At 41.8% G+C, this 144,179-nt stretch overlaps 1 protein-coding gene across 9 annotated transcripts; it reads left to right on the top strand.

The window, feature by feature from the left end:
• Positions 1–25,661: 25,661 nt before the first annotated feature.
• Positions 25,662–138,342, top strand: LOC111976267 (vitamin D3 receptor A). 9 transcript variants are annotated; one of them, XM_024005048.2, is made up of 11 exons: positions 25,662–25,734; positions 26,147–26,273; positions 72,326–72,354; positions 103,398–103,545; positions 108,386–108,516; positions 119,670–119,854; positions 120,079–120,178; positions 122,195–122,378; positions 125,776–125,930; positions 130,472–130,588; positions 131,286–138,342. In XM_024005048.2, the coding sequence occupies exons 3-11, from the start codon at positions 72,348–72,350 to the stop codon at positions 131,537–131,539; spliced, it is 1,281 nt and encodes a 426-aa protein (XP_023860816.1). In that variant the 5' UTR covers positions 25,662–25,734; positions 26,147–26,273; positions 72,326–72,347; the 3' UTR covers positions 131,540–138,342. The 9 variants fall into 9 exon arrangements, 8 of the variants coding, with proteins under 8 accessions (XP_023860816.1, XP_023860819.1, XP_023860817.1 ...); XM_024005049.2 differs by having other exon boundaries at positions 25,687–25,832; XM_024005050.2 differs by lacking the exon at positions 25,662–25,734 and adding an exon at positions 25,860–26,034.
• Positions 138,343–144,179: the final 5,837 nt, after the last annotated feature.

Raw genomic sequence — 144,179 nt, 5'->3', positions numbered from 1 at the left:
GTTATTATTATTATTTTATGACGTATTGCTAAAATAAAGGTTTAAGGAAATACAGGCATGCACCACATTACTAAAAGACAAAACAGCTCAATCAAGCATGATGGTCTTGTAAGTGTAAAAGCAAAGCTTTCTTTCATTGGATAAAAAAAAGCATGAAAAGTTAGTGTAACAGGATAATGTCTTACTATGGTGTGTGAAGAATCCAATAGACCCCTTTCTGTGTTTGCAAACATTGCTTTTCAAGGGCGATCTGTGCAAGTTGGTGGCAGGACATGGGGGAGTTCTTGCAGAACGCCAGCAAAAAATGCCTCGATTTACATGTTGCTTATGAGTGCATTTCATACCACTTTTGGATTATAAATGGATTTTAAGGCCCGGATTTAATATAATGTTTGTGTCATCATAATCAACTGCATTCTACTTAAACACTTCAACTTCAACCAGTAAATGGCTCTTAGGCTGTAGCAAAAGCTGGCCAATCAATGAACGTTAGCATTCATTGCTAACCAAAATTGTTATTTTGCAAAGATCACAACCAAATATAATATCAGCAACTGTTCAAGTAAGAATCAAAACATCATTGTAAGTATATGAGAATCCCTTAAAGTAATTTTGTTTCGAAGTAATAACGTAAATCTAGGCGATGTTGAATGGGCACAGATGGCGATGGCTTTCTGCCACCAAGAGTCGCGCGCATCCGTGCGTGACGTCAGTGTGTCGCGGATTGGAAAAGGGTTTATACTTTAGTATTTGTAGTTATTATGGATCCCCATTAGCTGCTGCCAAAGCAGCTGCTACTCTTCCTGGGGTCCAGCAAAATTAAGGCATTTTATACAATTTTATAAACATTACAATATATTCACAGATTTCACAACACACTGTGTGCCCTCAGGCCCCTACTCCACCACTACCACATATCTACAGTACTAAATCCATGTGTATGTATAGTGTGTTGTGTGTGTGTGTGTGTGTGTGTGTGTGTGTGTGGTGTGTCGTGCGTGCGTGCGTGCCGTGCGTGCGTGCGTGCGTGCGTGCGTGCGTGTGCGTGTGTGTGTGTGCATGTGTCTGTGCCAACGTTTGTGTTGCTTCAACAGTCCCCGAATATTCCATAGAAGATGTTTTTTAATCTGTTGTTTTAAATCTAATTTTACTGCTTGCGTCAGTTACTTGATGTGGAATAGAGTTCCGTGTAGTCATGGCTATTGTAGTACTGTGTGCTCCCATAGTCTGCACTGGACTTGGGGACTTTGAGAGACCTCTTGTGGCATTGTCTTGTGGGGTATGCATGGGTGTCAGAGCTGTATGCTAGTAGTTTGACAGACAGCTTGGTGCATTCAACATGTCATACCTCTCTTAAATAAAAGTTGGGTGAAGTCAATCTCTCCTCCACTTTCAGCCAGGAGAGATTGACTGCATATTATTAATATTAGCTCTCTGTATACACCAAGGGCCAGCCGTGCTGCCCTGATTTTTTTTTTGTGTGTGTGTGTGTGTGTGTGTGTGTGTGTGTGTGTGTGTGTGTGTGTGTGTTGTGTGTGTGTGGTGTGTGTGTTGTGTGTGTGTGTTGTGTGTGTGTGTGTGCACGCGTGTGTGTCTGTGCCAATGTTTGTGTTGCTTCACAGTCCCCGCTGTTCCAAGGTGTTTTTTTATACTGTTTTTTTAAATCTAATTTTACTGCTTTCATCAGTTACTTGATGTGGAATAGAGTTCCATGTAGTCATGGCTCTATGTAGTACTGTGGCGCCTCCCATAGTCTTTTCTGGACTTGGGACTGTGAAGAGACCTCTTGCGGCATGTCTTGTGGGGTATGCATGGGTGTCAGAGCTGTGTGCCAGTAGTTAGAACATACATCTTGGTGCATTCAATATGTCAATACCTCTCATAAATAAAAGTTAGGATGAAGTCAATCTCTCCTCCACTTTCAGCCAAGAGAGATTGACATGCATATTATTAATATTAGCTCTCTGTGTACATCCACGGGCCATCTGTGCTGCCCTGTTCTGAACCAATTGCAATTTTCCAAAGTCCTTTTTTGTGGCACRTGACCACACGACTGAACAGTAGTCAAGCTGCGACAAAACTAGGGCCTGTAGGACCTGCCTTGTTGATAGTGTTGTTAAGAAGGKAGAACATTGCTTTATTATAGACAGACTTCTCCCRATCTTAGCTACTACTGCATCAATATGTTTTGACCATGACAGTTTACAATCTAGGGTTACTCCAAGCAGTTTAGTCATCTCAACTTCCTCAATTTCCACATTATTTATCACAAAATGTAGTTGCGGTTTAGGGTTTAATGAGTGTTTTGTTCCAAATACAATGCTTTTAGTTTTAGAAATATTTAGGGCTGACTTATTCCTTGCCACCCACTCTGAAACTAACTGCAGATCTTTGTTGAGTATTGCAGTCATTTCAGTCGCTGTAGTAGCTGACGTGTATAGCGTTGAGTCATCTGCATAAATAGAAATTCTGCCTTTACTCAAAGTCAGTGGCATGTCATTAGTAKAAATTGAAAAARGCAAGGGCTTWAACAGCTACCCTGGGGAATTCCTGATTCTAACTGGATTATATTTGAGAGCCTTCCATTGAAGAACACCCTCTGTGTTCTGTTAGACAAGTAACTCTTTATCCACATTATAACAGGGTGTGTACAACCATAACACATACGTTTTTCCAGKAGCAGACTATYATCGATAATTTCAAAATCTGCACTGAAGTCTAACAAGACAGCCCCTACAATCATTTTATCATCAATTTCTCTCAGCCAATCATCAGTCATTTGTCTAAGTGCTGTGCTTGTTGAGTGTCCTTCCCTGTAAGCATGCTGAAATTCTGTTGTGAATTTGTTTTCCGTGAAATAGCATTGTATCTGGTCAAACACCATTTTTTCCAGAAGTTTACTAAGGGTTGGTAACAGGCTGATTGGTCGGCTATTTGAGGCAGTAAAGGGGACTTTTCTATTCTTGGGTAGCGGAATGACTTTAGCTTCCCTCCAGGCCTGAGGGCACACGCTCTCTAGTAGGCTTAAATAGAAGATGTGGCAAATAGGAGTGGCAATATCATCTGCTATTATCCTCAGTAATTTTCCATTGTCAGACCCCAGTGGCTTGTCATTGTTGATAGACAACAATAATTTTTCACCTCTTCCACACTGACTTTACGGAATTCAAAAGTACAATTGTTGTCTTTCATAATTTGGTCCGATATACTTGGATGTGTATTGTCAGTGTTTGTTGCTGGCATGTCATCCCTAAGTTAGCTTATCTTGCCAATGAAAAAGTCATTAAAGTAGTTTGCGATATCAGTGGGCTTTGTGATGAATGAGCCATCTGATTCAATGAATGAAGGAGCCGAGTTGGCTTTTTTCCCCAAAATGTAATTTAAGGTTCCCCAAAGCTTTTTACTATCATTCTTTATATAATGTATCTTTGTTTCATTGTGTAGTTTCTTTTTCTTTTTCTTTAGTTTAGTCACATGATTCTTAATGTGCAGTACGTTTGCTAATCAGTTAGGCTGCCAGACTTAATTGCCATACCTTTTGCCTCATCCCTCTCAACCATACAATTTTTCAATTCCTCATCAATCCAAGGGGATTTAACAGTTTTACAGTCATTTTCTTAATGGGTACATGCTCATTAGTAACTGCAATAAGTATTTTCATAAATGCGTCAAGTGCAGCGTCTGGTTGCTCCTCATTACACACCACAGACCCGCAAATATTCTTTACATCATCAACATATGAATCACTACAAATCACGCTAAATCTTTCACACCCGCGGCCCAACGATGGTACTGGACCTGAAATTATTGGCAGTTTTTTGGATTCTTTTAATGCTAAAATCAGTTCTTTAAAATCCATTTTCAAATGTTCCAAGCTTGCCTTCCTAATGTTGTTTGACCCCACATGGTCTACGACAGTGTCAGCTATACTTTACTTTGTATGCGGTACAAATCACATTATTGTGGAAGCACCTTCTTTGAGTATGATTTAGGCTGTTTGAGAAGGTTGGAGTCCTAAGCAACCTGCCTACACATACTTTGAAGTATAATACCAACATAGCTAATGTAGTAGGTCCAAGCTGTGTGCTGGAAAACCTTGGTAGAGCATGGTTGGAATAGGCACTGTTGTGCTCATGTGAATTTCCTTTCTTTTTCACCTTCAGACCAATGCCTATTCTCTCTTAAAATGTATGCAGTGGCTGGCTGGATATATAGCCTTAAATGTCAACTATGTCCGACTCCCAACCTATGTATTTACATTGCTGTGAATGTGTTTATTACCAGGATGATTTGGGTTGTATTATTTTTCTGTATACTTAATCTCAAAGGAAGTGTCTTATGTAGGTGTGCATCCTTTTCAGACAAAGCTGCTGCTTGTTAATGTTTCCTCAGGAGCTCAAGTAAGTGGAAATTGTCCATCAAACATATTCCCTTGTATTATGTCGGCTGGGAACCCTCCCAACTCGCCTACGGGCCTGTATAAAGTGAATTCAGAGGTTGGAAATAAGGCATAATGCAGCATGAGGTTAGAATAAGTGTTATGATTTATGAATAGGTCATTTATAATGAGTATACAAAACCTTAAGGACACCTTCTCTTTCCATGACATAGATTGACCAGGTGAATCCAGGTGAAAGCTATGATCCGTTAAAGATCTCACTTGTTAAATCCACTTCAAATCAGTGTAGATGAAGGGGAGGAAACAGGTTAAAGAAGGATTTTTAGCCTTGAAACATGGATTGTGTATGTGTGCCATTCGGAGGGAGAATAGGCAAGACAAAATATTTAAGTGCCTTTGAATGAAGTATGGTAGTAGGTGCCAGGCACACCTGTTTGTGTCAAGAACTGCAACGCTGCGGGGGTTTTCACGCTGAACAGTTTTACGTGTGTATTAAGAATAGTCCACCACCCAAAGACCATCCAGCCAACTTGACATAACAGTGGGAAGCATTGGAGTCAACATGGGCCATCATCCCTGTGGAATGCTTTTGACACCTTGTAGAGTCCATGTCCCGGTAAATTGAGGATGTTCTGAGGGCAAAGAGGGGTGCAATTCAATATTAAGAAGGTGTTGCTAATGTTTGGTATACTCAGTGTAGTTGATGATGATTGTGGTAAATTATCACTTCTATAACGAATAGAGCCTTGATTCCACTTCATTTAAAGCTTACTACATTCACTCAAGTTCAAGACTGCATTCACAGGCCTGGTCAGTGGCCTTTTATTTGCTTTTCCAGCTAGACTCACGGTGACTTTGGGGCTTTAAATAGGACAGTCTGGGATATGTGCCCCTGTGGTGATCACAGTAAAAGTAGAACAGTAATCATGGTGGACTGAAAATTGCCAAATTCCATTGTGGATCATCCTTTAAAGCTTTAATATGTAACTTTTTGGGCCACCTGACCAAATTCACATAGAAATGTTACACATGAGTTATAGATCTGTCATTCTCATTGAAAGCAAGTCTCAGAAGCGGTACATCTGTCCTACTGTATGCGTGCTATTTCTATGCTTCCCGTTGTTAAGGTTCGTTTTTGCATCTTTTACTTTCAGTTTTGTACACCATCTTCCAACATCTGAAAAAACAATATTGGGTTATTAAAAATATATTTCACAGCGGTTTAGATGGTACAATGACTTGCAACACTGCTTGTTTTGTCACAAACTGAAATTAGACAAACTATTAGAATTTTAGCAACCAGGAAATGGCGGAGCAATTTATGCATATTGCACCTTTAATACAAATTTCACTTGCCGTCAACAGCACTGGGCAAATGGGAATTTCCACCGATGGAGATGAATCCAGAGGAAATGTGACTCCAGTGGAGTCTGCATTCGGGAGAGAGGGATGCCTTGTGTATGGAGGGGGTGTGAGCATGGGGTGTCTCCTGTTCCTCAGTTGCACTGTGTTTACACAGCGGACACACCTCTGACCCAGGCACCAAGGCACACTCCCACATACATTGATACACCCATCAAACACAAACCCACAGTGATGGCCTAGATTCAGGCACGTGCAGGAGCATGCACATAAAGGCACAGGGAAAATATTACACATGCCACATATCCAGACAGATGTTCACATAGACATTCACACATAGCAAAATGGCGTTCATGCCAGATTCTCACACACGCACACACACGTCATCTGCAAAAGTGCTTTGTGAGAATGAGAGTTCTGGTAGGTTATTTGAGAGACACACCCAGGTCACAGAAAACTGCCCGAGTAGGTCCCATGTGGCCATACAACAACACTCCTTTCCAATGAGTGAGCTACTGTTCACAATATGACTTTGAGGAAACACTTCCATTCTGACAAAAATAAATAATTGGTCTACTACTGGTCAAAAATGTGGGTCTGGTTTCAAGGTCTGACATGTCCCAGCTCAGCTCACAGCCTCACACATGATCACTGACAGACAAAGAGGCCAGACTGTCCAGACTGTCTCCCAAGTTAAGCTCTAACTCAACAACACCGGGCTGCGTACAGAATCAGTTCCCCTATAACCCGAGAGAGAGACAGAGAGATGCTTTGATTATATATAATTCATAACTAGACACATTTTTGTATCCCAATTGTGAATGTCTCAATAGAATCATAGCTCGCTGTAGAAATTCAACAACATTCTCTACGTCCCTTTTCAGTCATCATAGACACATAATTCCAAAACTTCACAAATGCCGAATTGTTTACCTCATCTTAGCTGGTTGACTCTGACGTCAGGACACACCCCTATGGCGCAGAGGCAGTTTTAACATGTGAATCTTGGTGGGGCAAACTTAACCTTTTTGCTTTTTAGATGCATGTCAGCAAAACCACTACACAACATTTAACAATACATTAGTTGCACTATAACGGTGACAAACTGTTCCCACAAACTATTAGGGCCTACCTAAAGATGGCCCAACAGCAGAGCTTTCTTTTCAGCACCAGTGAATCCTTACCACTGCTACAACTGGCTATCGGCAGAGCCTTGTCTGGCAGTGAAACAGTTCATTCAGCCTCATTTACTGCCTTTTTAAAAACTATAGCTGATATGACTCACTTGCTTAAACAAATGTGGTTACTGCTGACTCCTTGTGGATTTGTTTAAGTCGATAAGAACCGCATTCTCCTTCAATAATAACGTATGCCAAAATGAGTTTTGAACCTTACACAAACATTACATTTATGTTCAGTAAATTCATAATGTTTATTCTTATATCATTAACACTTAGCTGTAAGTATAAGCAAGTGCAAGCAAACAAGCTGCAACAAGGTAGGCCTTTTTGTTCAGCACTTTCAAAATGGACACCCACAGAAATTCAGATAGATGTTAGTTCAGATACATTTAGAGAGAGAGAGAGAGAGAGAGACAGACACTCGGTTAGCCTACCATTTGAATAATTTTATTAGGCCTATTTGGTCTAAAAAAATAAGGAAAATGCAAACATGAGGATCCACTTTTATATACAATATACCGATGTACAGACAGCACATAACGCAAACAAAACAACCCTCGCAATATCAACTGGAAATAAATGGATCTATTACTGAACTTTTTGAGATTGTCACTGGCAAACATGGTTACAGACCCAACAACATTATATAGTATCTCCTCCTCATCAAGAAAAGCACGAGCTAATTATAATACACAAAGTAAGCAAAACAATGAAATCATTCCAACATTGCCTAAAATGATTAATAAGATATTAATTAGATAGACCTCTATAAGCAATAGGCCTCTAACAATTGAGAGGTACTATCTGTTGCATAAGGGAATAAGAGGCAATCCGAAACTTTGATTAAGACATTAATGAGTGAGCTAAGATAGATGTAGTCAATATAACTATTTGTTCAGTACTTTTGAAAATGTACAGCGACAGAATTCAGAACATGGGTCGTTCTTACAGTATTCTCCCTGTACACCAAGTCAGAATTGTAGGATAAATAAAGGGGGAATATAAGCAGACAAAGAAAGCTCTTACAATATTAGATTATTACATTTCTCTAAAACAAGCTATAGTCTACATGTGCGCCACCAAGTCAGAACAGTAGGTTAAGTTATGAGGGGGAAAGGGACCAAATTATTAGGGTGAGGCACATGGGCTACTAACAGATTGTTACACAACATACACGTAGTATTACTTTCTTAGCTACCGTATACATATCTCCCTGGCATATTACGTCATTTATGCAGCAGGATACAATACATTTTTGGACTTACCGTTGTTGTGCTGTGTTAATTTGAACAGGAAGGTGGCGCGGCGGTACTTGTCATCAAACTTTGTCATCAGTCTGGCATTATCTGGATTTATGGTGCTTTCAAGACAACTGGGAACTCTGAAAAAACAAGGTTGGTGATCTTCAGGTTGGAGCTCTAGAAAGAGGCCAGAGTTCCCAACTTGGAATTCCAAGTTGGATGAACGTTCAAAACATATTTTCCCAGTCAGAGCTTGTTTTTTTCCCAAGTTCCCAGTTGTCTTGAATTCACTGAAGTCTGAGATTTCCCAGTCCCTAGTTGTTTTGAACACAGCAGAAGTCATGATGGATTGATGGATTTTCTGGAGCCCTGGTGTTGCGTGTGAAGGCTTATCTTTTTAAGCTTGGAAAAGAGATCCTTTCAGACAGATGTTTTAAATCCTTAAACCCAGACTTGGACCACACATCCTCTCCACCGAATAGCAGGCATGGGAAGAAAAATAGTGATTGCTTTGCAATGCTTGCAGTTAGCCACTGATTCCTTCCAAACCTCTCACTGTTGAATTTGCGATTTCCGACTTGTTGTGTAATGTTTATGTCCAATGGCCAATGAGCACCAATATGTTTTATCTATAATTTCTCTTCATATGACAAGGATTTGCCAGTAGATTGTCGACGTGATTCATGATGATTGCTTGTCTAGCTTGCTAGCTAAGATTTTGAAAGTATGACATTAACATGATCAGTCCAATCAAAGCTACCGGTGAAAAGTGTAAGAACACCTACTTATTCAATGGTTTTTCTTTATTTTTTACTATTTTCTACATTGTAGAATAATAGTGAAGACATCAAACTATGAAATAACACATATGGAATCATGTAGTTACCAAAAACGTGTTAAACAAATAAAAATATATTTTATATTTGAGATTCTTCAAAGTAGCCACCCTTTGCCTTCATGACAGCTTTGCACACTATTGGCATTCTCTCAACCAGCTTCACCTGGAATGCTTTTCCAACAATCTTAAAGGAGTTCCCACATATGCTGAGCACTTGTTGGCTGTTTTTCCTTCACTCTGCGGTCCGACTCATTCCAATCCATCTCAATTTGGTTGAGATTGGGGGATTGTGGAGGCCAGGTCATCTGAGGCAGCAATCCATCACTCTCATTCTTGGTAAAATAGCCCTTACACAGCCTGGTGGTGTGTTGGGTCATTGTCATGTTGAACACAAATGATAGTCCCACTAAGCCCAAACCAGACGGGATGGCGTATCGCTGCAGAATGCTGTGGTAGCCATGCTCGTTAAGTGTGCCTTGAATTCTAAATAAATAATAGACAGTGTCACCAACAAAGCACACCCACACGATTTATATTATTTTATTTAGCCTTTATTTAAACTAGGCAACTCAGTTAAGAAGAAATTCTTCTTTACACGGATGGCCTACCCAAAACCTAACCCGGACGATCCTGGGCCAGTTTTGCGCTGCCGTATGGGAATCCCAATGACGGCCGGTTGTGTTACAGCCTGGAATCGAACCAGGGTCTGCAGTGACCCCTCTAGCACTGAGATGCAGTGCCTTAGACCGCTGCGCCACTTGGGAGTCTGAGTGGCGCATAACACCTCCACCTCCTCCATGCTTTATGGTGGGAAATACACTTCATCCATTCACCCACACCGCATCTCACAAAGACATGGCGTTTGGAACCAAAAATGTCCAATTTGGACTCCAGACCAAAGGACACATTTCCACCGGTTTAATGTCCATTGCTAAAATTTCTTGGCCCAAGCAAGTCTCTTCTTCTTATTGGTGTCCTTTTAGTAGTGGTTTCTCTGCGGTCCAACTCATCCCAAACCATTTCAATTGGTTTGTGGTTGGGTGATTGTGGAGGCCAGGTCATCTGATGCAGCACTCCATCACTCTCCTTCTTGGTAAAATAGTCCTTACAAGCCTGGAGGTGTGTTTTGGGTCATTGTCCTGTTGAAATACAAATGATAGTCCCACTAAGCGCAAACCAGATGGGATGGGGTATGGCTGCAGAATGCCGTGGTAGTCATGCTGGTTAKGTGTGTCTTGAATTCTAAATAAATCACAGACAATGTCACCAGCAAAACATCGACCCACCATCAAAACTCCTCCTCCATGCTTCACGGTGGGAACTACACATGCAGAGATAATCAACTCTGCATCTCACAAAGACACGGTAGTTGGAACCAAAAATATCATATTTGGACTCATAGACCAAAGTACAAATTTGCACCGGTCTAATGTCCATTGCTCGTGTTGCTTGGCCCAAGCAAGTCTCTTCTTCTTACTGGTGTCCTTTAGTAATGGTTTCTTTGCAGCAATTCGACTATGAAGTACTGATTCACACAGTCTCCTCAGAACAGTTGATGTTGAGATGTGTCTGTTATTTGAACTCTGTGAAACATTTATTTGGGCTGCAATTTCTGAGGCTGGTAACTAGGGTTGCAAAGGGTCGGAAACTTTCTGGGAAATTTCTGGAATTAATTAGGAAATTTTCCATGGGAAGTTAAGCCCGGCAATTTTGGGAATTTTGAATGAAGGAGAGGACCAATACGCAGCGCGGCTAGTGTTCAACATGATTTAATAAAGATAATAACGTGAACACTACAAGCAACAAAACAATAAATGTGAAAACCGAAAACAGTCCTATCTGGTGCAGAACACAAAGACAGGAAACAATCACCCACAAACCAACAGTGCAAACAGGCTACCTTAATATGGTTCCCAATCAGAGACAATGACAAACACCTGCCTCTGATTGAGAACCATATTAGGCCAAACAACAAACCCAACATAGAAACACAAAACATAGAATGCCCACCCAGCTCACGTCCTGACCAACTAAACAAAGACTAAACAAAGGAAATAAGGTCAGGAACGTGACATAGCTTATAAAAGTGAACCTTTTTTTGTGGGATACACATAAGGCAATTCTAGGTCTTGTGGCATATTTTGGTTAAACTATCCCCAATTCAATGGAATTGCAACCCTCTATATCCATCACATGTGCAGTGCACTCTTCCATCACATGTACAGCTGATTCTCAAGATCTTGCACACTAATGAGATGCTATTGAGCCCACACTACTACACTGTCTGAGCTAAGGACTACATGCTTTCTGGTAAGTTTTGATTACGATACTGGGTGGGGTGAATATATGTTTCATGACATACATGATTTTTTGTTAACTAGTAAATAGTTGCCTACATCAAAGTGTGTTTAAATCATTTATTACTTGTTAACAATTTCTGCTACTTAGTTTTTGCTACCATGTGGGTTTTAGCTTGCTTGAGCCTGCTAACTGAGTGTTAATTCACCTGTTCCCATACATGTTTCATTTTAAAACATTTATCTTAGTTGTTTAATCTAACTTTTCTTATCTTTACAGGAAAACGCCACAGGCACTATCTGATGTGTGGAGACATTTCACTGCAGCTAATGTGGAAGGAAAAGCTGTGTACATTTGCAAATACTGTGCCAAATCTATTGTGAAGAATGCAACAAAGATGCAGAATCATCTGGCCACGTGCAAAAGTTCCCTCAGTGCTCACAAGAAGCAACCTCTGACAAAAGTCCCTCTACTTCTATTCGCGGTGAAAATGATGAATCAGACACCTTATAGATAGCAACAGCTCATGGTCCTCCTGGAATCAGAAGTGTTTTTGACTCAATGGAGGAACATAGTCAGAGAAATGCTGATGAATATCTTCCTCGAGCTGTGTATGCAACTGGTTCACCTCTGATGTTCACAGGCATTGGAAGACATTTCTGAATGTTCTTCGCCCAGCATACACCCCTCCAACCAGACATGCTTTATCTACTCATTTGCTGGATGCAGAGTTCAACAGAGTTCAAGTGAAGGTCAAGCAAATCATAGAGAAAGCAGACTGTATTGCAATCATCTCTGATGGGTGGTTGAAGGTTCGTGGGCAAGGAATAATTAACTACATCATCTCCACCCCTCAACCAGTATTCTACAAGAGCACAGACACAAGGGACAGACACAACGGTCTCTACATTACAGATGAGTTTGAAGGCAGTCCTCAATGACCTTGGACCACAGAAGGTACTTGCACTGGTGACAGACAATGCTGCAAACATGAAGGCTGCTTGGTCTAAAGTGGAGGAGTCCTACCCTCACATCACACCCATTAGCTGTGCTGCTCATGCATTGAATCTGCTCCTCAAGGACATCATGGCACTGAAAACAATGGATACACTCTACAAGAGAGCCAAGGAAATGGTTAGGTATGTGAAGGGTCATCAAGTTATAGCAGCAATCTACTTCACCAAGCAAAGTGAGACGAATAAGAGCACCACATTGAAACTACCATGCAACAACGTTTGGGGTGGTGTTGTCATCCTGTTTGACAGTCTCCTGGAGGGGAAGGAGTCTCTCCAAGACTCCAAGACTCCAATATGGACAGCCCCATCAAGACGATCCTCCTGGATGATGTATTTTGGGAGAGAGTGGTAAGCAGTCTGAAACCTATAGCAGTAGCCATTGCACGGATTGAGGGAGACAATGCAATCCTGTCTGATGTTCAGACTCTGCTTGCAGATGTAAGAGATGAAATCTGTACTGCCCTGCCCACTTAACTGTTGCGCCAAGCGGAGAAAACTGCAGTTCTGAAATACATCAAAAAGCGTGAAGACTTCTGCCTGAAGCCCATACACACCACAGCATACATGTTGTACCCCAAGTATGCTGGCAAGAGCATCCTGTCTGGTGTAGAGATCAACAAAGCCTATGGTGTCATCACTACCGTGTCTCGCCTCCTTGGCCCGGATGAGGGCAAGGTTCTTGCCAGTCTGACAAAGTACACTTCCAAGCAAGGGCTTTGGGATGGAGATGCAGTATGGCAGTCGTGCCAATATGCTGTATCTCATCAGCCACCTGGTGGAAGGGACTTTGTGGATCTGAGGCTCTTTCCCCTGTTGCCTCCATCATCCTCCAAATCCCACCAACATCAGCCGCCTCAGAGCACAACTGGTCCTTGTTTGGGAACACACACACCAAAGCATGCAACAGGCTGACCAATACAAGTGTTTGTTGAAAAGTTGGTGGCCATTCGGGCAAATTTGAGGCTTTTTGAGCCTGACAACGAGCCATCCTCAACAAGGTTGGAAAGTGACAGTGAAGATGAGGCTTCAGAGTCTGATGTTCAAGAGGTGAACATTGAGGAGGTCCAGGGAGAAGACATGGAAGCCTGAGAGGAAGACAACCAAAGCTTTAGTTTCTAGTCTTTCATTTTACAGATATGTTGAAAATGTTTTTAGGAGATGCGATGGATCATTGGGGATCATTCAATATTCCTTTTTATTTGTTGTTGTCACGGCTGTTGGAAGGAGAGGACCAAGGTGCAGCGTGGTACGTGTCCATATTTATTAAATGAACACTGAAATAACAAAAATAACAACGATAACGACCGAAACAGTTCTGGCTAGTGCAGACACACAAAACAGAAAACAACTACCCACAAACACAGGTGGGAACAGGCTACCTAAGTATGGTTCTCAATCAGAGACAACGATAGACAGCTGCCTCTGATTGAGAACCACACACGGCCAAACACAAAGAAATAGACAACATAGAACACCAGACATAGAATGCCCACCCCAACTCACGCCCTGACCAAACCAAAATAGAGACATAAAAAAGGAACTAAGGTCAGGGCGTGACAGTTGTTCAGTGAAATTATCCCATGTGAAGAGTCAACTCGTTTAATTAAAATTAAATTCGTTAAAAAAAAATAATCTATTGGAAGGATTTTATCATTTGCAATTATGTCTACTTATGATAAGGTAAAAGGTGGATGTTTAATATTCATATTAATATTCATTTGCATATATTCCCATTAATTCCTATATATTCCTAAATATTATTAAATAATTCCCACAGAAAGTTTCCACCTCTGAATTTTCCCCAAAATGTGCAACCCTGCTGGTAACTCTAATAAACTTATCCTCTGCAGCAGAGGTAACTCTGGGTCTTCCTTTCCTGTGGTGGTCCTCACTAGAGCCAGTTTCATCATAGCGCTTGATGGTTTTAGCGACTGCACTTCAAGAAACGTTCAAAGTTCTTGAAATGTTCCGTATTGACTGACCTTCATGTCTTAAAGTAATGATGGAATGTCGTCTCTCTTTGCTTATTTGAGCTGTTCGTTGCCATAATATGGACTTGGTCTATTACCAAATATGTCTATGTTCTGTATACCACCCCTACCTTGTCACAACAGAACTGATTGTCTCAAACACATTAAGAAGAAAATAAATTCCACAAATGAACTTTTAACAAGGCACACCTGTTAATTGAAATGCATTCCAGGTAACTACCTCATGAAGCTGGTTGAGAGAAAGCCAAGAGTGTGCAAAGCTGTCATCAAGGCAAAGGGTGGCTATTTGAAGAATCTCAAATATAAAATACATTTTGATTTGTTTAACACTTTTTTGGTTACTACATGATTCCATGTGTTATTTCATAGTTTTGATGTCTTCGCTATTATTCTACAATGTAGAAAATAGTAAAAATAAAGAAAAACCCTTGAATGAGTAGGTGTTCTAAAACTTTTGACCAGTGTAAGAAATTGTAATAGATACTGGAAACTTGTTATAACAACTTCTCAACATAAGCTATCCTTTGTACAAAATGCACCCACCCTCTCTTTCTCTTTAGACACATGCTGGTCTCATTAGATACTAACCACAGACACACACACACCCCACTCAGAACAGGCCCCTGAAACAACATTAGGCATACACATTCTTTCRAAGGTTGTGACTCAAGACAAAGAACTATGTTAAGAGCCAATGGAACGTCGACARCAGGCCCGAACAGGACTACCCACGACCCAGATCGACCAATCAGAAGGCCAGACTACCAGATTCAACCTACGTCATTTACTGCATATATAATCTGCACAATATGTTTAGGSCCTCTTTTCCGACGATTCCATACGAGTCAGACAGAACGGGSCCGTGCAGCACGCTTTGCTCAGATATCTTTACATTGAATAAACTGTCTTACTAAATACCGATCCACCCTGTCCAGCGTCTTGACTTGGTCTCATTTCTCTAGTAACGAATCATCAACACCAGTAGTGTATAACGTGATTTGACATCATTTTACCTGTGGCCAATGACCTTGAGCCTTCTTGGATGGGCACTTCTAATGTTAATCTATGGCAGCACCCAAGGGGGCTTGAACTGCCTAGCTCTCCCTGTAGATTCTGCAGTGACCATGATTGACAGAACACTGAGCCAATCACAGCGCAACTAGTGAAGACTGTCAATGCCTATGCTCTGTATTTTCCGCTGGCTGCCCCTCCACCACAGAAAGCACTGAGCTAGGCTGAAACACCTGCATTTTGAAGCTGCCTTACTCAAGGAAGCAAGAAAGAGACCATGTTTGTATGCGACTTTATTCCATCAATAAATTAGTTGTTTGAAAACTGATATGTGACACGAATTAATGCCAAAATAACATGCAAAAAAGCCCCACCTGCCCTGAATGACGAGTCACCACTGCTATGGCGTCATCTTCAATGAATTCAGATGAGTTCTATCAGAGATACTTTTGAGGAGAAACTCCATTGGAATAGTATTAATGCTCATTGTGTACGTTGCCCATAGTGCTGAGTGATTAGTACTTTTGATGTCTGTTCGGATTCAGTTCGATTATGAAAAAATGATCACGTTTTTCGATGTATTATTTTTAGAACATTAAATACATTATGAAATATAGCTTTTTAATGGAAATTCCAAAGCCAAAAATAGTGAGTGTCCAATTGCCAAAACATTGAAAATATTCCATTGTCTCTGTCAGGTCCACATTAGGTAGACATCAATACAAAAATAAGAAATTACTATGAAATAATCAAATATTTCAGTTGTGTATATTACTTTGTTTTTATGTAATGACTTAACGGATTTTCATTTTTCACTTTTCTTTTTATTGGCCAGTCTGAGATATGGCTTTTTCTTTGCAACTCTGCTAAGAAGGCCAGCATCCTGGAGTCGCCTCTTCACTGTTGACATTGAGACGAGTTTTACGAGTACTATTTAATAAAGCTGCCAGTTGAGGACTTGTGAGGCATCTGTTTCTCAAACTGGACACTCTAATGTACTTGTCCTCTTGCTCAGCTGTGCACAAGGGCCTCTCACTCCTCTTTCTATTCTGGTTAGAGACAGTTTGCTCTGTTCTGTGAAGGGAGTAGTACACAGCATTGTACAAGATCTTCAGCTTCTTGGCTATTTCTCAGATGGAATAGTCTTCATTTCTCAGAACAAGAATAGACTGACAAGTTTCAGAAGAAAGTTCTTTGTTTCTGGACATTTTGAGCCTGTAATCGAACCCACAAATGCTGATACTCAACTAGTCTAAAGAAGGCCAGTTTTATTGCTTCTGTAATCAGAACAACAGTTTTCAGCTGTGCTAACATAATTGCAAAAGGGTTTTCTAATGATCAATTAGCCTTTTAAAATGATAAAATTGGATTAGCTAACACAACGTGCCATTGGAACACAGGAGTGATGGTTGCTGATAATTGGCATCTGTACGCCGATGTAGATATTCCATAAAAATCTGCTGTTTCTAGCTACAATAGTAATTTACAACATTAACAATGTCTGCACTGTATTTCTGATCAATTTTATGTTATTTTACTGGACATTGCTTTTCTTTCAAAAACAAGGACATTTCTAAGTGACCCCAAACTTTTGAAACGGTAGTGTATGTCTCAAGTTTTGAGGGAACGTGCAATTGGCATGCTGACTACAGAAATGTCCACCAGAACTGTTGCCAGAGAATTTAATGTTAATTTCTCTACCATAAGCCGCCTCCAACTTTGTTTTAGAGAGTTTGGCAGTATGTCCAACCGGCCTCACAACCACAGACCACGTGTAATCACGCCAGCCCAGGGGCTCCACATCCGGCTTCTTTACCTGTGGGATCATCTGAGACCAGCCACCTGGATAGCTGATGAAATTGATAAGTATTTCTTTCTGTAATAAGCCCTTTTGTGGGGAAAAAAATATTCTGATTGGCTTGGCCTGGCTCCTCAGTAGGTGGGCCTATGCCCTCCGATGGCTGCTCCCCTGCCCAGTCATGTGAAATCCTTAGATTAGGGCCTAATGAATGTATTTCAATTGATTTTTTTCCTTTTATGAACTGTAACTCAGTAAAATCGTTGAACTTGTTGGATGATGCGTTTATATTTTTGTTCAGTATCGGTTCATAATTGCTTAATGAAAATTGAACAGACTTCGGTCAATCAGTTGTCCATGCGATGTCAACAGGGTTGCCAGGTCTGGCAAAAATTTGGAGCTCAATTACCTGGAAAACCCGCCCACAAGGTCTGAAAACTAGAGAGGAGTTGCCACATTTATCAATTAAACCCTTTTTCCATAAGTTATTGAGCGAATTAAGAGGAACATCAACATCATTTTTAGCATAGGCAAAGAAGCAAACTTCAGGTTTCCATCAAAATAACAATTATTGCAATTTTAAGAATATGGTGCAAGAGAAAAGATAAATCACCATTATTTTCCATTAATGGATGTCGATTTAACTTGTTTTGACTCCTATGATTAAGCAATTTTGCCTGAGGAGGTGAGGTATATGGCCAATATACCAGGGCTAAGGGCTGTTCTTAGGACATAGCCCTTAGCCGTGGCTAATAACAGCCCTAAGCCGTGGTAAATTGGCCATATACAGTTGAAGTCGGAAGTTTACATACACCTTAGCCAAATACATTTAAACTCAGTGTTTCACAATTCTTGACATTTAATCCTAGTAAAAATTCCCTGTCTTAGGTCAGTTAGGATCACCACTTTATTTTAAGAATGTGAAATGTCAGAATAATAGTAGAGAGAATCGATTTATTTTCAGCTTTTATTTCTTCATCACATTTCAGTGGGTCAGAAGTTTACATACACTAAATCTTATTTGGTAGCATTGCCTTTAAATTGTTTAACTTGGGTCAAACGTTTTAGGTAGCCTTCCACAAGCTTCCCACAATAAGTTGGGTGAATTTTGGCCCATTCCTCCTGACAGAGCTGGTGTAACTAAATCAGGTTTCTAGGCCTCCTTGCTCGCACACACTTTTTCAGTTCTGCCACACATTTTTGATAGGATGGAGGTCAGGGCTTTGTGTCGGCCACTCCAATACCTTGACTTTGTTGTCCATAAGCCATTTTGCCACAACTTTGGAAGTATGCTTGGGGTCATTGTCCATTTGGAAGACCCATTTGCGACCAAGCTTTAACTTCCTGACTAATGTCTTGAGATTTGCTTCAATATATCCACATCATTTTCCTGCCTCATGATGCCATCTATTTTGTGAAGTGGACCAGTCCCTCCTGCAGCAAAGCACCCCCACAACATGACGCTGCCACCCCCATGCTTCACGGTTGGGATGGTGTTCTTCGGCTTGCAAGCATCCCCCTTTATCGCTCCAAACATAACGATGGTCATTATGGCCAAACAGTTCTATTTTTGTTTCATCAGACCAGAGGACATTTCTCCAAAAAGTATGATCTTTGTCCCCATGTGCAGTTGCAATCCGTAGTCTGGCTTTTTATGGCAGTTTTGGAGCAGTGGCGTCTTCCTTGCTGAGCGGCCTTTCAGGTTATGTCGATATTGGACTCGTTTTACTGTGGATATAGATTTTTTTGTACTCATTTCCTCCAGCATCTTCACATGGTCCTTTGCTGTTGTTCTGGGATTGATTTGCACTTTTTGCAACAAAGTACGTTCATCTCTAGGAGACAGAACGCGTCTCCTTCCTGAGCGGTGTGACGGCTGCGTGGTCCCATGGTGTTTATACTTGGTACTATTGTTTGTACAGATGAACGTGGTACCTTCAGGCGTTTGGAAATTGCTCCCAAGGATGAACCAGACCTGTGGGGGTCTACAATTTTTTTTCTGAGGTCTTGGCTGATTTCTTTTGATTTTCCCATGATGTCAAGCAAAGACTCACCGAGTTTGAAGGTAGGTCTTGAAATACATCCACAGGTACACCTCCAATTGACTCAAATTATGTCAATTAGCCTATCAGAAGCTTCTAAAGACATTACATAATTATCTGGAATTTTCCAAGCTGTTTAAAGGCTAAAGGCACAGTCAACTTAGTGTATGCAAACTTCTGACCCACTGGAATTGTGATACAGTGAATTATAAGTGAAATAATCTAAACAATTGTTGGAAAAATGACTTGTGTCTTGCACAAAGTAGATGTCCTAACTGACTTGCCAAAACTATAGTTTGTTAACCAGAAATGTGTGGAGTGGTTGAAAAACAAGTTTTAATGACTCCAACCTAAGTGTATGTAAACTTCTGACTTCAACTGTACCACAAACCCCTGAGGTGCCTTAATTCTATTATAAACTGGTTAACAACTTAATTAGAATAGTAAAAAGTAATGTGTCATTCCCGTGGTACACAGTCTGATATACCATGGCTTTCAACCAATTTAGGGCACAAACAACAGTTTATAATTGTAAATAAATCCTGTTTGCGCATGTGCACAACTATATTTAAATCTGACAGGAGAGTTTGAGTGATGAAAGTTGGACAGAGAATCTCAATCTCTGTGCAAGAAACACTTGGATGAACTTCAAAAACTGAATGTTAGTCTATTTTCTGGCAATCGTGCCATTAATATGTGCCAGATGTTAAGACTACGAACAGTTATAATGGCCAATTTGCAAGATTTACTTGTTATTTGAATAGGCATATGCTACTGACTAAAATCTGGGTTTATAATTGCAATTTAACTTTGCCATGGTTTTCTGAGCTAGATGCAGGCTGCCTATAACCCCTGATAAAGCCAACATCTCATTTCAAGGAAAGGTCCACAATGAAATTGACATTAAATGTGGAGAATTATATATTTGCGATAGAGCTGTAACCATGATCACAATTGATTACTTCCAATTTAATTAACTAAACATGGCCATTAATAATTGCATAATTACACAAGGCTACAACAACAAACAGAGTTATATGCTGTTTATTAAATCATTGGCCAGCTCCAGGTAGGCAACACAAGTGGCACAAATTGATTTGCAATGACTCCAGTGATATCTTCATTTCAACATATTTATTGCATCAAATGGTAGGCTACAGTAGCCTACAATAGCATAGAAATTAATAACCTACTTGATGGCCAACTGATACAAATGTAGCCTATCATTTTCCACATTTAATGTAATTTTCATTGTGAACTTTTTCCCATAACAGAAGCACACGAGGGTGTTCCATAACTTCAATTCCAAATTCTCCATGCGCATCGCTCCAGACACTAGAACTGACCATGAGTAAAACACTAAGCTTGATACGATTATCCATTAGAATTTATGTTATTTTTATTTCACCTTTATTTAACCAGGTAGGCTAGTTGAGAACAAGTTCTCATTTGCAACTGCGACCTGGCCAAGATAAAGCAAAGCAGTTCGACACATACAACAACACAGAGTTACACATGGAATAAACAAACATACAATCAATAACACAGTAGAAAAATCTATATACAACATGTGCAAATGAGGTAGAATAAGAGAGGTAAGGCAATACATAGGCCATGGTGGCAAAGTAATTACAATATAGCAATTAAACATTGGAATGGTAGGATGTGCAGAAGATGAATGTGCAAGTTGAGATACTGGGGTGCAAAGGAGCAAGATAAATAAATACAGTATGGGGATGAGGAAGATTGGATGGGCTATTTACAGATGAGATATGTACAGGTGCAGTGATCTGTGAGCTGCTCTAACAGCTGGTGCTTAAAGCTAGTGAGGGAGGTAAGCGTCTCCAGCTTCAGAGATTTTGCAGTTTGTTCCAGTCATTGGCAGCAGAGAACTGGAAGGAGGGGCGGCCAAAGGAAGAATTGGCTTTGGGGGTGACCAGTGAGATATACCTGCTGGAGCGCGTGCTACGGGTGGGTGCTGCTATGGTGACCAGTGAGCTGAGATAAGGTGAGGCTTTACCTAGCAGAGACTTGTAGATGACCTGGAGCCAGTGGGTTTGGCGATGAGTATGAAGCGAGAGCCAGCCAACGAGATCATACAGGTCGCAGTGGTGGGTAGTATATGGGGCTTTGGTGACTAAACGGATGGCACTGTGATAGACTGCATCCAATTTGTTGAGTAGAGTGTTGGAGGCTATTTTGTAAATGACATCGCCGAAGTCGAGGATCGGTAGGATGGTCAGTTTTACGAGTGTATGTTTGGCAGCATGAGTGAAGGATGCTTTGTTGCGAAATAGGAAGCCGATTCTAGATTTAATTTTGGATTGGAGATGTTTAATGTGAGTCTGGAAGGAGAGTTTATAGTCTAACCAGACACCTAGGTATTGTAGTTGTCCACATATTCTAAGTCAGAACCGTCCAGAGTAGTGATGCTGGACGGGCGGGCAGGTGCGGGCAGCGATCGGTTGAAAAGCATGCATTTAGTTCTACTTGCATTTAAGAGCATTTGGAGGCCACGGAAGGAGAGTTGTATGGCATTGAAGCTCATCTAGAGGTTAGTTAACACAGTGTCCAACGAAGGGCCAGAGGTATACAGAATGGTGTCGTCTGCGTAGAGGTGGATCAAAAAATCACCAGCAGCCTGTGGCACCCCCATAGAGACTGCCAGAGGCCCGGACAACAGGCCCTCCGATTTGACATACTGAACCCTATCGGAGAAGTAGTTGGTGAACCAAGCGAGGCAATCATTTGAGAAACCAAGGCTGTTGAGTCTGCCAATAAGAATGTTGTGATTGACAGAGTCGAAAGCCTTAGGCAGGTCAATGAATAGTAATGTCTCTTATCGATGACGGTTATGATATCGTTTAGTACCTTGAGCCTGGCTGAGGTGCACCCATGACCAGCTCTGAAACCAGATTGCATAGCGGAGAAGGTACGGTGAGATTCGAAATGGTCGGTAATCTGTTTGTTAACTTGGCTTTCAAAGCCTTATAAAAGGTAGGGTAGAATAGATATAGGTCTGTAGCAGTTTGGGTCTAGAGTGTCTCCCCTCCGCGGAAGCTTTTCCAATCTATGGGAATTCAGACAATACGAAGAGAGGTTGAACAGGCTAGTAATAGGGGTTGCAACTAATTTCGGCAGATATTTTAGAAAGAGAGGGTCCAGATTGTCTAGCCCGGCTGATTTGTAGGGGACCAGATTTTGCAGCTCTTTCAGAACATCAGCTATCTGGATTTGGGTGAAGGAGAAGTGGGGGAGGTTTGGGCGAGTTGCTGTGTGGGAGCGCAGGGCTGTTGAACGGGGTAGGGGTACAGGTGGAAAAGCATGCCAGCCGTAGAAAAGTGCTTATTGAAATTCTAAATTATTGTGGATTTATCGGTGGTTGACAGTGTTTCCTAGCCGTAGTGCAGTGGGCAGCTGGGAGGAGGTGCTCTTATTCACCATGGACTTAACAGTATCCCAGAACTTTTTGAGTTTGTACTACAGGATGCAAATTTCTGTTTGAAAAAGCTAGCCTTAGCTTTCCTAACTGCTTTTGTATATTGGTTCCTAACTTCCTAAAAGTTGGCATATCACGGGGCTATTCGTGCTACTGCAGCAAATGCACAGGATGTTTTTTGTGCTGGTCAAGGGCAAGACAGGTCTGGAGTGAACCAAGGGCTATATCCTATTCCTAGTTCTAAATGTTTGAATGGAGCATGCTTATTTAAGATGGTGAGGAAGGCACTTTTAAAGAATAACCAGCATCCTCTATTGACGGGATGAGGTCAATGTCATTCCAGGAATACCGGCCAGGTCATTAGAAAGGCCTGTTCGCAGAAGTGTTTTTAGGGAGCGTTGTGACAGTGATGAGGGGTGGTCGTTTGACCGCAGACCCATTACGGATGCAGGCAATGAGGCAGTGATCGCTGAGATCTTGGTTGAAAACAGCAGAGGTGTTTTGGAGTGCGAGTTAGTTAGGATGATATCTATGAGGGTGCCCGTGTTTACGGATTTGGGGTTGTACCTGGTAGGTTCATTGATAACTTGTGTGAGATTGAGGGCATCAAGTTTGATTGTAGGATGGCCGGGGTGTTAAGCATGTCCAGTTTAGGTCACCTAGCAGCACAAGCTCAGAAGATAGATGGGGGGCAATCCAATTCACAATGGTGTCCCAGGGCAAGCTGGGGGCAGAGGGTGGTCTATAGCAAGCGGCAACGGTGAGAGACTTGTTTCTGGAAAGGTGAATTTTTTAGAAGTAGAGCTTGAAATTGTTTTGGTACAGACCTGGATAGTAAGATAGAACTCTGCAGGCTATCTCTGCAGTAGATTGCAACACCGCCCCTTTGGCAGTTCTATCTTGGCGGAAAATGTTTATAGTTAGGGATGGAAATTTCAGGGTTTTTGGTGGTTTTCCTAAGCCAGGATTCAGACACGGCTAAGACATCCGGGTTGGCAGAATGTGCTAAAGCAGTGAATAAAGCAAACTTAGGGAGTAGGCTTCTAATGTTAAATTGCATGAACCAAGGCTTTTACGGTTACAGAAGTCAACAAATGAGAGCACCTGGGGAGTAGGAGTGGAGCTGGGCACTGCAGGTCCTGGATTAACCTCTACATCACCAGAGAAACAGAGGAGAGTAGATAGGGTTTATGGCTAAAGGCTATAAGAACTAGCCGTCTAGCACGTTCGGAACAGAGGGTAAAGGGAGCAGGTTTCTGGGCACGATAGCATAGATTCAAGGCATAATGTACAGACAAAGGTATGGTAGGAAGAGAGTACATTGGAGGTAAACCTAGGCATTGAGTGATGAAGAGAGAGATATAGTCTCTAGAGACTTTTAAACCAGGTGATGTCATCGCATATGTGGGAGGTGGAACAACATGGTTGGTTAAGGCATATTGAGCAGGGCTAGAGGCTCTACAGTGAAATAAGACAGTACTCACTACTAGGACAGTAATGGACAAGGCATATTGATATTAGGGAGAGGCATGCGTAGCCAAGTGATCGTATGGATCCAGTGAGTGGTTGGGCTGGCTGGGGACACGGCGATTCAGACAGTTAGCAGGCCAGTGCTAGCAAGCTAGCAGTTAGCAGGCCGGGGCTAGCAAGCTAGCATAAGGGCCTTAGAGGGACGTCGCGATGGGGGAAAAGTCTGTTTTTGCCTCCTTGTGCGGTGACGTCGATAGACCAGTTGTGGAATTAGTAGGGTTCCAAGTAGCAGAGGGGTCCAAGTCCAATTGGCAAAATGGGTATAGTGGTCCAAGAAACTGGCCGGTGGATCAGCTAACAGTCCAATATGCTATAGATAGCTAGCAGGCCGCGGTTAGCAGAAGTCGACATTAGAATGCAGTTTACTTTAAACCACATCTGAGCGAATTTACATATAGCTCTAGTGCACCTAAAGTCCTTTTCCAATGCTTTGCCGACTTAATATCAGTTCTAGCGCGTTAATATATATTTTATGGAAAAGGGGTGTCTCCTTAACTTAACGATCAAACTAAATAGCCTACCTACAAATGGTAAAAGTTTGTCACTAACAAATGTATTTATAAAGCCTTTTTACATCAGTAGATGTCACAAAGTGCTATACTGAAAACCAGCCTAAAATCCCAAACAGCAAAGCAATGTACTGCGTGTGCTGCTGTCTCAGTAACTCAGCTGCCTCTCAACCAGTGCTCTCAACGTGCGCACACACCCCTCCCACTCCCTCCCCGTCCCAAGCATTCAGTCACCTACTCACTGCCTGATAGTAAGCATCAGCAGGTCACAGTGAATATGTTTTTATTTATTTTTTAAAGAGAAATGACAAGGCGGCCGTAGTGCAATTTAGTAGCCCAAAAACCCGCTACCAAAACATTTTCACCCGCGACACCGTTTTCAAAGTACCCCAAGTCATAAAACCGTCAACATGGCAACCCTGGTCGTCAATGGGACGCGCGGTGCATTCTGGACAACATTAGCATGAATTTCGTGAACAAGAAGTACAACATCACACATATTTTTACTGTAATATCCTATCGTTTTGGAATCGTGACATTACGTACTTAAGAGGAAAATAAGCAGATGTCTCGACTCATAACTCGTTCAGATGGTAGTCGAAACCAATTAGCAAGTCAGAAATTTCCGAGTTTCTTTGGTCCGACTAGCACGTTAACGCAGCATCATACACTGACTTTGGGAAGGTGTTGCGTGACGATGGTTTAGCAACCTTGTGACGCACCATGACAACCGGAACGCGATTGGTCGACAGTCTGCAGGGTGGAGCGTTATACGCATTGAATTAGGATGGGAATTAAAATACTAGAATAAGTTATACGTTCCTCCATTCATTGCCCAATGGGATTCCCTTCTCCTCCTTCTCTAATATCGCTGGTTCTATTCGACCAGAAAAGTGAGCTTGTCATGCTCCTGTCCAATTAAAATAAGACACTATTCTTACACGTTAGTTATGATTGGTTGCTCGCGGTGATATATGTATAGATGTGCATTTTCTGCAAAACTATGGGGCGGGACAAAGCAGAATGGTGTTTATTCAGGGTTAGACTAAAGACGTGCCTCTTCGTACTGATTGATTACCGTGAGTTGTTTTGCGAATGAGTTTACCATTTGGTCTTCATAACATGCACGTTTCAAATACATTCGAAAACGAGGCGCTGGCTGAGCAATGTGTATTTGGTGCGTTTGAGACTGAAGTTATTGGCTCGCGTAACGCTGTACGCTTGAACAGCGCGGCTAGCTCTCGCTAATTTTGACAGAACAATGTAGCTAACTATGTCATTTTAGTGCGATCAATTTGGTAATGTTAAATGGTGTATTCTAGCATTGTAATATAGCTACTTAGCAAATATGGTTCTTGATGGAATATCAGTAACGTTAGGTAACTTTTGTTATTATGCATATAAATATATGTTGCTTTGATTTATCGTATCCTAATCATAGCTAGCCGATTGACGTTAGCTTTGTGTAACGCATTGTCATTTCTTTCACAGTTAAACACCAGAAAAGTTTCAATTGAACGAAGAATACGGTTACCAAACCTTTAGAGAATTCTTGAACTGGCTTCAAGTTTCAGTCCCGATACCCAGCAAAGTAAAGAAGGGTGATATGCCACATCAGGTAAGAAAATTGCTTATAAGTTAGCTAGCCAGCTTACATAAGGCTAGCTAACGTTAGTTACTCAACTCGATTATTTCACAGCAGAGACTGCAAGCCAGCCACAGCTAGCTTTGAAGCTAGGACCCTTGGTAGCGCTTGAAAACCCTTGTGTATGTAGGATTTTCAGTTGTTAGCTTCGCCCACGGTTGGCTGCGTGTGAACAACTTCTTCGTGTGGCTTTCTGACAGACTAGACGCTAATTCTTCTTCTGTGGGTTTTTTGGCAGACTACACCCCCCAAAAGTGTATTACCTCCACCAACTGGACGGGGTTAACAAACCAAGGTAAAAAGAAAACCCATATGTGATAAGGAACCTAATTTAATCCACCCAAAATAAAGCAATAAAAATATACTCCCTTCCTTCAAATCTCTATCTCCCTTCTCAGGCTCTATGACTTAATTGAGGGTGGTACTGCTTGTGACAATACTCCATGCAACTCCTCTGCCGAGAAGTCTTTCAGTCCTAGGAACCGTTCTGCTGCATCCACAATTATATATATTTTCCTGGATTTTCTCTCCACCTTGGCAGTGCCATTAATCACCATAGCTATAAAGGCCACAAAGTCCACCTTCTTAACCTTGAACATATCTGGGTCCTGCTGTTGGAAGGGCAACCAGTGAACGTTTTTCTTTGGACTCTTCAGGCGCACCAACCATTTTAGATGCATATGAAATGCTCTGGACAGCCCAGACTTTGGCCACCTCTTCTCTTTCACCCTTGTTTCACCCTTGTTGGGCATTCCAAAGCCATGGCTTCATGGTTCCCACCAGAATTGCAACATGTCACATATATCACTTTTAAAATGCATGACATGATCTTTTCCACAACTTGGACATCTCGGCTTCTCCCTTCTGCAAACACTTGAAACATGTCCAAAAGCGTTACAATGATCACACTACGTTGGTATTGGAACAAGTGCTCCGACTCTGTAGTTCATATAACCCAACTGCACTTGAGTAGGGAGAGACTCCATATCAAAAAACAAAAGAACAGATACTCTTAACTTTTTCTTCATTCACCACACAATTCATCTGACTAACATAAATCACTCCAGGAATATTTTTCTTGTCTGCAACATCAAATTCCCACGAAACGCCAGATATTACCCCCCCTGAGGGGTGCCCTGTTCCGAAGAGACACACAGAACACATCAAACTTCTCAAATCGGGTGAGACGTAACACACTTATGATACTCAGAAGATTATTCATACCTCTTGACTTATTCCACATTTTGTTATAGCCTGATTTCAACTTGGGTGAGAAATATTTTCATGCAATACCATATCATGACAAAGTGAAAACATTTTTTTTGACATTTTTGCACATTTATTGAAAACGAAATACAGAAATGTCTCATTTACATACTGTAAGTATTCACACCCTGAGTAAATGCATGGTAGAATTTCCTTTGGGAGAGATTACAGCTATGTGTCTTTCTGGGTAAGTCTAAGAGCTTTGCAGACCTGGATTGTACAATATTTGCCCATTTATTATTTTCAAAACTCTGGCACTCAGGAGTGTGCATTGTCTTCTTGGTAAGCAACTCCAGTGTAGATTTGGCCTTGTGTTTTTAGGTTCTTGTCCTGCTGAAAGGTGAAATCATCTCCCAGTGTCTGGTGGAACACCGACTAAACCGGGTTTTCCTCAAGGATTTAGCCTGTGCTTAGCTCCATTCCGTTAATTGTATGGCCTGAAACTCCCTAGTCCTTAACAATTACAAGCATACCCATGGCATGACGCAGACACCCACAACTATGCTTGAAAATATGGAGAGTGGTAGTCAGTAATGTGTTGGATTTGCCACAAACATAACACTGTTCAGAACAAAAAGTGAATTACTTTGCCATATTTCTTGCAGTATTACTTTAGTGCCTTGTTGCAAACATTATGCATGTTTTGGAATATGTTTTATTCTGTACAGGCTTGCTTTTTTTTCACTCTGTCTATTACATTAGTATTGTGGAGTTACTACAATGTTGTTTTCTCCTATCACAGTTATTAAACTCTTAACTGTTTCAAAGTCACTATTTGCCTCATAGTGAAATCCCTAAGTGTTTTCTTTCCTCTCTGGTAACTGAGTTAGGAAGGATGCCTGTATCTTTGTAGTGATAGGGTGTATTGATACACCATCCAAACTGTAATTAATAACTTCACCACGCTCAAAGGGATATTCAATCTTTGTCTTTTTTCTTTTCTTTTTTTACTCATCTACCAATAGGTGCCCTTTACAAGGCATTGAAAATCATCCCTGGGCTTTGTTTGAATCTGTTTGAAATTCACTGTTTGACTGAGGAACCTTACACATAATTGCATGTGTAGGTTACAGAGATGAGGCAGTCATAAAAAAAAAAGTTAAATACTTATTGCAAACAGTGAGTCCATGCAACTTTTTACTCCTGAACTTATTTAGGCTTGCCATAACAAAGGGTTTGAATACTTATTGACTCAACACATTTCAGCTTTACATCTTTATTTAATTTGTCAATTTCAAAAAACATAATTTCACTTTGATAGAATGGGGTATGGTATTGTGTGATCACCCTTGAGATGTTTCTACAACTTGATTGGAGTCCACCTGTGGTAAATTCAATTGATTGTACATAATTTGGAAAGGCACACACCTGTCTATATATAAGGTTCCACAGTGTACAGTGCATGTCAGAGCAAAAACCGAGCAATGAGGTCGTAGGAATTGTCCATAGAGCTCTGAGACAGGATTGTGTCGAGGCACATATCTGGGGAAGGGTACCAAAACATTTCTGCAGCATTGAAGGTCCCCAAGAACGCAGTGGCCTCCATCATTCTTAAATTGAATAAGTTTGGAACCTCCAAGACACTTCCTAGAGCTGACCGATGAGCCAAACTGAGTAATCAGGGAGAAGGGCCTTGGTCAGGGAGGTGACCTAGAACAAGATGTTCACTCTGACCGAGCTCTAGAGTTCTTCTGTGGAGATGGTTGTCCTTCTGAAAGGTTCTCCCATCACTACAGCATGCCACCAATCAGGCCTTTATGGTAGTGGCCAGGAAGCCACTCCTCAGAAAAACACACATGACAGCCCACTTGGAGTTTGCTAAAAGCGGAGCAAAGTACAGAGATCCTTGATGATAAACCTGCTCCAGAGCGCCCAGAGACCTCAGACGGGTGAAGGTTCACCTTCCAACAGAACAACAACCCTAAGCACACAGCCAAGACAACTCCGGAGTGGCTTTGGCACAAGTCTCAATGTCCTTGAGTGGCCCAGCCAGAGCCTGGACTTGAACCCAAACGAAGATCTCTGGAGAGACCTGAAAAAAACAAACTCCCCAAATACAGGTGTGCAAAGCTTGTAGCGTCATACTCAAGGCTGTAATCGCTACCAAAGGCGCTTCAACAAAGTACTGAGTAAAGGTTCTGAATACCTTTTGTAATATTTATGTTCAAATGTTTTTGTTATAAGTTTGCAAAAATATCTAAACCTGTTTTTTGCATTGTCATTAAGGGGTGTTGTGTGTGTTGCTGAGGAATTTGTTTTAATTAATCAATTTTAGGATAAGGCCTGTAATGTAACAAAATGTGGAGAAAGTCGAGGGGTCTGAATACTTTCCGAATGCACTGTACCTCTGCCAGGTAATCCTTCTTTGTAGTTAACATTTAATTGAGAAAGTTGAGGGAAGTATTTCCAGCAGCCCACGAAGCTTATCAAATCAACTGGCTACTAGTGACGGGCATTCCGTGTCTTTCTGTGAGCTGGATCATTTGGCTCCCAAACTTCTCTTTGCTAAGTTAATGCTTTGAAATTGACCTAAAGTCATGAAAAAATACTCACTCTAAATTTTAAAGCCTAAAACGTTGCCTGCTATTATGTCAGATCGTGAAATGTGAGTTCAAATACATTTTTACATTACTAAATTATTAGATGGCATGCCAAAGAAAAAAATGAAGATAGCCTTATTATCTTCTCACTATATTGTTCCTGCGCTGAGGAATTACCATCTTCAGAGACTGTTTTTATAATTTATCTGCAGATGTCTGGAGCTCAAACAGCAGTAGTAAAAGTATGCATATCAGGGAGCCAAATGAAGGGGTATTTTTACTATGTGATTTGGTTCCCGGCTTTCACCAAAAAGTTGTTCGTTCGAACCACCCATCATTACTGGCTACATACAGTCATAGACAAACGTCTGCAACACACAGACCAAAAGGGGCAATATTGCTGGAAATGATTTGCCAGATATTGTGTTAGGTTTGGCTGTGTAAGGCAATAGTGGCTAACCAGGGGTGGGACAATGTACATTTTTGCATTGGTTAGATAGTAGCTGGGAGCTTACGGTGTCTGATCCTTGAGAGATTTGTTTATGACTATTTGTTGGAACACATGAAAATTGCATGTACTTTCAGACTAGTTTGGTGGGCTACTCTTAGGTGGTCTGTGAGCTACTGGTAGCTCGTGATTGACCTGTTTGAGACCCCTGTTCTAGTGTGTTGGGGGTCAAAATTAAACTTTGGTTCTGGTGTTATACTTTGTATTCCATGTTTTTTTCGAGAAGCTTCTCAGGAACACATAACACTATTCCATGAGGATGGGACTTTATTTTGTGGGGTAAAATGACTACGGTACCTGTAGTTAAAATAATTATGCATATTCCTAATTTACTCTTTTTTTCTTCTTTTTTTTCTCAAGTGCTGGATTTTCACGCACACTGGCCAATCCACCATTCATTCTGATCTATACTCCAACCCTCCAATGTCCACAGAGTAACCTGTCTTTCCCAGTATAAGGCCATTTTGCCATTTCTACAGTTCATCCCTCCATTTTAGTATGATATCTTACGAGGGTCCTGAACCTCCCTAATTTGTAGCACTTCTACCAATATTGCTCTACAAATTAATACTTTACTCAAGTGTATAAAGATATTATGCCCTAACAACCATTCCTTGACCTGACTCCAAATGTGAGCCACTGATGGACAATACCAGTAAAGATGTTCTATTGGGACTCCCGAGTGGGGTGTACTCCCTTGGTGACAGGCAGTGGCTGAGACAGCAGATGTTCTGATTTTATACATTGCACTCCTTGAGAGTAGTTAGCAAACCAGGCCAGAGACCTGGTTTGAGACACCAATACTCCTTAGCCGGCCCACAAGAAGGGAATGGTTTACCGTATCAAAAGCTTTAGCCAAGTCAATAAAAATAGCAGCACAACATTGCAATGGTGACATCGTTTAGGACCTTTTTAAGGTTGCAGTGACACATCCATAACCTGAGCGGAAACCAGATTGCGTACCTGAGAGAATACTATAGACATCAAGGAAGTCATAACGTGGCTAATAGGCTAGCGTATCTATGTAGCAAGCTGAGAACACAGAGCCTAACGTTAGCTAGTAAGGTGTTAGGAGGATGTCATGCCATTGGAGGAGTGGGTGAGTGACTTTTTCCACTCATTGTTTTTTCGGTGGCTACAGCTAGAGATGCCAGTTTAATTTGGTTAGCAAGAACTTGAATGACTCTTACAGTTAGCATATCTTTTGCGTTTGCAAATTCACTCTGGCTATGTACTCCGATTTCAGAGAACTCTGGTCTGAATGTGCCAAACCGCAGAACTGATGTATTTTACGACCTGCTGAATATGACCGGTGTCAGTAAACGTAGGCAAAAAAAAGTTGTAGTTAGTCAAGAATGCTCTAGATAACATGTAACCAGCTCTGCTACAGCAAGTAAAATTGCCAGAGTGAGGTGTTCTCTCATTTGTGACTGGAAGTAGCTTGCTAGCTAGCCAGTTTGCTTGGTTGGGACAAGCATGCAGAAGGACGAGGAGGCTACAATTCCCCATCGTTTATCAGTGCAATTTTAACGGCCAATTAGCTGAAAAAGTTTGGTTTGTCTAATGTTCCTATTTTTATTTTTTTTACCCCCTTTTTCTCTCCAATTTCATGGTATCCAATTGGTAGTGGTTAGTCTTGTCTCCTCGCTGCAACTCCCGTACGGACTCGGTAGAGGCGAAGGTCGAGAGCCATGCGTCTACCAAAACACAACCCAACCAAGCCGCACTGCTTTTTGACAGCGCGCATCCAACCCGGAAGCCAGCCGCACCAATGTGTCGGAGGAAATACTGTACACCTAGCGACCTGGTCAGCGTGCACTGTGCCCGGCCCGCCACAGGAGTCGCTAGTGCGCGATGAGACAAGGATTTCCCTGCCGGCCAAACCCTCCTTAACCCGGACAACGCTGGGCCAATTGTGCGCCGCCCCATGGGCCTCCCTGTCACGGCCGGCTGCAACAGAACCCAGAGTCTCTGGTGGCACAGCTAGCACTGCGATGCAGTGCCTTAGACCACTGCACCACCCGGGAGGCCTTGTCTAATGTTCCTTAATGAGAATTTAGCTCATCTTGCTCTAACATTAGTTGTTAATCTTGTTGATATGCATAATCAATCAATCAATCAAATGTATTTTATATAGCCCTTCGTACATCAGCTAATATCTCGAAGTGCTGTACAGAAACCCAGCCTAAAACCCCAAACAGCAAGCAATGCAGGTGTAGAAGCACGGTGGCTAGGAAAAACTCCCTGGAAAGGCCAAAACCTAGGAAAAAAACCTAGAGAGGAACCAGGCTATGAGGGGTGGCCAGTCCTCTTCTGGCTGTGCTGGGTGGAGATTATAACAGAACATGGCCAAGATGTTCATAAATGACCAGCATGGTCTGTGGGAGAGAGAGCCTACCTTTTTTCATGGTTGTTTTATCAATAGGACTGTAAAGTTCCCAAATGTAAGAGGGCTCCTGTGGTGTTGACATATCTGCAGAAATCCATTCAAGTGTATTTTGTGGCTTTTGGCGAATGCGTTCTAATGATCTAAAGTCGCGCTGTTACAACTGCCTGTAAACACACAGTCCAGTTCAAAGTGAATGATGGCTGGCCCGTGTGGCAAATGGCTTGTTGGTGTAAAGGTTTACTGTAGCTCTGATTGGCCATGTGGACTCCTGTCCTGGACAAGACGGATGTTTTATTTACTGCAGTGCCTAATTGTCCAAACGCACGGCCGCTTTCCCACTATTGCATTCACAAATGCCTTAGTATACGTAATTCCCAAACATTCTAAGAATTTGTGAAAATTACAATGTCTGGTCTCTTGTCTGATTTGTTTGTTTCATCCTGGGGCTGTATATGAATATATTTGATTAAGATTTAATGTTGCTAAAATGCTGTCAGTTGCACTTTAAATGCAATTTTTTTTCACACGTTATTTTAAGAGATGGCTAACCGCAAGCGTACTGCAATAAACACATTTCTACTAACCAGCTGATGATCATTTGAAACTGAACTTATTATTGAAAGTTATTCTTGAAAAGGGAGAAGCTAACAAATTAGGAACAGCATCCTCTTTGATAACACCTGCTGCAGCCGCTGCAAACTAGCCGACAACAAAAGCTAGCTAGCAAGACCGTGGGAAAACTACTGCTCGCTATTGCGCAATGACCTGTTGGCCTTCAAGAAGGCAGAAGTTTCCATACGTTTTTGTAAAAATGGTCCTATTCATTAAGTCAACCTGATTGGTTGATTCCACTGTCCCTCCAAAATGTTGCCCTAATAAAGTTGAATGGCAGATGCCTTTTTATCTAGCTTCTGATGTTCTATCCAATGGCTGACTTAGCTAGCTTGTATCGCCCCAGAGACGGCAAAGAAAAATCCTGATTGAAGGGAAAAAAATATCTAATCTTCAGTTTCTGTTGGAAAGTAAAGGGTTAAGTCAGAACATCGTTGAAAATAATATAAAAAAATATATATAAATCCTTAGCCCTTCTCTGACGGCGTAGAAGGCCCTTTGTTCCCCACTGTTAGGGTTAGTGGCTCTTTGTTTTCACTAGTCTGAATGTCTAAAGAATCGATATGTTCTGAATTATGAACACAGAAATACTGGACATTTTGTACTGTTATTATGGTGGTGGTTTGACAATTACAATCATGGTCTTGAATTGGATTTTTCTGGTCTTGACTCTGTCTAGGACCCCTTGTCCCCCTCCGGTATTGGTCTTGACTCGGCTTCTCTTTTCTCCGATCTTGAATTGGTTTAACTTTAGGTGGTCTCGAACACAACACTGCAATGTAATGTTATTTTTGGTGTTGATGATATACTCTAGTGATGGGAGGATAAACTATACTGCTTCCTGCAAATAATTAGCCTAGGCTTAGAAGCGTGACTGACCTGCTAGCCAGCTGCACGGCAAGATGGTTAAGACACATTTTCAATTCAATAGTATTTAGCTATGCTTTTATCTATTGTAGTGCTGTAGCCACTGAATTCTGGTTTTATTCTTCCAAGTGAAAACTTCCAATTACCAAATTTGACGCTGGCACAATACAGCCAATGCAGGGCAGCCTCTCACCGCAGTACCACACAACTAGCAAGCTAGCACTTGTCATTGAATGGGGCTGGCGGCACATGAATTTGGACCAATCACCGATACATCAGAACGTAGCTAGGAAAGCTTTACTTTATAACCTGCTGGGTTCTGTTTGTGTCTCAAACCACATTTATATCCAGAGTTTGTGAATGAAGTCATAATGTATATTAAAAACAAAATCTCAACAGCTGTGATGAAAACAAAGTTTCGGTACAATTTTACAAATGCCGACAATTTGTTTGACATGGTGGGATCTTTGTCTGTAAAATTTATAATGTGAGAAATGGTGGAAACTTTTTATTTTTTTATTTTAAATGCGCAAATATTTTATATAATTACCATCATATCGAAGTAAACTTGGAGTCATGTGATATGGTGTGTGGTCCTCCCACTACGACTTGGGAAACCAGGCAGTTTTTTTTTAGGCTACAGGGTGGCGAAATGCATAGTGATCTTGATGCTCCTTTCCAATATGTATCGAGGGTCCTATTCTGGTGACATGATGATCAATGCGTGACTGCAGTGGAGAAAAATAAATAAAGTTTTACCCCCTTTTTTTTCTCTCTCCAATTTCGTGAAATCCAATTGGCAGTTAGTCTTGTCCCACCTCTGCAACTCCTGTATGGATTCTACATTTGAGGAAATTCAGTTTTCAGCAGTTTTGAAACATTTGTAAAATATAAGTGCTAAGAAAATGTTTTTAATGAAGTGCACTGAGCCCATCAGTAGTAAAAAAAAAAATAATAATTGTGCAGGACATGGATTTTATTTTTCAGACTATTCTGACACTGACCAGACCATCCTTGAATGTACTATTTCTTTGTTTACAGCTTGTCTACAGACTGAAGTCTAGGGGTTACTAGTATAGGGTTTAATAGTCCCAGTCCAGGAGCATCAGAAGCGCTGTCCCCTGTGAGCCTGCTTCTTTTCTTCTCGTAAATGGCGCCAACCTCTCTAAAGACCCGTTAATTTGGAACGGAGGATGTTGGGGGACAGAGGAATTTTCTTGCAGGAGTGCGTAGGCTGAAGCTTGCCACATTGTATTTCCACCACTAAAGTGGATTATCCTTCCTTAGGTCTATCACTGGCTCTTTGAGATAATTTTCACCTCAAGGCTGGCCACAACTCCTCATTGCTGACAAGGTGTGGTGTCCAAGTAGAGTCTGTTACATTCTGTCAATGACACCCCGACTAGACTGACCCTGTAATACTGTAAGATCTTATGTTTTACCGAGATGTGGCTAAACGACGTCACGGATAATGTAGAGTTGGCTGGCTTCTCCGTGCATCGGCAGGACAGAGCAGCTACATCTGGTAAGATGAGGGCGGGGGTGTGTCTATTTGTCAACTGCTGGTGTGCGACGTCTAATATTAAAGGTAGAATACCTCATGATAAGCTGTACCTCATGATAAAAGTTCTCATTTTATTCATAGCCGTCTATTTACCACCACAAACCGATGCCACCACAAAGACTGCAATCAACGAGCTGTATAAGGCCGTAAGCAAACAAGAAAATGCTCATCCAGAAGTGGCGCTCCTAGTGGCCGGGGACTTTGCCTACATTAAACTTATCTGTTTTACCTCATTTCTACCAGCATGTCACATGTGCAACCAGAGGGGAAAAAAACTGTAGACCACCTTTACTCCACACACAGAGATGCATACAAAGCTCTCCCTCTATTTGGCAAATCTGTCCATAATTCTATCCTCCTGATTCCTGCCAACAAGCAGAAATTACAGAAGGAAGTACCAATGACTTGCTCAGTACGGAAGTGGTCAGATGACGCGGATGCTACAGGACGTTTTGCTAGCACAGACTGGAATATGTTCCGGGATTCATCCAATGGCATTGAGGAGTTTACCACCTCAGTCACAGGCTACATCAATAAGTGCATCGATGACGTCGTCCCCACAGTGAACGTATGTACATTTCCCAACTAGAAGCCATGGATTACAGGCAACATCCGCACCAAGCTAAAGGCTAGAGCTGCTGCTTTCAAGGAGTGGGACACTAATCCGGATGCTTATAAGAAATCCCGCTATGCTCTCAGACTAACCATCAAACAGGCCAAGCGTCAATACAGGACAAAGATTGAATCCTACTACACCGGCTCTGACACTTCTCTGATGTTGTCAAGGCTTGCAAACCTATTACGGACTACAAAGGAAAACCCAGCCGCGTGCTGCCCAGTGACGCGAGCCTACCAGACGAGCTAAAAGCCTTTTTTTATGCTCTCTGAGGCAAGCAACATTGACGCATGCATGAGAGCACCAGATATTCTGGACGACTGTGATCACGCTCTCCGTAGCCGATGTGAGCAAGACCTTTACAGGTCAGCATTCACAGTGCTGTGGCTCTAGACAGATTACCAGGACGTGTACTCGGAGCATGCTCGGACCAACTGGCAAGTGTCTTCTGACATTTTCAACCTCTCCCTGACCGACTCTGTGTAATACCTACATGTTTCAAACAGACCACCATGGTCCCTGTGCCCAAGAAAGCGAAGGTAACCTGCCTAAATGATTACCACCATGTAGCACTCACATCGGTTGCCATGAAGTGCTTTGAAAGGCTGTTCATGGCTCACATCAACAGCGTCATGCCGGAAACCCTAGACCCACTTCAATTTGCATACCGCCCCAACAGATCCATAGACGCCATCTCAATCGCACTTCACGCAGCCCTTTCCCACCTGGACAAAAGAAACCCCTATGACTACAGCTCAGCGTTCAACAACAGTGTACACACACACACACACAACTCATCACTAAGCTAAGGACCCTGGGACWAAACACCTCCCTCTGCAACTGAATCCTGGACTTCCTGACGGGCCATCCCCAAACTTCCCCTTCCCCAGGTGGTAAGGGTAGGCAACAACACATCTGCCACACTGGGGCCCCTCAGGGGTGTGTGCTTAGTCCCCTTCTGTACTCCCTGTTCACCCACGACTACGTGGCCAGGTACGACTACAACTCCAACACCATTTAAGTTTTATGACATCAGTGATCATGCCCATCACTGTTGTCAACTATGAGACAGCCTATTGGGAGCAACAACCTCTCTCTCAATGTGAGCAAGACAAAGGAGTTGATTGTGGACTATAGGAAAAGGAGGGCCAAACAAGCCCCCAATAACATCCACAGGGCTGAAGTAGAGCAGGTCGAGAGTTTCAAGTTCCTTTGTGTCCTCATCACCAACCAACTATCATGGTTCAAACACACTAAGACAATTGTGAAGAGGGCACGACAAAACCTATTCCCCTTCAGGAGACTGAAAAGATTTGCAATGGGTCCTCAGATCCTCAAAAGGTTCTACAGCTGCACTATCGAGAGCATCCTGACCGGTTGCTTTACCGTCTGGTATGGCAACTGCTCGGCATCTGACTGTAAGGCATTACAGAGGGTTGTGCATACAGCCCAGTACATCACTGGGGCCAAGCTTCCTGCCATCCAGGACCTCTACCAGGGGGTCAGAGAAGGCCCAAAAAGTTGTCAGACTCCAGTCACCTAAGTCATAGACTATTCTCTCTGCTTCTGCATGGCAAGCGGTACTGGAGCGCCAAGTCTAGGACCAAAAGCCTCCTTAACGGCTTCTACCCCCAAGCCATAAGACTGATGAACAATTAATCAAATGGCCACCCGGACTATTTAAATTACACTGCTACTCGCTGTTTATTATCTATGCATATTCACTTTACAAATGATCTCGACTAACCTGTACCCCCGCACATTGACTTGGTACCGGTACCCCCTGTATATAGTGTCATTATTGTTTTGTAATTTCCGTGTTTAAAAAAAAAAGTGTTTATTTAGTCAATATTTTCATAACCTGCAATGCAGTTCACGAAATCGAGTTAAGGGCTTGTAAGTAAGCTTTTCACAGGAAGGTCTACACCTGTTGTATTCAACCCATGTGACAAATGAAATGAGATTTTCTTCTCTGTGGCTTTTTTGGGTTCCTCCTGTGTCTCCGTGCCCTCTAGTGTCTCCTCCGAGACGTTTTACCCTTCTTCCCATGTGGCAGCCGGCTCTTCTTGGTCAACTTCTTCTTTTAGCCAATCCTTGGTTAGAGTATTTGCAGAGGAGGAAGAGTGGCTCTTTTAGAGCAAGGAGCTAAGAGACAAGCAGACTCTCCATCTCCTGCCTTATTGTCCTTCATCTTGGAAGAGAGCGTCTTTAACACTTGGAGGCTTGGAATGATACAGAAGACGGAGGACTTGTAGTGGCTCATCTCCTGTCTAACCTTCTATTGGTGTCAGTGTTTCAACTCATTTTGTGTTGATCAGCTTTCAGAACCCTCCATTCTCCCCCGTGTAGAGGTTAAGAGCCCTCTTCTTTTCCAGTGATCTCTCCAGCATATGGAGGGTAGAGTTCCACTGAGTGGAGCAGTCTTGAATGATCCTATGTTCAAGGAGGCCAAGGTCCTTTTGGATATCAGAGGCACTTTTTGGCCAAAATGGGTTGCACAGGATTTCAGCATTTCAATGATTTTCATCACTGCCCTCTGGCTGAGTGTATGGTCACTGCAGCTAAAGTCTGGTATCTCAGTGATTCTCATCCCTTTGACCATGTTGTCCCCCCCTGTTTCTGAGGACAAGAATCATGCCGTCCTTGGCTATGCCCCATTTCATCCAGCATGCCCAGGAACATCTGACTGATGTATTGCTTTGGTATTTAGGACCGCTTGCTGGCGTATTCAATTTCAAACTCATCAGTGACTCAGTCGTTCCTGACCAGCAGTCAGTGGTGAAGTACAGGCATTTCTGTGCTGTAGAATTTCACTTTTCAGGGTGTATCTAGGTTCGGCAGTGGCCATTACATGCTTGAAGCGTACACCTGAAACAACGCTAAAGGGCAAGCGATCATCTCTGTTAACACTTTTTCAATGTTTTTGGACCTGTTGTCCGTGTTCTGCTACTTGGCCTGTCTCTCAAACATCTATGGAAGAGTGGATTGAGCTGGAGTTTTGTTTTTATTGTTCTCTTTTCTTGTCTGCTGCATTAGATAGTTCCAGGTATGGTATTTGTGATGTTTTTACCTTTCGCTGTGTCCGATCCCATGCTGACTCATTACATGAATTACACAGTGCCACTCCTTGTGTTGGTTGTGTGAAATGGTCCCACACCACACTTATAATTTTCAGCCATCTGCAATGGGAAAAAAACATGCTTTTCATGCATACTGGTGTTGACTCCAATCAGAATCTCCAGTTAGAACTAGTGCAGGCTTAGTCTTCCCATAGACAGACGTGCGCATTCATTTGTTATGTTGTCAATATTCCTACAACGTTAACTGCAATAACAGCAATGATTTGTAATAGTATAGCCAAAAGTCAACTCATGACACTAGAACCAAATTCTGCTCATCAGTTCAGCTTATTTATTTAATGCTCATTTGTTAAATTGGGTAAATAAAAAGGGCAACGATTCCATTTTTCCTCTGGAAAAATGTGGGTGGGGGGGATAGGTCACAGGAGGTTGAAGGGGGGGGTCTCCCATAATTTTTATGTAGGACTGAGAAGCTCAGCTCTAGTGACTTTTTAAAAGGACATTCTACTCCAAAATGAACACAAATAAAAGTATGGTGACACCATGAGCCCAATAACACATTAGAAAAATTATTTGTTGAAATAATGGGGTTCCCTATCTGCATTTACCTCATAGGGCTAATCATTAGCCAGATTCCAAATGTGATCTTTTAACTAGTTATTATGCTATTGATTATTTTGGTCCCAAAAAACTTGCATAAACACAGTGAATATAATGTAGGCCTATCTGTTAAAGTAACTTTGACTAAATCGCCACCCGGGGTAAGACGCCACTTGCTTGTACTAATTCATGTCACTATCCCCCCCGACACTTCCCCTGGTTGCCGTTACTCTTTCTCAACTAAAAAATGTATCACAATTTTAAGTCACTCCAAAAAAAATGTTTTTGAGGTAGATGGCGTTTTAACCTACAATTGACCGGTGTTACATTTAGCCCCACTCTCCCTTATGCACTCATTGCGGAGCGGTAATATGCTTAACCATGCAGATGCTAAGACTATGTTTTTAAAATGGTGCAGTTAACACGTATTTACCAGACTTTTGTTTTAAGAGTAAGTATTTCTAATTTTATAAGTATTTCACTGTTGTTCAATCACTACACCCCAGTAGCCTTGCAGCCTTAGTGGATACCATTTCTTTAAAGGCGCTAATGGTTTCCACGAGTGTAATTGCAATGGAACAACGTAAGTGTAGGTATAATTCAGGCATTTAGGAAAAAGCGCTGACATTATGGTTTTGTGATTAGGCCTAAGGGGTTTTGTAAGGAGTTGCCGTGTTTGTAACAGGCAGGCCACGTGGCTTGCTGTGGCAGATCTGGACACCTTGACACTGTCTGTCTCCAAGCACATTGACAGAAGCCACATGGCTGGTTAATCATGTGCTAGCATTCAATGCTGACAAAAAAAGTTGAAGTACTCCACTGAGAACAATTGAGCCTTCACTTTGTCCAGCTTGGCTTAGTGCTAGTTGACTTGACATCTTTAGTCTTTTTTTCTTATATCCTCTCACTGTCAACTGCGTTTATTTTCAGCAAACTTAACATGTGTAAATATTTGTATGAACATAACAAGATTCAACAACTGAAACATCATAAACTGAACAAGTTCCACAGACATGTGACTAACAGAAATGGAATAATTTGTCCCTGAACAAAGGGGGGCTCAAAAGTAACAGTCAGTATCTGGTGTGGCCACCAGCTGCATTAAGTACTGCAGTGCATCTCCTCCTCATGGACTGCACCAGATTTGCCAGTTCTTGCTGTAAGATGTTACCCCACTCTTCCACCAAGGCACCTGCAAGTTCCCGGACATTTCTTGGGGGAATGGCCCTAGCCCTCACCCTCCAATCCAACAGGTCCCAGACGTGCTCAATGGGTTTGAGATCCGGGCTCTTCACTGGCCATGGCAGAACACTGACATTCCTGTCTTGTAGGAAATCACGCACAGAACGAGCAGTATGGCTGGTGGCATTGTCATGCTGGAGGGTCATGTCAGGATGAGCCTGCAGGAAGGGTACCACATGAGGGAGGAGGATGTCTTCCCTGTAACGCACAGCGTTGAGATTGCCTGCAATGACAACAAGCTCAGTCCGGTGATGCTGTGACACACCGCCCCAGACCATGACGAACCCTCCACCTCCAAATCGATCCCGCTCCAGAGTACAGGCCTCGGTGTAACGCTCATTCCTTCGACGATAAACGTGAATCCGACCATTACCCCTGGTGAGACAAAAACCACGACTCATCAGTGAAGAGCACTTTTTGCCAGTCCTGTCTGGTCCAGCGATGGTGGGTTTGTGCCAATAGGCGATGTTGTTGCCGGTGAGGACCTGCCTTCCAACAGGCCTACAAGCCCTCAGTCCAGCCTCTCTCAGCCTATTGAAGACAGTCTGAGCACTGATGGAGGGATTGTGCGTTCCTGGTGTAACTCGGGCAGTTGTTGCCATCCTGTACCTGTCCCGCAGGTGTGATGTTCGGATGTACCGATCCTGTGCAGGTGTTACACGTGGTCTTCCACTGCGAGGACGATCGGCTGTCCGTCCTGTCTCCCTGTAGCGCTGTCTTAAGCATCTCACAGTACGGACATTGCAATTTATTTCCCTGGCCACATCTGCAGTCCTCATGCCTCCTTGAAGCATGTCTAAGGCACGTTCACGCAGATGACCAGGGACCCTGGGCATCTTTCTTTTGGTGTTTTTCCAGAGTCAGTAGAAAGGCCTCTTTGGTGTCCTAAGTTTTCATAACTGTGGCCTTAAATGCCTACCGTCTGTAAGCTGTTAGTGTTTTTACGACTGTTCCACAGGTGCATGTTCATTAATTGTTTATGGTTCATTGAGCAAGCATGGGAAACAATGTTTACACCCTTTACAATGATCTGTGATGTATTTATTTTTTATTTTTTTACGAATTAACTTTGAAAGACAGGGTCCTGGAAAAAGGGATGTTTTCTTTTTTTGCTGAGTTTATTAGATTTCACTCACTCTCCCTCGGCCTGGTGACACTCCTGTCTTCCCCTCATTTTTGTAGCTAAATCAGCCTGCTCTCTTGTACCATCGGATGTGCCCCAGCCTTCAATCTGTAAGTCTCTGCTCTTTGCCTTTTGATCTGCGGTTATGTTGTTGGATGACCAGGCTAAAAGCTAGTTTGCACAATAGCTAACGTTAGCTGCCTGGCTCGCTGGCTTGGTAAGATAACTGCATATAGCGAACATTCTTTGGTAATTAGTTAGATGGCGTTATGTATTTCCAAAACATTGATTTACTTTAATGCAGCTCTAGCTAGGTATTGATGGCAACTGGCTGACTCCTGCAGTGCTAACGTAACGTTAGCAGGCTGGTAGTGCTGACGTTAGAAGGCTAGATGGCCACCTTGCATGTTGATTTGTTATAATAAATTTGAAGTAAGTTGGAAATGGAAGGGATTTGGTTTAATTAGAAGTTATACATTTGAAGTTATTTCAGTTTATAGTATAGGGAATAGGCTGGCTTGTCGGGCCCTCCATGTTACATCGCACCCGTAAAAACCTTTTCTAACATGATTTCGGCTTTCTTTTTAATTCTGAGGTTTTATGTAGTGGCTCAAATATTTGGTGTAATTTTGCAAGGGGGACTTGATGCGTGTAATGGAAATCCATATGTTGCATGCGGGTACGTTTATGCTACCTACCCTTTTTAATATTTTTACTGCAGCAAAAACAATTTCTGGCCGTAATGGGCAGTGCTGATGTGTAAAGTGTGTCCTTGGGGTCTGCAGTGCAGGTGTTCACATGCGTTTCCCCTGCGCAATGCTTTTGAAAAGGACTCTGTGTTTAGCTCTCTCTGACCGGTTGTCATCTCACTCAGAGGCCCAGCGCTTGGGGGCTATCCACTCCTCCTCCCTCCGCTTCCTCTCTCTCCCTTCTCTCTCCTCAGCTACTACTGCAGCTCATGGATCGAGTGGATCAGGGAGGGACTGGGTGTAAACCGAGCCCAATGGATGGGATTGGTTGAGAGACCACAAGCCCCCCATTGTAGCCCCCTCCCCTTCCTGTTAGTGTCCTATTCATCTGCTGTCATGCGCACCCCAGCCCCCTCCCCACTGCTGCACAGAAGAGCTGCAGACTCCTGTGGATCCTATAGAACACAGGGGTAAGCCCATGGGACAGGACCGAGCACGTTTGGCGTTTCCTTCCTCCCCGGTCTCCTCCCTCCTTTTTTGAATGGTTCTGTTTTTCATTTTGTCGTCTGTCTCAAATGGAGGTGTGCAATATATGAGGTAGCTTGTGAAAACATTCTTGCTCTGTGTCTTTCTCTCCTCTAATTCACTTTGACATGGCAAGTTCCTTACTTACATTGTCAAAGTGTGTGTATGATATATATATACATACATACATGCATGCATGGTGGGACCAACGGAAATAGTAGTAGTGGAAATGGGATTACCATTAACCGCAACTATCAAAGCAATAGTAGTAGACCGGTCTCAACATGACTGAGAAGATGCACGACATGGTATGAACATGTTCAATTTGGTTGAAATAATGCAAACAAACTGTTGGAGAAGAAAGTAAAAGTGCAATATGTGCCATGTAATAAAAGCTAATGTTTAAGTTCCTTGCTCAGAACATGAGAACATATGAAAGCTGGTGGTTCCTTTTAACATGAGTCTTCAATATTCCCAGGTATGAAGTTTTAGGTTGTAGTTATTATAGTACTATTTCTCTCTACCATTTGTATTTCATATACCTTTGATTATTGGATGTTCTAATAAGTACTTTAGTATTGCCAGTCAAATCTCGAGAGTTGATAGGCTTCAAGTCATAAACAACGCAATGCTTGAAGCACAGTGAAGAGCTGCTGGCAAATGCAGTAAAGTGCTGTTAAATCTCTATTAAATCATAGACTTAATTATAACTAACACACTGAAATACGAGCCTTAGGTCATTAATATGGTCAAATCCGGAAACTATAATTTCGAAAACAAAATGTTTATTCTTTCAGTGAAATACAGAACCGTTTCGTATTTTATCTAACGGGTGGCATCCATCAGTCTAAATATTCCTGTTACATTGCACAACCTTCAATGTTACGTCATGAAATCTGGGAAATTAGTTAAACGAGGTTGGCGGCCCAAACTGCTCCATATACCCTGACTCTGTTGCAAGAGAAGTGACACAATTTTCCTAGTGAAAGGAAATTCATGTTAGCAGGCAATATTAACTAAATATGCAGGTTTAAAAAAATATAATTGTGTATTGATTTTAAGAAAGGCTTTGATGTTGATGGTTAGGTACAAATAGGTGCAACGATAGTGCTTTTTTTCGTGAATGCGCTTGTTAAATCACCTGTTTGGCGAAGTAGGCTGTGATTCAATGATAAATTAACAGGCACTGCATTGATTATATGCAACGCAGGACAAGCTAGATAAACTAGTAATATCATCAACCATGTGTAGTTAACTATTGATTGTTAAGATTGATTGTTTTTTATAAGACGTTTAATGCTAGCTAGCACCTTACCTTGGCTCCTTGCTGCACTCGCATAACAGGTAGTCAGCCTGCCATGCAGTCTCCTCGTGGAGTGCAATGTAATCGGCCATGATCGGTGTCCAAAAATGCCAATTACCGATTGTTATGAAAACTTTAAATCGGCCATTCCGATTTTAATCGGTCGACCTCTAATTTAGTCCTAGATACGTGTAGTTTTTGGTGTGTTCTAATAAAACTGTGTCCAAATAGAATTTTATGTTTGTCATCCTGATTTCCCGACCCTTTTTGGAATATCATTTTATTTATATATATTTTTTTTAGATTAACGGTCAGAGCCCAGGTCTGACATAACCTGTGCAGATGATCTAGGTGCTGCTGTAACTCCTCCTTAGTGGGAGACAGTAGCACCAGGTCATCTGAATACAGCAGACACTTGATTTCAGTGTTGAGTAGGGTGAGACCAGGTGCTGCCCATTCATTAATGTAGCTGTTGGGCTTATTGGGCAGCCATGTTTCACTACATGTCCCTGAAGATCGCTTGTTACCAATTTTAACCGCACATTTTGTTTTTAATGTACACTGATTTAATAACATATGTTTTCCCTCCAATACCACGTTCTATTAGTTTATAAAAAATACCTTTGTGCCAAATTGAATCAAATGCTTTCTTGAAATCTACAAAACACGAGTAGATTTTGCCTTTGTTTTGGCTTACCTTTTTGTCAATTAGTGTGGAGGGTGTAAAAGTGGTCTGTTGTACGATAATGTTTTTGAATTCCAAATTATGTAGTCTGCTATTTATAATACTGCAGGGATTTTTCCCCAAGTTGCTGTTAATGCAAATTCCTCTCCATTTTTATAGATTGGTGTGATCAAACCTTGGTTCCAAATATCGGGGAAAATACCTGCAGTGAGGATAATGTTGAAGAGTTTGAGTATAGCCAATTTTAATTTGTGGCCTGTATTTTTAATCATTTTCATTTAAAACAACATCAGCACCACAGGCCTTTTTGGGTTGGAGTGTGCATTGTCTTTCCAATAATTCTTCTGTAATTGTGGTATTCACAGATTCTGATAGTCTTTGACTGCTGATTCAGGGATTTGTCATTTTTCTTGAATATCTTTTTGTTCTGGGCTCTTTGTTATATTGCTGTAGAGGTTTGCAAAGTGATTTCTCCACATATAGCCAATTCCTCCTGATTAGGTTTGTTTAATTTATTCCAATTCTCCCAGAAGTGGTTTGATTCTATGGATTCCTCAATTCCATCCATCTGATTTCTAATGTGGTGTTCCTTTTTTGTTCTTAGGGTGTGTTTGTATTGTTTGTGTTTCCCCATATTGAAGGTGTAGATTTTTGTTGTCTGATTCTGTGTTTTTGATTAGATATATTTCTCAATGACTTAGATTTTTGCAATCATTATCGAACCATTTTTCATTATCTATCCTTTTGGGTTTGCTCTTATGCTTCTTTAGATTAGCCAATCAGGCTAATTTGTCAAATATAAAGTTTGTTCCAAATGGCTACACCTTCATTGCTGTAGGAGAATGTTAAGGCTAAAAAGTTGTCCAGGAGAGAATGTGTTTTTTGGCTAATTGCTTTTTGGTAGATTTCTGTGCTGTTTGCACTCCATCTATAGGCCTGTTTTTAGTACCATGTAATTTATTGGGCCGTGATGCTTCATGGTTGGGTTCCGCTCTTCTCAGATTTACTGTGGTCTGAGAGAGGTGTTAGTGGGCTGACTGAAGGCTCTGAGAGACTCTGGGTTTAGGTCGTTGAGGAAGTAGTCTACAGTGCTGCTGCCAAMGGATGAGCTGTAGGTGTACCTACCAAAAAGAGTCCCCTCTCAGCCTACCATTGACTACGTACAGACCCAGTGTTTGACAGAGCTTCACGAGCTGTACTCCATTTTTGTTTTTCATTTTGTCATAGTTGTTTCTGGGGTGGTATGTGGGGAGGGAAAGGTTGTTGCTTTCCTGTAGGTTTATCCCCATGACTGTTAGTGTCCGGTTCTTCTGCTGTTCTAGCATTCAGGTCTCCACAGACTAGTACGTTGTCTTGGGCCTGAAAGTGGCTAATCTCCCCCTCTAGAATGGAGAAACTCTCTTCATTGAAGTAGGTTGACTCTGAGGGGGAAATGTATGTGGCACAGAGGAAGATGGCCTCCTTGTTGATTTTTAACCAGATAAAGAATTCCCCTGTTTTGATCAATTGAATGAATTAGTTCAGATTTATACCATATTAGCATTCCCCCTGAGTCTCTGCCCTGTGATTCCTTTTAATTTGGTGGATGGTACCATTATCTCCCTATAACCTAGTGGACAGCCAGTGTAAACCACCTCTGCACCATGTTTCCTATAATACTACAATATCAACATCATCAATTTATTTCAGGAACTCTGGGTTTATGCTCTAGCCCAAAAGCAGAGGACTTCAAGCCTTGTAAATTCCAACATGCAACTTATTTATTTTTATTTTTTTTCTTCTTTACCTTCAAAATGAGACAAACACTCACAATCAAACAATTAACATGAACTCTTGTTATGCAAATGTGATTTGTTTATCATTTAAGATAGCATTTGTGTCATGCCACTTGGGTGGATGTAGTGTGAGGATGGTGGAGCTCATCTTACCATGACCCTCGGCCTATCACGTGAGCATAGTAGACTCGGCATTTGTTTGTCACTCATTTCGTTGTTGGGGGCTGGGCCAGTTGCTCCTCTCACAGCCTGTGTATCTCTGCCTGCTGGGCTGTGGCTCCTCCAGGTGTGTGTCTGGGGTGGGGAGGAGGGGGGTGGTAGGCCTCGTCTGGGTGGGTCTGAAGCTGGGCTGGGGTGGTCTGTGCTGTGGTGGGCATTGAGGTTGGTGGTGCTGTGGTCGTGGGTGGGGGGTCCAGGGTGCTGGTCCAGGGTGTTGTCTCTGTGATCTCGGAGGGGTGGAGAATGCTCTGCTGTTCCTGGGTGAAGAGGTCGGGCTGCAGTTTAAAGCAACTTCCTTGAGTCTTGGCAAGGATGGGGACGGTCTCCCTGTACAGGTGAACATGGTCATAGAGACTGTTCAGATCAAGGGTGGGATGGTGGGACAGGTGTACATTGGGTCACAGGGCACAGTCCCGGGAGAGGCTGGCATTTTCTCTTTGGATTGTGGAAGTCCTTCCTCTGTAGAAGGGTTGACACCACGATCCTTGAGTTGGGGAAGATTGCGGAGGCCTTCTCAATCACTCCCCGTAGTGAAGTCACCACCCTCTCCTGCTGAGCACGCAGGTCGTTGCTTCCGATGCGAATGATTGTGGCTTGGCAACCCGAGCTGGGCCTTATCAAGCAGCTCCATGGCACTCTGCATTGTTGTGCACCACACCTTTCTTGTTTTGTGTCGAGGGAAAAATGTATTCTCCTGAACAAACTTCCCATTTGTGTCCATCAACAGGACGATGTCAGCCAGTGTTTCTTCTGGACTGGAGGGGGTAGAGGGGGGGGCTGGTTGGTGTTGGAGCTGGGCGGTGGCTGGTCTGTACTGGTGCCGCTGTCAGTGGAAGGCTGTTCTGTGGGCTGTGGGGGAGGCGTGCGGCAGGCAGGGTTGGGGAGGTCTGGCTGGTTGAGGTGGGCTCCTCTGCTGTGTGAGGGCTGGTCATGGAGTGGTGATCCAGCTGCTCCTGCAGCCTGTTCTCTTTCTCTCCTGCAGCCTGTCTTTTTGGAGCTCTCTCGAGTCGGTCTCTCTCTTGCTGAATCTCTTTCAGCTGTGTTGCAAGGCTGCTGTCCTGCTCTGTTCGCAGCTTGGTTAGGAGCTCCTCTAAGGTGTGGTTGTCTGGTTGCTGTTTGCTCACGCTCTCCCTGAGCAGGACCATCTCCCCCTCCAGTTTGGTTAACTCATGGCAGCCATGGTGGTGAGGATGGCCTGAGCCTGCTCTGCACTGAGGGGGTTACGCTCCTCCTGGGGCGTGGCCTCCACTATGGTGGGAAGAGAGGTGCTGGATGTGCCTTTTTGGGTGGGGTGAGGGTGGTGCTGGTGGAGTTTGTCTTGTGGGAGGGCATGTCACTGGTGTCCTTCCCTCTCTCTCCTTAATGGTCTGAAAGTCTGTTTCAAACAGCCTAATATTACCTTACGCACCATGACAGTCCCAGTCTTGTAGAGGTTGATTGTTATCATGGTGCTGTCAGGGTTGTCTCTCTTTGACTTTCAGCTTCCACCCATTACAGATTCCCTTTTTCTTTATGGATGGGTAGTGAGAGCACATTGCTGAGCGCCATGCATTTGGCTGGTAAGTGAGAAGGATGAAATTACTCGAATCACTGTTGTAGAGGTCTGCGAAAATAGTTTTTGGCCTCCCCTTTAGTAGTTTCTGTTTTAAAGCTTTCCTCGTTGTCATTTTTGGCCTCTGGAGGGTAGAGAATGGACTCTGAGGGGGAGTGGGGACGTGGTGTCTGTGGGCTCTTCTACTGCTGCCGCTGCTGCTCTGTTCTGCTGCCCCGTTGCAATGGCAACCAGTTTGTCTGCTGCTGTTGCTAGCTAGCTCTGATTTATTTCAAAAAACAACAAAAAGTGACAAATCGTTACACAAAAAAGCAGAAGATATGTTTAAAGTTAGTCCGTGCTGCTTTTTGGTTTACTCGATCAGTTTGGTCGTTTGTTGTTGTATTAACTCCCCTTGCTAGGTTTGTTCTAGCTATTTTTTTCTGGCTAGCTTGTTAGTCTGCTTGCTAGGTTTTTTTGTGTAGCTAGCTAGAGTCAAAACTATTTAACTTGATGCGCAAAGTTACTTTTTTCTATTCTGATTGAAAAGAGTTGTTCATCACTTGTCTGGAATTCTTTTTCGAATCGAGTGTTTATCTCATTCTAAAAACAAAAAAATGAAATGTACCAGGAGCTCATGTTGAGCTTCTCTCTCTCTCTCTCTGTCTGTTTTCCTGGTGTTCTTGTCCTTGGAAACCACTGTTTGGTTCGGGAGTGTGATTTAGGCAACCCTGAGGTCTTCTCTGGTCAGATTTGTTTTGAGTGTGCTTGTAGCGCGCCAGCCAAAGTATGCAGTAAAACACACTGCGTCCCCCCTCCCTCTCTCTCTTAGTCAGTGGGAAGTGACGCAGACTGTATTACAGTGAATGAATGTGCTAGTTAGAGCTAATTTTTGTGTTTGGTTTCCCCTTGACATGATGCATTTGTCTGATGGCTGTATGTGAGGTTCCCTGTATTACAGGTTACATTTACACGCTCCCTGCTGTGTTCCTGTGTTCACCTTTCATCCCAGCACATCCATAGGGGAAACTTAAGAACAAATACAATGTGTGTTTGCTCATATTGTGAGAACTAAGAACATCTCAGAAATGTATGCTTCTACTTTGGTGCCGCACGTTAGGCACAATAGAAACAAGGACACATCAGCTCTGTGGGTGGATATTGTCTATCACATTTGTCTACTGTCTCATTAATCATAAATGAAGGCATGTTATTTAATGCTCAGTTGTAGTCAAGTCATACTGATGAGTGGTAGGCATGCACGCTATAGAAGACACCATGTGAGCAGGGAGGCAGTAAGGCCCCAGGATGGCTCTGACTGATGCCACAGGGAAGTGAGGTATTTTTAATTCCCCTTAGCCACAAAATGAAAGCCTGCAATGGACCCGCGCTCATAAGTCTGTCCTGCGTGCCAGCTGGGCCTGCTCAGCTTCAGGAGATACAGGCTGCAGCAGCAGTAGTCCAGTAGTAGTGGGGGACGTGATAGCAGCACACTCCCGAATAACATGACCTGTGTCCCATAATGTGTATTTCATACAGAACCAGGCTAATAATGACTAATCATCTATCAAATTAGCATGCCCTTTTATTCTTTCATTGTTTTGGATAGATTTACTGTTAAAATAAAGTGCAACACTTATTTATTGCAGATTTCATGTGTGTTATTTCCTACAAAATCCTCTGGAGGGCAGAATTTGAAAATATGATAAAACTATACCACAACAAAAAGAACGTACTTTTTTTCAATTTTTTTCTCCAAAAATGTTCACGTTTTCGCTCTCAAATCACCTTTTTTATTTTTAGAGAATAACTAAATTGGATGTTCTGTCGCCTTTCACCGCAGATGTGGAAGTGCGACATCGGCGGATTTGGCATCCAATGAAAAAAAAACATCCTATTAGATGTTACTTAAATTGACCAGTGCATCTGAATCTAGGGGGTTAAACCACACCAGGGGACCATTTTTATTTTATTTATTTATTTTTATTTTTTTGTGGGGTGGTTGCCCTTTAATTCAGGTGCACAACTGCCAGACTGTTGTGTTTAGCTAGCTGTGTTGTAGCACACTTGTGATGGAGTTTTCAAAATAAATGGTCACTGGATTGACAAATCATGATTCCGCCAGGTATAGGTTGCTTTGTAGATACCTTTTTTAATTGACTGAGCCTAACTATTTTCGGGTAGATGCAATCATTAGCAACGCTAACGGTTTCCCAAAGTGTTATGTCTCGACATTCAGATACATTTGCCAGTGGCACACTGGGCCACGAAAGCTACTGGCCTGAATGGGGGTGGGGGGAGGGGGTATAAATGCTGTCTTGCTCATAATAACCACACGCAGTTTTACCGCAACACTCTTCAATTGAAATGGTGGGAAAACAAATGAAAGTGCCTACATCTCTCCATAAAACTGATCAGAAATGATTTAACCAAGATGGCGTAGCAGTCGGACGTGTCTGTCTTATCCCGTGTGAATTGTCGTTCCCCCCCCCCCGCTGTATATATTTTAATTCCACTTTCTATCTACGAACTAAATATAATTTCCTGAAACCCGCCTCACCCAATGTGGGACGGACCTGCACATTTTTATTCCTTATAACTGGAACCTCCATCAGGAGCTAGCCAGCTAACTAGCTACTAGCTATCAGTCTTTGTTAACCACGGCTAGCGGTCTTCACATTAAGCTCGGACACCAGCCAGCTTTAGCTCGGCAATACCTGCCAGTCTGCACAGCGCGATATCAACCCAGAGCAAATTGGACTGCTTCTCTTTACCACATCACCGGATTCCTGCCTCAAGCTCTGAACCATTACACCGGATCATCTCAGCTAGCTAGCTGTAATCGAGTGGCTACTGTTAGCTAATGCCTCTGTCCTGAAGAAAGCACCAATTAGCCTTGAGCTAGCCTCGACCTAGGCCCATTTACCAGCTAGCTTCTTGGCCTACAATGCCTCTTTTGCCAATTGTCCTGGACCCTTTATTGTTTCAACAGGCTGTTGCGATGTCGCCGAAGAACCGGCCCACTAGCTTTCTGAACACCGTGTCTCCCGCTCGCCTAGCATAGTAGTGACTACCGAATTTCTCCCTGACTCACCCATTGCTACTCATTGGACCCTATGATCAGTCGGCTACACAGCTGATGCCTGCTGGTCTGTTCATTAACACTGTACCTCATTTGGTCTATCTGTTGGCCCCATCCTCAAACTCAGGTCCTGTATGTACCTAACTGACCCTCTCAGCCCATTCATCGCCATTTACCTGTTGTTTTAGCTCTCCTGACCAACACCTGTGATTGCTTTCTGCCTATTTCTAATGTCAATATGCCTTGTCTACTGCTGTTTCGGTTAGTTATTGTTTTATTTCAGCCCCCAGTCCTGCTCAACATGCCTTAGAAAGCTCTTTTGTCCCACCCCCCACGCGGAGACCTCACCTGGCTTAACTGGTGCCCCCAGAGACGCAACCTCTCATCGTCAATCAATGCCTAGGTTTACTTCCACTGTACTCACATCCTACCATACCCTTGTCTGTACATTATGCCATGAATCTATTCTACCACACCCAGAAATCTGCTCCTTTTATTCTCTGTCCCAACGCACTAGATGACCAGTTCTTATAGCCTTTAGCCATACCCTAATCCTCTTTTCCTCTGGTGATGTAGAGGTTAACCCAGGCCCTGTAGCCCCCAGTCCTACACCTATTCCCCAGGTCCTCTCATTTGACTTCTGTAACCGTAAAAGCCTTGGTTTCATGCATGTTAACATCAGAAGCCTCCTACCTAAGTTAGTTTTATTCTCTGCTTTAGCACATTCCGCCAACCCTGATGTCCTAGCCTTGTCTGAATCCTGGCTTAGAAAGGCCACCAAAAATTCTGAATTCTCCATCCCCAACTACAACATTGTCTGTTAAGATAGAACTGCCAAAGGGGGTGGAGTTAGTAAGACAGAGCTCTGCAGGCTATCCAGGTCTGTGCCCAAACAGTTCGAGCTTCTACTTTTAAAAATCCACCTTTCCATAATAAATAAGTCTCTCACTGTTGCCGTTTGTTATAGACCCCCTTCAGCCCCTAGCTGTGCCCTGGACACCATCTAGCTTCAGAGTTCGTACTGTTAGGTGACCTAAACTGGGATATGCTTAACACCCCGGCCGTCCTAGCTAGATGCCCTCAATCTCACACAAATTATCAAGGAACCTACCAGGTACAACCCCAACTCCGTAAACATGGGCACCCTCATAGATATCATCCTGACCAACTTGCCCTCCAAATACACCTCTTCTGTCTTCAGCCAGGATCTCAGCGATCACTGCCTCATTTCCTGCGTCCGTAATGGGTCTGTGGTCAAACGACCACCCTTCATCACTGTCACACGCTCCCAAAACACTTCTGCGAGCAGGACTTTCTAATCGACCTGGCCCGGGTATCCTGGAAGGATATTGACCTCATCCCGTCAGTCGAGGATGCCTGGTTGTTCTTTAAAAGTCCTCACCATCTTAAATAAGCATGCCCCTTTCAAAAAATGTAGAACTAAGAACAGATATAGCCCCTGGTTCACTCCAGACCTGACTGCCCTCGACCAGCACAAACACATCCTGTGGCGTACTGCATTCGCATCGAATAGCCCCCGCGATATGCAACTTTTCAGGGAAGTCAGGAACCAGTATACACAGTCAGTTAGGAAAGCAAAGGCTAGCTTTATCAAACAGAAATTTGCATCCTGTAGCACAAATTCCCTAAAGTTTTGGGACACTGTAAAGTCCATGGAGAATAAGATCACCTCCTCCCAGCTGCCCACTGCACTGAGGCTAGGAAACACTGTCACCACCGATAAAACTACGATAATCAAGAATTTCAAAAAGCACATTTCTACCCCCGGCCATGCTTTCCTCCTGGCTACCTCTACCCCGGCCAACAGCTCTGCAGCAACCTGCCCAAGCCCCCCCCCCCCCCSCTTCTCCTTCACCCAAATCCAAATAGCTGATGTTCTCAAAGAGCTGCAAAATCTGGACCCCTACAAATCAGCTGGGTTAGAAAATCTGGACCCTCTCTTTCAAAAATTATCCGCTGCAATTGTTGCAACCCCTATTACTAACCTGTTTAACCTCTTTCGTATTGTCTGAGATCCCTAAAGACTAGAAAGCTGCTGCGGTCATCCCCTTCTTCAAAGGGGGAGACACGATAGACCCAAACTGTTAACCTATCTATCCTGCCCTGCCTTTTCTAAAGCCTTCGAAAGCCAAGTTAACAGATCACTGACCATTTTGAATCCCACCGTACCTTATCTGTTATGCAATCTGGTTTCCGAGCTGGTCATGGGTGCACCTCAGCCACGCTCAAGGTCCTAAACGAAATCATAACCGCCATCGATAAAAGACATTACTGTGCAGCTGTCTTCATCGACCTGGCCAAGGCTTTTGACTCTGTCAATCACCGTATTCTTATCGACAGACTCAATAGCCTTTGTTTCTCAAATGATTGCCTCGCCTGGTTCACCAACTACTTCTCAGAGAGTTCAGTGTGTCAAATCGTAGGGCCTGTTTTCCGGACCTCTGGCAGTCTCTATGGGGGTGCCAAAGGGTTCAATTCTCGGGCAGACTCCATTCTCTGTATATATTAATGATGTCGCTCTTGCTGCTGGTGATTCTTGATCCACCTCTACACAGACGACACCATTCTGTATACATCTGGCCCTTCTTTGGACACTGCGTTAACAAACCTCCAGATGAGCTTCAATGCCATACAACACTCCTTCCATGGCCTCCAACTGCTTTTAAATGCTAGTAAAATTAAATGCATGCTCTTCAAATCAAAATTATTTATATAGACCTTCGTACATCAGCTGATATCTCAAAGTGCTGTACAGAAACCCAGCCTAAAACCCCAAACAGCAAGCAATGCAGGTATAGAAGCACGGTGGCTAGGAAAAACTCCCTAGAAAGGCCAAAACCTTTGAAGAAACCTAGAGAGGAACCAGGCTATGAGGGGTGGCCAGTCCTCTTCTGGCAGTGCCGGATGGAGATTATAACAGAACATGGCCAAGATGTTCAAATGTTCATAAATGACCAGCATGGTCAAATAATAATAATAATCACAGTAGTTGTCGAGGGTGCAGCAAGTCAGCACCTCAGGAGTAAATGTCAGTTGGCTTTTCATAGCCGATCATTAAGAGTATCTCTACCGCTCCTGCGGTCTCTAGAGAGTTGAAAACAGCAGGTCTGGGACAGGTAGCACGTCCGGTGAACAGGTCAGGGTTCCATAGCCGCAGGCAGAACAGTTGAAACTGGAGCAGCAGCACGGCCAGGTGGACTGGGGACAGCAAGGAGTCATCATGCCAGGTKGTCCTGAGGCATGGTCCTAGGGCTCAGGTCCTCCGAGAGAGAGAAAGAAAGAGAGAATTAGAGAGAGCATACTTAAATTCACACAGGACACCGGATAAGACAGGAGAAGTACTCCAGATATAACAAACTGACCCTAGCCCCCCGACACATAAACTACTGCAGCATAAATACTGGAGGCTGAGACACTGTGTCAGGAGACACTGTGGCCCCATCCGATGATACCCCCGGACAGGGCCAAACAGAAAGGATATAACCCCACCCACTTTGCCAAAGCACAGCCCCCACACCACTAGAGGGATATCTTCAACCACCAACTTACCATCCTGAGACAAGGCCGAGTATAGCCCACAAAGATCTCCGCCACGGCACAACCCAAGCGGGGGCGCCAACCCAGACAGGAAGATCACGTCAGTGACGCACCCCTCCTAGGGACGGCATGAAAGAGCACCACCAGTGACTCAGCCCCTGTAATAGGGTTAGAGGCAGATAATCCCAGTGGAGAGAGGGGAACCGGCCAGGTAGAGACAGCAAGGGAGGTTCGTTGCTCCAGAGCCTTTCCGTTCACCTTCACACTCCTGGGTCAGACTACACTCAATCATATGACCTACTGAAGAGATGAGTCTTCAGTAAAGACTTAAAGGTTGAGACCGAGTCTGCGTCTCACATGGGTAGGCAGACCATTTACCACCTTCACAAGTGCAGTCTCAGTGCTATGATGGGGTCTAAAACCAGACTGAAGCATTTCGTATACATTGTCTTCAGGAAGGCAGTGAGTTGCCGCGCAACAGCTTTTTCTAAAAATTGAGAGGAATGGAAGATTCGATATAGGCCGATTAGTTTTTTATATTTTCTGGGTCAAGGTTTGGCTTTTTCAAGAGAGGCTTTATTACTGCCACTTTTAGTGAGTTTGGTACACATCCTTTGGATAGAGAGCCGTTTATTATGTTCAACATAGGAGGGCCGAGCACAGGAAGCAGGTCTTTCAGTAGTTTAGTTGGAATGGGGTCCAGTATGCAGCTTGAAGGTTTAGAGGCCATAATTATTTTCATCATTGTGTCAAGAGATATAGTACTAAAACACTTAAGTGTCTCTCTTGATCCTAGGTCCTGGCAGAGTTGTGCAGACTCAGGACAGCTGAGCTTTGGAGGAATACGCAGATTTAAAGAGGAGTCCATAATTTGCTTTCTAATGATCATGATCTTTTCCTCAAAGAAGTTCATGAATTTATTACTGCTGAAGTGAAAGCCATCCTCACTTGGGGAATGCTGCTTTTTAGTTAGCTTTGCGACAGTATCAAAAATAAATGTAGGATTATTCTTATTTTTCTCAATTAAGTTGGAAAAATAGGATGATCGAGTAGCAGTGAGGGCTCTTCGATACTGCACGGTACTGTCTTTCCAAGCTAGTCGGAAGACTTCCAGTTTGGTGTGGCGCCATTTCCGTTCCAATTTTCTGGAAGCTTGCTTCAGAGCTCGGGTATTTTCTGTATACCAGGGAGCTAGTTTCTTATGACAAATGTTTTTAGTTTTTAGGGGTGCAACTGCATCTAGGGTATTGCGCAAGGTTAAATTGAGTTCCTCAGTTAGGTGGTTAACTGATTTTTGTCCTCTGACGTCCTTGGGTAGGTYGAYGGAGTCTGGAAYGGCATCWAGGAATRTTTGTGTTGTCTGAGAATTTATAGCACGACTTTTGATGCTCCTTGGTTGGGGTCTGAGCAGATTATTTGTTGCGATTGCAAACGTAATAAAATGGTGGTCCGATAGTCCAGCATTATGAGGAAAAACATTAAGATCCACAACATTTATTCCATGGGACAAAACTAGGTCCAGAGTATGACTGTGGCAGTGAGTAGGTCCAGAGACATGTTGGACAAAACCCACTGAGTCGATGATGGCTCCGAAAGCCTTTTGGAGTGGGTCTGTGGACTTTTCCATGTGAATATTAAAATCACCAAAAATGTGAATATTTTCTGCTATGACTACAAGGTCCGATAGGAATTCAGGGAACTCAGTGAGGAATGCTGTATATGGCTTTGGAGGCCTGTAAACAGTAGCTAAAAAAGTGATTGAGTAGGCTGCATAGATTTCATGACTAGAAGCTCAAAAGATGAAAACGTCTTTTTTTTGTTTTTGTAAATTGACATTTGCTATCGTAAATGTTAGCAACACCTCCGCCTTTGCGGGATGCGCGGGGGATATGGTCACTAGTGTAACCAGAAGGAGAGGCCTCATTTAACACGGTAAATTCATCAGGCTTAAGCCATGTTTCAGTCAGGCCAATCACATCAAGATTATGATCAGTGATTAGTTCATTGACTATAACTGCCTTGGAAGTGAGGGATCTAACATTAAGTAGCCCTATTTTGAGATGTGAGATATCACAATCTCTTTCAATAATGACAGGAATGGGCGAGGTCTTTATTCCAGTGAGATTGCTAAGGCGAACACCTCCATGTTTAGTTTTGCCCAATCTAGTTCGAGGCACAGACACAGTCTCAATGGGGATAGCTGAGCTGACTACACTGACTATGCTAGTGGCAGACTCCACTAAGCTGGCTAACAGCCTGCTGCCTGGCCTGCACCCTATTTCATTGTGGAGCTAGAGGAGTTAGAGCCCTGTCTATGTTAGTAGATAAGATGAGAGCACCCCTCCAGCTAGGATGGAGTCCGTCACTCCTCAGCAGGCCAGGCTTGGGTCCTAGAAAGAGGGACAATTATCTACAAATTCTATCTTTTGGGAGGGGCAGAAAACAGTTTTCAACCAGCGATTGAGTTGTGAGACTCTGCTGTAGAGCTCATCACTCCCCCTAAATGGGAGGGGGCCAGAGATAATTACTCGATGCCGACATCTTTCTAGCTGATTTACACGCTGAAGCTATGTTGCGCTTGGTGACCTCTGACTGTTTCATCCTAACATCGTTGGTGCCGACGTGGATAACAATATCTCTATACTCTCTACACTCGCCAGATTTAGCTTTAGCCAGCACCATCTTCAGATTAGCCTTAACGTCGGTAGCCCTGRCRCCTGMTAAACAGTGTATGATCYCTGGYTGATTCGTTTTAAGTCTAATACTGCTGGTAATGGAGTCGCCAATGACTAGGGTTTTCAATTTGTCAGAGCTAATGGTGGGAAGCTTCGGCGTCTCAGACCCCGAAACGGAAGGAGTAGAGACGAGAAGGCTCGGCCTCAGACTCCGACTCGTTGCTTAATGGGGAGAACCGGTTGAAAGTTTCTGTCGGCTGAATAGGCGACACCGGTTGAGCATTCCTACAGCGTTTCCCTCCAGAAGCCGTGAGAAAGTTGTCCGGCTGCGGGGACTGTGCGAGGGGATTTATACTTCTATCTGTACTTACTGGTGGCACAGACGCTGTTTCATCCTTTCCTACACTGAAATTACCCTTAACTAACGATTGCGTCTGAAGCTGGGCTTGCAGCACAGCTATCCTCGCCGTAAGGCGATCGTTCTCCTGTATATTATGAGTACAGCACTGCAATTAGAAGGCATCATGTTAATGTTACTACTTAGCTTCGGCTGTTGAAGGTGCTGACGAACCATGTCCAGATAAAGCGTCCGGAGTGAAAAAGTTGAATGGGGAAAAAAAAATATAGAAACGGTAATTAAAAAGTGAAAAAACGTAAAGTTGTCAGGTAGCAACGTAAGGTTGGCAACAAAATGCACGGCAACATGTCTGCAAGTTGCAAGTTCAAGAGGGAGGGAGAGGTGAATGCTCTTCAACTGATCGCTGCCCGCACCCGCCCGCCCTACTAGCATCACTACTCTGGACGGTTCTGACTTAGATTATGTGGACAACTACAAGTACCTAGGTGTCTGGTTAGACTAAACTCTTCTTTCGGACTCACATTAAGCATCTCAATCCAAAATTAAATCTAGAATCGGCTTCCTATTTCGCAACAAAGCCTCCTTCACTCATGCTGCCTAACATACCCTCGTAAAACTGACCATCCTACCGATCCTTGACTTCGGCGATGTCATTTACAAAATAGCCTCCAACAATCTACTCAGCAAATTGGATGCTGTCTATCACAGTGCCATCCGTTTTGTCACAAAGCCCCATATACTACTCACCACTGCGACCTGTATGCTCTAGTTGGCTGGCCCTCGCAACATATCAGTCGCCGAACCCACTGGCTTCAGGTCATCTGTAAGTCTGTGCTAGGTAAGCCTCACCTTATCTTAGCCAATTATATTGGAGCAGTAGAACTTCTAAATTGGCTACCATAACTTCAATGACTAAGGGCCGAATGGTCTATAGGAAGTATCTGATTTTCCAAGACTTAAATACCTGGTTTGCATACCCATTCTTGCCTTAGCATTTACTGGTAGATATCATAAATTAGTACTTCTCTCCTACCCCTTCTGCTGTCGGTCTTCGCTCCACGCAAGAACCAGCTGCTTGAGAGCTGAGCGTGCTCTCTGCCCGACAGATTATCTATAGGTTAAATGTGTGCAGCGCACGTGTGATAAATAATTAACATAACGAATAGCTTCAGTAATCCGTCTTTTCTTTTTTATGCATTATTACAAACGGGCCATTGGTGGGGATGAGCCCTGACACACACAGACCGGGCATTCCTATGCCGTTGTTGCCTATTCAGAAAGTTGGCTGATTTTGAATAAATCATGATTAAAAAATGATGATAAACCAAAATATAACGTGACCAGAAATCGCTGGCACCCTTGCGACCAATTACAAATGTGTGCCGCACTGCCAAGTCAAGCGGTTGCAAATGCGACTATTTTGGTTGCAGTATCGAACCCTGTGTGGCTTTTGTGTTAACAGACCATCAGGTAGTAGTAAAGAGACGCTTTGTTTCTGAGGGTGTCCTTTTACTGAAGGAGGGAGCAACACTAGGCCAATACCAAATAAAAGTGAGGTAATGATTTTCGGAACTGCCCCTCCCTCTCGTTCTTTTCCCCATATGGACTTGGTTGTTGTATTTCCTCCCTCAGTCAGTAACATGTGGGAGCGACTTCCTGGCTGAGGAATACAGAGTGAGAAACATCCAGCTCCACCCTGGACTGGAGGGACAATGTAGCTGTGTGTGCTTTGCCAATATCTCCATAAGGCCTTGTTTACACTTCCGTTCAATAGAGGTGGTGAATGAGGATGAATATGTATGAACTTTCCAATTTGTAAGTCGCTCTGGATAAGAGCGTCTGCTAAATGACTTAAATGTAAATGTGTACCAGATTTTGAGATTCGATAATTCAGCTTGACTGTTTAAATATATTTTGTATTGTGACGTTAAGATTTTAAATATGATGGATACATCTGATTGAATGCTTCTGTTATAATTCTCAGTGATGGAGAACTCTTTGGCTCAGTGGCAGGCAGCAGTGTTAGCCCACAGGCCCTGTGGTCAGATCCAACTGTGTGTAGTTTGGGGCCTGGATTTGTAGAGCAGATGGCAGCCTTCCCTGCAGGTACCACCCACACTGTACACTACTGTTGGCTCTGGCTGTGTGGGAGGTATTTTTCTGCTATACTAATCAAGTGTGGTAAGTGCAGTGAGTGGGTCTTGAATTAGTGGCGTTAATGTGCTCCCCCCACTTTTCCTCTTCCCAGTTCTACTATAAATCTGCATGTGAGCGTCTCGACTCGCACTTGCTGTTAGTTCCTAGAACAGGCTCTAGATTTCTGTGGATTTTTTATTTAACAGATGTAAGGAGCGATGGATGAGTCATTTCCTCCGTTACACGTGAGCCTGTTTTCTGCTTCTTTTTTGTCATTAATTGACACCAGGGTTGTGTGGAAGGGGGATTATTTTGTATTGGTGAAGCTGAGTGTTGGAGTTTTAGGGCATGTTGAATCCCTGAGTGGAGGGAGTTTTAGGGCATGTTGAATCCCTGAGTGGAGGGAGTTTTAGGGCATGTTGAATCGCTGAGTGGAGGGAGTTTTAGGGCATGTTGAATCGCTGAGTGGAGGGAGTTTTAGGGCATGTTGAATCCCTGAGTGGAGGGAGTTTTAGGGCATGTTGAATCCCTGAGTGGAGGGCGTGGCGGTGGTGTGTCTGTCCATACTGGACGTGTGGGATTGGACACGTGACTCCAGGAAAGTTTAATATCAGGTGAACTCTGCAAACTGAGTGGAAAGCAAAGGGGATTAAGCTTTTTTCCCCCCAACAAGCTCTATTTTGGTGGCCTCTGGTACATTCTAATGCTAGATTGTATTTTCAACCAGGAACTACAGTGCCTTCAAACTATTCACATCCCTTGACTTGTTCCACATTTTGTTACAGCCTGAATTTTAAAATCGTTTTTTGTCACCGGCCGACACACAATACCCCATAATGCCAAAGTGGAACTATGGTTTTTGACATTTTTACTAATTTATGAAAAATAAAAAACTGATGTCTTTCGTATTCAACCCATTTTGTTATGGCAAGTATAAATAAGTTCAGGAGTAAACAAAGTACAGAATAAAAAATATTCCAAAACATGCATCCTGTTTGCAATAATACAAAAAATGTGACAAAGCAATTCACTTTCTGTCCTGAATACAAAGTGTTATATTGTATTTGCTCCAAACATATTACTGAGTACCACTCTCCATATTTTCAAGCATAGTGGTGGCGGCATCATGTTATAAGTATGCTTGTAATCGTTGAAGACTGGAGTTTTTCAGGAGAGAAAATGTATTGAATGGAGCTAAGTACAAGCGAAATCCTAGAGGAAAACCTGGTCTGCTTTCCACCAGACACTGGGAGATGAATTCACCTTTCAGCAGGACAATAACCTAAAACACAAGGCCAAATCTACACTGGAGTTGCTTACTGAGTAGATAGTGAATATTTCTGAGTGGCAGTTAGTTTTGACTTCAATCTACTTTAAAATCTATAGCAAGACCTGAAAAATGGTTGTCAAGCAACAACAATTTTGCTAGACCTTGAATAAGTTTGAAAATAATAATGGGAAAATATTGCACAATCCAGGTGTGAAAAGCTCTTAGATACTTACCCAGAAAGACTCACCGCTGTAATCGCTGTCAAAGGTGCTTCTACAAAGTATTGACTCTGGTGTGGATACTTACACTACCGTTCAAACGTTTGGGGTCACTTAGAAATGTCCTTGTTTTTGAAAGAAAAGCAAACTTTTTTTTTTTGTCCATTTTAAAATAACATCAAATTAATCAGAAATACAGTGTAGACATTGACTGTTGTATATAACTATTGTAGCTGTAAACGGCTGATTACATTTTTTTCTTGGAATATCTACGTAGGCGTACAGAGGCCCATTATCAGCAACCATCTCTCCTGTGTTCCAATGGCACGTTGTTAGAGAATCCAAGTTCATCATTTTAAAAGGCTAATTGATCATTTGAAAACCCTTTTGCAATTATGTTAGCACAGCTGAAAACTGTTGTTCTGATTAAAGAAGCAATAAAACTGGCCGCCTTTAGACTAGTTGAGTATCTGGAGCATCAGCATTTGTGGGTTCGATTATAGGCTCAAAATGGCCAGAAACAAATAACTTTCTTCAGAAACTCATCAGTCTATTATTGTTCTGAGAAATTAAGGCTATTCCATGCGAGAAATTGCCAAGAAACTGAAGATCTCGTACTACTCCTGTCACAGAACAGCGCAAACTGGCTCTAACCAGAATGGGAGTGGGAGGCAACTGAGCAAGAGGACAAATACATTAGTGTCTAGTTTGAGAAAGAGACACCTCACAAGTCCTCAACTGGCAGCTTCTTTAAATAGTACCCGCAAAACACCAGTCTCAACATCAACAGTGAAGAGGCGACTCCAGGATGCTGGCCTTCTTGGCAGAGTTGCAAAGAAAAAGCCATATCTCAGACTGGTCAATAAAAATAAAAGATTAAGATGGGCAAAAGAACACAGACACTGGAAAGATGACAATTGGAACATGTTATGGACAGACAAATCTAAGTTTGAGGTGTTCGAATCACAAAGAACGTAATTTGTGAGACGCAGGAAAAATGAAAAGATGCCGGAGGAGTGCTTGAAGCCATCTGTCAAGCATGGAGTTATGCGATGGTCTGGGGGTGCTTTGGTGGTGTTGAAGTGGGCGATCTGTACAGGATAAAAGGGATCTTGAAGAATGAAGGCTGTCACTCCATTTTGCAACGCCATGCCGTAACAGGTGGACAGCGCTTAATTGGAGCCAAGTTCCTCCTACAACAGGACAATGACCCAAAGCACAGTTCCAAACTACACAATAACTATTTAGGGAAGAAGCAGTCAGCTGGTATTCTGTCTATAATGGAGTGGCCAGCACAGTCACCGGATCTCAACCCTATTGAGCTGTTGTGGGAGCAGCATGACCGTATGGTACGTAAGAAAGACGTGCCAATCCAACTTGTGGGAGGTGCTTCAGGAAGCATGGGGTGAGATCTCTTCAGATTAGCATTCTTGTTGTCAATTTGTTGAGGTAAAGGTCTGCAAGGCTGTAATTGCTGCAAATGGGGGATTCTTTGACGAAAGTTAGTTTGAAGGACATTTCAATTAAAAATCATTATTTATAACCTTGTCAACGTCTTTACTATATTTCCTATTCATTTTGCAATTCATTTCATGTATTTTTTCATGGGAAAAAGTTTTTTAGGTTGACATTTCTAAGTGACCCAAGCTTTTGAAAGGCAGTGTATGTACTAGAGGTCGACTGATTAATTGGAGGACAGAAAAAAGCCGATGCCAATTCATATTTCTAATACTGACAATTACAACAATACTCAATGAACACTTTTATTTTAACCTAAAATAATACATATTAATACATTATTTTAGTCAGGTAAATAATGAAACCTGCTCAATTTGGTTTAAATAATGCAAAAACACTGTTGGAGAAGAAAGTAAAAGTGCAATATGTGCCATGTAAAACAAGCTAACGTTTAAGTTCCTTGCTCAGAACATATGAAAGCTGGTGGTTCAATATTCCCAGTTAACTTCTACTTCATCGCCATCCCTGATCCGGGAGCATCCTCAGCAGTAAAAAAGCTGACTAGCATAGCCTAGCATAGCGCCACAAGTAAATACTAGCATATAAATATCATGAAATCACAAGTCCAATACAGCAAATGAAAGATACACATCTTGTGAATCCAGCCATCATTTCCGATTTTTAAAATGTTTTACAGCGAAAACACTATGTATTTCTATTAGCTAACCACAATAGCAAAAGACTCAACCACATATTTTCACAATTTTTTTTACTGCATAGGTAGCGATCACAAAACCGACCAAATAGATATAATTAGTCACTAACCAAGAAACAACTTCATCAGATGACAGTCTTATAACATGTTATACAATAAATCTATGTTTTGTTCGAAAATGTGCATATTTGAGGTATAAATCATAGTTTTACATTGCAGCTACCATCACAAATAGCACCGAAGCAGCAAGAATAAGCCAATGATTCAGAAGCCAATGCTGAAGTCCTTCCCGCGCCTTGGTAGACAAAGGAAATAGTGGTCACGTCATTCCAAGAGCTCTTGTTTGACCTTAGATCAAGCTAGACACCCCATTCCACCTCCCACTGCCTGTTGACATCTAGTGGAAGGCATATGAAGTGCATGTATATCCATAGATTTCAAGCAAATGAATCGGAAGGCCCTGGAACAGAGCCTCGATTTTCAGATTTTTCACTTCCTGTCAGGAAGTTTGCTGCAGAATTAGTTCTGTTTTACTCACAGATATAGTTCAAATGGTTTTAGAAACTTGAGTGTTTTCTATCCAATAGTAATAATAATATGCATATTGTACGATCTAGAATAGAGTACGAGGCAGTTTAATTTGGGCACGATTTTTTACAAAGTGAAAACAGCGCCCCCATATTGACAAGAAGTTATTAAGAAGTTTTAGGTTGTAATTATTATAGGAATTATGACGCTTCGACTATTTCTCTCTACCATTTTTATTTCATATACCTTTGACTATTGGATGTTCTAATAGGCACTTTAGTATTGCCAGCCTAATCTCAGGAGTTGACAGGCTTGAAGTCATAAACAGCGCCGTGAAGCAAGCACTGCTAAGAGCTGCTGGCAAACGCAGTAAAGTTTGAATGAATGCTTACGAGCCAGCTGCTGCCTACCACCGCTCAGTCAGACTGCTATATCAAATCATAGACTTCATTATAATAAACACAGAAATACGAGCCGTTGGTCATTAATATGGTAAATTCCGGAAACTATCATTTCAAAAACAAAACGTTTATTCTTTCAGTGAAATACAGAACCGTTCCGTATTTTATCGAACGGGTGGCAACAATAAGTCTAAATATTGCTGTTACATTGCACAACCTTCAATGTTATGTCATAATTATGTAAAATTCTGTCAAACTGTTTTATATACCCTGACTCTGCATGCAATGAATGCAAGAGAAGTGACAATTTCCCTAGTTAATATTGCCTGCTAACATGAATTTCTTTTAACTAAATATGCAGGTTTAAAAATATAGTTCTGTGTATTGATTTTAAGAAAGGCATTGATGTTTATGGTTAGGTACATTCGTGCAATGATTGTGCTTTTTTGTTAAATTATTCGTGCAACGATTGCTTTTTTGTTAAATCATCCCCCGTTTTGCGAAGTAGGCTGTGATTCGATGATAAATTAACAGGCACCACATTGATTATATGCAATGCAGGACAAGCTAGTTAAGCTAGTTAAACTAGTTATATCATCAACTATGTGTAGTTAACTAGTGATTATGTGAAGATTTTTTTTAAATAAGATTAGTTTAATGCTAGCTAGCAACTTACGCGAGTGCAGCAAGAAGCCAACGTAACAGGTGGTCAGCCTGCTACGCAGTTAGTCCAAATTGTTGTTACAGTCTGAATTAACTATGACAAGTGGTATGAATATTTTCTGAAGGCACTGTATCTGGAAATAACAACCCAAAGTCACTCAGTGTAGTTTCATCAGCTGTTGTACAATATGATATAAAACGCAGGAAAAACATACTTTTGGTTGCACTGGGCCTTTTTTTTAAATCCTGTAAGAGTCTGCTGACTGCCACAGGCTTCAAGCTTCCTTTTTAAGAGGCATTTTCTCAGATGTCTGCAATACAGGTATGATTGAAGAATGAAGCAGGTGTTAAACATGGCCGTTGCTACACAAAGCAGCAGTTGACTGCTCCATTGTCCACATCGATTAAATCAGTACATCTAGATCAATATCTTTTTTTGTTTTTAAAGTAAGTCATATTAAAGATTTGGCCCTTGAAGACCAATGTTCCCAAAGAGATGTTGACATGGCTACAGTAGGCCAGTCAAGACTAATGCTAGGTTTCTTGTGTAGCTTTCTTTCTGCACACTTTCAGCAGTAGCCAATATATTGCTAGTATGTTCCATAAACATTAAAACCAGTAGATAGTGATAGCGCTGACGTCATCTACAGTTCAAGGCGGGAGTTTACATACACCTTAGCCAAATACATTTAAACTCAGTTTTTCATAATTCCTGACATTTATCTTAGTAAAAATTCCCCGTCTTGGGTCAGTTAGGATAAGCACTTTATTTTAAGAATGTGAAATGTCAGAATAATAGTAGAGAGGATGATTTATTTCAGCTTTTATTTCTTTCATCACATTCCTCCTGACAGCTGGTGTAACTTTTTATTTATTTTTTATTTCACCTTTATTTAACCAGGTAGGCTAGTTGAGAACAAGTTCTCATTTACAACTGCGACCTGGGCAAGATAAAGCAAAGCAGTTCGACACATACAACAACAGTTACACATGGAATAAACAAACATACAGTCCTTCCTGAGCGGTATGATGGCTGCGTGGGCCCATGGTGTTTATACTTGCGCACAATTTTTTGTACACATCACTATACACACAAATATTCACATCAATATACGAAAGCAAAACACAATAGTAGAAAACAAACACATTATTCACTAAACGTCCTCAATCAGCCTTTTTGAAATGCCCTAGAGGCACTAACTCATCCAATTTGACAGAGCCATGGACATTTTTCCACAAGGTGCAACAAAACGAAAAGCAGATTTACCTAACTCAGTGGAGATCGAAGGGCTCCCTGAGACTGAGTCTGGTATCTTGTACGTACGTCAAAGTTAACAATGAAGTTACTGTGAAAGTTTGCAGGAGGGCAGCCTACTTTCTAATACAGTGATGTGTACTGAACCTATCGCCCGTAATAAAGCGTAGTGCGCTATGATAAACCTCATCCAATGGCTTCACTACAGTGACAGCTGCATTCATATAGACACTATTGCCAAAGTCCATTTCTGCTATTTAATGAAAGGCATGACCTATTCATATAAAAGAAACCTGTTTTGATTTCTAAATGTCTTAACTAGCTCATCAGCATGCTTTCTGAAAAAGCCCTGATATTCATAAGTGGGGACAAGATCAATGAGGGCACCATTCAATGTACTTATGCATACAGCAAATAATGATATCATTTAGATGAGAGAAGATTCGTATCAATCTTTTTTTAGTTTGATTGAATCGTTTAGCTAAGCTGTGTGATAACAAAAGATCCTCTAGACTACCACTCCTTCAGTAAACCAGGCAGAGAGAACCGTTTTTTCTGGTTGATTGTCACCGCTGGTGGGGCTCCTGCTCAGCCCAAGCCGTGTTACAGCTACATACTTAGCTGTCTAGATGGAGGGTGTCATCATAGTTCTCCCACAATCATTACAGTGGTGATACTTAAGGTGATGTTGGGGCGGCAGGTAGCCTAGTGGTTAGAGCGTTGGGCCAGTAACTGAAAGGTTGCTAGATCAAATCCCCGAGCTGGCAAGGTAAAAATCTGTCCTTCTGCCCCTGAACAAGGCAGCTAACCCACTGTTTCTAGCCCGTCATTGTAAATAAGAATGTGTTCTTAAATGACTTGCCTAGTTAAATAAAGGTAAAACATGTTTTGCCATTACTCTCAGCAACAGCATTGGCAGCAATTGATGGGATTAATTATCCCGGCCTTCACACGGTGTCTGAGTCACGTGAATGAATCAGGAAGCAGGAATCTGCAAGAGCAGCTTGCTAGCTATACAATAAACATAAGTATGGCGCAAACATGGACGGATGGGTACACACCACAGTGCTGCTCTTCTGTCCTCAATGTCCTTACCAGTGTCTGTTCATTCAGATAAGTGGACAAAATGGAGGAAAAACCTAAACCTTCTGACTGTTCCTGGGCGTTGCATAGCTACCCGTTGGGCTTAGTGGCACTAAAAAGTATGTGAACCCTTTGGAATTACCTGAATTTCTGCATAAATTGGTCATAAAATTTGATATGATCTTCATCTAAGCCATTAAGCCATTAGTCTGCTTAAACTAATAAGACACAAACAATTAAATGTTTTCATGTCTTTATTGAACACACCATGTAAACATTCAGTGTCGGGGAGAAAAAGTGTGACTTGCATTTAATAACTGGTTGACCCTCCTTTTGGCAGAAATAAACTCAACCCAATGTTTTCTGTAGTTGTGGATCAGACCTGCACAACGGTCAGGAGGAATTTTGGACCATTCATCTTTACAAAACTGTTTCAGTTCAGCAATATTGTTAGGATGTCTGGTGTGAACCACTAAATCGGGTTGAGGTCAGGACTCTGACTGGGCCACTCCAGAATGCGTATTTTCTTCTGCTGAAGCCGTTCTGTTGTTTTACTACTGTGTTTTAGGTTGTTGTCCTGTTGCATCACCCAACTTCTGTTGAGCTTCAATTGGTGGACAGATAGCCTAACATTCTCCTGCAAAATGAGTAAATAAAGCCTCAAATGATACTTCCTCCACCATACTTTACAGTTGGAATGAGGTTTTGATGTTGGGGTGCTGTGCATTTTTTTTCTCCACACATGGTGTTGGGTATTCCTTCCAAACAACTCAACTGTAGTTTCATCTGTCCACAGAATATTTTGCCAGAAGCGCTGTGTAACATCCAGGTGCTCTTTTGTGAACTTCAGACGTGGAGCAATGTTTGTTTTTTTGGACAGCAGTGGCTTCTTCCGTGGTGTCCTCCCATGAACACCATTCTTGTTTAACGTATCGTAGACTCGTCAGCAGTGATGTTGGAATGTTCCAGAGATTTCTGTGTCTTTAGCTGACACTCTAGGATTCTTCTTAACCTCATTGAGCATTCTGCGCTGTGCTCTTGCAGTCATCTTTGCAGGACGGCCACTCCTAGGGAGAGTAGCAACAGTGCTGAACTTTCTCCATTTATAGACAATTTGTCTTACCGTGGACTGATGAACATCAAGGCTTTTAGAGATAATTTTGTAACCCTTTCCAGCTTTATGTAAGTCAACAATTCTTAATCTTAGGTCTTTTGAGATCTCTTTTGTTCGATGCATGGTTCACATCAGGCAATGCTTCTTGTGAACAGCAAACTCCAATTTTCTGAGTAATTTTTTTATAGGGCAAGGCAGCTTGAACCAACATCTCCAATCTCGTCTCATTGATTGGACTCCAGGTTAGCTGACTCGACTCCAATTAGCTTTTGGAGAAGTCATTAGCCTAGGGGTTCACATGCTTTTTCCAACCTACACTGTGAATGTTTAAATGATGTATTCAATATAGACAAGAAAAATATAATTTGTTATTAGTTTAGGCACACCGTGTTCGTCTATTGTTGTGACTAAGATGAAGATCAGATCAAATTTTCTTGACTAATTTATGCAGAAATCCAGGTAATTCCAAAGGGTTCACATTTTCTTGCCACTGTTTCCTGTACTGTTGGCCTCCCCTCCACACAAGATGACCAACTCACCATAACTCACCTGAGGTTATCTAAGTAGGTCATGTTTTCCCCAATACACAGTAGTGTGAAGTGGACTGATATATGGGTCTTGTTAACCAGGGTTATGCGTTTTTCACGGAGAAAAGGAAAGATAAAACACTGAAATATCTTGCTGCGTTTTATACAGTTGAAGTCGAAGTTTACACACACCTTAGACAAATACATTTAAACTCAGTTTTCCACAATTCCTGACGTTTAATCCTAGTAAAAATTCCCATGTCTTAGGTCAGTTAGAATCACCACTTTTTTTTTTTTTTTTAAGAATGTGAAATGTCAGAATAATATTAGTGATTTTATTTCAGCTTTAATTTCTTTCATCACATTCCCAGTGGGTCAGAAGTTTACATACACTCAATTAGTATTTGGCAGCATTGCCTTTAAATTGTTTAACTTGGGTCAAAAGTTTTGGGTAGCCTTCCACAAGATTCCCACAATAACTAACATCAAGGCGGTGACCCGTTCCTGGTAAGGTTATGGCTCTACAAATTCGCAGAGTACGCCCTGCTCACCAGGAAGCGGCGCAGGTCCTAATCAGGCACTTGTAATCTCCCGTCTGGATTACTGCAACTCGCTGTTGGCTGGGCTCCCTGCCTGTGCCATTAAACCCCTACAACTCATCCAGAACGCCGCAGCCCGTCTGGTGTTCAACCTTCCCAAGTTCTCTCACGTCACCCGCTCCTCCGCTCTCTCCACTGGCTTCCAGTTGAGCTCGCATCCGCTACAAGACCATGGTGCTTGCTACGGAGCTGTGAGGGTAACGGCACCTCCGTACCTTCAGGCTCTGATCAGGCCCTACACCCAAACAAGGGCATGGTGTCATCCACCTCTGGCCTGCTCGCCTCCTACTCTGAGGAAGTAAGATTCGCTCAGCCCAGTCAAAACTGTTCGCTGCTCTGGCACCCAAAGGTGGAACAAACTCCTCACGACGCCAGGTCAGCGGAGTCAATCACCACCTTCCGGAGACACCTGAACCCCCTCTTTAAGGAATACCTAGGATAGGATAAAGTAATCCTTCTAACCCCCCCCCCCCAAACGGTTCTATTTTTGTTTCATCAGACATAGGACATTTCTCCAAAAAGTACGATCTTTGTCCCCAGTGCAGTGCAACCCATAGTCTGGCTTTTTTATGGCGGTTTTGGAGCAATGGCTTCTTCTTGCTGAGCGGCTTTCAGTTGTCACCAAAGTACGTTATTCTCAGGAACAGAAACGCGTCCCTTCCTGAGCGGTTTGACGCTGCGTGGTCCCATGGTGTTTATACTTGCGTACTATTGCTTGTACAGATGAACGTTGTACCTTCAGGTGTTTGGAATTGCCCCAGAGGATGAACCAGACTTGTGGAGGTGTACAATTCTTTTCTGAGGTTGGCTGATTTCTTTCATTTCCCATGATGTCAAGCAATAGGAGCACTGAGTTTGAAGGTAGGCCTTGAAATACATCCACAGGTACACTTCCAATTGACTCAAATGATGTCAATTAGCCTATTAGAAGCTTCTGAAGCCATGACATCATTTTCTGGAATTTTCCAAGCTGTTTAAAGGCACAGTCAACTTAGTGTATGTTAACTTCTGACCCACTGGAATTGTCATACAGTGAAATAATCTGTCTGTAAACAATTGTTGGAAAAATTACTTGTCATGCACAAAGTAGATGACCTAACCGACTTGCCAAAACTATAGTTAACAAGACATTTGTGGAGTGGTTGAAAAACGAGTTTTAATGAGTGCATGTAAACTTCCGACTTCAACTCTGTGTAATGTCAGAAATTAGCACTGAATGTTGCTGATTCCTTCCTGCCTCTTCTCTTTCAGGAAGCTTTTTAGAAGTGAAGTGATGGAATGTAAGTTCTTTGCATCTTTAGTCTTCTCTCCATTGATAGAAGCTCTGCAGATTTAGTATTTTACTAATTTTGACAGTTACATTTTAAGCTTTTCTTCTCCCCACCTCTCCCTTTGCACAGTTTCACTGCATTTGTGAGATTCATCTATTTTTATTCAGTTTATCAATACATAATCAAAACACTGCACCTCTGCATGCATACCTCCCTATTCCTCCCCATCTGAAATGGGCTCCGCAGCAATTCTCCTGGAAAGAGTAACCTTGTGTCAGTGTCACCCCACCACTCCAGCTCCAAACCGCTATTCGAGAAAATATGGTTGATAGAAAAATGATTTATGACGAAGCCAAAGTGTCAAATGCCAAGGTCTCCAGAAGACCACTGTGGACATGATGGACATGTAGGACCGCTCAGTTCTCTGGGTCCTCATGCTAACCCAAATGCAGCCTACAGGATACAATGTAAATCTTATGTCAATGACATAACTACACATTACCTTTTCTGTTTTATACCATATTTTCATTTGAATAAGACCTACAGTGCCTTAAAAGTATTCATACCTCGTGACTTTTTGTTTGTTTTACAGCCTGAATTTAAAACAGATTAATGTGTTGTGTTTGTCATTGGCCTTCACACTACCCCATAATGTAAAAGTGGAATTATGAATTATTATTATTATTATTTTTACAAATGAGTTGAAAATGAAAGGCTGAAATATATATCTTGAGTCAATAAGCATTCAACCCCTTTGTTATGGCAAGCCTAAATAAGTTCAGGTGTAAAAATGTGCTTTGTTATGCCAAGTAGGTCACAAGATGCATGTATTTACTCTGTGTGCAGCAGTGTTTTAACATGATTTTTGTATGACTACCTCATCTCTGTACACCACACATAGTTTAGTTATTTGTAAGGTTCTTCAGTCGAGCAGTGAATTTCAAACACCGATTCAACCACAAAGACCAGGGAGGTTTTCCAAGGCCTTGCAAAGAAGGGTCCCTATTGGTAGATGGGTAGGAAAAAAAAGCAGACATTGAATATCTCTTTGAGCATGGTAAAGTTATTAATTACACTTTGGATGGTGTGTCAATACAAAGATATATATATATATATATGCATCCTTTCTAACTAATTTGCCGGTAAGGGATTTCACTGAGGCCAATGGTGACTTTAAAACAGTTTGAGTTTAATGGCAGTGATAGGACTGAGGATGGATCAACATTGTAGTTATTCCACAATACTAACCTAACTGAGAGTGAAAAGAAGGAATCCTGTACAGCAGGTATTCCCAAACTGGGGTAGGGGGTACGCTTGTGTTCTTGGCATTTCTTCACATTTTCAAACAGTACATTTTATATTTTCCAACGGGGGCTATACATTTGGGTGAGTTTCTTCTCTCGCCGGAGTAGCTTCTGTTCACTGCCAAAAATAAAATGAAACCAAAAGCAACAGATACCATTAATAAGAAGGGGGTAGAAGAATCTTACTGTATATGGTGAGCTACCGAGTGGCTAGGACAGGAAATCTCCATACTATTGTGGAGGGCTTAATTCTTCCTGCTGCTGCGGATATGGCTGGGACAATGCTAGGGGAAAGGCCAAAAAAACGACAGACAATTCACGTATCAGTGACATGGCAGGAGATGTTTTGAAACAATTACTGCTTCGCATATAAGCCAGTGAATTATGTGTTACAGCTGGATGAGTCAACAGACATGGCGGGCCTGGCACAGCTTCTGGTATATGTCCGTTACGTTTTTTTGGGGGTCAATTAACCTCTAACGAGTCACAAACCCGGATCCGGGATCCCCCCCCATCAAAAAAGCTGACTAGCATAGCCTAGCCTAAATAAAATGTTCATGAAATCACAAGTCCAAGACACCAAATGAAAGATACACATCTTGTGAATCCAGCCATCATTACAGGGAAGACACAATGTATTTCTATTAGCTAACCACCATAGCAAAAGACAACTTTTTATTTTCTCCACCATTTTTTTCTGCATAGGTAGCTATCACAAATTCGACCAAATAAAGATATAAATAGTCACTAACCAAGAAACAACTTCATCAGATGACAGTCTGATAACATATTTATTGTATAGCATATGTTTTGTTAGAAAAATGTGCAAATTTCAGGTATAAATCACAGTTCTACATTGCAGCTGCAATCTGAAATAGCGCCGAAGCAGCCAGAATAATTACAGAGACCAACGTCAAATACCTAAATACTCATCATAAAACATTTCTGAAAAATACATGGTGTACAGCAAATGAAAGACAAGCATCTTGTGAATCCAGCCAATATTTCCGATTTCTTAAGTGTTTTACAGCGAAAACACAATATAGCATTATATTAGCTTACCACAATAGCCAGAAACACAAGCCATTTACCAGCAGCAAAGGTTAGCGATCGTAACAAACCAGCAAAAGATATATAATTTTTGACTAACCTTCATAAACTTCATCAGATGACAGTCCTGTAACATCATATTACACAATGCATATAGGGTTTGTTCGAAAATGTGCATATGTAGCGGCACAAATCGTGGTTATACAATGTGAMTAGTAGCCAAACTTCAAGCAATCTGTCCMGCGCCATCTTGGAGAGGCACCTAATCTAATCAATAACTAATTATAAACTTGACAAAAAAATACAGGTTGGACAGCAAATGAAAGATACATTAGTTCTTAATGCAACCGCTGTGTTAGATTTTTAAAATTAACGTTACTACGACATACAGCGTGCGTTAAAGCGAGACCGCACCGAAATTAATGGCGGAATAGTAGTTTTACATTTTTCAACAGAACAACGAATTAACATCATAAATAGTTCTTACTTTTTGATGAGCTTCCATCAGAATCTTGGGCAAGTTGTCCTTTGTCCATAATAATCGTTGCTCGGCTGTAGAATGTTGTCTTCAACCGTGTAATTAGCAGCAAACATTAGCTATGTGGCCCAGACATGCCCAACTCTTCAAAACGCAGGACAAAGAAAATTCCGAAAATCGTAATATACTCATATAAACTGATATAACTCGGTTTAAAATAACTACGTTATGATGTTTCTAACACCTATATRGAATAAAATCAGAGCCGGATATATCTAACGCCGATAACGTGAGCTTCTCAGAATGCCATCCTGAGGTCTGTCTTGCGTCATGGCGAACGATGAAAAGGGTGCACCCCTCGTGCCAAGCTTATTTATACTGCCTCAGATCTACCTAGCAACACAATTCCAATTCTCAACGCTTGCTGACATCTAGGGGAAATCGCATGCAGTGCTTGTCGACCCAATAGAATAATTGCAAATTATTTAACTGACCCAGGAACAGAGTTCCCAATTTCAGATTTCTCACTTCCTGACAGGAAGATTMCTCCAACTCGAGTTCTGTTTTACTCACAGATATAATTCAAACGGTTTTAGAAACTAGAGAGTGTTTTCTATCCAATAGTAATAATAATATGCATATTGTACGAGCAAGAATTGAGTACGAGGCAGTTTAATTTGGGAACAAATCTTTTACAAAGTCGAAATGGCCCCCCCTATTGACAAGAAGTTAATGAAGACATCCTCTTCTGCAAACCACTGGAAACCAGGACAACATGAGAGGATATTTTTAAAGTACTGGACAGCTTTGTGACATCAAAATGACTGGTGGTCAAGATATGGTATCTGTACTGATGGCGCAAAAGCCATGACCGGGAGACACAGTGGAGTGGTAGCGCGCATTCAAACAGTTGCTCCCGACGCCTCTTGGGTACACCGCAGCATCCACCGAGAGGCTCTTGCTGCCAAGGGAATGCCTGCCAGCTTGAAAGACGTTTTGACCACTACAGTGAAAATGGTTAACGTTGTTAAAGCAAGACCCCTGAACTCTCGTATTTTCTGCATTATGCAATGACATGGGCAGCGACCATGTAACGCTTTTACAACATACAGAAGTGCGCTGGTTATCAAGGGGCAAAGTATTGACACGTTTTTTTAAATTGAGAGACGAGCTTAAAGTTTTATTTACTGACCATCATTTTCACTTGTCTGACCACTTGCATGATGACGAGTTTCTCACACGACTGGCCTATCTGGGTGATGTTTTTTCTCGCCTGAATGATCTGAATCTAGGATTACAGGGACTCTCCGCAACTATATTCAATGTGCGGGATAAAATTGAGGCTATGATTAAGACGTTGGAGCTCTTTTCTGTCTGCATTAACAAGGACAACACACAGGTCTTTACATCATTGTATGATTTTTTTGTGTGCAAATGAACTCAAGCTTACGGATAATGCCAAATGTGATATAACGAAACACCTGAGTGAGCTGTGTGCGCAATTACGCAGGCACTTTCCCGAAACGGATGACACATACAACTGGATTCGTTATCCCTTTCTTGCCCTGCCTCCAGTCCACTTACCGATATCTGAACAAGAGAGCCTCATTGAAATTGCAACAAGCGGTTCTGTGAAAATTGTATTTAATCAGAAGCCACTGCCAGATTTCTGGATTGGGCTGCGCTCCGAGTATCCTGCCTCGGCAAATCGCGCTGTTAAGACACTGATGCCCTTTACAACCACGTACCCATGTGAGAGTGGATTCTTGGCCCTCACTAGCATAACTAAATACAGGCACAGACTGTGTGGAAAATGACAGACTCTCCAATACAGAGTAATGTGCATCCTTTAAAGCACACCCTTCTCATTAACCTGTGGTTATTTGTTCATCAAAAATTGTGAATAACTCAAGTTTTATACGTAAGATGGCTAAATAAAGAGCGAAATTATTGATTATTATTATTTGCCCTGTTCCAATAAGAGCTCTTTGTCACTTCCCACGAGCTGGGTTGTGACGACAACTCACACTCATTCTCATGTTTAATGAATGTATAGTGTGTGTGGAAGGCTTACAATGATGGCAAACATTTGAGAGTGCACTGACCCTGGTGCTAGGGGAATTACACAACTGGAGGTTGAACGTTTGAACGGGTACGGGACTATAAAAAGTTTGTGAACCACTGCTATTCAGAATCAAAATATTCCAAAACATGCATCCTGTTTGCAACACGGAACTGAAGTAATAATGCAAAAAAATGTGGCAAAGCAAGTAACTTTTTGTCCCGAATATCTAGTGTTTGTGGCAAATACAACACATTACTGAGTACTACTCTCCATATTTTCAAGAAGACTTTCGACTTCACAATAACAGCACTTACAGTGAAACCGGGGAAGCCCTAGCAGGGCAGAAATCTTACCCCATTTAAGTTGACATTTTTAAATGTTTAGGGTAGGGTTTAAGTGTAGGGATGTTCTAAGGTTCCCAGATAGCACTAACCCTCGGTGAACAGTGTCAAGTACTCATACCGCTATTTAGCTGGCTAGCAAGCACTTGTCATGGAAATGGCGGTGGTGAAACGTGAATTTGGACCAGTCCCTGACAAGTGACCATCCATACACAAATGTTGCTTCAAAGTGCTATTTTGTAACCTGCTATGTTTTTTTGTGTCTCTGAAAATATTTGAATGACAGAGCTTGAGGAATACCCTACGCAAAGATCAAATAATGCACCAGATTTTGCAGCCTTCAATAAAGGGCTGTAGTCAACGTTACCACAGAGATTAAAGTTTAGCACGGCACTTGCTTTACATTTGGGCATAGCATCCATGGTTTGCTACGACACCCTACCATGACACTTCACGTAACTGTATATAGCAAGTGCACATTTTTGGCACTTTGAGCTGTCAAACTTCTATCTACTCGGCACTCACCGTAGAAGTACCAACAGTTCGTTTGCAGTAGTTCACTCCTCTTCGACTGTGGTGATGTGCAGTTCGAACCATTCGTTCTTTTTGAACGACTCTCTTTACTGACTCGAGAATCCTAATTCGTTTTTCTGAGTGACTTGTTCATTTTAGTCGTTTGTCTGACCTGCTGGCGAGCAATGCATTCTGCCAAAAGTCGTTCACAATCCAGTCCAGTTGCGGCCACTACTAGACCTAGTAATCAACAAATGTACATTGTTTTTAAGTACACTTTTACAAGTGTCAGTCACATGACAGCTCCAATAAGCCCTTTATGGCAGAGATATGTATATAATGATGAGATGGTCATGTCTCCACCCTAACAATGGGAGTCGTTGGCGGGAAGACAGGCGACAAGTTGATGTCCAAAATAATCCCATAGAAACGTATTGAGTTTATTTTGGGCAGATTTTAGCGAGAATGAAAGCACTAGCTTCTCCTATTCCTCTCCTGCTTATGGTGAACGAGACTCTTGTAGAATCATGACTCATTCGAGTTTTCAGTTCATTGTTCGCTGGTAAGGGGTCCTCCATGCTATGGGCATTACTAACTCGAATTAACAAAATGAGTCGAAAGATATGTAATTTTGACTGAAGGAGTCTCAGATCAGTCAGTGAAAAGAGCCAAACTTCCCATCACTATCTGACTGGTGTAGTTGTGTTCAAATGTAGTGTCCAGTCTTACTGTAGCGTGCCAAGGCAAGATGGGTTTATAGCCATGTAAAGAGCGCGCTCTTCAGGACAAATTAAATGCAGTTTCTTTTCAATTCTATTCAAGACAGCGTTTTCTACATCTTTATGTAGGTTATTTTTGGTGGATTAAACGCAGACACAAATACATCCATAAAAGGCTAATATCAGCCTATTTTGTGTTTATTATGTTAGTCTACTGATAAATCGGTCGGGCTATAGTTGAGATGAGCAGGATGCAAGTCTGCACACAGTCACACACACAATCTGCGCATGGGTTTGCTTCACGCTCTTCAGTGTGGTAGCCACAGGACCAAAACAGTGGAGAAGTTGAGCCTCACTCTTCAACGCTCTTAGTTGTTGCAGAAATTGACCCACTATGCTGTTTACTTTCTGCATCTACATCATATCACTGAGTGTACCTTTTTTAAATGTGCTTTTTTGAGTCGCTGAAGTGAAGATGAATGTGTTGTTAATCATACATCTCATCAAGTTGCCTGTAGGGCTATTACTGCCATATTCAGCATATTTTATTTCAGCAGACTGCTATGTTTGTTTGGCTTGGTGCCTTTTTTCGCTTAACGTGAAGTTTTGGGAGAGCGCAAACCTCAGATCTAAATCTGTTCCCCTTTTAAACCAAGTAAACCTCAATGTTCTTGTTGGGTCCACCCCATTAGACAAAGTTGAGGTCTTTGTGCTGTACAGAGAATGTGACGTTGGGGAGTTTCCCAAGTATGTTTATAGAGACTCATCACCTGATTGTATCTTTTGAAGTGCTCATCCTCTGCCCTGTCTCGTCTTGTGATGATGTGCACTCCCCTACACTTTCCATCATCCGTTTTGTTTTTCTAGTACAGTACTGTAATAAAATATAAACCATCCTTTTGAGTGAAGTCAAGTACCTCATCTTGATTTAAAGGCTTGTCACTTAACTGTTGCGGTTTCACTACCTAGCCTTCCTTTGCCAATGGCCATTTATTTAGATTAATGGAATTACATGGCAGAGTTTTATGAGCATATATTTGTACAGTCTCCCTATGTTATTAGCACATTTGTCGTCCTAGTCTCCTATGTTGGGGTGAAAGTGGGCCGCTCTCTTTATTCCATGCCAGTTCTGGAGTTTGCCCTGCTGACCACATGAGTATGTTAAACATTAGCTGTCACCACTCACCTCTCTGGCTTCACTATTGAACCGGTATAGACCGAGACATTACTGCAGCTAGGGGGAAAGAATGAGAGAGGGAAGAGGGTGAATAAGAAAGCCACTAAAAGGAGAACGAGGAGGAGACAGGGATTTTCTCTGACCTTGGGGTATTTTGTCTGGAGCCTGTCTGTATTTTCTAATTCAGAGGAAATGGATCCACAGACCCCTCCCTCTCTGAGTCGCTCAGGTCAGTGCTGCTTTATCTTATCCCGTTTGACGAAGTCTGACTGGCTTATCAATACTATGTTTATAGTATACGGAACAAAAATATAAACATGCAACAATTTCAAAGATTTTACTGAGTGAGTTACAGTTCATATAAGGAAATGTCAATTCAAATGAATTCATTAGGCCCTAATCTAATTAATTTAATTTAACTGGTAATACACACATGCAACAGTTTGTCACAGATACCTTAACAAAAAAAGGTAGGGCCGTGGATCAGAACCAGTTAGTATCTGGTCTGACCACCATTTGCCTCATGCAGTGCGACATCTCCTTCGCATAGAGTTGATCAGGCTGTTGATTGTGGCCTGTGGAATGTTCCACTCTTCATTGGCTGTGCGAAGTTGCTGGATATTGGCGGGAACTGGAACACCCTGTTGTACACGTCAATCCAGAGGATCCCAAGCATGCTCAATGGGTGACATGTCTAGTGAGTATGCAGACCATGGAAGAACAGGGACATTTTCAGCTTCCAGTAATTGTGTACAGATCCTTGCGACATGTGGCCGTGCATTATCATGCTGAAACATGAGGTGATGGCAGCGGATGAATGGCACGACAATGGGCCTCAGGATCTCGTCATGGTATCTCTGTGCATTCAAATTGCCATCGACAAAATGCAATTGGGTTTGTTGTACATTGCTTATGGCTGCCCATACCATAACCCCACCGCCACAATGGGGCACTCTGTTCACAACGTTGACTTAAGCAAACCGCTCGCCCACACGACGCCATACGCATGGTCTGCGGTTGTGAGGCCGGTTGGACGTACTGCCAAATTCTCAAACTATTTTGTAGGCGGCTTATGGTAGAGAAATGAACATTTAAATGATCTGGCAACAGCTCTGGTGGACATTCCTGCAGTCAGCATGCCAATTGCACTCTACCTCAATTTCAGACATCTTGGGCATTGTGTTGTGACAAAACTGCCCATTTTAGTGTGCATTTATTGCCCCCAGCACAAGGTGCACCTGTGTAATGACACGCTAATTAATATGCCACACCTGTTGGATGGATTATCTTGGCAAATGAGAAATGCTCACTGACGAGGATGTACGCACATTTGTGCACAGAATTTAAGAGAAATAAGCTGTTTGTGTGTGTGGATAATCTCTGGGATCTTTTATTTCAGCTCATGAAACATGGGACTAACACACTTCACATGTTGCGTTTATATTTTTGTTCAGTATAGTTTTTCTTGTGGTTTCTGGCTAATAGTGCCTGTGAGGTGCTCTACCTTTTATTTCAGCAGATTTATTTTTACGCTTTGTCTCTTGAGCAGTTTCTTTGGGAGCTTGTCTTGTGTTTGTGCATTGGGCTATGAAACAAGCCTGTTTTAGATGCCCAGCCAATGAATGTGTGAACACAAGCTGTCGCCCAACAAAGACCACCCAGTGAGCTATGAGTGGTGAGCGCGCTGTGCGGTGAGCGTACTGAGCGCTCATTGACAGCTCCACTCAGCGAATGCTTATTGAGCCCTTCTTGTGCTTGAATGTAAGTGCCTAGCCTCTTGGGTTTTAATGGGCATGTTAAATGTGACTCTTCAAGGAAAAGTGATGGTGGCCAAAATTTAAATCTAGTGTATTTTTATCATTGCCGGACTTTGCTGCTCAACATTAGCTGTCAGTTCAGTTGATTTGTTCATGGACTGTGGCTGCCTGCCGGGTGTTTCATTGTTTGGCTCTATACTGCAATTCCATAATTGACAGAATTCTATGGATCTTTGCTGGATCTCCACTCAGAGATGAGTTTTCTCACTTGGGTTGAAATCTGATATGAAGAGACCCCACATGACGTTCCAGTTTAGGTGGCATTGTTGTTCCCCACAGGAGGATCACTTTACTACGACATAGGCCTACTTTTGTATTTTGGCAAATCCCTGTCAGGTGTTTTGTATTACATACAGTGCCTAGTGTAAGTCTACACACCCCTTGCACAGTCTTCACATTTTGCAGTTTTAAATTAGGATTAATTGGGATTTTGTGGTTCATTTTCATTTTTTCCTACTCCACATTTAACAATTTTTTTATAGAAAAAATACCCCCAGCAATAAAAGATTGTGTACAGTACCAGTCAAAAGTTTGGACACATCTACTAATTCAAGGTTTTCCTTTATTTTTACTATTTTCTACATTGTAGAATAATAGTGAAGACATGAACCCTATGAAATAACACATCATGTAGTAACCAAAAAAGTGTCAAACAAATCAAAATATATTTGAGATTCTTCAAAGTAGGCAAGCTTTTCCTTGACAGCTTTGCACACTCTTGGCATTCTCTCAACCAGCTTCATAAGGTAGTCACCTGGAATGCATTTCAAAAAGTACATTTGTGGAATTACTTTCCTTAATGCGTTTGAGCCAATCAGCTGTGTTGTGACAAGGTAGGGGTGGTATACAGAAGATTAACCTATTTGGTAAAAGACCAAGTCCATATTATGGCAAGAACAGCTCAAATAAGCAAAGAGAAACGACAGTCCGTCATTACTTTAAGACATGGTCAGTCAATACAGAAAATGTCAGGAACTTTGAACGCTTCTTCAAGTGCATTCGCAAAAACCGTCAAGCACTATGAAACTGGCTCATGAGGACCACCACAGGAAAGGAAGACCCAGAGTTACTCTCTGCTGCAGACCAAATAAATGCTTCAAAGAGTTTAAGTAACTGACACTTCAACATCAACTTTTCAGAGGAGATTGCGTGAATTGTACTTCAGGGTTGAATTGCTGCAAAGAAACCACTACATAAGGACACCAATAAGACGAAGAGACTTGCTTGTCTAGGAACACAAGCAATAGACATTAGACCAGTGGAAATCTGTCCTTTGGTCTGATGAGTCCAAATGTGAGATTTTTGGTTCCAACTGCTGTGTCTGTGATACGCAGAGTAGGTGAAAGGATGATCTCCGCATGTGTGGTTCCCACCGTGAAGCAGGGAGGAGGATGTGTGATGGTGTGGGGGTGCTTTGCTGGTGACACTGATTTATTTAGAATTCAAGGCATTCTTAACCAGCATGGCTACCACAGCATTCTGCAGCGGTACGCCATCCTGCCTGTCCTTCAACCCAAATATCGCCAAGCCTTATAAGCTCTTTTCTATGCTATATAAACAAATATTTGGGTTGAAGGACAGGAAGGAACACGTGAGGTTTGCCAGACTTTTACAGGATTGCACGGGCGTTTATAACAGCAAAAACAAGTTTGTTTTAATTTTGTCCTGGATGACTGTTAAGATTGGTGTACATTATTAGTCCGAATCTTGTTATACTATGGCTACCCTCCTGGCAGATGTGAATCAGGAACGAATAGAATTTAAATCAATAATATGAACACATTTAGTATGGGGCTATGAGAAGATAAAGATGTATACAGTAGAAATGGTCAATAAGTTGTCCTAGGTTCCACACTACAGTATACGATCCTATTTAAAAACCTCAGTCTTTTTGGGGGGTACTAAGCTAACATACAGTATGGAATTGTTTTAAGATCGTCATACCATGGATCATTTAGGTATTTGATTTTGAATTTTAGGACGTATCATTTACGTATCATTTTTCTTTTGTATGTATTATTTTATAAAACATTTAATTTGGCCTTTAGTACTATAGCCCATAGAAACGCATTCAATTACACGTTCATAAATGGCTAAAAAGACAGTCAAAAAATAAATAATAAGGAATATGTTTTTGAAGTGTCTGTCCTATATCTAGGGGATATAAGAAAGCTTTTTTTTTTTTTTTTTTTGACACATTTAACCCCTTTTTTTGGGGGCACACAAACCCTAACCCAATGGGTTACCTTGATGACTCCCGTGACACTTGTGGGGGTCGTAGAGCACAACGGCAAACACTGTGTCCGTGAGTCTTCCCTTTCTATGGTGAGGTCATATTAGTTTGTAGCTCAAATGGTTCAGACGCTACAGACCGAAGTTGGCACAGCATTACCAATTTCAGACGAGTCCTGTGACACTTGTGGTGATCGTAAAGCAAAATGTAGAACACCACCGTGTGGTCATATTAGTTTGTAGACCAAACCGTTCAGACGCTACAGAAGTTTTGGTGAGAAGACCGATTTTTGGGATGTCTCATGGTCTGACAAACGCTGCAGCTCGGCCACGTTCCACTGCAGATGCTGATGGCAGACAAAGAACCTGATATCTGTAGTTTAAACTGACAGATTTGTATTATACTGTTTAGATTGACTCATGGGTGTGTCAATGGATTTTAAAGGATTCAAATTGCTGTCACTATTTTAACTTTATAAATGTAGTTTAGGAATGTAAAGGATTTCATATTGTTCCGACACGCACCGGCAGTGGGTGAGGTGTATGTCACCTGGATCCGTTGACTCCGCCCGCTCGCTGCTGATACCCTGGGTTAAACTAATGGTAGACAAAATATATCAGTAGAGCCAATATAATAACTGGCTTATGAAAACACTTCTCTCAGGAAGCAAAGTTAAAAAAAATATTTTTTGTGATCTTGAAGATCTGTGCTCCCCCAATCTTTCTACCCCAGGTCCTCATTTAAAAAACAGCCTGAGCTATAGGTTGGCGACCTGGGTGATTTTAAAAGGAATGTCCTAGAAATATTTATTTTGGTAAATTTGCAGTTGGCCTGAATATGTGTGGTTATATATGTGCATGCATATTCACTTCAGTGTACAAAACATTAGGAGCACCTGCTCTTTCCATGATAGACTGACCAGGTGAATCCAGGTGAAAGCTATTATCCCTTATTGATGTCACCTGTTAAATCCACTTCAATCAGTGTAGATAAGGGGGAGAGACAGGTTAAAGAAGGATTTTTAAGCCCTGCGACGTGGACTGTGTGCCATTCAGACGGTGAATGGGCAAGACAACAGATGTTTGTGCCTTGAAAGGACTGGACTGATATGCCAACCTTTAGGGGTGATTATCAGAATGGGACTAAGTGAACCAAAAATGTTGTCAGTCAAACCTGCCTGAGTAAGATGACTGACATATCAGTCTTACTAGGAGTAACAAAATGGCTTGCTGCTCTAAAGGGGAGTTAATCTCCTTCCAACTCATCACACGCTATGATAACCTGTCAGCCCAATGGGCTATACCGTTGGACATGTCTCACGCTAGTTTTAATCCTAAAGGTTAGGTGCCAGTCCATTTTAGTTAACTGTGTTCTGTGCTTATCTGGGATATCAGAGTTCAGTCAATAACTCTATCTTTTACTGTGTGCTAATCTGATTTGCATTTCTGTGTGTGGATCCTTTGACTGCTGTTCTCCTCTGAACTTTGAACTATAGCCCTTTCTCAGTTGAGGGAAGGCAAATAGAGGATGGGCTGAATGCACATTTTTGAAAGCTCAGTTTGGAGATGGGACAGGATGGGAGATTAGATTTTGTGTGGTCCCATCTGTCATCTAGTTAGTGGTAACAGATGATGCACCTTGACCCCAGTCTGAACAGAGCTACCATACTTCATCCTGTCTAGTTTTGGAGACCATGAAGACTACTGTTCTCTTTTTTAGTTTGCTCTTAAATGTATTATCTGCTCATGTAATGGTAGTCATAAAAGCTTGATCAAAAGGACAGATCCTAATTAATGTATATGTATATATACATGCATGCATACATACACTACCGTTCAAAAGTTTGGGGTCACTTAGAAATGTCCTTGTTTTTGAAAGGAAAGCAGAAAAAAAAATCAATTTTTTAAAAATAAGATCAAATAGATCAGAAATACAGTGTAGACATTGTTAATGTTGTAAATTATTTTTGTAGCTGGAAATGGCTGATTTGTTTGTTATGGAATATCTACATAGGCGTATAGAAGCCCATTTATCAGCAACCATCCACTTCTGTGTTCCAATGGCACGTTGTGTTAGCCTTTTAAAATGATAAACTTGGATTAGCTAATTGATCATTAGTAAACCCATTTTCTGTTATGTTAACACAGCTGGAAACTGTTGTTTTGATTAAAGAAGCAATAAAACTGTCCGCCTTTAGACTAGTTGGGTATCTGGAGCATCAGCATTTGTGGGTTCGATTACAGGCTCAAAATGGCCAGAAGAAGTCACCTCTTCACTGTTGACGTTGAGACTGGTGTTTTTGCAGGTACTATTTAATGAAGCTGCCAGTTGAGGACTTGTGTGGTGTCTGACAATGTAATTGTCCTCTTGCTCAGTTCACCTCCCACTCTCTCTATTCTGGTTAGAGCCAGTTTGCGCTGTTCTGTGAAGGGAGTAGTACACAGCATTGTTCGAGATCTTCAGTTTCTTGGCAATTTCTCGCATGGAATAGCCTTCATGTCTCAGAACAAGAATAGACTGACAAGTTTCAGAAGAAAGTTATTTTGTTTTTAGCCATTTTGAGCCTGTAATCGAACCCACAAATGCTGATGCTCCAGTTACTCAACTCTAGTCTCACTTTTGTCATCCTGCCAACAACACGTCTTCTTAATTTCCAGCCAATGGCGAAAACAAGGTCTAAAGTTCAGAGTGGCTCCAGTAGTTTGGATCTGGGTCAAGGGCTTTTTTCCCCGAGGGATAATGCAGACTTAAAAAAATATATATGAGCAAGATGATAATATAAGTTATCCAGTTTCAGATGCCCATATCCAGGGCTGCTTAGGGAAGCCTGGTGATTTAATTGGTATATCTGTTTGTACAGCTGGGCATGTGTTGAACCCTGCCCACTGTGCCCATCGCTAAACAACCATGTCTCTGCTCCAGAAGTGCCTAGGATTGATGACATGGCCTGTATGCTAGGTTCTTCACAATGAATCTATTTCAGATCGAAATTGCAGTATTGACATGTGCAATATCCATATCACGAGGCTGTGATTTTCTTTGACACTCCGTTAAAGCTGCAATATGTAACGTTTTGGGCAACATGAACAAATTTACATAGAAATATGCGTTATAGGTCTGTCATTCTCATTGAAAGCAAGTATAAGAATCTGTTCTTACTGCGTTATTTCTATGCTTCCCGTTCTTTAGTTTTTGCATTTTTTACTTTGGGTTTTGTACACCAGCTTCAATCAGTGGAAACTACAATATTTTGGGTTATGGGCTCGGTATTTCACAGCGGTTTAGATGGTACACTGATTCTATACACTATACCTGCTTGTTTTGTCTCACAAACTAAAATAAAGCTAACTTTTACAATTTTAGCAACCAGGAAATGGCAGAGCGATTTCTGCGTAGTGCGTCTTTTAATACATCAAAAACTATACTATCAAAAACTATACTATGGAAACAAAAACTATACTATGGAAACTCCAATGAGATGCGCTATTAGACTCTGTTCATTCACTCTCTACATGCACAGAGGATGCTGACCAATCACAAGCGGGCTCCCTCACTCTGCATGGCACGCACATGCTGGCCAATCACAAGTGTCCCCGCATGCTGGTGAGAGAGAAAGGGCATTGGTCGTGTTGGAAACATGAGTGCTGCTAGTGCTAACGAGAAGTCGATTTGGTGCCAATGAAGGGCGCATCTTCATTGGAATGGCAGTATTTTGGCTACAGGCCGATGTCAACCAAATGCAAGTGTTGTGCTTGATTAATTGCCGATACATTTTCAGGTTCAAGAAAAAGGGTCTGCAAAAAATATTTTTCCCGCGCTATAGACTGATATATATCGGTCCGCTAATACAGGACTAGTAACGGCCCAGTGCACGACTTTAGTGAAGAAGAAATTCAGGGGGTGCTGCAGCACCCTCAGCAACCCTACTTCTTGCAGTCCGCAGTGCGGCTTGGCCGGGTTGTGTTTTTAACCGTGTCTGATGGTATTATTAAGTGTTTGAAAATCGACCTTTGCCTCTCCCGAGTCCGTATGGGAGTTGCAGTGATGGGACAAGGCTAACTACCAGTTGGATACCATGAAATTGGGGCGAAAAAGTGTTTGTTAATATGTAGGTGTAGTAATAATATACAGCCGATAACAATGTTAGAAAATATTTGTTTCATTTGGTTCTGTGTTCATTTAGCACAGTATCTATTAATTTGTTGATCTCATTTTAGAAGTGATGTTCTCTACCCTGACACTTGTTTTAACCATGTCTGATGGAATTACTAAATGTTTGAAACTTGCAATTCACAATATCTGGCCCCCAAAAAATCGCAATTAGATATTTTGTCCAAATCATGCAGCCCTACCGTATGCCGCCATGTGTTTTTTACCTGACGTGTCACGTGTGTGCATCTCACCCTGTCTTACCCTTGCCTGCTCTTACCTCAGTAAGAATAGGATGCTGCACACCTGCTTTTTTTGTTGGGGCCCTTCAGCTCACTTTTGCCCCTCTGATTGTTGCTTTGATAACATGCAAAACAAGGAGGCACAAAATGGTGCATTGACCTGATCTTTTTTGGAGAGTAACTAGTGTGCAGTTTCCCAGACCAATCGGAGCAATGAATCTCGCATTAGTCAATCCTAACAATTCGTGTGTCTTCAAAAGTCCTGGGAAAGCCTTTGGACGTGCTGTTGGATTTTGTCAGTGACTGTTAAGATAGAGGACTCAGCAGCCTGTTTAGTTGGTATGGAGCAGCAACTGTTGAGACTTAGTCATAGGTTTCGGGTGCAAAATAAGTGGAATTAATTTGACAGTGCAGGTGAGGAAGACTGGCTCCAGAGTTGAGTCTTTAACACATTTAGAGATGTAAAAAATAGTTGACAAAAATATTGAGCTCGGAAAAACAAACCTATTTATTTTTTATTTTTTTTATTTAAAAATAATAATAATTTAAGGGGTGGATCAGCTTAATATTGCGGAAAGAATGTTGCTTCCAATGTAATTGTCTGCATCATTTCCAATCCCCCATATTTTTGGGGTAAATATATATATCCATACACGCATGCATACATATACACATATATACAGATGTGTATAAGAGACAGCATACATACTTTTTAAAAAGAATATACCTTTATTATTATTCCCCGCAAACCCTACCGCCAATCCCCCAATTGCAGTAAACTAATAAACACTTCTGCTTTTACCTTCAATTTATACATCTTATACACATTTTACAGACACAGTCTACTTTACAATAGTTCTCTCTTGTTTGTTCTTAGTCCTGCCTCTATTTCTGATGTCCATCCAGTTTGATTTCTATTTGTAACTATTTGTAACTATGCTATTTGACAAAAGTTCCGAACCTATATACATTTTACAGATCCCGTATGCTTTACATTGTTTATCTTGTTATTAGTCCCACCCTTCAAGCCCATTCAACCCCTCCCATCTATCTCTCAACATCATCCATTTCGGATTTCTATTCGCCATATATTTTTCAACTGTGCTGTGATGCTTCACAAAATAATTGAACCTTCCTATTCTCATAGCTTCTACAGATTGTAAATTAAAAATAAACATTTTTGCTAAAATAATTATTATATTATTGATTGATTGACTATGGCTTTTCAAATTCCCCAGTATTGTTATCTGTAGCGTTAGTTCTAAGTAAATGTTGCAATTCTTCAGCCATTCCTGGACCTGTGACCAAAAACGAGCTACATATGGACAATACCAAAATAAATGATCTAATGACTCTGCCTCCTCACAGCAGAATCTGCAGAGCTGGGAAGATTGTGTACCCCATATATATAACATTCTATTAGTTGGAATAATTTTGTTTAGTAATTTAAATTGAAAAATTCGAAGTTTTGAATACGTTGTTTTGCGTATCAATTCATAAACCATGTGCCATGAAATGGGTACATCAAAAATCTCTTCCCAACTATTTTGCAATTTATATGGCACAGCTGTCAGTTTTTGGTCCTTAAATTAAATTGGTGTATGTTTTTATTTATCACACTTTAACCATTTATGTTCTTTAATATAGGGTCGACACACAAGTTCCTTTTTTCCCCTTCTACTTGCCTCTTCCATTTTTGTGGTAATGCTGCAATTAATTGGTTGTAATTTTGGGTAGAGCAGACATTTCCATATGTCTGTGTTAGCTGCATGTGTGACAACTCCACCAGTCCTATTTATGATATTCACAAAAATTATACATTTTTTAAACCTTTCTTTGATAAATACAGCTTTTATCAATTACTATATTTGACTTTAACCACAATATTATTATTTGTTCTGTCCTTTCAGGTGGATTAAACTGAAATGGCAACCAACTTTCTAAAGCTTGTTTAAAAAATTTAGATATTTTGGAGATGATTTCCCTTTCAAACAACTGAAAGTGAGCAGGTGTAATCTGAATAAAGGGGAAAAGGGGAATGTCTCATCATAGGATGAGACATTCGTACCAATTGACTAGAGAACCAGTTTGGATTTTAGTATAACTTTTGTATGACTGCCTTTAGTGAGAGGTCTAATGCTTTAATATTTAATAATTTCTGCCCACCGAATTCATATTCGTTATATAAATAGGCCCTTTTAATTTTATCTGGCTTGCCGTTCCAAATAAATGTGAATATTTTTTGTTCATATAATTTAAAAAGCAGGTCACTAGGTGTAGGCAAAACCATAAGCAAATAGGTAAACTGTGATATAACTAAAGCGTTAATCAGGGTGATTTTTCCGCAAATAGACAGGTATTTTCCTTTCCATGGTGGCAAGATCTTATCTATTTTTGCTAACTTTCTATAAAAATGTATTGGAGTGAGATCATTTCTTTCTTTTGGGATTTGTATACCGAGTATGTCCACATCTCTGCCAGACCATTTAATTGGTAAACTACATGGTAATGTAAAATTTGCATTTTTTTTGTGATCCAATACGTGATATGGTACATTTATCATAATTTGGTTTAATCCAGAGAGGATAGCAAAAGTATCTAGCTCCTCTAAGAGGCCGTGGAGAGACTCTAATTGTGGTTTTAAAAGAAAACATGAATAATCAGCGTACAATGACACCTTAGTTTTTAAGCCACGTATTTCTAATCCCTTAATATTATTGTTTGATCTAATCTTAGCAGCTAACATTTCGATGGCAATAATAWATAGATATGCCGATAGTGGACAACCTTGTTTTACTCCTCTAGATAGTTTTAAACTTTCTGAGATGTAGCCATTATTTACTATTTTACACCTAGGGTTACTATACATAACTTTAACCCAGTTTATAAGAGATTCCCCAAAATTGAAATGTTCTAGGCATTTATATATAAACTCCAGTCGTACTTTATCAAAAGCCTTTTCAAAATCAGCTATGAAAACCAGGCCTGGTGTCCCCGATATTTCATAGTGTTCTATTGTTTCCAGTACTTGTCTTATATTATCTCCAATGTATCGTCCATGTAAAAAACCTGTGATTAGGATGAGTAATATCTGACAATACTTTTTAAATTCTATGCGCCAAGCGTTTTGCTAGGATTATTGCATCACAACACTGAAGTGTAAGAGGTCTCCAATTTTTTTAAATGGACTGCATCTTCATATATACCACTTGGGTCCTGTTTCAGTAATAATGATATCAGACCTTCTTGTTGCGTGTCTGATAATCTACCATTTATATAGGAGTGGTTAAAACAAGCTAATAATGGTCCTTTGAGTATATCAAAAAAGGTTTTGTATACTTCCACTGGTATGCCATCCAGCCCTGGAGTTTTCCCATCCTTAAAGGCCCCAATTGCATCAAGCAGTTCCTCCTCTGTAATTTGAACTTCGCATGAGTCTTTCTGTACAGATGTTAATTTTACATTATTATTAGGAAAAAAATCCATACAATTAGTTTCAGTTAGTGGAGATGGAGGAGCCTGAAACGAAAACATATACAAGTACTTTACTTCCTCTTTCAAAATATKATTTGGTGAATCATGCGTGACTCCATCATTTGTAACAAGTTTTAATACATTTTTTTTGGTAGCATTTCTATATTGAAGATTGAAAAAGAATTTGGTGCATTTTTCCCCATATTCCATCCAGTTCGCTTTATTTTTATAATATATTACACTGGATCTTTCTTGAATAAGTTCCTCCATTTCTTTTTGTTTTTCCTCTAACTTATTCTGTGCCTCTATAGTACCGTTTTTATTGCTATCTAACTGTACTGTTAGTCCTTCAATTTCCTTTGTTAATATGGACTCTTGATCTAAATTGCTTTTGTTTTATAGATGAGTACTGAATTGCATTGCCTCTAAAGGCACATTTAAAAGTGGCCCATACAATAAGGGGATCTGCTGTACCTATGTTATGTCTGAAAAAGTCAGTTATAAATTCTTCTGTCCTAGTTCTAAACAATTTATCATCTAGTAGACTTTGATTAAATTTCCAATATCCTCGCCCACGTGGAAATTCTGTAAGAGTAATATATATGCCAATTATGTGATGATCCGACCGCATTCTGTCCCCTATCAACACTTTTTAAACTTTTGGTGCCAGAGAGAATGGTATAAGAAAGTAGTCAAGACGACTAGCTTGATTAACCCTCCGCCATGTATATCTCACTAGGTCAGGGTATTTGAGTCTCCATATATCCACTAATTCCAATATATCCATGATATTCATGATTTCCTTAAGTGCCTGAGGGTGATAGTTTGTAGTGTGATTTCCTTTCCGGTCAATAGAGGTATTTAAGACCTTATAAATCTCCCACCATAATAAGAGTCTAGTGTTGCTTGTAGAGTTGATAAATTCTTATATATATTTTCAAAGAAGCTTGGATCATCATTATTTGGACCGTATAGGTTAATAAGCCATATCTGTTTATTGTCCAATAACATATTTAAAATAATCCATCTACCTTGAGGATCTGTTTGGACAATTTGCACATTTGGATCAAAATTATTGTTAATTAAAACCATCACCCCTTTTGAATTTCTTTGCCCATGGGAGAAGTATATTACGCCCCCCCAGTTCTTTTTCCACAAAACTTCATCTAAAACTGTTGAATGGGTTTCCTGTAAACAATAGATATTATATTCCTTCTCTTTTAGCCAGGTAAATACTGATTGTCTTTTCTTATTATCTGCTATATTGACCATATTCCCAAGCATCTCCATGCAGTCCGACTTTGATTTTGTGCCACTAGGGTCACAATAATATACCCCCTCTCTGAATGTCAGGGGGGCGAACCCCTCCCCATGGGTTACTGCAGCTAGTGTTGCCAGCACTGCCACTGCCTGGGTGGGGGCACCCCACCGGAATCCCCACCGGCTAGGTACAAGGTCGTCAAGGTTCTCATTAGCAGCTTTGAGAATTTCCTTGTGTAGTATGCTCTCCCTTTAGGGTGCTTTGGCTTTGCAGGACCAACCCTGCCAAGCAGGGTCAGAATCTTGAGGGGGCAGTGCTGCTCTTGGTCTCTGACCTCATTTTGGCTGCATACAGACCGCTTACAGCATGCACATAAAACAGTTAGGGACTTCTCCTTAGTATCTGGGTCATTCAGGTGGGTGTCTAGGGTATAGGTTCATGGACCGTACCATTTAAAATAGGATCATAAATAATTAGATATAATTTATTTTAAAAATGTAGTTCCCCATGATAGGACAATAACAAATCAAATGTATCATTTATTTTAAAACTGTTCCACCATGATAGGACAATACATAAATAAGACGTATAATTCATTATAAAAGTATATCCATCATCTGAACAACATTGAAAGCCCTCTCATACCCCGGCTCACAGCAATACATTGGCTCTGGGATATGCAACCATATCATTACTCACTCACTCAACTTTCCAAACATAACAAATAAAAATAAACACACACCACACCATCCACACATACTGTACCTTCTGGTTTTCTTAGTTTTTACCTTCACTATGTTGAATTAGTGCTTGTGTGTTCAATTAGTTATATGTGAAGATATATAGAAAAACTATATTTTTTATTGTATTGTTACAATCCATAACCGGGATAGAATTGTGTTTATTTTCCTCATCTATGATAACCATGGAGTAGTCTTTGTGTCTCTGAACAACTGGTTATCAATATCGTTTATCAACGACGAGAGCTACTCATTTCGCTTTTAATCTATTTTCTTTGAAAATTGGATACAGAACTTGGCGCCGTTCTGCAATTTCCTTCGGAAACTGATCATTCATGCTAATTCTGGTCCCAGCAAGTCTTTTAACCAGGCTTTTAACCATTATTTTATCTTTAAATGAAGCAAATTTGGCAACGATTGGGCGTTCATACCTTTGGCCTCTCTGTCCGAAGCGGTGTACACGTTCAAGTTGGATTTTGTCGATAACTTCGCGTGGGATCTGAAGCGCTGTAAGGAGGAACTCTCTAACTACAGATTCAGGAACTTCCCCTTCTTTCTCCTGGATACCTGTAAGTACCAGATTCTCTCTCATTGATCTAGTTTGTATGTCCAGTAAGGCTTCCCTCAGAACGGTGTTCTTTCTCCTTTCTAATTTCATTCATTTCGGTTTCAATCTTATTGACTGTCCCTTTTAGCTTGTGTGTTTCCTTCTCCAATGTCGCAGCTTCTTCATCACTCATCTCTAGGCTTGCCTTACAACTTTTTTATATCCTTACTAACTAATTCAAGTATACCCAGTTTGTCATTTATTGATTTTAACAGATCGGTTTCGACCTTTACCATTCCCGGTGGTGAAAATATTAAATCGTCTGTGTCTGTAGAAGAGTCACGTTTCCGTTTTGAAATCGGTTCCCCTGTCTTATTCTCCGTCATGTTTGGGTGTTGCTTGTTTTCATAATATTTATCGATAAATGTCTCGTCTTAAGATTTGTTTTGTGTTATTATCCAGATTGAAGGTTATCACCCACCAGATTATGTAGTGCTAATATTTTAGTCTAACTTGCCGATATTGAATATTACGTTTTATCTTGAGGTGCTCTACATAACTTCGTTCAGTCCGCCATTACCTTTACGTCCGCTAGGGTCACATTGTTGCATGGCGCCCGAAAAGCGTCAAGCATGAGTTCGGACCACAAATCGGCTGACTGGCACGGTCCCTCCAGGTCACCCCCTTAGAAATCTATTTGGCGCTGTGAGTATTGTATGCCTGGAGCTTTTTAAAGGTCTTTGTGAAACTTCCGGAAATCCTGTACTTTCTATTGGGTGGCCGGAAAAACACACTTACTTGTTTTACAGCAAGATGACCTTGACACAAGGAATAAGGCAAAACGTCACAATGGCAGAGCTATAGTAGTTAACAGCCTGTTACCTGAATGGGGAGACCGAGGATCCTGTAAGGACCTGCCCCACCCTGGCAGAAACCATGCACATTCTCATTGACAATGATGGCACACTTGAATGGTGACGTGATTGAACAATTGAAATGCGTTAACGGTGCAGTCAATCTACACAGGACCTTCTAATAAGCCTGTTTGCATGGGAAGGAGTTTCGGCTTGGCTGGTGACATCACCAGGTGGTAAATTGGTTTATAGACCAATAACAGACATCCAAACCTCTCTGCCAATAACAGCTAGTTTTCCCCTCCCCACTCAGACCACTCCCAGACAGTCATAGCAAAATTCTTACTTGAGTTTTTTGCTAAAAATCTATTTTTGTCCATTTTAATGGACAGCTATTACAGTAAGATACTTAATTGTTACCAATAAATTATTTGATATTGATATAAAAATGGCTGCATTGGCCATTTAATGCAAACAAAGACATTAGCATGAACATTAGCCTAACGTTATAGATAAACAATGAAACACCCCTTAACCGGGATAAACCAATTACATAAAGGCGCGTAACCTGTATCTAAATCTGTGGAATTGTTCGCGGCCAGTAACCGAAAGGTTTCTGGTTTGTATCTCCGAACTGACTAGATGATAAAAAAAAAATGTATGTACCCTTGAGCAAGGCACTTAACGCTAATTGCTCCAGTAAGTTAAATACGAAGTCTTTTTCTAATTTTTTTCTAAATAAATTATTACTAGACTCTGGCGTTTGTTCTTTACATGATACAAAGCATAATATTAGAAGGGGTTAGTGATTTTAATCTAGCAAGCAAATGTTTGTACCAAACAATCAGTCCTTTTTGTGTGGAAAGAAATGGAGGGGAATGTTCCCGACTTAGCGATGGCTCACAGGCACATCGTCAGTAACTTAACGCGGCTCACATTGCCCCCTCTCCTACGGCTCAACCATCTTAATGGTTTCTGGGTCGTTTGCTCTGTGTGAGTGTCCGGTTCGATAACGTCAGCACTTTCTTCCCTTTCGTTTGATGTCCTGTAGCTGTGCTGTTCTGTGGAGGCTACTGTGGTTGGTTGATGTTTCTCAGGTCTGGAGGGACAGACAATGGGAACAACCTGCACTTTCAGTGTAGTTACTGGTGGCAAAATGAATAATTCTGATTATTAGTTATGCCTGAGGCACTGAGTAGCAAGGTCTATTGCACAGCAACGTAACATGCAACCAGCCTTTTCATTCTCTGAGTGAGACTCCAGGCACGCAGTTTACTGTCATATGTCTGTGTTGGAACATCAGATTTGTAATGGCAGGAACTCACAAAGACAAGACGGTCACAGCACTTTAGTGTATGGGGTGTGTCTGACAAGACGAGGACATGGATGCAGTCAAAGCAAGGGTGGCGGATCCTTGTCAGGAGATTGTGTGAAACCTGGGTAGATCATATGAAACTCCTGTAGCTTAATACTGTAGCTTTAGTGTACTTGTTCCATTGTTTTACATAGGCGCTTCCATCCAGTGAAACATGCACAGCATGCATTGTTGCTTCACGTGTTGATAAAGCTGTCTATTTATTGGGTCTTGTTAGCATCTGCTCAATGCCTAAATGGTATTGACCGGTCTGAGATTTGTGTTCAATGCACAGCATTGTTGGTGGGTGGATCATGTTTAGAAAGAAAGCGATTAGCCCCATGTTGTGGAGAGTTCAAAGATAATTGTTTTATGGGAAAACTGGTTCTATCCTTGTCAAAATTAAAATTAGACCAAGCTACAAGGCAAACAAAAATACAACAGATGTTGAAAGTGCACGCTCACTACTGCACAATTAGGAATGTTAGTCCTAGTTTCCATTTAGGTCTCTGTTTGGGGTGTGATGGTGATCAGGAGCCCATGTTTCAGTGATTGGCACAATGACGTGAGACTGGCAATGTGCAACTAGTCTAGCGTTGGAGCAGCCTGGCCTTTTATTAGGCATGGGTCTTTATGCAACTCTTTGCCAGTCAAGCAACAACCTGATGTTTGCTTCCAGAAATGGAGGCTCCCTTGTCTGTATACATTGTTTTCAGCTTCTTGCTAAGCGTGCAATCATCACTATTAATGGAAAAACAACTTGTTTTCTGTTTTTCTGCTCTTGCCCTGTCGTGAACCATGGACGAACACACTGAATGCTCCAACCAACCAGTGCCTTTGTCAGCAGAAATGGATAACAGCTGTTCAATTATTCAAATCTTGGCTAAACCTTGTTGGTTTCTCTAGTACAATGATGAATAATGTTATGGCCTGTGGTAGTTCTGATTTGGATTTAGCTATGTCTATCAATCAACACCCCACATCGGTATTATTGAATCCCCTAAAATGTATATATACACACAGTACCAGCCAAAAGTTTGGACAGTGTCTCCTGACCCCTCCTGTCTAAGCCTCCAGTATTTATGCTGCAGTAGTTTGTGTTGGGGGGCTAGGGTCAGTTTGTTATATCTGGAGTATTTCTCCTGTGTCCTGTGTGAATTTAAGTACGCTCCCTTAATTCTCTCTGTCCCTCACCCTCCCCTCCCGGAGGACCTGAGCCCTGGGACCATGCCTCAGGACTATCTGGCCTGATTACTCCTTGCTGTCCCCAGTCCACTTGGTCGTGCTGCTGCTCCAGTTTCAACTGTTCTGCCTGCAGCTATGGAACCCTGACCTGTTCACCGGACGTGCTACCTTGTCCCGGACCTGCTGTTTTCAACTCTCTCTCTCTACCGCACCTGCTGTCTCAAACTCTGAATGCTCGGCTATGAAAAGCCAAGTGACATTTACTCCTGAGGTGCTGACCTGTTGCACCCTCTACAACCACCGTGATGATTATTATTATTTGACCCTGCTGGTCATCTATGAACGTTTGAACATCTTGGCAATGTACTGTTATCTCAACCCGGCACAGCCAGAAGAGGACTGGCCACCCCTCATTGCCTGTTTCCTCTCTAGGTTTCTTCCAAGGTTCTGGCCTTTCTAGACAGTTTCTCCTAGCCACCGTTCTTCTTCATCTGCATTGCTTGCTGTTTGGGGTTTTAGGCTAGGTTTCTGTATAGCACTTTGACATCGGCTGACGTAAAAAGGGCTTTATAAATACATTTGATTGACCTACTCATTCAAGGGTTTTTATTTTAACTTTTCTACATTGTAGAATAATAATGAATACATAAACTAGAAAATAACACATGGAATCATGTCGTAGACAAAGTGTTAAACAAATCAAAATATATTTGAGATTCTTCAAAGTAGCCACCATTTGCCTTGATAACAGCTTTGCACATTCTTGGCGTTCTCAACCGGCTTCCCCTGGAATGCTTTTACAACAGTCTTGAAATAGTTCCCACATACTGTATGCTGAACTCTTGTTGGCTGCTTTTCCTTCACTCTGCAGTCCAACTCATCCAAAACCATCTCAATTGGTTTGAGGTCGGGGGATTGTGGAGCCCAGGTCATCTGATGCAGCATTCCATCACTCCTTCTTGGTCAAATAGCCTATACACACAGCCTGGAGGTGTGTTGGGTCATTGTTCTGTTGAAAAATAAATGATAGTCCCACTATGTGCAAACCAGATGGGATGGTGTATCGCTGCAGAATGCTGTGGTAGCCATGCTGGTTAACCTTTCTAGCGCAGGTGTTCCGCTAGCGATCCACCTCGACAACATCTGGTGAAATTGCAGAGCGCGAAATTCAAACTACAGAAATATATATATTTAACATTCATGAAAATACATGTGTAATACATCAAAATGAAGCTTAACTTCTTTAGGGTAGGGGGCAGCATTCGGAATTTTGGATGAGAAGCATGCCCAAATTAAACTGCCTGCTTCTCGGGCCCAGAAGATATGATATGCATATAACTGGTAGATTTGGATAGAAAACACTAACGTTTCCAAAACTGTTAAAATAGTGTCTGTGAGTATAACAGAACTGATTTGGCAGGCGAAAACCTGAGAAAAATCCATTCAGGAAGTAGGATTTTCTTTGGTTTTGTAGTTTTCTATTCAATGCCATTGCAGTATCCATTGACTTAGACTCAAATTTCAGTTCCTTCCTTCCTTGTTTCAGGCTTGTATTCTTGTATTCTGAAAAATGAGGGAGTAAGAGCAGTCAATGAGTGGACCCTGACGTGTCATAGAGATTTTTCATGCGCGCGACCGAGAGTGCCTTTCATGTTTACCTTTTATATTGACGACGTTATTGTCCGGTTAAAATATTATCGATTATTTAGGCTAAAAACAACCCGAGGATTGAATATAAATATCGTTTGACATGTTTCTATGAACTTTACGGATACAATTAGGATTTTTTGTCTGCCTGTTGTGCCTGCGTTTGAGCCTGTAGATTACTGAAGAAAACGCGCGAACAAAACTAAGGTTTTTGGATATAAAGAGACTTTATCGAACAAAAGGAACATTTATTGAGTAAATGAATGTCTGCTGAGTGCAACCATATGAAGATCATCAAAGGTAAGGGATTCAATTTATCTCTTTCTGACTTGTGTAACTCTTCTACTTGGCTGGTTACTGTTTGCAATGATTTGTCTGCTGTGCTGTTCTCAAATAATCGTAAGGTATGCTTTCGCCGTAAAGCATTTTTTAAATCTGACACCGTGGTTGGATTCACAAGAAGTTAATCTTTAAACCTATGTAAAATTGTTTTGTTTTCTGAATTTTTATAATGAGTATTTCTGTATTTGAATTTGGCGCCCTGCAGTTTCACTGGCCTTTGAAGAGGTGGGACGCTACCGTCTCACGTACCCTAGAGAGGTTAATCCAGCCGCTGTGTCAGATTTCAAAAAGGTTTTATGGCGAAAGCATTTATCTGAGGACAGCGCCCCGCATACAAAACCATGATTTTTTTTTTTAACCAGGCAGGTGTGACACGAAAGTCAGAAATAGTGATATCATAAATGCCTTACCTTTGAAGATTTTCTTCTGTTGGCACTCCAAAAGGTCCCAGTTACATCACAAATGGTCCTTTTGTTCGATAAAGTCCTTTATATCCATAAAAACTCTGTTTAGCTGGCGCTGCATGCAAAATTAATCCCAAACGTTACCAATAAACTTATCCAAACAAGTCAAACAACGTTTATAATCAAACCTTAGGTACCCTAATACGTAAATAAATGATGCAAATTAAGTCGGCGAACAGTATGTTCATGACCGGAGATAAATATCAAAGAATGCGCTTTCCTTCACGTGCATGGAAACACTACAGCCAAAATGGGCGCAACTTAGAAAAACCAACTTCTGGCTCATTTTCCCAAAAACCAGCCTGAAACTCTTTCTATTATATGCATTTCCTAGCTTCTGGGCCTGAGTAACAGGCAGACTACTTTGGGCACGCTTTTCATCCGGATGTCAAAATACTGCCCCCCCTAGCCCAAAGAGGTTAAGTGTGCCTTGAAATCTAAATAAATCAGACCGTGTCACCAGCAAAAGAGCCCCACATCACACCACCAACTCCATGCTTCACGGTGGGAACTACACATGCGGAGATCATCCGTTCACCTACTCTGCGTTTCACAAAGACACGGCGGTTGGAACCAAAAATCTCAAATTTGGACTCATCAGACCAAAGGACAGCTTTCCACTGGTCTAATGTCCATTGCTTGTGTTTCTTGGCCCAAGCAAGAAACACTTGGGGTCCTTTAGTAGTGGTGTCTTTGAAGCAATTCGACCATGAAGGCCATGCATTTATTTGGACTGCTATTTCTGAGGCTGGTAACTCTAATGAACATATCCTCTGCAGCAGAGGTATCTCTGGGTCTTACTTTCCTGTGGCGGTCCTCATGAGAGCCAGTTTCATCATAGCGCTTGATGGTTTTTGCCACTGCACTTGAAGAAAATGTCAAAGTTCTTGAGATTGTCTGTATTGACTGACCTTCACGTCTTAGTAATGATGGACTGTCATTTCTCTTTGCTTATTTGAGCTGTTCTTGCCATAATATGGACTTGGTCTTTTACCAAATAAGGCTATCTTCTGTATACTACCCCTACCTTGTCACAACACAACTGATTGGCTCAAACTCATTAACCTCTCTGGGATATGTGGGACGGTAGCGTCCCACCTGGCCAACATCCAGTGAAAATGCAGAGCGCCAAATTCAAATAAATGACTATAAAAATTCAACTCATGAAATCACACATTCAATATACCAAATTAAAGCTACACTTGTTGTGAATCCAGCCAACGTGTCAGATTTCAAAAATGCTTTACGGCGAATGCAAACAATGCTATTATCTGAGGATAGCAAACAAACACAGACCATCATATTTCAACCCTCCCGGCGCGACACAAAATGCAGAAATAAAGATATAATTCATGCCTTACCTTTTGACGGGCTTCTTCTGTTGGCACTCCAATATGTCCCATAAACATCACAAATGGTCCTTTTTGTAAGATTAATTCCGTCGATATATATCCAAAATGTCCATTTGTTTGGTGCGTTTGATCCAGAAAAACACCGGTTCCAACTTCCACAAAGTGACTAAAAAATATCTCAAAAGTTACCTGTAAGCTTTGTCCAAACATTTCAAACTACTTTTGTAATACAACTTTAGGTATTTTTTTAACATAAATAATCGATACATTTGAAGACGGGATGATCTTTGTTCAATACCGGAGGAAAACAATGTGTAGCATGCTTTCTGGTCACGCGCCTCTAACAAACAGTACACTTCACTAGAGCCTCATTCTGAACATGGCTACTTCTTCATTTCTCAAAGGAAAAACCTCAACCAATTTGTAAAGACTGTTGACATCCAGTGGAAGCGATAGGAACTGCAGGAAGGTCCCTTAGAAATCTGGATTCCCAATGAAAACCCATTGAAAAGAGTGACCTCAAAAAAGAAAAAATCTGAACGGTTTGTCCTCGGGGTTTTGCCTGCCAAATAAGTTCTGTTATAGTCAGACATGATTCAAACAGTTTTAGAAACTTCAGAGTGTTTTCTATCCAAATCTAATAATATGCATATATTAGCATCTGGGCATGAGTAGGAGGCAGTTTACTCTGGGCACGCTTTTCATCCAAACGTGTAAATACTGCCCCCTATCCTAGAGAAGTTAAGGAAAGAAATTCCACAAATTAACTTTTAACCAGGCACACCTGTTTAATTGAAATGCATTCCAGGTGACTACCTCATGAAGCTGGTTGAGAACGCGGGAGTGGCTTCGTGACACGTCTCAATGCCCTTGAGTGGCTCAGCCAGAGCCCGATCAAACATCTCTGGAGAGTCCTGAAAATAGCTGTGCAGCAATGCTCCCCATCCAATCTGACAGAGCTTGAGAGGATCTGCAGAAAAAAATGGGAGAAACTCCCCAAATACAGGTGTGCCAAGTCATACCCAAGAAGACTCAAGGCTGTAATCACTTCCAAGGTGCTTCAACAAAGTACTGAGTGTTAAGGGTCTGAATACTTATGTAAATGTGATATTTCAGTTTTTTTTATATATAAAAAAATCTGTTTTTGCTTTGTCATTATGGGGTATTGTGTGCAGATTGGTGAAGGGGGAAAAATGATGTAATCCATTTTAGAATAAGGCTGTAACACAACAAAATGTGTGGAAAGTCAAGGTGTCTGAATACTTTCTGAATGCACTGTACGTGTAGGTGAAAGGCAGTAATAGAACATTTTTGGGCAAGTAATCATAATCTTTGGGCAACCCAAAAATACTCCTGACTTCAGTACTTAATTTCAATTGCTGCTACTAGGATATCATTTATTCTGCTCTAGTCTGTCCAGATAATGCCAGAGGGTCTTTAGCTGTCAAAGGAAATGAGGCAGAGTGAGATTGAAAAGGCTTTAGGCGTGTTACCTCTGGTGTGCATTACTTCACTGTTGTTTTTTTCATTGACAGGGCCAGATGGTGTGTTCGTGTTGACTCATTACATAGCCAATAACAGGCAGAATCATGGGGGTGTTCTTTTTGTCTTATGCTAATTTCCCCAACACCTGTCCCTATAAAATTAGATGCAAGAAATGCAACCTGTCTGCTACACATGGGAAGGACAAAGACCTGCGCCAGACCACTGATCACCAACTACTCTCTCTCCTCTCTCGTTGCAGTGATGGAGCCCATGGCAGTGAGCACCTCAGTGGTCGYGCCGGATGAGTTCAACCGCAACATGCCGCGCATCTGCGGCGTCTGCGGCGACAAGGCCACCGGCTTCCACTTCAACGCCATGACCTGCGAGGGCTGCAAGGGCTTCTTCAGGTGGGTACTGACCAGGACAGGGCATACTAGGAATGGTGGAACAGGAAGGGTGGTCCAGGGTTGTGTTCATTATGCACCAAACAGATGAACACGGGGAGGGACTACCTGGACTTGTCTAATAAGAAATGCAAATTGTCCACTGTTTTGGCCTGATGAACATGATGTAGTGAAGAAGCTTGTCGGGCTCCAGGGCTTATACAGTTGAAACAATTCACACCGTTTTGATAATTAGCTGAGGGATGTGGCTGGAGAAATGTAACCACTTTCAAATTTCCATAGGCCGAGCTATCGATGCAAGTTCTGACCTTTCATTATATCAACATTATAGTTTTAACCATGTTTTGAGGCCGTACAGTGTTTGTTTACAATTGCATCGTTTACAAACAAAACCCAAAAAATAGCTATACTTTGGGTTGTTATTGTGTGCAAAATTTGAAGCAAGCTCATGAGGCATTTATAAGTTATGTTCGTCAAGAATCAGTGGGTGTATGTATGTCTATCTATGATTGATTCATTTATATGCCGAAAGTGAATGTAGCAATCATGCCCCTTTTTAAGGCTCTATACTTCCCACGCGTAGGAGGACAGACCACATTATCCAGAGATTAAAAAGGTAGCCTATTAGCCAGTTTTGAAAACGGCACACAAATAATTGACAAGTGATTGATACTCTGACAGCCTGAGAGCCAACTCAAAACAACTCCACTAATGCTGCTTGTCCACATGGAAGCCTATTATCTGAAATCCTTTATCTTTTTAAAGATTGTGTAAGCTGGTGTTTTTGAGCAGGAACAAGATCATGTATTTTTGTTTAACACTAGAACCGCTAAAGCAGTCATTTTCACTGCTCATGATTTTGAAGAAAAGTCTGTCATTTAAGTCATGCCCCCCTCCATTCTTGACGTTTCCTGAATACGTGTATTTAACACTGTCGGTGTTGATCTTAATATCACAAGCAGAACTGGAGTTATAACCAGTTTTAGGTGGGCATATAACAGATTAAATAAATGAAGTGAAGTATCAAATCATTAATTGTGAATGAAGAACAGGAAGGGCCATGGCTCCCGAGTGGCACAGTGGTCTGAGGCGTCACTAGACCCTGGTTCGATCCCGGGCTGTATCACAACCGGCCGTGATCGGGATTTCCATAGGGCGGCGCACAATTGGCCCAGCGTCGTCCAGGTTAGGGGAGGGTTTGGCCGGGTTAGGCTGTCATTGTAAGTAATAATTTGTTCTTAACTGACTTGCCTAGTTAAAGGTTAAATCATTTTTTTAAATGATATTGTATTGATCCATTCTAATTGTAATCTTAAAATGATATGTACCCTAAATCAGTCCATCAAAGCAGTTTTATCAATCTACTCTGGCCTACTTAGAGTAGGATACAAGTAACATTTTATTTGTCACATGCACCAAATACAACCTTACCGTGAAATGCTTGCTTAACCAACAATGCAGTTTTAAAAAAGTAAGAAAAATGTGCTAAATAAACTAAAGGGAAAAATGGTCACATAATACAATAAGGGTAACGGTACATAGTCAAAGTGCAAGGGTACGGGTTAGTCGATGTAATTGAGGCAATATGTAGGGGTAAAGTGACTATATGCAGAGATGATTAACAAACAGCGTGTGTGGGGGAGTGTATCGTGTGTGGTTAGAGTTCAGTGAGTGTACATCGAGCCTGTGCAAGAGAGTCGGTGCAAAAACATAATAAAAGGGGTCAATGCAAAAAGGGGTCAATGCAAATATTCTGAGTAGCCATTTGATTAACTGTTCAGCAGTCTTATGACTTGGGGTAGAAGCTCTTAAGGAGCCTTTTGTTCCCAGACTTTGTGCTCCGGTACTGCTTGCAGAGAGAACAGTCTATAACTTGAGTGGCTGGAGTCTTTGACAATTTGTAGGGCCTTCCTCTGACACCGCCTGGTACGGCAGCATTTTACCAAAGGCCGGTATTGATGCACGGACGGGTTCGGTTTTTACTTTACCTTTATAACTGTATTTGAATGTTTGGTTTGTTAATATGTGATACGCCGTCCATTTTCATAGTTTACTTTGCTACTTTCTCTCTCTGCGTCTCTCTCTCTCTCGGTCTCTCGCTGTGTGTCTCTGCCACTTTTCACACAGACCCCGCCCCCTGTCACTCAAGGAGCACAATTGTTGTCAGTGCAGCACATGCAACAATGTTGTTGACAACTATGCTGTTTTCACTTTGCTTCTTAATATAACTCCCCTAGTGTTCTATAATTACACTGTGTTTCTTAAATCTGCAAACTGCTGGTTTATACTGTATTTTCTAAGCAAGTTGGGCATAAATCTTGTTAGCCGCTAATAGCTAGCTAATAAATGTACTGAGTCAGCGCAAACATAATTAGCTATACAGCCGGATAATACCAGACCTACTTCCTATAGGCTGTCTCATCGTCGTCGGTGATCCAGCGTCGCGTCATCTGCGAACTTAATGATGGTCTTGGAATCGCGTAGTCGTGGGTGAACAGGAATACAGGAGGGGACTAAGCACGCAACCTTGAGGGGCCCCAGTGTTGAGGGTCAGTGTGACAGATGTGTTGTTGCCTACCCTCTCCATCTGGGGGGCGTCCTTCAGGAAGTCCAGGATCTAGTTGCAGAGGGGGGTGTTCAGTTCCAGGGTCCTTAGCCTAGTGATGAGCTTTGTGTATACTATGGTGTTGAACGCTGTGCTGTTGTCACGAGTGGGCAGTGTGGAGTACAATAGAGATTGTGTGATCTGTTGGTGCGGTATGCAAATTGAAGTGGGTCCAATATTTCTGGCATGATGGTGTTGTGAGCCATCACCAGCCTTTCAAAGCATTTCCTGGCTACAAATGTGAATGCTACGAGGCAGTAGTCATTTAGGCAGGTAACCTTGCCGTTCTTGGCCACATGGACTATGGTAATCTGCTTGAAACATGTAGTTATTACAGACTGAGTAAGTGAGAGATTGAAAATGTCAGTGTAGACTTTTGCCAGTACGCGTCCTGGTAATCCATCTGGCCTTGTGAATGTTAACCTGTTTTAAAGGTCTTACATTGGCTACGGAGAGCGTGATCACACAGTCGTCCGGTACAGCTGGTGCTCTCATGAATGGTTCTGGTTCAGTGTTGCTTGCTACAAAGGCAGTACAGAAGGCATTTAGCTCGTCTGGTAGGGTCGCTTCACTGGGCAGCTCACGGCTGGGTTTCCCTTTATAATCCGGGATATTTTGCAAGCCCTGCCTCATCCGACGAGCGTCAGAGCTGGTGTAGTTGGATTCAATCTTAATCCTGTATTGACACTTAGCCAGTTTGATGGTTTGTCTGAGTGCGTAGCAGGATTTCTTATAAGTGTCTGGATTAGTGTCTCGCTCCTTGAAAGCAGTAGCTCTAGCCTTTAGCTCAGTGCTGCCTGTACTCCATGGCTTCTGGTTGGGATATGTACATACAGTCACTGTGAAGCCTGTGACTGATGAGGTAAACTCCTCAATGCCATCGGCTGAATCCCGGAACATATTCCAATCACATATTATCCTGAGAAAGCGTGCGTAATTGTACATGCTGAACACCTTTTAAAATCTGGGAAAATATCCACCATGGGCAGCAGGTGAGCGAGTGTCGGAGAATGTGGTGATGAGGCTTGTGGAACTTTACGTTGGCAAGGGGAGAAGGGTCACCATGGACAATAGAGAACCTGAGACTATTATGCTGTACTGACAAAGGTATGTCAGTGTTTCAAGCAAGTGAAAGTTACGAAAATTGTGTCAACTGTTAGGACAAGGAATAACCGCTAAATGAAATCAAACTGATGCCATTGCATGAAGATGCACACAAGCACGACCTGACAATTGACTATTTTTGACTGCTGTCATATCGACACTTACAGTGCATTCGGAAAGTATTCATATCCTCTTCCCTTTTTCAACATCTTGTTACATTTCAGCCTCATTCTGAAATTGATTTTTAAAATAAGGCTGTAACATAACAATGTGAAGGGGTCTGAATACTTTCCAAATACACTATGTGCTTCCAACACCTGTATATCTTACAAGTAAAGGGAAAATTGTTTGCCATAGACAAATTCCCGCTGAATTTAAAGCTGAGCTGTTTCCCTTCGATTCTTTTCGTTCCCTTTTTTTTTTTTTAACATCAAGAAAACATCTTAACATCTAAAAACCAATGGGGGTTGTATCTACAGAGTTCATAGTGATTGAAGTAGTTATACTGCAGGGCAGAAAGCACCCCAAATAGTTTCATTATCATAATACCGTCAAGACTACTTGATGCAGCTTGGGAAAATGTAAACGATGTATGTGGATTACAGAAAGTGCCGACAGGAAAGAAGGAGAAAATGCCAGAGTGTGTCTTTCTCAGACATCATGTTCTCATGAAACACAACTCTTAGTCAGTGGTCCTCATGTCTGCCATGCTTAATCTGTTAACTATTTGGGAGAAAGGGCAACAGACACCAGTTGAAACCCCTGTGTGTGTGGGGGGGGGAACAAGAGGGACTCTAGTACTCTACTGATCTGTGTGTTAATCTTTTACTAAACTATGTGCGTGCGCCTCAGGTGCTTGCTGCAATTGAGAGGCTGTATGTCAAGGTTGTATATCTGTTTTTCTGTTTGAATGGCACGCTATGTGACTGCTCATGAAATGTTTGTTTTTACTGTCAGGGGGGGTAGTGTTGCTTTCTAATACAGTGTGTTTCTGTGTCTGAATGTAATCCTGTTGAGTAATAATCCCGTCTGCCTTCCATTTCCTGTAAAATAGCAATATTAGCAGCACGGTTTTAATGCGTCTTCCTCTTTTAATGTGCTAGTGAGCCAGCTCTGTCTATCTGCCCCCACCAGACGCAGCATGAAGCGTAAGGCCAGTTTCACCTGCCCTTTCAACGGCAGCTGCTCCATCACCAAGGACAACCGGCGCCACTGCCAGGCCTGCCGGCTCAAACGCTGCGTGGACATGGGCATGATGAAGGAGTGTGAGTACTCAGACACCTGATTTCTAACTGGTCATAAATACAGTAACTTCAGCCCTTTAAGTGCTTGGCTCATTCTGGCTGAAGACTGTTTACATCATGTGAAAGAGCAATACAGACGTACAGTACACTCTCTACTGTACAGTATGTTACTACTGTCTGTTTTACATAATCATCTTTGCCTGGACATGCTCTTTCTTTTTTAGAGGTCTGTATTTGTGTTGCTTTCAGCCAGAAAAATTGAGCAGGGTTGTACTGTATTTTATGTTCTGTACCGACTTGTTTCAAAAATATTCCCCAAAATTAGCTGGCTAAGGTCATAGAATCCTTCTTTATAAAATTCCCTCCAGTTTACCATGCTTCAACACCAAGTCAGCAGGGTTATGAAAATAAACAAGCTGCATTTTGAGGTGACAGAGAGGGGTGAAGGAGGGGAGAGCGAAATAAATACCAGTCCAACAATTTTTTTAAATTTATTATTTATTTCACCTTTATTTAACCAGGTAGGCAAGTTGAGAACAAGTTCTCATTTACAATTGCGGCCTGGCCAAGATAAAGCAAAGCAGTTTGACACATACAACAACACAGTTACACATGGAGTAAAACAAACATACAGTCAATAATACAGTAGAAAAATAAGTCTATTTACAATGTGAGCAAGTACAATGCTCCGGCTGCTTCTGTGGAGCCTAGCCCGCAAACAGTCACAAGCCTAAATGAGGCCCCTGGAAAAGGATCCAAACAGCTAAAATGGCCTCTTTGTCTGCACCAGCGCTAAAGCTCCAGGCCACAGTGCTGCCTGGCACAGCATGCCCCAGTCATGTGGGTACTGACTCATGTGAAACAATAACATGTGTCTTGCCCTGAAATATTTCAGACGGGTGTGGCATGGAGTGAGACTTGCGATTGGATGAGAGCGACGACTCTGCAACCAATTGTCGAGCTAGGTTCAGCTTGATGTGGACACAAGTGCAGGCTGTTATGTAAAGTAGAATGTTGATGTTAAATGCTCTTTGAAGTTTGCCTGTTGGTCCTCTTTTTTTTGGAGTGATACAGTTACCGTATGTGGCTGATATAGCACTATGTTGACATGAATAAATCATGTTGAATGCTACACAGATGTTTTGCACAGCTGTGTGTTAATGAGTTGAACGTCATAACCAGTGGGTGTTGTCGTAACGCTTTAATTGGTCAATCCAAGGCCTCGCCCTTATAGTTTGTTGCTTTTTCAAAGCATCGCTGCCTTGCAGAGGATCCAGCCACATTGTCCGCAGTTGATAGTGTGTGCCAAGACAACAGAGCAGGCCTGCCCACTCTGCCGCCTGCCAAATCAGTGGAGAGTACACAATTATCCACACTCCCTTATCCTACAGGGTTAACAGGAGGGCAGCCAGAAATAGCCCCCTCTGTGCTCATTCTGCTAAGAGGTGAAATTAAATTACTACTATTGAAATTAAATTACTACAAGACAAAACGGCTCACTCAATCAAGCCTGATAGTCTTGGAAGTTTAAAATCAAAGCTTGCTTTCATATAATTGAAAAGAAAGCTTGAAAAGGTAGTGAAATGGGATAATGTCTTAGTGTGGGTAGTGCCTAAAGAATCCAATACTTTAGCTTGTATGCAGTACAAATCACATTTATTGTGGGAGCATCTTTGAGTATTAATTAGGCTGTTTTGAGAAGGTTTGAATCCTAAGCAACCTGCCTACACATTGTTTGATATACAATAGACTAACATACCTACTGTAGTAGGTCAAAGCTGTGTGCTGGAAAACCTTGGTAGAGCATGGGTGAAGTATGTATGGTGGTGCTTGTGAATTTCTTTTCCTTTTTGGCTTCAGATCAATACCTACTTCTCACTTAAAACAGTTTTTTGTTTCTAGTTAATAATAGCTGGGGATGGTTATTGTGATATTGATGATATTCTGACCCAGAGTATTACGATACCAAATACTACATTCAGTAGTGACAGTCAAGGCAAATCAAGTGGCCCTTAATTATGACCCTTTTAAAATATTTTCTGTGGACTTGATCTTTTATGCTTAATCTTTAAATTCCAATCGAGGATTGCTCTCCCTGCATCTCAGTCCTCCGCCGTGGCGATCCAGGCACTAGACTAATTACTAAATGTGGACACATTCTGTGGTAAACAGCTCGATTTTTCTGTCCTCAGCCGGCTGTCTGTCACCTCAGTGCTGTGCCAGCAATACAGAAGGCACTGTGAAATACTATCTAGACAACGCAGCAGACGATAGCTGGCAAATTCTGGGAAATCACCACTGTTGGCAGCTTGGGTGCGTCGGCAGTCCTTTTGACTATGCCATGCTAGATGGGCTACGGAGTGTCCCATTCTGGTTTGATGTCAACCAGCCAGTAACAGTAAGACAGTCTATGATGGAGTAAGGGTGGTCCACCTCTAGTTCTGAACATATCTCCATTGTGGATAATCCTTAAATATGGGAATAGATTAAATCAAATGTTGGTGACAGCACCATTGTTAAATAGGTAGCTACTAGCTAGCATACAGTGCATTTGGAAAGTGTTCAGACCCCTTCACTTTTTCCACATTTTCTTACGTTACAGCCTTATTCTAAAATTGGTTAAATAAAATGTTTTCCTCATCAATCTACACACAATACCCAATGATAACAAAGCAAAAACAGGTTTTTAGACATTTTTACTAATTTATATATAAAATATAAAAAACGGAATTACCTTATTTACATAAGTATTAAGACCCTTTGCTATGAGACTAGAAATTGAGCTCAGGTGCATCGTGTTTCCAATGATCATCCTTAAGATGTTTCTACAAGTTGATTGGAGTTACTCTGTGGAGATGGGAGAACCATCCATAAGGACACCCATCTCTGAAGCGATCCACCAATCAGGCCTTCATGGTTGAGTGGCCAGACAGAAGCCACTCCTCAGTAAAAGGCACAAGACAGCCCGCTTGAAGTTTGCCAAAAGGCACCTAATGGACTCTCAGACCATGAGAAACAACATTCTCTGGTCTGATGAAACCAAGACTGAACTCTTTGGCCTGAATGCCAAGTGTCACGTATGGAGGAAACCAGGCACCGCTCATCACCTATAGCATCCCTACGGTGAAGCATGGTGGTGGCAGCATCATGCTGTGGGTATGTTGTTCTGTGGCAGGGACTGGGCGACTAGTCAGGATTAAGGGAAAGATGAACAGAGCAAAGTACTGAGATCCTTGATGAAGCCCTGCTCCAGAACGCTCAGGACCTCCAGTCTGGGGTGAAGGTTCACCTTCCAACAGGACAATAACCCTAAGCACACAGCCAAGATAACACAGGAGTGGCTTAGGGACAAGTCTCTGAATGTCCTTGACTGGGCCAGCCAGAGCCTGAACATAAACCCGATCTAACATCTTTGGAGAGACCTGAAAATAGCTGTGCATCAACGCTCCCCATCCAACCTGACGGAGCTTGAGAGAATCTTCAGAGAAGAATGGGAGAAACTCTCCAAATACAGGTGTGCCAAGCTTGTAGCATGATACCCAAGAAGACTTGAGGCTGTAATCGTTGCCAAAGGTGCTTCAACAAAGTACTTAAATAAAATTCAGAATCTTTATTATTTAAAAATATATATATTTCACCTTTATTTAACCAGGTAGGCTAGTTGAGAACAAGTTCTCATTTACAACTGCGACCTGGCCAAGATGAAGCAAAACAGTGCGACACAAACAACACAGTTACACATGGAATAAACAAACATAGTCAATAATACAATAGAACATTTCTATCTATATACAGTGTGTGCAAATGAGGTAGGATAAGGGAGGTAAGGCAATAAATAGGCCATAGTGGCAAAATAATTACAATATAGCAATTAAACACTGGTGATAGATGTGCAGAAGTTGAATGTGCAAGTAGATACTGGGGTGCAAAGGAGCAAGATAAATAAATACAGTATGGTGATGAGGTAGTTGGATGGGATATTTACAGATTGGCTATGTGCAGTGATCTGTGAGCTGCTCTGACAGCTGGTGCTTAAAGTTAGTGAGGGAGATATGAGTCTCCAGCTTCAGTGATTTTTGCAGTTTGTTCCAGTCATTGGCAGCAGAGAACTGGAAGGAAAGGCGGCCATAGGAGGAATTGGCTTTGGGGGTGACCAGTGAAATATACCTGCTGGAGCGCTTTGGCTTTGGGCTTTGGGGGTGACCAGTGAGCTGAGATGAGGCGGGGCTTTACCTAGCAGAGACTTGTAGATGACCTGGAGCCAGTGGGTTTGGCGACGTATATGAAGCGAGGGCCAGCCAACGAGAGCGTACAGGTCGCAGTGGTGGGTAGTATATGGGGCTTTGGTGACAAAACGGATGGCACTGTGATAGACTGCATCCAATTTGCTGAGTAGATTGTTGGAGGCTATTTTGTAAATGACATCGCCGAAGTCAAGGATCGATAGGATGGTCAGTTTTACGAGGGTATGTTTGGCAGCATGAGTGAAGGATGCTTTTGTTTGCGAAATAGGAATCCGATTCTAGATTTAATTTTGGATTGGAGATGTTTGAGGTGAGTCTGGAAGGAGAGTTTACAGTCTAACCAGACACCTAGGTATTTGTAGTTGTCCACATATTCTAAGTCAGACCCGTCCAGATTAGTGATGCTGGTCCGGCGGGCAGGTGTGAGCAGCGATCGGTTGAAAAGCATGCATTTAGTTTTACTTAAATTTAAGAGCAGTCGGAGGCCACAGAAGGAGAGTTGTATGCCTTTGAAGCTCGTCTGGAGGTTTGTTAAGTGTCCAAAGAAGGGCCAGAAGTATACAGAATGGTGTCGTCTGCATAGAGGTGGATCAGTAAATCACCAGCAGCAAGAGCGACATCAGTGACGTATACAATACTTACAGTACCAGTCAAAAGTTTGGACATGCCTACTCATTCAAGGGTTTTACTTAATTTTTACTTTTTTCTACATTGTAGAATAATAGTGACGACATCAACTATGAAATAACATTTGAAGTGTTAAACAAATCAAAATATATTATTCACACAGCCACCCTTTGCCTTGATGACAGCTTTGCACACTCTTGGCATAGTCACCTGGAATGCATTTCAATTAAATTTGTTAAATTTCTTTCCTTAATGCATTTGAGCCAATCAGTTTTGTTGTGACAAGATAGGGGTGGTATACAGAAGATTACCCTACTTGGTAGAAGTCCATATTATGGCAAGAACAGCTCAAATAAGCAAAGAGAAACGACAGTCCATCATTACTTTATTAAGACATGAAGGTTAGTCAATCCAAAACATTTCAAGAACTTGGAACATCAAGTGCTATGATGAAACTGGGGGTGAGGACCGCCACAGAAAAGGAAGACCCAGAGTGACCTCTGCTGCAGAGGATACGTTCATTAGAGTTACCAGCCTCTGCAGCCCAGAGTTTAAGTAACAGACACATCTCAACAACACTGTTCAGAGGAGACTGCGTTAATCAGGCCTTCGTGGTCGAATTGCTGCAAAGATGCCACTACTAAAGAACACCAATAATAGGAGACTTGCTTATGCCAAGAAACATGAGCAATGGATATTAGACCAGGGAAAATCTGTCCTTTGGTCTGATGGTTCCAGATTTTTGGTTCCAACCGCTGTGTCTTTGTGAGACGCGGAGTAGGTGAACGGATGATCTCTGCGTATGTGGTTCTCACCTTGAAGCATGGAGGAGTAGGTGTGATAGTGCTTTGCAGGAAACAGTCAGTGATTTATTTAGAATTCAAAGCACACTTAACCAGCATGGCTACCACAGCATTCTGCAGCGATACGTCATCCCGTCTCGTTTGCACTTAGTGGGACTATCATTTGTTTTTCAACAGAACATTGACCCAAAACACACCCAGGCTGTGCAAGGGCTATTTGACCAAGAAGGAGAGTGATGGAGTGCTGCATCAAATGACCTGACCTCCACAATCACTTGACCTCAACCCAATTGAGTTGGTTTGGGATGAGTTGGACCGCAGAGTGAAGGAAAAGCAGCCAACAAGTGCTCAGCATATGTGGGAACTCCTTCAAGACTGTTGGAAAAGCATTCCTCATGAAGCTGGTTGAGAGAATTCCAAGAGTGTGCAATGTGGTCGTCAAGGCAAATGGTGGCTACTTTTTGAACAATCTCAAATATGCACTTTTGGTTACTTTATGATTCCATATGTTATTATTTTATAGTTTTGATGTCTTCACTATTATTCAAAAATTTTGAAAATAGTAACTATAAAGAAAAACCCTTGCATGAGTAGGTGTATCCAAACTTGACGGGTACTGTGTGTAAATATGATATTTCATTGATAAATTTGCTAAATATATTTTTTTTTGCCTTGTCATTATTGGGTATTGTGTGTAGATTGGTGAAAGGGATTTGTTTTTAATCCATTTTGAGGCTGTAACTTAATAAAATGTGGAAAAAGTGAAGGGGTCTGAATACTTTCTGAATGCACTGCATAACACGAGCCAGCTGCCTGGTTGTGGTTACAGTCAGGTCCCAAAGACTGTTTTATGAACTTCTTTTCATTCAATTTGCTGTTCAGTGGGAAGACTTTTGGCAAATAATAGACGAAAACATAAAATACATTCTACCACAGGCACAGCTGCTGTTAACTTGATCTGTGAGCATGAAACAGCCAACATTTGTTTTACAGTTGCGTAATTCCTTTTCTGACAAGGGTAGTCCGGAAAGCTTTTTGCATGAATAACGCAATAGCCATTTTGTGCAAATGAAGTGAGCAGAAGTTTCTAGAGAGCATCAGTCAAGACAGGAATGTCTTGCCGTGAAGTTGATTCACATGTGACTCACTTAGAAAAGGAATTTAGTTGCTGTATATCTACAAGGCTAACTTGTAGCAGTTACATGACTATACCTACCACGTGCGTATTGATTTTGTTTATCCACACCGTATGCCATCATGACATGCAGGTTAAAATATCAACTACACTGAACAAAAATAGAAACGCAACAATTTCAAAGATTTAACTGAGTTAGTTTCTAATAGGAAATCAGTCAATTTAAATAAATAAATTAGGCCCTTTTCTATGGATTTCACATGACTGGGAATACAGATATGCATCTGTTAGTCACAGATACCTTGGAATAAAGGTAGGTGTGTTAATCAGGAAATCAGTCAGTATCAGGTGTGACCAACATTTGCCTCATGCAGCGCGACATATCTCCTACACATATAGTTGATCACTCCTATTCAATGTCTGAGCGAAGTTGCTTGATATTGTCGGGAACTAGAACATGCTGTCGTACACATCGATCCAGAGCATCCCAAACAGGTTTAATGGGTGACATGTCTGGTGAGTATGTAGGCCACTAAAACAACATTGGTGGTGGCATGTGGTAGAGAAATTAACATTTTAAATTATCTTCCAACTGCACGCTCCCTCAACTTGAGACATCTGTGGTGTTGTGTGACAACATTTTAGTGGCCTTTTATTGTCCCCAGCCAGCACAAGGTGCACCTGTGTAATGATCATGCTGTTTAATCAGCTTCTTGATATGCCACACCTATCAGGTGAGTAGATTATTATGGCAAAGGAGAAGTGCTCACTAACAGGGATATAAACACAATTTGAGAGAAATAAGCTTTTTGTGGTTTTGGAATATTTCTGGGATCTTTCATTTCAGCTTATGAAACATGGGACCAGCAGTTTACATGTTGCTTTATATTTTTGTTCAGTATAGTTTTAGGATATCTTGTGGTTTCTTCCTAATTGTTCCTATGTGGGGTGCTCTACATTTAGGAGATGAACACTTCATCTCTTGAGCAGTTTTTTGGGAGATTATCTCGTGTTTGTGCATTGGGCTATTAAACAAGCCTGTTTTAGATGCCCAGCCAATGAATGTGTGAACACAAGCTGTCGCCCAACAAAGACCACCCAGTGAGCTATGAGTGGTGAGCGCGCTGTGCGGTGAGCGTACTGAGCGCTCATTGACAGCTCCACTCAGCGAATGCTTATTGAGCCCTTCTTGTGCTTGAATGTAAGTGCCTAGCCTCTTGGGTTTTAATGGGCATGTTAAATGTGACTCTTCAAGGAAAAGTGATGGTGGCAAAATTTAAATCTAGTGTATTTTTATCATTGCCGGACTTTGCTGCTCAACATTAGCTGTCAGTTCAGTTGATTTGTTCATGGACTGTGGCTGCCTGCCGGGTGTTTCATTGTTTGGCTCTATACTGCAATTCCATAATTGACAGAATTCTATGGATCTTTGCTGGATCTCCACTCAGAGATGAGTTTTCTCACTTGGGTTGAAATCTGATATGAAGAGACCCCACATGACGTTCCAGTTTAGGTGGCATTGTTGTTCCCCACAGGAGGATCACTTTACTACGACATAGGCCTACTTTTGTATTTTGGCAAATCCTTTACATGTTGCGTTTTATATTTTTGTATAATGTATATTCATTTGGGGGCATGTCAAACACATGAAACATTCATGGACATTTAGCTAGCTTACTATTGCTAGCTAGTTTGTCCTGGTAGATGAACATTGGGTTGTTATTTTAACTGAAATGGATTATGGTCCTTTTTTGTTGCTGGATCCTTGTAGAATTTTGACCCGTGTCTGGGCATCGAACATCAAGCTGCGCATCTAGCCATCCTGTTTTGAACCAATTTATTCCAGCAGTCTAATGTGTTTATATATGCTATTGCAAAAAAATATAATTTGACGGTTTTAGGTAGGCACTCCATTAGAAAATGCAAAAACAATTATCATTCGTTTGTTACTGTAGGCTTATATATATAAAAACGAAAAACCCCAACACCTCAATTCACCTTCACAAAGAAATGCATTCATATTTAAGGTCGGTCTTTAGAATCATTAAAAATATATATACTTTACCTGCACTGCAGTCTCTTCACAAGGCAATTAATAATATTCTCACCCATCAGACAATAGTCAATTTAATCTGGTCATTAAGCTACATCTATTATTATAGGGCTATGTGTGAAGTGAGTTTTGATATAGTTTAGGTGTAGACAACTTGTGAAGGAAAAACTCTAACAGTGTTGAATAGACTTATTTAGGAAAAGGCAAGGACTGGTGTTTAAAATGTTAAATTCATGACCTCAAAATGATGCTCTGTCTTTTGTTACTGTAGTTATCTATCATTAATCTCTCTTCGTTCATCTTTCAAATACCCATGTGGGGTCGTATGCTCCTGAAAACCAATGAGTAGATGGGAGAAGCGGGACTTGCAGCACGTCAGGTGTCTCACCTAGATCCAAGTTCTGTTTTAGTGCTTGGCTACGCAAACGCTCGGTCACACGCGTGACTGGTGTGGGTGAAATGATTGAATAACATGTGTGTTCATTTTATTTTGTAACGCTCGCAAATGCAATGTGTTCGGTGAGGTTTGCATGTTTGTTTATTTATTTATTTATTTCACCTTTATATAACCAGGTAGGCAAGTTGAGAACACGTTCTCATTTACAATTGCGACCTGGCCATGATAATGCAAAGCAGTTCGACACATACAACAACACAGAGTTACACATGGAGTAAAACAAACATACAGTCAATAATACAGTAGAAAAATAAGTCTATATACAATGTGAGCAAGGGAGGTAAAGGCAAAAAAAGGCCATGGTGGTGAAGTAAATACAATATAGCAAGTCAAACACTGGAATGGTAGATTTGCAGTGGAAGAATGTGCAAAGTAGAGAGAAATAATGGGGTGCAAAGGAGCAAAATAAATAAATACAGTAGGGAAAGAGGTAGTTGTTTGGGCTAAATTATAGATGGGCTATGTACAGGTGCAGTAATCTGAGCTGCTCTGACAGCTGGTGCTTAAAGCTAGTGAGGGAGATAAGTGTTTCCAGTTTCAGAGATTTTTGTAGTTCGTTCCAGTCATTGGCAGCAGAGAACTGGAAGGAGAGGCCAAAGGAAGAATTGGTTTTGGGGGTGACCAGAGAGATATACCTGCTGGAGCGCGTGCTACAGGTGGGTGCTGCTATGGTGACCAGCGAGCTGAGATAAGGGGGTACTTTACCTAGCAGGGTCTTGTAGATGACCTGGAGCCAGTGGGTTTGGCGACGAGTATGAAGCGAGGGCCAGCCAACAGAGTGTACAGGTCGCAGTGGTGGGTAGTATATGGGGCTTTGGTGACAAAACGGATGGCACTGTAATAGACTGCATCCAATTTATTGAGTAGGGTATTGGAGGCTTTTTTGTAAATGACATCACCGAAGTCGAGGATTGGTAGGATGGTCAGTTTTACAAGGGTATGTTTGGCAGCATGAGTGAAGGATGCTTTGTTGCGGAATAGGAAGCCAATTCTAGATTTAACTTTGGATTGGATATGTTTAATGTGAGTCTGGAAGGAGAGTTTACAGTCTAACCAGACACCTAGGTATTTGTAGTTGTCCACATATTCTAAGTCAGAGCCGTCCAGAGTAGTGATGTTGGACAGGCGGGCAGGTGCAGGCAGCGATCGGTTGAAGAGCATGCATTTCGTTTTACTAGCATTTAAGAGCAGTTGGAGGCCACGGAAGGAGTGTTGTATGGCATTGAAGCTCGTCTGGAGGGTTGTTAACACAGTGTCCAAAGAAGGGCCAGAAGTATACAGAATGGTGTCGTCTGCGTAGAGGTGGATCAGAGACTCACCAGCAGCAAGGGCGACATCATTGATGTATACAATGTTAGCCTCTGTCTGGTACATTTGATATGATTATTTGTTTCATCTGTTGAAACTAAAATGAACTTCTAGTTTAGTTTCCATGTATTTACTAATGTGTAGTTAATAGCCTCTGTCGGGTACATTTCTATATTTCTACATTGCTTTGTGTATCATCTTGTAGTGGTTTACCGCAGTATGGAAAATTGGCATTATGTATGTTTGTTTGAGAAACGGAACAGCTCAGATGACACTTGTTGGTGCTAATGGTGGTTCTCCTGGGAAGAAAATAAGCCTACACGCGTTCTACTGAGTCTTGTTTCAACCCTCTCTCATAGCTGCTGTTTGTGTGAAGAAAACTAGCAGCTAGTGATAGAAACTCACTTAATCGACCACTGTTGTCAGGAGATCTGAGAGAGGCTCCTGTGAAAGGCAATCAGGCTAGCTAGCTGTGTTTCTACTTTCCCACCACTCCTCTTCTCACCTGTCTCCCCTTCGCCTCCCCCTTCGCCTCCCTCTCCCCCAGTCATCCTGACAGATGAGGAGGTGCAAAGGAAGAAGGATCTGATCCAGAAGAGGAAGGAGGAGGAGGCGGTGCGGGAGGCCCTGAGACCAAGGCTGAATGACGAGCAGAGCCAGGTCATCGCATCATTGGTGGAGGCACACCACAAGACCTACGACGACTCCTACTCCGACTTCTCACACTTCAGGGTCTGTACTGATCGAAATATGCTTAGCCACTCACGTTCTCATTTTTTTGCTATATATATTTTATTGCGATATGAAATCACAGCTATTGCATGACATGCATTTAATGTTTTACCATTTTCACTTCAAGTGATTCTGTGTCTGTTGTTTTTTCAATCACTCCCATGTGCACTTTACAAGATAGACAAAATGTATTCTTGTTAAATGCACGTGTTGTGTGTTTGCAGCCCCCGGTGCGAGAGGGCCCAGTAACACGCAGTGCCAGTCGTGCAGCCTCCTTTCACTCGCTGTCAGATGCCTCCTCAGACTCCTTCAACCACTCACCAGGTGAGGGACATATGCTCACGCGCAGACACACAGTATACATGCACCACAATCACATGTTCCATTAACATGATGAGCAAGACTACCCTTGTCGTCATTGACAAGTCTCTCCAAATGTCTTGAGTCAATCAGTATTCAACCCCTTTGTTGAGGCAAGCCTAAATAAGTTCAGGAGTAAAACTGTGCTTAATAAGTTCCATGGACTCTGTGTGCAATAATAGTGTTTTTATAACTACCTATTCTCTGTACCCCACACATACATTTATCTGTAAGGTCCCTCAGTCGAGAAATTTATTTCAAACACAGATTCAACCACAAAGACCAGCGAAAGAAGGGCACCTATTGGTAGAAGGGTAAAATAAAAAATCAGACATTGAATATCTCTTTGAGCATGGTGAAGTTATTACTTATACTTTGGATGTATCAATACACCCAGTCACTACAAAGATACAGGTGTCCTTCCTAACTGAGTTGCCGCAGTGGAAGGAAACCTCTCAGGGATTTCACCATGAGGTCAATGGTGACTTTAAAACAGAGTTTAATGGGTGTGATAGGAGAAAACTGAGGATGGATAGTTACTTCCACAATACTAACCTAAATGACAGAGTGAAAAGGAAGCCTGTACAGAATACAAATATTCCAGAACTTGCATTCTGTTTGCAATAAGGCACTAAATGTGGCAAAGAAATTCACTTTATGTTCTGAATACAATTTTTTTAGGGCAAATCCAACACAACACATTCTTGAGTACCATTCTTAATATTTTCAAGCATGGTGGTGGCTGCATCATGTTATGGGTGTTCTTGTCATCGGGAAGGACTAAGAAGTTTTTACTTTAAATAAAAATAAACTGAATAGAGCTAAGCACAGGAAAAATCCTAAAGGGAAAACCTGGTTGTCTGCTTTCCAAACAGACACTGGGAGACACAACCTTTCAGCAAGACAATAACCTAAAACACAAGGCGAAGTCCACACTGGAGTTGCTTACCAAGATGACGTTGAATGTTCCTGAGTGGCCTAGTTAATTTTGACATAAATCGGCTTGAAGATCAATGCGTAGACTTGAAAATAGCAATGATCAATAACCTTCTTGAGGGAGCTTGAAGAATTTTAAAGATAATGTGCAAATATTGCACAATCCAGGTGTACAAAGGTCTAAGAGACTTACCCAGAATGACTCACAGCTGTAATTGCTGCCAAAGGTGATTGTACCATGTATTGACTCAGGGTGGTGAATACTTATGTAAATTAGATTTCTGTATATACTTTTCATAACATTTGGTAAAATGTATATTTAAAAAGAATCCAGCTGTAACGCAACAAAATTGGTATCAGTCTAGGGGAATGATTACTGTTACTGCAGTAGGCTATAGGCCTATTTCAATCATATTTAAATACATTTAATGTTCAATAAATTTGAGTTCTGTTTTGCTACTTGTATGCTACTGTCTGAATATATTTCATAATGTATAGCCTTTAATGTGCGGTAAGCATTAACATTTTATTGGATAACCATTAGAGTAAGCTACCTCAATATTTGCAGCCGTAGGTGGTAATATCTCTCTGGGAGCTGATCTGTTGTAGGTCATGTGAATAATACTTATGTTAAGATGAGATTTGAATTGAGAAAGATGATCTGAGAGAAGCACTGCCTTTCTTTCGATCCAATCAGTATCGACACATGCTCCAACAACGCACTTTTACTGTCTGTTCTCTTTGCGTGGTGTTTTGGGAAACGCATGTTATATCTTCGGCTGTTGTAGGAAAGATGCGTCGTTAAAGCACTCATAAGCCTAAGTTACATCACTTTCGGGAAACTGGGCCCTGGAAGAGTTGAATGGCCTTTTGTACCATTTCATTGTAAACCTTTTGCTTCCTTTAGCAACCATTTATTGCCACTGACATCTCTCCCTCGTTCACATTCCCCATGAACTCTTACATTTATCCTTTCTCTTTATTATTGAACACCTCTCTTTCTACCATCTCCATTAAACACCTTTATTCTCTCTCCCTGTGTAGAGTCGGTGGACACCAAGCTGATGAAATTCAGCAGTCTATTGATGATGTACCAGGACAGTGCAGGCAGCCCGGACTCCAGTGAGGACGATGGCTCCAAGTTCTCCATGTTGCCCCACCTGGCTGACCTGGTCAGTTACAGCATCCAGAAGGTCATCGGCTTCGCTAAGATGATCCCTGGCTTCAGGTGGGACTCTCTGCATATCATGTGCCTTCTGGTCTGGGGTCAGTTCTACATTTTGCCCACTAATGGTTAAGGTTAGGATTGTACGTAGATGAAAATTCACCCCGGAGCCCTACAATAGTACATTAAAGGGATTGTGTAGGACCTACACAAATGATTGCTCCACCATATTCTGTATCTTTAATTAGGCAATTACACAACAACATGTTGATCTGTCAGGCTCCTTCTGTCCATTAAGCCTTTAGTAGTTATTTCTGTGGGTGGACGACTTCATTAATTGCATAGCTACAAGCTTTGGTACCGTGTGTTATTGTGTGTGTGTGTGTGTGTGTGTGTGTGTGGCATTTGATAAACACTTAGGACCTCCGGCGGGTACTGCGCAGTGCTCTTCCTGGAATACGCTGGAACAGAGTGATTGCATCACATGACGTGTTCAGTTAAGGTTCCCGATCCATCCCCAGATGTATGCAGTCAGTGAACATGTTGTACAGAACATGCCGTGAATACATATTCACAACAAGTTGTTTCATGTTTAACATGTGGTTCCGACAAAGCCGTAATGATGTCCTCGGCATGGGGAAGGGTGTGCCAGACAAATTTAACATTCATAGACTCACTAGAGAGTTGATTTACTGCGGGAATGAATCCTCATTCTCAAAATGATTAAATGCGTTAAGGCCAAAGTCAAATATGCATAGGGAAGTGGTAAACTCTCATACTGTGTAAAATTGTACATTTTACTGACCTGCGTTTGAGTCATTCCTGCACCCTCTCCCCAATAGTTGATCTCCATGAACTATCAAAGCCTATGCGCTGTGCTTACAGTACTTATTTGAACTTCGGTCTCAGAAAGCATTCAGGTAAATGGCTGAAACCTGTATTTGTGATGAAGGGTTAGATCACAGGTGTAAACGGATCTCTCACCAGCCATATCAGTCGGTGTTGCATTTATTCAGGATTCACATTCAGTTACAGGATCTGTTTAGAATGACCTGGCTGGCTGGCTGGCTGTGTTAGTGTGGCTCATGACTCAGTCATTGGCAGGGAGACTGCCTGTTCCCCAGCAGTCAGAGGTGCTGTACGGGCACAGCGGATCAAGATTCCCAGTAATTAGGTGTGCGTGCTGAAAGCAAAACAACTTAATAAATCGGACATACTTTTTCTTATTATTTACCTTCTGCTGGCACCTGTAGCACCAAAACAACTGTAAAAGCTACCCGTCTTCAGTTTGCTAGGGGAAAACAGTTTTGTTACAACTTATACTTTTCGCACAACAACGTGTGCACATATCCTAATGTATTTAAATGGCTATAGGTTTGAATGGGAAAAATTCTGCTCGCTTCTAGTGACTTGTCTTGTCAAACATTTAAGCTAGAAACGCCTTTCAAATGTGCGAAACGTTCTGGAATAATGTGCTTGTATACAGATTTTTGTAACCATGTAACCATTTGTTTGACATGTACAGACTGACTCAATTTAGATTGTGAAAAGATTGACACTTTTTGAACTATAACCATTTTAAATTTGCATAAGCCCCATATACTTTAAAGGCAAAATTTGGATTCGCCACCGATCTGTCCTCTTTAAAGTGAACTCTGGGAGAGGGTAAAAAATAATAATAACTCAGTTCTTTGTATTCACAATGCTCTTGCTTTTGAATGAGGACTCAACTCTTTTGCCACTTAATTTAACCTATTTTGTGGTCCGAATCCTCTTTGCATTCTCATTGCTGTGTTTAGAAAGGGACCAATGTCTTAAACATTTTGTCAATGCACTGGGTCTTTACAAAGTGCAGGACAAGCCATTCCATCAGAACGTGTTATCGGGCAGCTACATATACCTACTTGCATTTTGGAATCTAATAGATTGCATTATTTTAAAAGTTAAGACATAATAGTTGTAATTGGAAGATATTATTATAATGTAAATATTATTCTTAACAGAATACATAGCAGAATAATAACTGCAGATTAAATAATGCTGTAATTGAAAAATGTAAACCCAATGTAGGCTACTACCACTTTAAATGCTAGAATAGGTTTTGTAAAAACACACATGGCTTATGATGCTAATAGTATTCACTCAAGCTTACTAAAATATCCCGCTATAATATCTCCACACCTACAAACCACCTCAAAATAGCTCACTGTAACCAGAGAAGAAGAGGCAAAGTGACAATCTGTCTGTGTGAAAATACAAGGTTAACCATTTTTTGTATGGAGGTTAATGGGCAACATAACATTCAATTGCTAATTTGCTACGAAAGGTTTATTTGATCGAATAGAAATTTTGGTTTCTGTGAATGTGCGCACGTGGCATTACGGCAACTTTGAGACAAACTACTTTATATCGGAGTTGTTCACGCGTGTATCTGCCCTCATTGGCTAGAATGTTCCCGGCTAATCCTACCGTCTCCCACCTGACTTCCGCCTTTGCAGACGTATTCCCATAGTTAGAGCAGTCAGTTCAGTATCCTGTTAGTATATAGATAATCTTTGCCAATACTAACCAGTTGGCCTATGAAAACTATATTACTACTGCAGTCACAACCACTACAGTGCAACCATTTTACTTGCATATGTGCCTAAATATTTTGGTGTTAGACCTGGTATTAACATTTTGGAGCACCAGTGTGACGAAAAAAATGAAGGATTCTAGCTTTATTACCTCAAATATTTTCATTGTGCCCCTAAATTTCTTGGTGTGTGCCTCCATTTTCCTACTACCACTACTCTTTCACAACCATATACTTCAAGACTAGCAAGTACACACATTTACCTCAGGTAATGTCATTTTCTAGTTTGGTGTTAACCTTGGTACAGGTGTGTGAATATGGATGGGGAGAGGGAGAGATGTGGGTGGAGGGGTAGAACAGCATGCCCCTGTGTGCTCCTGCTCAAAATAAAACAGTGGAATGCCGTCGTCCTGGTAACCATATAATGCATTGTACATCTTGTCCTTCCTGTTTCTCTCCTCCCCTAGAACATTCTAGAGAACAGTGCTGATTCACTCATCCTGTCAGAAGACACGCTGTGGGTACAAAAAATAAAAATGAGTGAGATGGAAATAGATTTGTTTTCTTCAGACAATCCTTCAATTCCAGTTTCAAGGATAAGAACTACTTTGTTTTGTTAGGAAGTAAAAGAAAGGCATTGTCCAATGGGCTCAAATTCCAGCCTGGGTATGGTGTTATGCTGATTTCCCCCATCTTTTGGTACCAATGGAACCCAATCTTTAAATCTGGACTGAATCGCACAATGGGAGAAACGGGTTCCTATTGCCTCAATTCTTCAGCTGGTATAATAGAAGCCGATAAGAGGCCATCTGTGTGATGTGATGATGGGTAAGGGCACCCTGTCACACTGCATGTTTGGCTCAGTACATGTTATTGTGTTTCCAGAGGGCTGACTGCTGAGGACCAGATCGCCCTGCTCAAGTCAAGTGCCATCGAGATCATTATGCTACGCTCCAACCAGTCTTTCAACCTAGAGGATATGTCCTGGAGCTGTGGTGGTAGCCCTGACTTCAAGTACTGCATCAACGACGTCACCAAGGGTGAGACACAGAGGCACACACACTCACACACACACACACACATATGTAGAGTGCTGTAAAAAAGTATTTGCCCCCTTCTTGATTTTCTTATTTTTTTGCACATTTGTCACACTTAAATGTTTCAGATCATCAAACACATTTTAATATTACACAAAGATAACCCAAGTAAACACTAATTGCAGTTTAAGTGATGATTTTATTTATTAAGGGGAAAATGCTATCTGAACCTTCATGGCCCTATGTGACAAAGTAATTGCCCCCTAAACCTAATAACTGGTTGTGCCACCCTCAGCAGCAACAACTGCAGTCAAGCATTTGCGGTAACTGACAATGAGTCTTTCACATCGCTGTGGAGGAATTTTGGCCCACTCTTTGCAGAATTGTTTTAATTCAGCCACAGCACCACAGCATTCAGCCACAGTTAGGATCACCACTTTATTTTAAGAATGTGAAATATCAGTAGAGAATTATTTAATTCAGCCTTTTTAAGGTCACGCCACAGCATCTCAATCGGATTCAAGTCCGGACTTTGACTAGGCCACTCCAGAACATTTTTTTTTTTTTTTTTTTAAGCCATTCAGAGGTGGACTTGCTGGTGTGTTTTGGATCATTGTCCTGCTGCAGAACCCAAGTGCGCTTCAGCTTGAGGTCACGAACTGATGGCCAGACATTCTCCTTCAGGATTCTTTGGTAGAGAGCAGAATTCATGGTTCCATCAATCACAGCAAGTCGTCCAGGTCCTGAAGCAGCAAAGCAGCCCCAGACCATCATACTACCACCACCATTTTTGACTGTTGGTATGATGTTCTTTTTCTGAAATGCTGTGTTACTTTTATGCCAGATGTAACGGGACGCACACCTTCCAAAAAGTTATACTTTTGTCTCGTCAGTCCACAGAATATTTCCCAAAAGTCTTGGGGATCATCAAGATGGTTTTTTTTGCCAAAAGTGAGACGAGCCTTTATGTTCTTTTTGGTCAGCAGGGGTTTTCGCCTTGGAACTCTGCCATGGATGCCATTTTTGCCCAGTCTCTTTCTTATGGTTGAGTCATGAACACTGACCTTAACTGAGGCAAGTGAGGCCTGCAGTTCTTTAGATGTTGTTGTGGGTTCTTTTGTGACCTCTTGGATGAGTCGTCGCTGCGCTCTTGGGGTAATTTTGGTAGGCCGGCCACTCCTGGGAAGGTTCACCACTGTTCCAAATTTTCTCCATTTGTGGATTATGGCTCTCACGTGGTTCGCTGGAGTCCCAAAGCTTTAGAAATGGCTTTGTAACCCTTTCCAGACTGAAAGATGTCAATTACATTGTTTCTCATCTGTTCCTGAATTTCTTTGGATCGCGGCATGATGTCTTGCTTTTTGAGATCTTTTGGCCTACTTCACTTTGTCAGACAGGTTCTATTTAAGTGATTTCTTGATTCAACTGGTCTGGCAGTAATCAGGCCTGGGTGTGGCTAGTGAAATTGAACTCAGCTTTCAAAAAATGTGATTAACCACAGTAAATTCATGATTTAACAAGGGGGGAATTACTTTTGTCACATAGGGCCATGAAGGTTCGGATAGCTTTTTTCCCTTAATAAATCAAATGATCACTTAACTGCATTTTGTGTTTACTTGGGTTATTTTTGTGTAATAAAAATTTGTTTGATCTGAAACATCGAAGTGTGACACATGTGCAAAAACATAAGAAATCAGGAAGGGGGCAAATACTTTTTCACAGCACTGTATATACAGTTGAAGTCTTTGACATCAGCTGATGTAAGAAGGGCTTTATAAATAAATGTGATTGAAGTCGGAAGTTTACATACACCTTAGCCAAATACATTTAAACTCAGTTTTTCACAATTCCTGACATTTAATCCTAGTAAAAATTCCCTGTCTTAGGTCAGTTAGGATCACCACTTTATTTTAAGAATGTGAAATATCAGAATAGTAGTAGAGAATGATTTATTTCAGCTTTTATTTCTTTCATCACATTCCCAGTGGGTCAGAAGTTTACATACACTCAATTAGTATTTGGTAGCATTGCCTTGAAATTGTTTAACTTGGGTCAAACGTTTTGGGTAGACTTCCACAAGCTTCCCACAATAAGTTGGGTGAATTTTGGCCCATTCCTCCTGACAGAGCTGGTGTAACGGAGTCAGGTTTGTAGGCCTCCTTGCTCGCACACGCTTTTTCAGTTCTGCCCACAAATTTTCTATAAGATTGAGGTCAGGGCTTTGTGATGGCCACTGCAATACCTTGACTTTGTTGTTCTTAAGCCATTTTGCCACAACTTTGGAGTATGCTTGGAGTCATTGTCCATTTGAAGACCCATTTGCGACCAAGCTTCCTGACTGATGTCTTGAGATGTTGCTTCAATATATCCACATAATTTTCCTACCTCATGATGCCATTTATTTTGTAAAGTGCACCAGTCCCTCCTGTAGCAAAGCACCCCCACAACATGATGCTACCACCCCCTTGCTTCACGGTTGGGATGGTGTACTTCGGCTTGCAAGCCTCCTCCAAAACATATTATGCCAAACAGTTCTATTTTTGTTTCATCAGACCAGAGGACATTTCTCCAAAAAGTACTATCTTTGTCCCCATGTGCAGTTGCAACCCATAGTCTGGCTTTTTTATGGCGGTTTTGGAGCAATGGCTTCTTCCTTGCTGAGCGGCCTTTCAGGTTATATTGAAAGATAGTACTCGTTTTACTGTGGATATAAATACTTTTGTACCTGTTTCCTCCCGCATCTTCACAAGGTCATTTGCTGCTGTTCTGGGATTGATTTGCACTTTTCGCACCAAAGTACGTTCATCCCTGAGCGGTATGCCGGCTACGTGGTCCCATGGTGTTTATACTTGCGTACTATTGTTTGTACAGATGAACGTGGTACCTTCAGGCGTTTGGAAATTGTTCCCAAGGATGAACCAGATTTTTCTGAGGTCTTTGCTTGACATCATGGGAAAAATAAATCAGCCAAGAGGCACTGAGTTTGAAGGTAGGCCTTGAAATACATCCACAGGTACACCTCCAATTGACTCAAATTATATCAAATAGCATATCAGAGGCTTCTAAAGCTATGACATCATTCTCTGGAATTTTCCAAGCTGTTTAAAGGCACAGTCAACTTAGTTTATGGAAACGTCTTACCCACTGGAATTGGGATACAGTAAATTGTAAGTGAAATTATCTGTCTGTAAACAATTGTTGTACAAAATCCTTGTCTTGCACAAAGTAGATGTCCTAACCGACTTGCCAAAACTATAGTTTGTTAACAAGAAATTTGTGGAGTGGTTGAAAAATTAGTTTTAATGACTCCAACCTAAGTGTATGTTAACTTCCGACTTCAACTGTATATATGCATGTATATGTGTATATATACACACACTCTTCACACTACATAATGTGCCTTCAGAAAGTATTCATACACCTTGACTTATTCCACATTTTGTTAGTCGGAATTCAAATTTGATTAAATTGATTTTGTTACTGACCCATCTACACACAATGTCCAATAATGACAAAGTGCAAACATGTTTTTAGACATATTTGCACATTTATTTTAAATAAAATACAGAAATCTCTTTTTTTATTTAACTAGGCAAGTCCGTTAAGAACAAATTCTTATTTACATTGATGGCCTACTAAAAGGCAAAAGGCCTCCTGTTTGGCTGGGATTATAAAATAAATACAATATTAATATAGGACAAAACCCACATCACAACAAGTGAGACAATACAACACTACATGGAGACCTAAGACAACAACACAGCATGGTAGCAACATAACAACAACAACAACAACATGATAGAAACACAAATCGGTAGCTGCATAAAACATGGTACAAAGATTATTGGGCACAGACAACAGCACAAAGGGCAAGAAGGTAGAGACAACAATACATCACACAGTACCAGTCAAGTTTGGACACACCTACTTATTCAAGGGTTTTTCATTATTGTAGAAAACAAATCAAAATATATTTGAGATTCTTCAAAGTTGCCACCCTTTGCCTTGATGAGAGCTTTGCACACGCATACAGCCAAAACAACTGTGGAATGGCTTCAAAACAAGAATATGAAAGTCCTTGAGTGGCCCAGCCAAAGCCGAGACTTGAATCCCATTTGAAAATCTATGGAAAGACTTGGAGATTGCTGTTTACCGCCGCTCCCCATTTAACTTAACGGAGCTTGAGAAAATCTGCAAGGAAGAATAGGAGAAAATCCCAAAGCTGATGAATACATACCCAAGGCGACTCAAAGCGGTAATAGCTGCCCAAGATGCTTTTACACAGTATTGACACACGGTATGAGTAGGCCTACTTATCTAAATTAGATTCCTGCGTTCATTTTTCTAAAAACATGTTTTCACTGTCATTATGTGGTATTGTGTGTAGATGGTTGAAAAAATGAGATATATATTTAATAGTTTTTTTATTCCGGCTGTAACACAACATGTGTTGAGGTATGAATACTTTCTGAAGGCGCTGTAGTTCAATCACTATGTCAAACCACATGAACACACACTTACCCCCTGTCTGCCGCTCCCTGTAGCGGGTCACACTCTGGACCTGTTGGAGCCACTAGTGAAGTTCCAGGTGGGCCTGAAGAAACTCAGCCTCCATGAGGAGGAACACGTGCTGCTCATGGCCATCTGCCTGCTGTCTCCAGGTATCTACCTGACCGCTGCCATCTGTGCTTGTTCGTATATGCGTTACATGTGTTTTACATGTATGCCTTGTGTGTGTGTGTGCACGCAAGTTCAGCATGTGCTTGGTTATACTGAGTGTACAAAACATTAGGAATACCTGCTGACCAGGTGAAAGCTACGATCCCTTATTGATGTCAATTGTTAAATCCACTTCAATCAGTGTAGATGAAGGGGAGGAAACAGGTTAAAGGAGGATTTGAGACAATTGAGACATGGATTGTGTATGTGTGCCATTTACATGGTGAATGGGTAAGACAAAATATTTAAGTGACTTTGAAAGGGGTATTTTTATTTAACCTTTATGTAACTAGGCAAGAACAAATTATTATTTACAATGACGACCTACCCCGGGCAAACCCAGACGATGCTGGGCCAATTGTGCGCCGCCCTATGGGACTTCCAATCACGGCCGGTTGTGATACTGCCTGGAATCGAACCAGGGTCTGTGGTGACGCCACTAGCACTGAGATGCAGTGCCTTAGACCACTGTGGCACTCGGGAGCCCCAATGGTAGTAGGTGTCAGGTGCACCGGTTTGAGTGTGTCAAGAACTGCAATGCTGCTGGGTTTTTCACATTCCATTGTATGGTGTGTTTGTGTGCATTCCCATCTCTTCTTCACTCCTTTTGACAGCCTCTCCCTCCTCCCCTCGATGTAGATCGTCCAGGGGTGCAGGACCACGCTAAGATTGAGGTTCTCCAGGACAGTCTGTCGGAGGTGCTCCAGGCCTACATCAGGGTGAACCACCCGGGAGGACGGCTGCTCTATGCCAGGATGATCCAGAAGCTGGCCGACCTGCGCAGCCTCAACGAGGAGCACTCCAAACAGTACCGCTCGCTGTCCTTCCAGCCCGAGCACAGCATGCAGCTCACCCCGCTGGTGCTGGAGGTGTTTGGAAGCGAGGTGTCCTAGCAGCCACGCCGACCCCCACCACCACACCTCTGGTTGGAAGAGATGGACAGACGATCCCTCCTGTGAGGACCCCCGGGAGTTAATTTGTTGAGTTGCTGGATAGAGGGCTCAGTGATGGAAGGGTCTCTGAGTGGGAATAGCGGAATGGACCGGAAAGTCACACTGTCACAGAAACGGTTTTGGTGGGTTAATCAGGGTATTAAGGGTAAATAGAGGAGGAAGGGGTTTCGATATGGTTGTAATTTCCCGTTCATAAGAAAAAGGGAATTTCGAACAGAATGTATTTATAACTAAACTATAAATATACAGTACCAGTCAAAAGTTTGGATACACCTACTCATTCGAGGGTTTTTCTTTATTTTTACTATTTTCTACATTGTAGAAGAATAGTGAATACATCAACACTATTAAATAACACATATGGAATCATGTACTAACCCAAAAATGTTAAACAAATAAATAAATAAAATTATTCTTTAGATTCTAGTCGGGTGACCCTTTGCCTTGATGACAGCTTTGCACACTCTTGGCATTCTCTCAACCAGCATCACCTGGAATGCTTTTCCAGCAGTCTTGAAAGAGTTCCCACATATGCTGAGCACTTGTTGGCTGCTTTTACTTCACTCTGCGGTTCAACTCATCCCTAACCATCTCAATTGGGTTGAGGTCAGGTGATTTTGGAGGCCAGGTCATCTGATGCAGCACTCCATCACTCTCCTTCTTGTTCAAATAGCCCTTACACAGCCTGGGTGTGTTTTGGGTCATTGTCCTGTTGAAAAACAAATGATAGTCCTATTAAGTGCAAACCAGATGGGATGGTGTATCGCTGCAGAATGCTGTGGTAGCCATGCTGGTTAAGTGTGCCTTGAGTTCTAAATAAATCACTGACAGTGTCACCAGCAAAAGACCCCCACTCTATCACACCTCCTCCTCCATGCTTCACGGTGGGAACTACACATGCGGAGATCATCCGTTCACCTACTCTGCGTTTCACAAAGACACGGCGGTTGGAACCAAAAATCTCAAATTTGGACTCATCAGACCAAAGGACAGATTTCCACCGGTCTAATGTCCATTGCTTGTGTTTCTTGGCCCAAGAAAGTCTCTTCTTATTACTGGTGTCCTTTAGTTGTGGTTTCTTTGCAGCAATTTGACCATGAAGGCCTGATTCAGGCAGTCTGCTCTGAACAGTTGATGTTGAAGTCTTTTACTTGAACTCTGTGAAGCATTTATTTGGGATGCAAATTAAGGTACAGTTAACTCTAATGAACTTATCCTCTGCAGCAGAGGTAACTCGGTCTTCCTTTCTTGTGGCGGTTCTCATGAGAGCCAGTTTCATCATAGCGCTTGAAGAAACTTTAAACGTTTTTAATGTTTTGGATTGACTAACCTTCATGTCTTAAAGTAATGATGGACTATCGTTTCTCTTTGCTTATTTGAGCCTTTCTAGCCATAATATGGACTTAGCCCTATTTGGTAAAATACCATCTTCTGTGTACCACCCCTACCTTGTCACAACACAGCTGATTGGCTCAAACGCGTTAAGAAGGAAAGGAATTTCACAAATGTACTTTTAACAAGGCACACCTGTTAATTGATGCATTTCAGATGACTAACTCATGAACATGGTTGAGAAAATGCCAAGAGTGTGCAAAGCTGTCATCAAGGCAAAGGTGTGCCACTTTGAAGAATCTCAAATACAAAAGATATTGTTATTTGTTTAACTTTTTTGGTTACTACATGACTCCATATGTGTTATTTCATAGTTTTGATGTCTTCACTATTATTCTACAATGTAGAAAATAGTAAAACAAAGAAACACATTTTAATGAGTAGGTGTGTTCAAACTTTTGACTGGTACTGTATATACATACATGTAAGCTAATATCTATATTTAAGGTTGTTTCTACTAAAACAAATGGATGAGTAGTCCTCTGTATATTATAAGATATGTAGGACCCAATTTGTGTGCATATGAATGTGTGTATGTATTGACATAGGGTGTGTCAATTGCACACACACACAAATGCACCCTGAGTAGAGTGCAAGGGGCCTTTTTTTATTTTTGATGTTTCTGTATGAGAATACTGAATGACCACAAAAGGGTGTTGAGTACAGGCTCTGAAGTGTTTAGTAGTGGGACTGACATCTGTGTTTACGGTACCATTAATGTATTGTGGAAAGTGTCGGCTACACACAGGATATATTTGGTAACAATTTGGTTCTGTTGCCCCCTTTCAGACGTCAAAATATACACATTTAGCATTTAAAAATCTCTTTCCTTCATTTACATTTACATTTACATTTAAGTCATTTAGCAGACGCTCTTATCCAGAGCGACTTCATAAGAGGAAAGAGAAACATGTTTTATTATGACTTCATAAGAGGAAAGAGAAACATGTTTTATTATTATTGGTTAACTAGCTAAAATAAGATGGCTAAACTAACCTGGTAAGGTGACAAACTGCCCTGCATCAGGGAGAAGTTAGCCTTCTATTGTACAATATACATTTTGAGTAATATGTACGCAAGCTTACAATCAAGAGCAGGAGTCATCGCCGGTCAAACCTGTTTGTAATGATGTAATAATTACTACAACCTTTTAATCAAATCTGCAGATGTTCTTCATGCCTGATCAAATTCTATTCATGGTACAATTACAATGTCACTCCCACCAGTTTCTGTTTGAGAGCCATGTTATGGCCTTAGTAGGTGGAAGGTTCAGCACATCACGAGTGTTTCCTCTCACGCCGTCTGCAGGTCTTGGTCACCCTCTTGTGGTCATTGTCTGTAAATACCACTTATTTCTGTACATAATAAGGGAAAAATAGGCAAATACTAAGAATTCAATTGTTGGGAAGAATGCTCTGGATATATATGCAAGTATGAGATGTGCTATTTTCTTATGTTGTTCCTCTCTTTTGAGGTCTTGATAAGCTTTGACTGCTATGTATACTTTTTTTGGGGGGTGCAAACTCATTGGTTTTATTCGATTTGAGATTGTGTTTCCTGACATCAGCATTCATTCCGCTGCACCAAAATCTTTTCACTGAGGAGACATTCTGACTCAACCTGCTGCTCTGTAAAGCTGCTCTGTAAAGCTACCATACCGTTAGAACCAGGAAAAAGACAACACAATCTTGTTCATGCTCTTTACTACTAACACTGCCTCAACTCAAACAGACAAGGATAAAGGCCAATCAGTCGCCATCGTGGCAGACATGCCTCTCTCCAACACGCCAGCCAGCCTGGCAGAACTCTTCATAGCTTTAATGTGACGGCATCCATTCAGGCCCAACTCAACAGCTGTAGTGCACCAAGAGCTGATGGAACTGAGTTTGTGAGCAGTGGCTTTGGATATGTCACACCGATGGAAAGTGTGACGTCTCTTACCTGGGAAGTGATTAACACTGAACTGATCCAGTGATGAGAGTTTGGGGAGGTGGGCTCAGGTGTGAATAAAGGAGTGACCGTATAGAAGTGTATAGAATGTAAGAATCACAGAAGTGCAGTGTACAGAGCTCCCGATCCAAAGTCTGATATTTTCTCCCATTGCAGCAGATGTCCAGACCCCACTGTGCGTAGACCAGGTATTGTGGAGAAAGCATACTTTTTTGTTGTTGCATATACATAAATCCATGTAAAGGAATGCAGGAAAGATCGGGTCAGAGGTTCTGATGGGAGGAACTCCTCCAAGAGCTCTCTCTGCCTGCTGCCAAGCTGGCTCAGAAAGACCGGCCCATAAACTGCACCCCTCTCCCAACGCAGGTCAGCAACTCCACCTCAGTAGCCTTACAAAACCCTGTTAAACATTTAACAGATACCTCAATGAAACTGAACACTTTCATAATAGCATAGAAGGGAACCAAACATGTGACACACACACCATGACGTTTCTTCAGCAAATTCTGCAGTGTTCTGTTTTTTATCAAGCAAAAAGTCGCCATGTTCTTTTGAAGATAAACTGCCTATAGGGCTGTGTTGCAGGCCCTGTATAGGGATCCATTGTTTTCTCACAGGACGTCTGTTTTTCTAATCACAGCACGATAATCATGTGTACAAGAGGCAGGCAATATAAACAACGGTCCACAATGTAAACAAAGCGTCAGTGAATCTAAATCCATGGTTCCCGCTGCCACTGTCAAAAGTCCAGTCCTAATCCGTATTTCTATTTTTGAGGAATGACTCCGTAATATGTATATCATGCGGTCACCATGGCGGAGTTCAGGCAGGGCTTCTGTGATCAGAACCTTTTTAGGTTTACTATGACGTCACCTGGATTGGCTAAAATAATACATAAAGGTAATACATTTCTTCTTTCAATGTATTGTTAAGATCACTCTATTGCAGACAGTTTCCTGATAAGGCACTGATCACAGCGGCCCTGCCTATATTTTGGCCTGTATGGTTGCTGCTGTTGGTGGCTTTGTTGTATTGCTCTGGTGATGTGGGAAGCAAGCTGAATCCTGAATCCCTGAGTTTATTGTATAGAGCCCTGCCGCCAGGCACTGTTTTAACCAAAACAAACTACCTCTCCCATCGCACATGTATTTTTGGCATGATTGTGTTTCAACTTTTCTTATTTTAATACTAATTCATTGTATTTATTCATTTTACTTCTCAAATGCTGGATGATTTATCTCAACACACCTCAAAATAAGCCTACAGATCAAGAGGAAACGGTCGTTACTCCACGTCTGTCTGCGGGGGGGGGGGGGCTGAAACGGCTCAGCTTTGTATTAAGTGTTCAACCCATTTATGCTACCTGGGATTGGACAGCTTGTAAACTGGGATATTATGACATCACTTCCACGCGTGTATGATGTAGTAGTGTCAAGATTGATGGATTTTTATTATGAACCGCTTATCATGTTTATTTCCTGTCTTGATGGTTTAGATGTCTGCTTTGCAGCCAGCTGCTCAGTCACCTGCTCAGTCTGCCCTCAGCTCAGTGTTCTACTGCCCCTCTTAGCTCATGGCTCTGGAATCCAGGGCTTTATTGTATCACGTGGATGTACAGGACACAGCCCCATGGTAGCACAGTGCTTTACCAACTAAGTATACCGTTTTAAATGGGTTTCTGTAAAAGATTCAATGAAAACGTGTGTGTGTAATCAGTTTTTTTGTAGTGATGGTTGAGGCTGGGCAGTTATCTACCTACGTTCTTGAGAAGCGTGGAAGTTTTTCTTTGGATAGAGCGAGATGAGGAAAGATTGAGTAATCGAATGAATGTTGCTCACTGTTTTGGAATCTTTTTCTTTTTGCTCTGATTGTCCTCTGCTACCTCTTTTTAATATGCGCTTGCTCACATGCACACGCACGCATACAGTACTACAGTACGCACGCATACAGTACTACAAACGCATACAGTACTACAGTACGCACGCATACAGTACTATAAATGCATACAGTACTACAGAATGTGCACAGACTCAATATGCACTTCTATTTCACCAGCAGTTTTTGCCAGTGATGCACTTGTTTGTCTCTATGCTCTGGCTTTTGTCTGAAATCTATTACTGATGATCACTATAGCAAATCACCAATGGTTTCAGTCGTTTAACATTGAATGCACATTATAGCTCAGTTACCTTGGTGTGCCTAGAAACCAGAGCCTTATTTTGGGACAATATCAGGGGTTTAACGAAACACATTTTTAAAATTCTTATTTAAGACCATGTTCAAATGGCTTTTCACAACTCCGTTTATTTTATTATCAATCTTTATGGGTTAGGAGAACATGCCATCAGCTCACCCCTACTGGGAAGCACATTTTAAATGATGATCCACCGGATGCAAATATGCTTCACATCTTTGAAGCTGAGGTGACGCTTGATGTTTCAGGGGTGGGAATGTACAGAAGGCCAACATAACACATCTATATACACTATGTCTCACCTGACAGGTTTTAGTCCATTCATGTAGACTGTGCATTGCTCTGCGGAGAGGATTTGGTTAAGCATATTTGTGTGAAATATAACAATGGCCTTTTTTCCTCTTATTATATTCTATGCTAATGTAGTTGTTATTAGGGCCTATGTTTTCTCCTGCCTAACGGATGTAGCCTATCGGTTAAGAGCGTTGGGACCGTAGCTGAAAGGTCACTGGTTCGAAACCCTGAGCTGACTAGGTGAAAAATCTGTCTGTGCCCTTGAGCAACACACTTAACCCTAATTGCTCCTGTAAGTCGCTCTAGATAAGAGCGTCTGCTAAATGACTAAAATGTACATGTATTACTGGAATGGAAGGAGGTGTGAACTGTTATGAATCTGGACTGCTTTATTGCTGTTGGAGGACAGTACATAGTTGTTAGCAAGGACTGTTGGTCTTTGAGGTCTCTATGTTAGTTTTTAATCCCCACTGCTCTCCTTGATACATTCTCTAAGGTCAATATTATTGTATTTAGTTGATGATGAAGCATCAGTTGATCTTGTGAATGGTCCAAAAACACAACATACACTGGTGTACTTTGTTGACTGACTTCTGGTAGCCAGACCATTTCTCATTTAGTAATCAATCATTGTAATTCATCTCAAAGTCCCAAGATAAGTCATTTTTTATACATGCACACCATGTAATTCTCATGATTCGATGCTTCACACGGACTTTCAACGATCTTTGCGTTGTTTGTTAATGATATCAATGCTCTAGTTGATAGTAAAACCGTTGTCTTTGTTCAATCACCGGCTGTTTTTGTGTTTCTCTTATTCTTCTGAAGTTGATCCATCGTACATTGATTTATGTGCATTGTATGTAGTATATAATGTTTTGAAAAATCGCAAATAAACCTCTGTACATATTGATGCAAAAATCCATGTCTTCATATATCCTCGAAAGGAAACCATACTAGATTTGCTACCCTCAAGATGGGTCTGTAAAAGTCATGAACATGGAAATGATTTGTATACATGCAAACAGCTCTTGCTGTTAGTTTATAATTTGCGTACCGTCCCAACAGATCTACAGATGACACAATTTCTCTCACTCCACACTGCCCTTTCCCACTTGGACAAAAGGAACACCTATGTGAGAATGCTGTAAATTGATGACAGCTCAGCGTTCAACACCATGGTACCCTTGAAGCTCATCACTAAGCTAATGACCCTGGGACTGAACACCTTCCTCTGCAACTGGATCCTGCACTTCCTGATGGGCCGCTCCAAGGTGGTGAGGGTAGGCAACACCATTAAGTATGCCGATGACACAGCGGTGGTAGGCTTGATCACTGACGACATTGAGACAGCCTAGGGAGGTCAGAGACCTGGCAGTGTGGTGCCAGGGCAACAACCTCTCCCTCAACGTCAGCAAGACAAAGGAGCTGATTGTGGACTACTGGACAAGGAGGGCCGAGCACGCTCCCATTCACATCGTTGGGGCTGTAGTGGAGCGAGTCAAGAGTTCAAGTTCCTCTGTATCCACGTCACTAAGGATCGATCATGGTCCAAATACACCAACACAGTCGTGAAGAGGGCACAATGCTTCTTTCCCCTCAGGAGGCTGAAAAGATTTGGCATGGGCCTTCGGTTCCTCAAAAGGTTCTACAGCTGCACCATCGAGAGCATCTTGACTGGCTGCATCACTGCTTGGTATGGCAACTGCTTGGCATCCGACCGCAAGGCGCTACAGAGGGTATTGCGTACAGCCCAGTATCCTGCCATCCAGGACCTCTGTAACAAGCGATGTCAGAGGAAGGCCCTAAAAAATGTCAGACTCCAGCCATCCAAGTCATAGACTCACCATATATGCTGCTGCTGCTACTGTCTCATCTATCCTGTTAAAGTGACTTTCCTAGTCACTTTACCACTACATATATACAGTACATGGCTACCTCATACCCATGCGCATCGACTCGGTACTGGTACTCCCTATCGCGTGTGTGTGTGTGTGTGTGTGTGTGTGTGTGTGTGTGTGTGTATATATATATATAAAATATACACACACACACACGCACACACACACATATGTATATATATACAGTGGGGAGAACAAGTATTTGATACACTGCCGATTTTGCAGGTTTTCCTACTTACCAAGCATGTAGAGGTCTGTAATTTTTATCATAGGTACACTTCAACTGTGAGAGACGGAATCAAAAAAAAAAAATCCAGAAAATCACATTGTATGATTTTTAAGTAATTAATTTGCATTTTATTCGCCATGACTCTAAAGAATTTGCGACACACCACCAACAGTAGAAATTCCACACACACTCACAGACTGTTCAGTTCACTCACCAGACACCACACTGCCTTTCTCCACTCATTACCTGTATTAACTGCACCTGTTTGACTCGTTACTGTATAAAAGACACCTGTCCACACACTCAATCAAACAGACTCCAACCTCTCCACAATGGCAAACCACAAAGCTGTGTAAGGACATCAGGGATAAAATTGTAGACCCTGCACACGGCTGGGATGGGCTACAGGACAATAGCAAGCACTTGGAGAAAGGCAACAACTGTTACCGCAATTATTAAAAATGGAAGAAGTTCAACACGATGACGGTCAATCACGTCGGCCCACCACACACCCCCAGCAGATCTCACCTCGTGGCGGCTACAATGACAAAACATAGAAGGTGAGGGATCAGCCCGACCTACACGGCAGGACCTGTCAATGACCTGAAGAAGCTGGGACCAACAGCTCAAAGACCAATTAGTAAAACGCTACGCCGTCATGGATTAAATCCTCAGCGCCCACCAAGGTCACATTTGATCAAGCAGCGCCATGTCCAGCTCCGTCTGAAGTTTGCCCATATGACACACCAGCAATCACAGCAGCAGGAATGCGGCGAAGGTCATGTGGTTCCTGATGGAGACAATAACATAAGCTGTTTTGGTCTAAACTCCACACACAACACGTTTGGAGGAAGAAGAATGGTATAGTACAACGCCCAAGAACAGCCATCCCAAACCGTGAAGCATTGGAGGTGGAAACATATTCTTTGGGGAATACTTCTTTCTGCCAAAGAGGACAGGACATCTGCACCGTGATTCGAGGGGAGTGGATGATGGGTCCATGTATCGCAAGATGCTGTGGCCAACAACCGTTCCTGTCCCTCAATAAGACATTGAAAATGGTGTGGCTGCGGTCGTTCACGCATGACAACGACCCAAACACACACAAGCCAGGTGCAAACTAAGGAGTGCTCTGTAAGAAGGCATCTGAAGTCCTTGGAGTGGCCTAGCCAGTCTCCAGACCTGAACCCAACTAAATCTTTGGAGGGGAGCTGAAAGTCCGATAGCCCAAGCGACAGCCCCGAAACACTCGAAGACCTGGAGAAGTCTTATGGAGGGAAGTGGTGCCAAAATCCTGCGCAAGCCACGTGTGGCAAACCGAGTCAAGAACTACAGGAAATGTCTGATCCGTAATTGCAAAACAAAGGTTTCTGTACCAAATTATAAGTGTCTGCTTTTCCTGATGTATCAAAATACTTATGTCACTGCAATAAAATGCAAATTATTACTTAAAAATCATACAGTGTGATTTTCTGGATTTTTTTTTAGATTCCGTCTCTCACAGTTGAAGTGTACTCCTATGATAAAAATTACAGACCTCTACATGTTGGGTAAGCTAGGACAACCTGCAAAATCGCAGTATCAATACTTGTTCTCCCCACTGTATTTATACACTGCTCAAAAAAATAAAGGGAACACTTAAACAACACAATGTTAACTCCAAGTCAATCACAACTTCTGTGAAAAATCAAACTGTCCTACCTAGGAAGCAACACTGAATGACATAAATTTCACATGCTGGTTGTGCAAATTGATATAGACAACAGGTGGACAATTATAGGCAAATTAACGCAAGACACCCCCAATAAAGGAGTGGTTCTGCAGGTGCGTGACCACAGACCACTTCTCAGTTCCTATGCTTCTGCTGATGTTTTTGGTCACCTTTTGAACTGCTTGGCGGTCGCTCTCACTCTAGTGGTAGCAGTTGAACGGAGTCTAACAACCCACAAGTGGCTCAGTAGTGCAGCTCATCCAGGTAGGCACAGTCAATGCCGAACGTGGAAGAAAGGTTTCGCTGTGTCTGTCAGCGTAGTTCCAGAGCATGGAGGCGCTACCAGGAGACCAGGCCAGTACAGCAGGAGACGTGCGAGGAGCCGTAGGAGGGCAACAACAGCAGCAGGACCGCTACCTCCACCTCTTGTGCAAGGAGGAAGCCAACTGCCAGAGCCCGCAACATTACCTCCCAGCAGGTCACAAATGTGGTATTGTGTTGCTCAAACGGTCAGAAAAGCACTCCTTGAGGGTCGGTATGAGGGCCCGCACGTCCACAGGTGGGTTGTGCTTACAGCGCCCAACACTTGCAGGACGTTTTGGCATTTGCCAGAGAAACACCAAGATTGGCAAATGTCGCACTGGCGCCTGTGCTCTTTCACAGATGAAGCAGGTTCCAACTGAGCATGTGACAGACGTGACAGAGTCTGGACGCCGTGGAGTACGTTCTGCTTGCTGCCAACACCTCCAGCATGCACCGGTTTGGAGGCTGGGTCAGTCATGGAGTTGGGTGGCATTCTTTGGGGGCCGCACAGCCTCCCATGTGCGTCGCCCAGAGGGAGCCTGACTGCGCATTCAGTGTACCGAGATGAGACCTCAGCACCCCTGTGTGAGACCCATATGGCTGGTGCGGTTGGCCCTGGGTTCCTCCTAATGCAAGACAATGCTAGACCTCATGTGGCTGGAGTGTGTCAGCAGTTCCTGCAAGAGGAAAGCATTGATGCTATGGACTGGCCCGCCCGTTCCCCAGACCTGAATCCAATTGAGCACATCTGGGACATCATGTCTCGCTCCATCCACCAACGCCACGTTGCACCACAGGCTGTCCAGGAGTTGGCGGATGCTTTAGTCCAGGTCTGGGAGGAGATSCCTCAGGAGACCATCCGCCACCTCATCAGGAGCATGCCCAGGCGTTGTAGGGAGGTCATACAGGCACGTGGAGGCCACACACACTACTGAGCCTCATTTTGACTTGTTTTAAGGACATTACATCAAAGTTGGACCTGTAGTGTGGTTTTCCACTTTAATTTTGAGTGTGACTCCAAATCCAGACCTCCATGGGTTGATAAATTTGATTTCCATTAATTTGTGTGATTTTTTTTTTTCTCAGCACATTCAACTATGTAAAGAAAAAAGTATTTAATAAGAATATTTCATTCATTCAGATCTAGGATGTGTTATTTTAGTGTTCCCTTTATTTTTTTGAGCAGTGTGTATATATATATATGTATATAGCCATGTTTTTTTACTATTTATTTTCATTCGTTATTCACTGTACATTTATTCCTCGTGTCACTATTTTTTTCAAATTTTATTTATGTTTAACTTTGCGTTGTTGGAAAAGGACTCGTAAGTAAACATTTCACTGTTCGTCTAATACCTGCTATCTACGAAGCATGTGACCAATACAATTTAATTTGATTTATGCCTTCCTCGCATAAATAATTGCCGCAGTAGAGGGAGCTAGTTAGTCCCCTGCTCAGTCAACTTCCCTTTAAACTGTCCTGCCTCCCCAGTCATGGGACTAATGTGAATCGTCCATATATGAATTGGTTATAGTGATCAGCAAGAGACTGAGTGGGGTACACCAATTAGGATTTTGTTAGCGAGTTCACAAGCGTAGTTTGGTGGTGGTGATCATATGACTTGGCTTGTGAATGTTTAACGTGAGACTGTTTTCTGTGCAATTAAGTGAGTTTTCTTATTCTCTTCATACTTTACACTTAAATTGGGACCCATTATAGCTGAGCAGATGCTCTCACGGAGGAGGAGAGCGGCTGTGTGGTAAATCTCTGATGAAAAGTCATCCAAACATAATTAGGCCAAGCTCCTCTCTCTGGCATGTGACCCACTAGAATGCATTCCATGTACTTGTACTGGAGTCTGCACATCCTGGAAGAGACTGAAATACAGTTGGAAAGGAGATGAGACCGTTCTGGGGTTTTTCTTCTGAGGTATGACAGAATCATTTCTTGCCCTTATCTTGGGTTCCCTGAAAGTGTTGGATTTAAGTTGAAGTAGTAGATGCAGTGAGTTTTAGTATTGATGGCTATTGTAATCGTTGTGTTGGCAAGAACTTCCTTTCGAAATACCACTTGCCATATGCTATAATGCACAATGTGTAGATTGCTAATTATCTCAGTGTGCGTCATGATTGCCTCAATGTTTCTTAAGCAACATGCAGGAATGTGATTCAGCAAAAGTCTCATAGTCAAGTTAATGATTCAGCCCCCTTCTGAGATTATTAGTCATGTTCCTTCCTGGAATAACGCTAAGTATAACAGCATAAATATGTCCAGCATACCTTCGCTGGGCTAGGCTACAATGTGAAAGTAATTTTGCAGTGAGAGCCAAAATACACTATATATACAAAAGTATGTGGACACCCCTTCAAATTAGTGGATTCAGCTATTTGAGCCACACTCGTTGCTGACAGGTGAATAAAATTGAGCACACCGCCATGCAATCTCCGTAGACAAACATTGAAAGTAGAATGGCCTTAATGAAAAGCTCTGTGACTTTCAACGTGGCACCGTCATAGGATGCCACCTTTCCAACAAGTCTGTTCGTCAAATTTCTGACCTGCTAGAGCTGCCCCGGTAAACTGTAAGTGCTATTATTGTGAAGTGG

This window comes from Salvelinus sp. IW2-2015, linkage group LG17 (assembly GCF_002910315.2).
Source record: "Salvelinus sp. IW2-2015 linkage group LG17, ASM291031v2, whole genome shotgun sequence".
Classification (NCBI taxonomy): Eukaryota; Metazoa; Chordata; class Actinopteri; order Salmoniformes; family Salmonidae; genus Salvelinus; species Salvelinus sp. IW2-2015.
Note: the sequence above shows the minus strand (reverse complement) of the source record. Positions and strands in the feature narration are given on the sequence as shown.